This window comes from Ictalurus furcatus, chromosome 15, assembly GCF_023375685.1.
Source record: "Ictalurus furcatus strain D&B chromosome 15, Billie_1.0, whole genome shotgun sequence".
Taxonomy (NCBI): domain Eukaryota; kingdom Metazoa; phylum Chordata; class Actinopteri; order Siluriformes; family Ictaluridae; genus Ictalurus; species Ictalurus furcatus.
Window position 1 is genome coordinate 22,045,575 of NC_071269.1, and position 104,857 is coordinate 22,150,431.

At 40.5% G+C, this 104,857-nt stretch overlaps 3 protein-coding genes across 6 annotated transcripts; 1 reads left to right on the forward strand and 2 right to left on the reverse strand.

Moving 5' to 3' along the window:
• Nucleotides 1–7,040: 7,040 nt before the first annotated feature.
• On the forward strand, nucleotides 7,041–16,489 carry tbpl1 (TBP-like 1). Of its 2 annotated transcripts, none has more exons than XM_053644442.1 (7): nucleotides 7,041–7,799; nucleotides 10,740–10,924; nucleotides 12,217–12,299; nucleotides 12,410–12,473; nucleotides 12,565–12,668; nucleotides 14,109–14,203; nucleotides 15,986–16,489. In XM_053644442.1, the coding sequence occupies exons 2-7, from the start codon at nucleotides 10,796–10,798 to the stop codon at nucleotides 16,063–16,065; spliced, it is 555 nt and encodes a 184-aa protein (XP_053500417.1). In that variant the 5' UTR covers nucleotides 7,041–7,799; nucleotides 10,740–10,795; the 3' UTR covers nucleotides 16,066–16,489. The 2 variants fall into 2 exon arrangements, with proteins under 2 accessions (XP_053500417.1, XP_053500416.1); XM_053644441.1 differs by having other exon boundaries at nucleotides 7,554–7,799; nucleotides 10,740–10,930.
• Nucleotides 16,490–16,999: 510 nt separating this feature from the next.
• On the reverse strand, nucleotides 17,000–36,593 carry slc2a12 (solute carrier family 2 member 12). The gene is made up of 6 exons (XM_053644435.1): nucleotides 36,087–36,593; nucleotides 33,920–34,054; nucleotides 27,440–28,807; nucleotides 26,315–26,437; nucleotides 21,632–21,764; nucleotides 17,000–19,867 (listed from the first exon to the last, which is right to left on the reverse strand). Exons 2-6 carry the CDS (start codon nucleotides 34,029–34,031, stop codon nucleotides 19,774–19,776), a joined length of 1,830 nt encoding a protein of 609 aa, XP_053500410.1. The 5' UTR covers nucleotides 34,032–34,054; nucleotides 36,087–36,593; the 3' UTR covers nucleotides 17,000–19,773.
• A 7,744-nt stretch (nucleotides 36,594–44,337) lies between these two features.
• On the reverse strand, nucleotides 44,338–79,461 carry sgk1 (serum/glucocorticoid regulated kinase 1). Of its 3 annotated transcripts, XM_053644438.1 has the most exons (12): nucleotides 79,228–79,461; nucleotides 65,123–65,320; nucleotides 59,354–59,414; nucleotides 49,056–49,131; nucleotides 48,593–48,668; nucleotides 48,318–48,506; nucleotides 47,540–47,671; nucleotides 46,856–47,092; nucleotides 46,530–46,625; nucleotides 46,269–46,424; nucleotides 46,087–46,176; nucleotides 44,338–45,527 (listed from the first exon to the last, which is right to left on the reverse strand). In XM_053644438.1, exons 1-12 carry the CDS (start codon nucleotides 79,444–79,446, stop codon nucleotides 45,360–45,362), a joined length of 1,698 nt encoding a protein of 565 aa, XP_053500413.1. In that variant the 5' UTR covers nucleotides 79,447–79,461; the 3' UTR covers nucleotides 44,338–45,359. The 3 variants fall into 3 exon arrangements, with proteins under 3 accessions (XP_053500413.1, XP_053500412.1, XP_053500411.1); XM_053644437.1 differs by lacking the exons at nucleotides 59,354–59,414; nucleotides 65,123–65,320; nucleotides 79,228–79,461 and adding an exon at nucleotides 50,120–50,576; XM_053644436.1 differs by lacking the exons at nucleotides 59,354–59,414; nucleotides 65,123–65,320; nucleotides 79,228–79,461 and adding an exon at nucleotides 49,275–50,052.
• Between the last annotated feature and the right edge of the window lie 25,396 nt (nucleotides 79,462–104,857).

The window sequence follows — 104,857 nt, forward strand, 5'->3', positions numbered from 1 at the left end:
CTCCAGACACTCTGGACTTTGCCACCATAAATCTTCAGCCTCTAAATTAGACACAGAGGAAACCATTACACACATAGCAGGTGTGTATAAAACTGCTGTCAAATTCCTGTGTGTAAAAGTCTATTCAAATGCTAATTGCTTCGAAACTTTAGCATTTAAATGCTTTAATTATTAAATGGCTACACTGTGCATTCATATCACACAAACTGCTGAAGGTAAAAACTTTGCTGTTTTTTTAAGCAATTAAAAAAAATTCACTGGTGTCCCATCCAGGGCTGTAGGCCCGGAAGCGTGGAGTGCCATGATCGTATAGTGGTTAGTACTTTATGTTGTTGCCGCAGCAACCCTGGTTTGAATCTGAGTTTCGAACTGAAGCCAGTTCGAAAAACCCCCGTCTTTGGGTTTTCTTGAATTTCCGCTATGGGGGATCAATAAAGGTCTTAAAGGTCATCTTATCTTATTCACCCCTCACGCCCATTGTTCCCGGGCTCGCCCGTGGGGCAGGTTAGGCACAACCTCACCGCTGATATATCAGCCGTTCTACAAATAATAATCGTCATAAAGCCCACCTCTATATGTTTTCAATTCTGTTGAAATTACCCCCCAGTAGTAGGGAAGATTGCTCACTGGCCCACATAGCTCCATGCAGTTATTATTGCATCTAGTGGCCAAAAATGGGAAGTGCACCAAGCGCTAATAGAGGTCCACTGGGACAGGAATCATGCTGCCCCATGCTCGGAGGAGGAGCAGTGGACAGGGCAGGTAATAACATTGGTGCAATTAAAAAAAAAAAAAAGGCGAGATCTTCTTTTACAGAAAATAATCAGAATTAACAAAATGCAAAGTGTAAGTGAAGACAAGAAAAATGTCTCCCTTTTACCGGTCTGTCCAGGGTTTCACTGAGGCTTTTTTTGTGATTGTTGCAGCCAAAAATGCTTGATTTTGCTGCAGCTTTTTTAAAAAAAAAAAGTTTTTTTGTTCTTTTTTTGTGGAAAACTACTTGAATTGGCGAAATTGCAATTACACTCAATTGTTTTGCACGGTCTTTCACAGTGATGTGAAAGAGGGATTTGGCTGAATGCGCATTGTGATGAATTCACATGGCGCATTGTGATGATGTCACATGACACGTCTTGTCCCAAATCGTTTTAAAAAATTGCAAACTCCTTCAAATATTGCAGTTTCCTTGATTTTTCGTTAATTTCTCTGATCGCAAAATCACAAAATCCTGGAGGGACTGTTTTACATTGAAAAAAAAGGGGGGGGGGGGCATTTCAAGTCTTTTGTTTGGTTTTTGCATCAGATGCTCATGACCATAGATTTTGGTGGGGCAGGACAATATTAATAACAACATAGCCTCAAACAAAATGAGGTGAGTTTTTATACAGTATACAGTCATCCAACATATAGTCTTACACCTTGGTTTTACACGTACCTTTGTTCAAATGTTGTTCGAGGTAATATCATTAACCAGGGTTGACAGGTTTCAGCAAAATGTCCAGTCAAACTACAGCTCAAAAACCCCACAAAAGACCTGAATCCAGCCCAGAAAATTTGTGCATTGGAAACAGGAGACATATTTCAAGTAGTTCATACGATATTTGATGTGTGGACATTATCCACTCAATATCCACCCTTCCACTCTCTTCTATCTTTGCAATAATTCTTACAATAGAAATGCTCCTAAACCTCATAAAACCGTTTAATTTCCATTTAATTCTGTTTATTTGATACAAAACAAGAGCCCTACATCTGCATAATATCTTTCAATTATCCCAATCTGGCAACCTTGCCATTAACTGTCTGTCTGGCTCCTCCCTCAGTGAAACTCTTCATAGTGAGAGCATGTGGCAGTAAAACTCTTCATAGTGAAAGCATGAGGCAGTAAAACTCTTCATAGTGAGAGCATGAGGCAGTGTGATTCGTGCCCCTGTAAGCATTTGTTACAGTGCCCATTTTTGACCAATAGTAAGTCTATGAAAGTTAAATGGGGCAGTGGGCTAGCTAAACGTAAAGATGAGGATATCAACATAAAATCAGCTTATATCTATCAAATAGGGACACTTTTTAAAATTGCTGGTCACCCAAAAGAAGTCATTAGTATTTCAATGGAATTTAAAATGTATGGAGTTCCCTGCCCCTGTGGATGAGCCTCCACTGGGTTTTTGAGGTGTAACTGGAAATTTTGCTGAATCCTGTAAACCCTGGTTAATGATATTACCTCAAACACACTTAAACAGACTTCTAAACCCAAGCTGCTAGACTGACGCTTGATGATGCTTGATGACTCTTAACTGTGAGATCCGCTCGACTTAATGTTGTTGATATCATTGTTAATGTCATCTTCACCAGAATCTTTGGTCATGAGTTGCTGCTGCTGAATATACACACTCTGTAGTGTATAACATAATGGCAGGTATTACACTATCCATCCATTTTCCCTACCACTTATCCTACGCAGGGTCACAGGGGAGCCTGGAGTCTATCCCAGGGGCAAGGCAGGGGACACCCTGGAAGGGGTGCCCGCCCACCGCAGGGCACAATCACACACACTCACACACACATTCACACACTACGGACAATTTAGAGATGCCAATCAGCCTACAATGCATGTCTTTGGACTGGGGGAGGAAACCGGAGTACCCAGAGGAAATCCCCAACGTAATGGCACTTTTAGGAAAGTCTTTCTTCATTTTATTGTAATATTTAAATATAATCAGAAAAATAATGTGTAAATATTATGAAAAGTTGAACAGTAATCAAAAAGTGTTTATTGTAACAGCTCTTGTCTGTCTCTCTCAATCTATTCTCTCTCTCACAGACACACGTACGCGCACACACAATGTCTTACTCTCCATCCCACACTATCTTTCTCGGTCATATTCACTCCTCTTCTGTCGTTGGCTTGCTTGCTGACTCAAACTTTTCCTCCCTATCTTGCTCTCTTTCCTCTTTCCCAGATGTACTAAAGACAAGATGCAGAGCTCTGAAACTCCCCTGCACTCTATTTTTTTTTTTTCCACCGCTGCCTGAAATCCTGGGACAGTTGAGTCTTCATGTATTAAGACTTGTATAAAAAACACGCATAAACAACGAACAGCCCCCCCCCCCCCCCACTACTAATACTTTCCCAGAATGCACTATTGCTGTTTTCCCAGCATTTGAGCTGTGTGATGTCTGACCAAAGTAAACATGATGGCGATGTCATGCTCCGCCTTTCCCTGTTTACAGCTCATGCCATTACCTCAGAACACGTTTATCAGACCAAGGAACCTTTAATACGTCATGGCAGCTAAACGTCTCCACTCTCACGCCGGATATCAGGATGTCCAGATGCAATGGATTTTGCTTTTAAAAGGGTTCCAAAGCGTTTTGCTGAAACTCAGACTCTGAGAGCAGCCAAGCACTCGTTTCTGCTGTGCCTCTTCGCTAACTCTAAACACTCCCCTCCAAATGCAGGCCTGTAAGACCCTTGCTCCCAGCCCGAGATGACCCCATGCCCCTCTTTACAAGAGTTATATTGACAGAGAGCAGTTTCTACATGATGATTTATGTTGGTTTTCTTGCAAAGCGAGTAACAGCTCCAGGACTTCCTTAGTCTGACCCACAGAAGGACTCTGCTAACCGACACTGAAAATGAGAGGAGAGATGAAAAGAGGACAGAAGAGGAGAGGAAGAGAGAGGAGGGCATGAGATTAGACTTGAGGAGAAAAAAAGAAAAAGAGAAACCAGAAAGGAGAAGGAGATGAAATTACATGATAGGAATTAAATGAGATGAAAAAATGAGAAGACAAGACAAGAAAACAAAGGAGAAGAGAACAAAGGAGGAAAAAACAAGAAAAGGAAGGAGAAGAGAAGAGCAGAAAGGAGGACAGGAAGATGAAACTGGATGAATGAGATAAGATGAATGAGAAGAGAAGAAAATAAAGGCAAAGACAAGTTCAGAAATGAGAACAGAAGAAAATAAAGCAGAAGATAGGAGAAGAGGAGAGCAGAAAAGAGGGCAGGAAGATTAAATAAGATGAATAAGATAAGATGAAGTGAGAAGAGAAGAGAAGAGAAGAAAATGAGGAAAAGAGAAGAGAATAAAGGAGAAGACAAGAAAAGTAAGGTGAAGAGAGCAGCAGAAAGGAGGACAGGAAGATGAATGAAAATAGGTTGAATGAAAATGAGATCAAGTGAGAAGAGAAGAGAATAAAGGAGAAGACAAGTATAGAAATGGGAATACAAGAAAAGTAAAGAGAAGATAAGTCGTGCTCTGAGATGAGACAGATGTTGAGAGGAGACTAGAGGAAATGAGAGAAGTCAAGATGAGCGGAGTGAAGTAGAAATAAGAGTAAGAAGAAATGAGATGAGACTGGATGAGAGGAGAGGAAACAAGAGCAAGAAGGAGAAGAGATGACCGTAGAGCAGACAAACAGAGAAGGCAGGAAAGTAGAGGAGAAGAGTCAAGTACAGGAGAACAGAAGAACTGAGACAAGACAAGAGCTGAGACAGGAGGAGAGAAGGAGAGGCAATGCAAGAGCAGGGGAGATGAGAAGAGTGGACAAGAGAGGAAAGGACAAAAGGAGAGAGGAGTGGGAAAAGAGACGAGCGGAGAAGAACTCAGATGAGAGTTGGGAAGGGGACAAGGGTTATGACAAAAAGAGAAGATATAAGGCAATATTAGATAGACGGAGAGGACAAGAGACAAGCCAAGACACACAGATAAGATAAGAGAGGAGCTGAGACTGAGAAACAAAACGAGATGAGAAGAGAAAAGAAGAAGAAAAAAGAGAGGAGAAGAAATGAGAATAAAAGAAATGGGAAAAGAAGAATGAGAGAAATAAGAAGAGAACAGGAGAAAGGAGAAGTGAAGCAAAGAAAGACAAGAAGAAAAAAGGGAAGTGAAGAGAAGAAAGATGAAAAGAACAAAGGAGAAGATATTATGAGAAGAGAAGAGGAAAAAAAACAAGATGAAATAAGATTAAGATGAGATTAAATGAGACGAGAAGAAAGAAGAAAGGACGAGAAGAAACTAGAAGAGAAGAGGAGATGAGAAAAAAGAAGAGAGGAGAAGAACACAGGAAAAGACATGAAACTAGAAGAGAAGAAAGGTGAAGAAATGAGAAACAAGATTGAGATGAGATTAAGTGAGATGAGAAAGAAACAAGAAGAGAAGAGGAGGCAAGAGGAAGAAAAGGAGAAGACAAGAGAAGACATGAGAAGACAAGAAACTAGAAGTGAGGAGAAGAGAAACAAGATGAAATAAGATTGAGATGAGATTAAGTGAGACGAGAAGAAATAAGAGAAAGTAGCAGAGAAGAGGAGACCAGGGAAAAAATAAGACAAGAAGAAAATAGATGAAAGAAGAAGAGAAGAGACAAAAAGAGAAGAGGAGAGGAGAAGAGTGAAGAGAAGAGAAGAGAAGAGAAGCGAAGAAAAGCGAAGAGAAGAGAAGCGAAGAGAAGAGAAGCGAAGAAAAGCGAAGAGAAGAGAAGAGAAGAGAAGCAAAGAGAAGAGAAGAGAAGCAAAGTGAAGAGAAGAGAAGAGAAGAGAAGAGAAGCCATGTTCTCAGGCTGACCTCTCTCAGGACTAAAGGGAGTGATGGAGAATGTGTTTATTCTCTGTGCTGCCTGTTTATGTATCTTCTATCTCAATGAGCACTGCATTATTTCTCTCAGGAAGAGAATTTCAATGACATTAAGTTCTATTTTATAGTCTATAAACACACTTAAGACTCTGAAGGCTGCAGCGGTGGGGAGGAAAAGTAGGGAACGGGGGAGGAGGGGTACGGGCTGGGGACGTCGCTTGTGGTCCGACACTAGCCTAACCTGCTTTAAATCTCAGGCTTTATAGTAAACAGCTCGGGACATCTCTACAAGCGTTTTCCAAGCAGAATTTATTTTATTTACATCAGTATATTTCTGCCAGAGTGGCCCTCGAGATCTCACAAAGCCTATCTGGTAACCAAGGAAGAACAAACAACAGCACTGAATCATTCGAAAGCTATTGTGTTGTTGTGCTTGGGAAAGGTCCAGTTCAGAGGCAGATACAGAGAGAGAGAGAGAGAGAGAGAGAGAGAGAGAGAGAGAGAGAGAGAGAGAGGGCATAAGGAGTACAAAAGTCCAAATAAGTGAACTTCAGATGCCTCTGTAAACACATTCTTATAAAAAAAAAAAAGAGGCAGAGAGAAAGGCAGATAAAAGCAATCTTGCATATCTCCCGGGAACCTCACTGATAATATCCTCATAAAAGGACACATTCCCTTAGCATGTGTTTAAACGATAGTCCAAGACCAGAGACGCACGGGACGTACCATCCCAGACTTCAGTTCATTCACTAAAATGTTCCTGTTCTCCGTTCTCATTCATGGTCCACTAGAACAGCTGAGAACCCTCAACGCCCGGTTCTCGTCTCAGCAACGTCAAAATCGCCACTTCCAATTCGGCTGTCACCTTTCCAAAAACCGCAAACCACAAACAACGCACTCGGACCAGATGTGTCCACTTTGGACAAAAAAAAAAAAAGCTGCTGACCTTCAAAACTGGACGTGAGACAGGACAAAATAAACACAGCCGTGGAAAGCTGTGAATAAAGAGCGTCTTACAGCTACGGCCGATCACAGAAACGGTGTCAGACCAAACCTCTAAGTGGTGTTCTGGAACGGTGTTGGATTTAGGGGTGCGTGGTGGAAGCCCAACTTTTACTAAAGTGTATGTGAAAACGGTGCAGTTGTAGTTTGATTCAAGGCATTACACTTTGTAAACACGTCTAAGCAGAACATTAGGGCTGTGTAATCCATCAAGAAGACATTTTTTCATACGTGATCTCAAATAATACGGAAAAAGACACCAACAATTCTAAACACATAGTTCTCAAACAATTAAGTGATCCTTATCAGCTTTCTTTCTAAGTCATGATGATTCATTGATTCACTGATTCACTGATTCATTCACAGTGGATCCGGAGTGTATCCCAGGTACATCGGATGCAAGGCAGGGATCCCTTACATAAAAATCACATGAAATTCACATCGAAATAATCACATGATTCATATGTGAAAGGGACATGTCGTTTTTAAGCACTTAATGTTATGTTGCATGTGATTTGTACATTTATTTTTCTTTATACTGTAAGTGGAATTAAAAAAAAAGCTTTAAGGGCTCTGATAAATAAGCATAATGAAAGACATTTGCTTAATGTGCCTAATATTGAATAGTTGTATCTATCTCTTGTGTGGCTGTTATGCTACTCAGGTTATTTTTGCTTTTCTTTTCTTTTTTTTAACAAAATCATCATCAGTCCGCACGGTGGCTTAGTGGTTAGCACATTCGCCTCACACCTATTAAGTACAAAGTACATTAAGTACAGTATATACTGTATGTGTACAGTGTAGATGCTTTTTGACTCCAAGCAAGCCGACTCGATGAGATTTTTCGCTCCATAATTCTGCTTGTAACCGAGTATCATTTCGACGCCATTTTAATTTTCCTTAACATGCGTGAAATGAACCTGTACTGCAATATACACTGCATTATCCTCCGAATACACTGCGCGGCGCTAGAACATCGGCATAACAACTCTTCCAACCACGGCAACAGGAAGTGACGTCACCGATACCAATGGCCGCTTGTCTGTTGCTATGTATGAGCCAGTACGGAAAAGCCTTTGTTTAGTTTTGTGTATCATAATCGTCGTGTAGCTCTTTTATTAATCTCCCGACACCGACAGCAGTATTCTGAACAAAAAAACAGTATTTCCACTTCGTAGAATTATTTCCTCGAAAAAGAACCAAAAAAAACTTCTCAGTTTATCAAGTAAGTTGTTTATTTATTTATTTTTTAATTTCTTCGCCAGCGCTTGTCAGGTAACGTGATTAGTCATAACAAGCTAGTGGAGTTAGTAGCGCGGTTAGTAGCAGACATTCTGTGACTCCTAATAACATTATGGACTGTTTATAACGCGTTATTACAAACTGGAAGCGGAAAAAGGGGGCGGTGTTAATTTTGGTAGCTAGCAAGCTCTCTAGGGAAGACTGAATGAATAACAAGACAAGAAAAGAACGCAGAATGATGTGTTAAATACCTGATCGGTAAAACAGATACAGATATAAAATCAGTAAGTCTGGGTTCAGCACATTAACACTTTAAAAAGGATGCAAAAAGCTTATGAAGGTTATATCTTGCGAAAGAAAATATACTGCAGGTCTGGTTAGCTAGCAGAGCTAATGCTAATCTCATCTCATCAAATACCACTTTAAGCATTCTGCATATGAAAAATAAACAAATCCATCTCGAAGGAATACAGCATATGACCAAAAGTATGTGGACTCCTGACTGTCACACCTGTACATTCCAGATTTAGTCCTGCTTTCCTGTTGTTATGATAAGCATCAGTCTTCTGGGAAGGCTTTAGACTAGATTTTGGGGCGTGGCTGTGGGGATTAGTGATCATTCAGATTTAAGAGCATTAGGGAGATCAGGTACTGATGTTGAGGAGGTCTGGGGTGCAGTCGGTGTTCAGTGGGGTTGAGGTCAGGGATCTGTACAGGACACTCGAGTTCAGTTCTTCTACTATACCCTTCACACACCATGACTTCATGGAGCTCGCTTTGGCTGTGCACAGATGCATCGTCACGCTGGAACAGGTTCGAGCGTCTTAGTTCCATCCACCCATCTTCTATACCGCTTTATCCTTTTCAGGGTCACGGGGAAACCTGGAGCCTATCCCGCGTCTTAGTTCCAGGGAAGGGAAATTGTCAAGCTACAGCACACAAAGACATTTTATACAATTAATTGTAATTGTGCTTCCAACTTTGTGGGAACAGTTTGGGGAAGAACCACATACTGTACGGGTGTGATGATCAGGTGTCCACAATCTTTTGCTCATATAGTGTACATAAGCCAAAAATTAAACACGTCATGGTCTTTTGGCCTTTCAAATGTAGGAAATCAGCCATGTTTGGGGTCAGTTTGAAGTTTTCTTTTTTAAGACACTCAACACTGGAGCTATGAGGTTAATGTAAAATGTAAAAAAAAAAAAAAAAAGTTGTCTGTTTGCTTTTCTTACTATATTCAGTCCCTCCAGGATTTTGCGATCACAGAAATGAACACAAAGATCAAGCAAACTCCACAGTATTCCAAGGAGCTTGCAATTTATCCAAATTTCCGCAGATTTGTGTTGGCGCGCCATGTGACATCATCGCAAAACACGCATTCATCCAAAGCCCTCTTCGATTCATGAGCACAGCTAAAAAATCTCATTTACCAGCAAACATCACCGTGAAAGAGCGCGCAAAACAATTCCGTGCGATTGCGATTTCGCCAATTCGGGTACTTTTCCACGGAAGAGCAACAAAAACTCCACAAGTTGATTGGCACCCTGTGCAGGGTGTACCCCGCCTCGTGCCCGATGCTCCCTGGGATAGGCTCCAGGTTTCCCCGTGACCCTGAAAAGGATAAAGCGCTATAGAAGATGGATGGATGGATGGATGGACTCCACAAGTTGCATTGCAAATTTAGAAAAAAGCCACAGCCAAAAAAAAAAAAAACAATCAGTGAAATCCTGTTCGGACTGTATATTACCTCCCCAACAGAGTTTTTTTAGACTGGTAGTATTCTTACTCCGTGACCTAGTGAACCAGTATCAGGATATATTTATTGATCGAGAGGTCAAAGCACTTCTGTAAGTCGCCCTGGATAACGGTGTCTGCCAAATGCTGTAAATGTAAACGTAGCCAAGAAGAGAAGCTTCTAGCCTCCAATTTAACGTCATACAAACCGCATCACGCACATCAGACTCAGGCAGGATGTGTTCGGTAGCGTGAAGTCATCACTGCGCAATAGAAACGATTCGGATGTTATACCGTGGTGCTAAATTCCCGACTCTGATTGGTCAGAAGGTGCGGATGAATGTTTCTATAACGGCAGCTCTGACGGTAGTTCCGTCGGAAAGGTTTATATTATATTAAGGTTACCATTTCTATAGTAACAACAAGTAACACGGTGACTTGTGTAGTGGACTCGGGCTATAAACAGATGATTTGTCGATACGGTTGCGTTTTCGCCGGCTTTGCGGTTTCTCAGTAACGCCGACACGGTGCATTTTTTTGTGCCATTAACTTTGAACGAGAGGATGGTGAGGGAACGACTGTTTATATTCATTCCACAACATGGTGTAACCATGAACAGCTAACATGTCAAATCTAACACGTCGTTCTTTAATATATACAGAATTGTAATCGTTGTCGGATTGCCGGGGAATAAGAGGGATGAAACTCTTCGGGGCGTATTGTTAAGTGAAATAAATACATCAGGATTCATCACACCACTCTATCCTTTGATTATTTTCCTATAACAGCATGCCCTGTCGTGTTTAACTCCAAGGCAACATCATAGGGACACCGTTTTTATGAAATTTCTGTCACTAAAATGGAAATGAAATAGTCACCTGTTCTGCAATACTAGTAATACTAACACACAGCACACACGTTCACAGATGCTGAATCCTACATTTAGTGTCACAACTGATTTAAAATGAGCTGATAAGGAATTAGAGCTGCGAAGCGTTGGCATTTGGAAACCTACATTCACAGGACATCTTTAACTACAGCAGCTGATTCCCTATTAGACATCATGTGCACTAGATATCCCGAATAAGGATCTGCGAAGCATTTGGGATTCAGCGGACGTCATCAGGACTATATCGGCATCGGCGAACTGTTAGATATATAACGATATGCTTTTTGTTTTCTTCAGGCTCCTTCCGGAACGTGACATGTATTTGTAAAGCTCACTCCGTCCAAAGAGGCCTCATGGAACCGAGTAACGATGTGGCGCTGGACATTATCATCACAAACGTGGTTTCTGTCTTCAGGACCAGGTGTCATTTAAACCTGCGCACTATCGGCCTGGAGGGGAATAACGTCATCTACAGACCGGAAGTAGGGGTGCGTTACGAATCAAAGAGTCAAACTGTTGCACAAGGCAGCGTATGGGTGTGGAATTAGTGGTTTTACGGATCATTTTAGAAATGTGTTGTCTGCTGTAAGCTTTATACTACTACGCTGCTGAGTTCTCGAATGTGATTGGTTAGGTAGTACAGACCTGCCAACTTTTATACATCGTCACAATTTACAGTACTCGAGCTACGCTTCCATACAAAATCGCGAATTTAACTTCATATGCGTTGACTTGTCCGTTTCCATCCCACGTGGTCAAGAAAACTAAATCGTCACTTCTAGGGAAACTGGTGCGTCTCGCTGTCCGTCGTCGTTTACTTTTCCGCGCCAGTTATCCAACCACACGATTTGTTGAGGCAAACGCCACACGACTTTTCTGACGGGATTTATTCGGCGAACGAGCTTCCGTCATAGTTTATCCACGTATCTACTTATCGAATTAAAAAAAAACAATCCGCCTTAATCGAGCGCACAAGTTTTTCCGTTTTATTCGCTTCTGGTGTTTCCATCCAGCGCTTTTTCCATCTTAAAATCCGTGGACAGAAACATAGTTGTTGTTAGAAGTTATCAGTCAAATATATGTCAGAAGAGTAATCCCCGCCCGCCACCCCAAATAAACACAGCAGATGAAATCGACTGACATATGAATCTGGAACGATTGAGAGTTGAGCAGATGTTTTGAACGCCCCGATATTAACTGACACCACCTGGAAGCCCCGCCCCCTTCCTCTATTTCTTAATAGTTGGCAAGTGAGGAATCCCCCTGAGATGCTTTTTAAACAGTATTAAAGGAGTTCCCACCTACGCTGGACACTTATCGGCTGCTTTTCGGAATATTTCGAATATTTCAAAGTCATCCGTTTAAAAAAATATATATATATTTTTGTAAATAAAATGTTAGTTTTCTAATGAAAGAAATGAATACGTCGGCACGATTATATTTTTGTCTACGACACCGATTTCACACGTTTAAATCACACACCTTCAGATCAAAAGCTTTTTTAAGATCATGAGAAACATTTCAGTCGAGTGTCTCTGAACGTCTGACCGGTAGTATACACACACACACACACACACACACACACACACACACACACTCACACACTCTCCAGTTTCTACCTTTGACCAGTGATTTGTGAAAGGATTTCGGTAAAAAAAAATATATATATTGTACTGCGTTCTTATAACAACACGCCACATTGTTTTTTTTTATTCTGGACAATTCAGCCTCATAATCCTGATCGTAACGGTGCTTGTTTTTTGTGTCCTTCCAGAAAGTACTTATGAAGCTCCGCAAACCTCGCATCACTGCCTCCATATGGTCATCAGGGAAAATCATTTGCACTGGAGCAACAAGGTCAGAATGACAGAATGCGCTTTTGTTCTTTTTACCCATATCCGTCTAATCTAACGAGTCAGCACACTAATAAAAGCTCCACGACAATTCTTGATCTTTTCTCTCCGTAGTGAGGACGAGGCTAAAGTGGGTGCCAGGAGGTTAGCCCGCTGCCTCCAGAAGATAGGATTCAAGGTTGGCCTTTATCTTTGTAGCGCATTCCCTTGCCGGTGTAAATGCCTGTTGGTCACTGGGTTAAATCATGGATGTGTGTGCTCTCCTGCAGGTCAGGTTTTCAGATTTTAAGGTCGTAAACGTCCTGGCAGTGTGCTCCATGCCTTTTCAGATCCGCCTCATCGAGTTCACCAAGAACAACCGTCCCATAGCCAGGTACGATCTTTATTTTCTGTTTTTTGTCCCTGTGCCGTGTGTGGACGCTTTGTGATTTCAAGGCTTTGGGATAGGTCCATGAGTTCAAATCTCAGCACCAAGAAGGTGGATTAGTAGTTTGCACGTTTGCCTCGCACCTCTGGGGTTGAGGGTCAGAATCCTGTGTGCATGTTCTCCCTGTGCTTCAGGGGTTTCCTCTGGGTTCCTCTCCCAGTTCAAAGACATGCTGATTGGTATTTTCAGATTGTCCGTAGTGTGTGAATGTGTGCGCGATTGTGTTGGCACCCTGTCCAGAGTGCCCCGAGTACCCTGGGATAGGCTTCATGCTCCCTGTGTAGGATAAGCGGTATGGAAATGGATGGATGGATGGATGGATGGAGGATACTACAGCTAAATTGCAGGAAGAACCTAAATACTAAAGAGAGAGTATTTCGCGCCGGTCATTTGAATTTGGTGCTTCAAAGCCAACACGAATTTGCATAAAACTGAGGAAATTCAGTGCCACTGTACGTCACAGGTTTAAGATGGAACGTGACAAGCCTGTCGCATACTGACATGAACACAGGGTTGGAGTTGTCATACGTGCAGGAAATGCAAACACCTGCAGCGCGTGTTGTTCATAGGGGTGTGACGGAGAAACACTTTTACACCTGTTTATTCAGCGGACGCCGTCATCCAAAGCAGCTCATGAGTAAAGCGAAGCCGTTTAGCTATTACATTCATTCGTAGCGAGACAGAATAAAATACGAGCACAGACCTGAGCATTTGAGGAGTTAAAGGCTCAGGGGCCCAACAGTAGCTCTACGACAACCCTGAGATTTAAACTCCTAGAACCCTAACCCAACCTAACCTAACCCTGATTTATAGCATGTTTAAAATTACGGTACTGATCACCACAGAAGAAGAGTAACAGCACCCTCTGGTGGTGGTGGTGAGAAGGCTGCAGAGATCCTCGGACTCATCCAGCAGTTTGACAAAGATCACCGATTCCATTCGAATTCGTTTCCAGGTTTAGGGAGTGCGTTAGAGCTCAGAAATCACCGAAATGTTCTTCAGAACATCAGGATTATCGTTTGTGCTTTAGCTCCAAATACAGCTATGCTAAGCACCTGTTCGATTTGATCTTAGTGTGGATGGATATTCTCACACGGATATTGTAGATTTGTACCCAATTGCTGCTGCTGTAGTCAAAAGACTAAAGAACTCGATCTGAAGAAGAGTAATGATTTATAATCTCATTATCCGGTGTCACCCAGAAGAGGATGGGTTCTGTTTGGAGTCCGGTTCCTCTCGACGGTTCTTCCTAATGTCGTCTCAGGGAGTTGTCATGCCACTCTCACGCCTCTGGTTTGCTCATTATGGACCTAAATGTACAGATTTCTGTAAAGCTGCTAAATGACAATGTCTAATAAACACGTGGGTTTTTTTTTTTTCCTTCAGCTACGAGCCCGAGCTTCACCCAGCTGCTTCGTACAGAATTAAAACCCTTAGAGCAACAGTGCAGGTGTTCTCCACAGGCAGCGTCACAGTTACAGGTACACACTACACACTTCAGTTACAGGTACACGCTACACTCAAAAGGGACGAACGAGAACTACGCAGCGCCTCCCTTTGTGAACTCATATGATCTTTGATGACGTAAAATAACGTGAGGAAAACTTTGTGAGAGATTGAATTGAAATGTATGGAAAATATCTCAGGATTTGGCCTGTTGGAGAAATAAACAGCTTGGAGCATTAAGTACTTTACATAAAGACTTACCGAGTGATTTATTGAGTTGAAAGCAGCTTGCAGGGTGTCATCTTAGAGCAGTCAAATTTCACCCAGTGCCAAGGAAATGGTGGACAGGTGACAGATTAGAATGAGGAAAAGCGTTTTAGTAGGGCGTCGGTCCAACGTGAACCACCAGAACAGCTTCAGTACACCTCAGCATAGATGATTCCACACGTCTCTGGAGGTCTACTGGAAGGAAGAACACCGCTCTTCCACAGAAAGTGTTAACATCTGAGGTTTAGCTGTAGCTTGTACAGTTTTTGACCTCTTGCTACGGCGATACAGGAGACGCCTGAAAAGTAGGCTTTTCTGCTCTCTCAGCTAAAGCGGCACTCCAACCAAATGCAAATAATATTCGCCCAGCAGAAAAGGCGATTTACTGAAGAAGAAGAAGAAGAAAGGACACGGGATGTAAAAGAGGTGCATTTGCTTCTTGCGAATTTACAGTGGTGATCTTTGACCCGTGAATTCACAAACCTCGGGATTGTAAGCCAATATGAATAGAAAGCAAGAAAGCGGGGCTTTGGTCCCTATTTTGGTGTCTAAATAAATAAATAAATAAATAAAGGAGCTGCTTATTATTAAGTAGTGTTGTCACACCAAACCTTTGCCTACTGCTGCTTGACATAGCTGAAAAATTCAGTGAGCCCTCATGCACTGTAAATGAGGGTGGAGTCATATCGGAACAGGCCACACCCGTCAGGATAGAAATGTTTCATCGTAGCATAAAGATGATCAGGTAGAAGAACTTTGTATCCACTTAGTATTAAACTATGATCATTTTTTCAAAATAAGTAGAATGTTCGGTTCAGCGACGTGCTTCTTTAGTTTTGCACTGAAGTAAGGGCTGGGTGATTTTTTTTTTTTTCCACGTTATTAAGGATTCTCGATTATGATTAAAAAAACATTGTTCTCCCATAATGCAATTGTAAATAAATTGCGTCATTTTTCAACTGTTTTTAAAATTACCCCAGAATTATATTTGACATAAACCAGTTCCTATCTCTGAAGTGATATTTGCACCTTTCTTTGCTACGAGCTCAGTCCTCAGCGAAGTGTTGCCTGTTTAGGTGATTTTTATTTATTTACTTATATATATATATATATATATATATATATATACAAAAAATCTAAGCGTGCAGGCATTTAATAGGTTAAGAAGGCTGTGTTTTTCCTTCGGTTCAAACATTTAAAGAGCATTTATGGGTGCATTTATAGCATTTATGGGTTTTAATAAAAAAACAATTAGAAAACTGTAGATGTTACATATATTACAGTCGCGATTAGAACATTTTAGAAATCACGTTAAAACATTAATACAAATTAAGCACTACACTGAAGCTCAGAGGATAATGAAGCTAACAAATCTCTCACCCCAAATCACTGGGTATCCTAAATACTGTGTATTCTGAGCTGCACCACTTCACCACACCAGTGTATACACTTATTCTATCCATCTAAATTGACCGTTTTTAAATGTGTAAGGCCTGTAGAAAAAAAAAAAAATGTCCCTGATGCCTTTGAACCTCTTTCTCTCTTCCCAGGACCAAATGTTCAGAGTGTTGCCTCAGCTGTGGAACAGATATATCCTCTATTGTTCGAGTGTCAGAAAAAACTGGCGTAAAACGCACACACACATACACACACACACACACAGAGTCTGGAAAAACTGAAGAAGCACCTTATAAGTGAATGTGTTTTAAGACTTTAAACTGTTGGCCTCATCGTCGTGTAGTAACTGAACATTTTAATCAAGCATTATTTTAGTGCATGGACACCAAAGTCAGTGAAAAGGCTGTTTTTTTGTTTTTTTTTAAACGTTGGAGTTTTACAGAAAACTGAAGCTGGCTTTAGTAGCGCGACACAGAGGACGGACGTTAAACGAGAGCAGCCGCACTAAACAGGATGTGATGTAATATTTACCTGCAGCATTCTGTTGAACAAGAACACTCTGGTTTATGAGGCCGTGTGCAGGTTACGTGTTTATGTAATATGTTCCCATTTTGTATTTTATAATAAAGACTGAATAAAATAATCGTCCTGCTGCATCTCGTTTCTTCGTTCATGATCTTGTGCGTCCGTGAGAATAAATGCACCCAGGATAGAAACGCAAGGTTTCGCACTTTATTGAGACGAAAGCGTTATAGAGCCACATAAATAAATAATTCAGAAATTTTTTTTTATCCCAAAGCTGCTGCCATCGCCCGCTGATCGGCTTCTAACACCTAACGCTTGATCTAACACTTGCACCTGCCACACACTCCCTGAGATTACATTACCTAAATGAATGATGAAATAATTTGTATTGCCATTTCCTGGAAAATACAAGTGTAATCCAGACTGCCTGTAAAAATGAGAACAGCCGGCTGCATGAGGATTAAAAGAGCATCAACATCGCCTGTTATGAAACAAAAAGATGTGATGAATGAATAAAGTACCTGGAAAAAAAAAAACCCAGACATCTCTCCAAAAGTCTCAGAAAGCCCTGGAATTTAGGCATCTGCAGAGCAGCAAGAGCAGCTGGAGACTCTTAATAAGAGCACACGTACTGACATTGATCATATTTAACATATTTATCACACAATTCTCTATTACACTTTTACACATACAGTACACTACACACCATCACATCCTATTCCTTATGCTACATATTGGATTTGTGATCAAATTCATTTAAATTTCAGGACTCTGTTAGACTGCTTTATTTTCACAGTACAAATCATAACACAAGGTAGTGGAGTGTGAACTTGAATCAGAAGTCCAATGTAAATACAGTAGTGGCACAGCTGGCATAAATATCGAATTATCCGGTCTGTACTCTGTATAAAGTGAACCCAATGCAAAAATACAACCAAAAGGGAAAAAAACCACAAACATTTCTTAAATACTGTTGAGTCTATCAAATATCTCTCATTATAAGATTACAATAAAACAAATATAAGATAATCGAGTCTACTTCTAGACATTTTTACTCAGTTTTAGCTTACGTTCTTCTAGTGATAGGTAATAATGCTATGATATAGAAATACATGTTTTAAATGAGCTAAACTATTTCCCAATATAACAAGAAATTAGCAAAAAAAACATTTAAATACCATGGATATTATAGAAAGTCTACATACTCCTGTTAAAATTTAAACGGATAAATCATGTCGGATCTTTTTAGACCTTTCATGCGATACAGGATCCAACAAAATTCAAGTGGAAGAAAAAAACCCCAATAAAACCTGCATTTTAACAGGGGTGCGTAGACTTTTTATCTCCACTGTATGTGCAGTAATCTTATATTTGTCTTATCGTATCCCATAGGTAAGGAATAAAGCACCACGGTGTGTGCTGTTTTAGGAAAATAATCAGTGACGATGTTGTGTGATGCGGCCTGACACGAAACGGAGTCACTCTTGACCCTGTGGTTGATTATTTTCCTACAGCGGCGTGTCTCGGTGTGTTTTATTCTCCTTGTACCACAGCACTCTGCCGACATGAACAACTTATTTATTTATGTAATGTTGTGGAACGCCTGTGAAACAAGTTCATTCCTGTTATCACTTACATTATAACAGTTGTTCCCTCACCAGCCTCAACTGCTTTGGAAACATGCAGCTTGTCCTAACTGTTACTTAAGCGCTGACACTGGAGACTCCTTCCAAAAATGCTAAAGAAACAGCTCACCAAAAAAAACAAAAACATAAATAAATTTTTTTATATATAAAAATCGCTAGATTTCACAAAATTCAATATTTTATACCCGTTTATGAGGAGCGTCTGCTGCACAAGTCCCTATGAATGAGCTGTTACTATAGAAACCATAGCAAATTTGAATATACAGTGGGGGAAATAAGTATTGGACGCGGCAACGTTTTTTTTCAGTAAATATATTTCCAATGAGGTTATTCACATGAAATTTTCACCAGACATCAGTATTAACTCAAGAAATCCACAAATATAAAGAAATCCAAACATTAAAGTCCATAAATGAAGTTGTGTGTAATAAAAAGGAATGACACGGGGAAAAAAGTACTGAACACGTTAACTGAAATGTATTTAATACTTAGTGGAGAAGCCTTTGTTTGTAATGACGGCTTCAAGACGCTTCCTGTATGAAGAAATGAATGAGCCGCAGTATCCAGGTGTGATTTTGGTCGGTTCTTCTAAACATACTGTCTTTAAATCTTGTTCAATTGGATTCAAGCCAGGTGACTGACTGGACCATTCTAACACCTTGATTTTTCTCAGTTTCTTACATTTACATTACATTTACATTTACATTTATTCACTTAGCAGACGCTTTTATCCAAAGCGACTTACAGTTTCTTCCACTCTATTACACATAACTTTATTTATGGACTTTATTCAATGTTGTGAATTCTTCATATTTCCGGATTTCTTGAGTTAATACTGATGTCTTGTGAAAATTTCATGTGAATAACCTCATTGGAAATATATTCACTGAAAAAAATGTTGACGCGTCCAATACTTACTTCTCCTGCTGTATATAATACAGAATATATTTATCAACACCTTGTAACCAATCAGATTGGAGAATACAGTACTACTGTGGTATAATGAGAAACATGATCATTTTGGCTATACTGAAGATGTTTTCACTTTTCACATAACGTCTTTTTTCAGTACCGTAGCAAATTTCCAACGGAAGCCTATCATAATAGAATTTTTTTTTTTTTTATTTGTTAACGAACGTAACCGCAACGACGAATAAACAAATAGAAGATTGACACGATATTAAGCCGCTGCCTAAAGTTATCTGTAAGAACGTGTTTGTTCACGACAAATAAGTTAAGGTCCACTTTTCACGTTCCCTGCAATATTTACATATAAAAGATATTGCAGTTATTTACATATAAAAGATACAGTGACCGTGCTACATACTGCTTTGGGTTGAGGTTTAGCAGGAGTAGTATGCATGGTACGCCATTTTGAGCTCAGACAGTACAGTACTGACATTGTCGTTTCTATCTGTTTGTTTTTTTACACAGTATTTTACCTCTGACTGGCCACGACTATCCAAAACTATTCATGTTAAAAGTATTCTTCAAAATCATGTACTTAGAAAAGGATTAAGACAAAAAAAATGTATAAACGGCTGCATTTCAGGCTTCGACGTGGCGCGTGACAGTTTGTGAGTTCGGCTAACAGCTACTGTGATGTGAACGCCACATCAACAGCCATTTTACTGACCGTAATTTCTCTCTTGGGTATCAGGGTAGGCTCGGTCTTGTCACCAACCTCTCTCCTAATATCTATTAATCAGATTGTGTATCCTTCCATCACTAATTAACAAACTGTTCTTCTTTATCCTCGTCCCTCGGGATCAGACTGCTGCGAGGGATTTCTCTTCCTGTGACTGGTGAGTCTTGGGCTTCTTTCGCCATCGGTGGCACAGCAGTGTGCTGTCAAGATGGTTCCTGTGGAAATATAATAATAGTGTAGGTATGTGAGATTCACTTAAAAAGGTACCTTTATGATGTTTTAGTAATGGTTTAATAATGTTATTACTAAAGTAAGGAATAAGTTGTTATAGGAAAAGAAACCAACGGTGGTGTGGTGTGATGAAGCAGACTTACAGTTACCTCCCTGAAGCTGATTCATTTCCTATAACAGCTTGTCTCAAAGTGTTTTATTCCTCTTATTCCACAGCTGTTTTTGTTTATTAAAGAACATCACATCGGACTTTTTTTTTATCCATTTATAGTTACGTTAATGCTGCGAGACGTTTGACGTGAGTTAGTTCCTGTTGTCACATTAGACGTTGTAGCAGATATAAAAGTCATTCCTTCACCATAAGAGCTTGTTCTGTTACAGAGAAAGTGCAAACTCCTATGTCGTGAAGGCTTGTCGGAAAATTTAAGTTACGGCTTCACTTCTGACTCTTAAAAAAAAAAAAAAAAAAAAACAACAAAAAAAAAAAAAACACTTGACACTGGAGACTCCTTCCAAAAATGTTAAAAAGTTCTCCTCACCGAAAACTTCACCATATCAACAATCAAAAAAAAAAGAAGAAAAAAACAGTTTGTAAACTACAGCACTAATATAAAGCTTTGATTTGCCTTGCAAACAAATTACTGTCAGAGCTGCTTTTATAGAAAATTAATCTAATTAGTCAAATCTAATTAATCAAATTCTGACCAATCGTAATCAAGAACTCAACAGTGTTGTGTTATAAGGTTCTTTACTCCATCTTTTGTACATTGTTGCACTGAGTACTGTGTAACCAGCCTGATTTAAGTACTCCTCACTGCAGAATAAAAAGTCCATGGGGTGGACTGAGACCTGATCTAGCTCCTCCTGTGTGGGTGGAGTCGAGCCAAAAGTCCAAGGGATGGATGCAATGGAGTGTTTGGGCTGGATAGTAGATCGATAGTGGATTTTACTGATACCTATAGCCAAGTTGGACAGTACCTTCCGATAACTTTTTAAAGTGATAACTGAATGAAAACGTAACACTCAAAGTAAAATACTGCTGAAGTTTATTAGAAAAATAACCAGTACCGACTGTACCACGAAAATGTACTGTACTCGCTTAAAGGAAATAAATATATAAATATTTATATATATATATATATATATATATATATATATATATATATATATATATATATATATATATATATTAACTATTAATAAATATTAAAGTGAATAAAAGTGAATATACATCCAACCTGAACCAAAAGGTAACACTCCACATAACAAATAGAGACATCCAAAATGAATCAAAAAACACTTCAAATAACTTAACAAAATTTGTCAGTGAAAAAAAATGTGGTTTTATTTCACCTCTAGAGGCCGCTCTCGTACTGTATAATGACAGCAGACCCTTCTCAGCCGCTCCCGCAACCGGGAAAAACTATAGGTGTGGATTGTTCAGATATCACATCGCTGGAACTGTCTGTGATCTGCAAAAATCCACACTGATAGGTTTTTGCCGAAAGTTTATAATTTGGTGACGACTGATCTGCAAACCCGATCAATCGGTCGACCTTTACTGGTTAGCGTAGTCTGGGTTAGGATTAGGCTTTAGAGTTGTAGGAGGTGTTGGATCAGGTCCAGCTCCTTCCCCTGGACCTTAGATTTTGCAGCGAGGAGACTCTCACCTCATCTGACTACCAATAAGTGAATGGAGATAATGTAATCTGTGTAATTAATGTGTGTGCGTGTGTGTGTTTCCTCACTTCATGGCGAGCTCTTTGGAGATCTGCTCCAGTGAGCGGCCCTTCGTCTCCGGCACGAACACGATCACAAATATGAGCAGCACGAAGCTCATAGCAGCGTATGAGAAGATCACACTGGGGAGGCCGATCTTCTCTGCAGCGAGTCACAAACACAAAATGGCTTCATACAACACTACCACGCTTCTCACACAAACTTACTTACTAAAAAAAAAAAAAGATTGCAATTAACATTTCAGCCAACAACCTTGATAACGATCATGTGACATTTAGGAATACTATTGTTTCGAAACAATTACATTTATAATACAATTATGACATTTATAAATGTGTGATTGACTGACATCACGTTAAAAAATACGGAGTAAGTCATCCTCCTCTCTATGTTTATTTGCTGATGGACCTGCGTTCCTATCACGAGCGCTAGTCTGTTGTTCGGTTACATAATACTCGTATAGAAACGGTGCAGCTGGTAATCTCTGGTCTGTCTGTACTTCTCCAACCTCTACGAACCTCACACTCACCTATTTCAGGTCAAAGAAAAGATCACTTTAATTAGATCTGTTTACACTGCACTTTAAATATCATATCCAAATATTATATAACCGATTTCAAATATATAATAGTCAAAAGGTGTTCGACTTTTATTATATTTATACACACCACTGGCGACTTTTATCAAGAAAAATAGTCATTGATTATTACCATCATATCAACATTTTTAAATACAGTGTATTCAGCGAGTATATGCATGTTGAAAGACACTTTCACATATGCATGCATACATGCCTTTTGACTTGAACCCTGGAGTGTTTACCCCCTCTGTGCGGTTTGTTTGGGCAGGTGTGAACTCCGCGATCATGCTCAAGTGCACACTAAAGCAATGATTTAATAACCGCCTGTGAGAGCTCATGGTTTCTAAGAGACCCTAGTGCGATCAGAATACAGTCCAATCCCAACTTGTGGAAAAATGTGGGAGATAAAAAAAAACCAAAAAAAAAAACATGGAAAAGATCTCTAATGATCTGAAATACTAATAAATTATTATGTGGGTCTACTCTGCCGACACCTTCAGACCGAGTAAACCGACACTGATAGCAGCTTTGAAAACATCCAGAGCCCTCTTTCTTTCATTGAGCAAGTTCCTGGAGCCTCTGAGTTCCAGGAATTCTGCGTGACTTGAAAGTCCAGCCAGAAACACCAGGCATGAGGAGGGACTGTACAACCTGTCCCTGAACAACCTCCTCCAATTTCCCTCACTCAAATATTGCAAATGTTAAAAACACTTTAAAGCACTTGGCGAAGGTTGGTACGCTGGCATGGCTAGTCATGGTGTATGATCAGACAGTTTTCTCACCGCTGACTTTTTCAAAAAAAATTCCCATTGATTAGCGTCTACCTGTTGATATTTTTTATGAGATCAAGTGCCTTTCTCTACTTGTTCTCAGCCTTTTATGTCTGGCTCTGACTCCTCACCATGCTCTTTCTCCGGGCAATGAAAACCCTTTGGCTGTGTAATCTGCTACTGTTGTAATCGTGTTGTTTATCATACAAAAGGCACAGAAGAACATGACGTGGCTGAACAGAACGAAATGAAACAACAACACTATTTTGGGCTAAGCGGCACTGCACAACGTACATGCTAGTTAGATTTATTTATTTATTTATTTATTTATCGGCTCAGCTTTGATCACGTTACCTCACAGCCATTCTCTCTTTCAGCTTTTAACAACGATGGGATAAATACTGACAAGACATTCACAAAAATATCTTTTTAAGACAGAAGAACAATTACTTGCAAGTTTATCTTTTTGTTTCCTTGTTCTGTTGTATATACACACGATCAGCCATAACATGAAAACCACTGACAGGTGAAGTGAATAACAGTGATTATCTCGTTACAGTGGCACCTGTCGAGGGGTGGGATATATTTATTAGGCAGTGAGTGAACAGTCAGTTCTCGAAGTTGATGTGTTGGAAGGAAGAAAAATGGGCAAACGTTAGGATGTGAGCGACTTTGACAAGGGACAAATTGTGATGGTTAGACGTCTGGGTCAAAGCATCTCCAAAACAGCAGGATTTGTGGGGGTGTTCCCGGTATGCAGTGGTTAGTACCTACCAAAAGTGGTCCAAGAAAGGACAACTGGTGAACAGGCGCCAGGGTCATGGGCGCCCAAGGATCATTGATGCTTGTGCGGAGCGAAGGCTAGCCCGTCTGGTTAGACCATGGCGCAATGGAAGAAGGTGGCCTGGTCTGATGAATCGCATTTTCTTTTACATAATGTGGACGGCTGGGTGTGTGTGTATGTCACTTACCTGGGGAAGAGATAGCACCAGGATGCACTATGGGACGAAGGCAAGCCGGAGGAGGAAGAGTGACGCTCTGGGCAATGTTCTGTTGGGAAACCTTGGATCCTGGCATTCATGTGGATGTTACTTTGACACGTACCACCTACCTAAACATTGTTGCAGACCATGTACACCCCTTCTTGACAACGGTATTCCCTAATAGCAGTGTCATCTTTCAGCAGGATAACGTGTCCTGCCACACTGCAAAAATGTTCAGGAACGGTTTGAGGAACAAAAAGAGTTCAAGGTGTTGACTCGGCCTCCAAATTCCCCATATCTCGATCCGATCGAGCATCTGTGGGATGTTCTGGACAAACAAGTCCGATTCCGATCCATAGAGGCCCCACCTCGCAATTTACAGCACTTAAAGGATCTGCTGCTAACGTCTTGGTGCCAGATACCACAGCACACCTTCAGAGGTCTTGTAGAGTTCATGCCTCGACGGGTCAGAACTATTCTGGTGTCACAAGGGGGACCTACACAGTATTAGGCAGGTGGTTTTAATGTTATGGCTGACCGGTGTACACTTTCGTACAAAGACTTCATAATAAAGTTTTCCTTTCATTTTCACCAGAGGCTTCCTTGATTCTAAACAGATGATTAATACTGTGATACCGTTAAACCGAGATCTGTTTTAATCTAGGCTATCATACTGTGAAATTTTTCAAACCGTGATACCCTTACACCTAGTTTAACCTCTGTTTAGTGTCGGACAAGTATTGATAAAGGATGAACTCAGACAGATTTGACATAACTGAACATAATCTCCGTGATCACTTTAACATATCTGTCACGTAAATATTTCAAGTTTTTTGGGTAGTTTTGACCTGAACAGAATGTAAAGGTTAACATGACCTTAACCCTTAGACACATGAACACTCATCTGTTTTTATTTCTTTTTTTTTTATCATTAGCTGATAGCTTTTATCAGTAGCCTACCTCATGATCATTAGGCAGTTGTCATTAACTACAGCAGGACATACACATTATCGTAATGATTATTTAACAGAAGGCAAAGCTCATTTAATGAGGTTGCATAAGGGATTAGATAACGTTACACCTTGAACCCAGAATATTATCGCTAAAAAAAAAAAAATGTTCTCGTTATCGTCACTTGTTAATACTCGATCATTCTAAGTAATTACAATCCCTCTTACAATCCCTCTTACAATCCCTAGTTTCTAAGCAACAGAAGAAATGATTTACTGTTACTGAGGTAATTAATGGTCTAATTAACACGAACAAATTAACAAAGTCCGTGGCATTGGTGTAACTTTGAGTCGCTAGGGTCAAGAATAGAGAAAAAAATGAATGATGGTGCAGCGATTACAAACGAGGCACTGTATTTCCCATCAGTTTCAAGCACATCAGATGTAAGAGATGCACTTGTATTCTAACTAGCGTTTGAAATCACACCAGCACACATTCTACAGAATAATGGATGCTTTGGAAATGATTTCAAATTCAGCTGCTATGGTTTACATCATCGACATTGAGTCTTCGCTGAAAGCTGTTGAAAAAGGAAATAGAAAGGAATCCAAAGAGGCTGATTAAACTGGTGATGCTATAGCCCGTATAGAGCCTTATCATACGTTCACGATATCATAAGCGTAGTTTTCTATTAATAAATTCATGATACAATAGTCATATTGCCGTACGTGATACATATGTCTGGGTTTTCAGGAAAAGAAACCTTCAAGAACCCGCCAGGGGCAATTTGGAAATGCCAATCAGCCTATGATGCGTGTCTTTGGACTGGCGGAGGAAACTGGAGTCCCTGGAGGAAACCCCAGAAGCACATGGATCATGTTGCATGCTAGGCGTTGTAATAGCTTAGCAAAGCAAGCGAATTGTACTATTGAGCTATGTACACTCAGCAGATGCATCAACGTTCTATGCTACTTCCTTCCAAGCTTTATTTTTCTTCGTGATGTCTTTACATTTCATGACACGACACGATGAATCCAGCGGTATGAGATTTTTCATTTGACTAGATGGGAACTAATTGCAAGTAAGCACTAAAGTTGTGAGTGGAGAACTGAAGAAAAGTTGGGCCACGAGCGCCACAGGATCTGAAGAATCATTTGGTCTGAAGAATCATTTGAGCCAGTCGATTGGATTTGCTGCTTTTACCGCATCGTACAGAACATGCACGGCGTCGAGAAGACATCATTTAAAATGTTGCTCGTCACACTGTCACTTGATATACCCGTCTGCTTTAACTGCAAGAACATTACTCCTGCTGAATCAGTCTGCTATATTCATCAGTGCACATGAAATGTCAGAAGCTATATCCATACTGGACAGGAATTCATATCTGTAGATAAAAAGGCTTGCCTGTGAGTGTGAGGAAGGTCATTGATATGAGCAGGTTCATGGCCCAGTTGAAGGCAGAGACCGCAGACACGGCTTTTCCTCTGATCCCCGTGGGGAAAATCTCACTTAAAACCACATACACCACTGAAATAAACAGACACACAGTCATAATATGACAAATCCTATTTTTAAATTATCATCATCATGTTGTGTTCATCTCTAAATGTGTGTGTTTATGCCCGAGTAAAACACAAGTAAGCCCATGCACCTCTCATCACAACTCTTATTGCTGCGTTGTTGCATATTACATCATTAACGATGCTAAGAAAAATGAAAATATAGATATTTATTTAATATTCTGCTCGGCAATAACACCTGGGATTGTAAAGTAAAAATTTTACTCAAAATGAATATCCAATTCATAATGAATATCAAGTGAATAAGTAAAACTTGTCCACCCCAAATGAACAGTTTTCGCATGTTCGGTGTCTGATGCATGCTTGTTTAGTTTTGCTCTGAAGCTATGGGTCTGTCTCACTTTTCAGTAAAGGCCCAAATCTTTGTCGATGTGCTTTAAATGTTATGGTTTAGCTACAGAACTTCATTCACTCACTGATTCAAAGGGTCTAGTCTGTCTAAGACTGGTCCATCACATGCCTGTTATCCCCACCCTTCATCTTGCAGGTAGTGAACCTATTAGACGGCACCATGTCGCCATTTTGGGCTGAGCCAGACGCGTGTTTCGTAAGGTGGCCCAATCATCAGACACCGGGAACCTTAATTCGGGCAGCAAACACTATTTTTGTACCTTGGATCAGTTTCAACTCCAAATAAATACATTTATAAAACAGCAGTAATGGTCTGTGTTAAAAAATAATTTCAAAATGGAACTATATACATCTGTATAGCATCCAGCATTCTGGTACAGTTTTATCCCCTGGTACTCTAAATATCTACCATATGGTTACACCATGTCGAAGTCAGCTACACCGTGAGGATTTGATCGCATTTGTAGACCATACAGCAACAGTGAAAAGCTACAAGACACGCACCTCAGACCTTTGTCTGATGAGCTAGATTTGGTGCAAATGGAAAATGTACACTGTAGTAATGTGTTTTCATTGTATTGAGTGTTACTGTACTTACTTGGTCCCAGGCTGAAGGAGAAAGCTGCCACATAGATAAGCAGACTGACCAGAGAGATCCATTTCAGGGAAGGAGCCAGCTCACTCAATGACAGGAATGAAATCTCAGATCTCTCTTTCCAAGAATCATCTGCTGGCGTCTCTGAGTTCGTTACTGCTGCTCTGTGGTCCTCTGTGGAGTTTAAAATCCAGGGCACCTGAGTGTGTTTTAAAGGGTTTATTTGAATGCGAGTGTAATTCTGTTCTGACAAAAAATCAGTATGATTCGTGTTTGTCCTAATGCCAGCATCATGTCCCATAAACATTAGGGTTTGATTTAGCTGGCCTGGGCTCTGGCATAGGCTGGCCACTTGTGTTTGGGTTTGTAGTGTTACGCTGCCCAAAACTGCCGTCGACAGCGTCATGACAACAGCACCTACGCAAAGGAAAGCTTTGGGCCCGACCCGGTCAACCAATAAGATTGCTGGGACTGTACCGATCAGTTTAAGCACACCGAGGCCGGTGGAGGCAAGTGTAGCAGCCTCGTTACTGTAGAATCCCACTCCGCGCAGCACTGTGGAGGCATAGGCCAGAAGGTTGGGCTGACCTGTAGCCTGCTGGAGAAACACCAGCGCCATTCCCACAAACATCCTCCTCCGCATGTTGGCCCGAGAGCGAAATAGATCCAAAAAGCCCTGCTGATGCTCAGTGCCCAGAGCTGCCATGATGACCTTCAGCTCTTCCTCCACCATGTCTGGGATGGTCCCTCGTAAACGGGCGAGAGTTTTCCGTGCCTCCTTCTGTCTGCGCCTGGTCAGGAGAAAGCGCGGGCTTTGGGGCAACACAGGCATGATGATCAACTGCAGGCATGCAGGTACTAGAACTCCACTCAAAGTGAACCTCCAACCGTCCACCATTCCTGCAAACACCCAATTGAGCCCAAATCCCAGCAGGACACCCAGGACCACCATCAGCTCGTACACACATACGCACCTCCCACGCCAGGCGGCAGGTACCACCTCCGCTATGTACAGACATGATGCCGTGCCCGAGAGTGCCACAGCCATTCCCACCAACACACGGCCCACCACCAGCGTCCAGAAGGCGGGAGCGCAGACGCTCAGCAGTGTGCCACACGTGCACAGCACTGCCGTGAGGATGATGGAGAAACGGCGTCCGTAACGGTCCACAATGGTGCCACCTACCACTGAGAGCAGGAACGCTCCGAGCAACAAGGCACTCACGGCTTGTTCCTGCTGCGGGCACGAGAGCGCCAGTACTTCCCTGAGCTGAAGCAGGGCTCCAGAGATCAGACCCATCTCATAGCCCAGCATGAGTCCACTGAGGGAGGCCACGGACACCGCGCACACCACCAGCACTGCTCCACAACCTGGACAGAGCACAGTAACACACGATAAAACAGCAATGTTAAACTCCTCTATAGGGAAACATAAACCATTTGTAATTAGCAACTGTGTAATGTAATGTAATGTAATGTAACGTAATGTATCAACGTTTAGCAGTACGAACAACATCCATGACCCTAAATCCTTTTCCCATTCTTGGAGGATCCTCCTGATGGCAGGTGTGTGCGCAGGTAGCTGTGTGTTTTTCCTATATATATGCCCACATGGTTTGCTTGCACAACTCAGTTCATCAGAAATGCATTTAAAATTATAAAAAACGTACAATGGCCTAGTTGCATAAGTGTGCACACCCCAACACCGATACTGTATTGAAGCACATTCTGATTTTATTACACCACTTGGTCTTTTTGGGTAAGAGTCTATCAGCATGGCACATCTTGACTTGGAAATATTTTCCCACTCTTTCTTGTAAAAACATTCTAGATCCATCAAACTGTGAGGGCATCTCCTGTGCACAACCCGCATCAGCTCACCATACAGATTTTTAGTTGGATTCAAGTCTGGGCTCTTGCTAGGGCATTTAAAACATTGGTCTTCTTTTGTTGATTTGGATGTATGCTTTGAGTCACTGTCCTGTTGAAAGCTGAAATTCCTTTTCTTCTTCAGCTTACTAGCAGACACCTGAATCGACTGGTATATGTAGCTATAGGTATGGAATTATTATATCTTTTGGAATTGGTCCCATTAGACCATAACACATTTTGCCACATGATTTGGGGTGATTAAGTCAGGCTTGGATGTGTTTTGTGAGAAAGGGCTTCCGTCTAGCCACCTTACCTCATAGCCAAGAGATGTGAAGAATACGAGATTGTTGTCACATGCAGAGAGTAATCAGTAATTGTCAGATATTCCTGCAGCTACTTTAATGTTGCTGTTGGTTTCCTGCCAGCCTCCCTGGTAAGCTTTTGTCTTGTCCTTTTGTAAAATGTGGAGGGACGTCCTGTTCTTGGTGATGTCACCACGGTGCCCCATTTTCTTCACTTCTTGATGATAACCTTCACGGCCTTCTATGGTACGTCGAATGTTTTGGAAATTCTTTTATACCCCTATCCTGATCGATACCTTTTGGAGAAGTGAGATAACGTACATGCTTCGTAAGCTCTTTGTGGACCATGGCTTCAGAAGTCAGATGAAACCAAGAAGATCCTACAGAAACAGTTGGTCGTTATTTGGGGTTAATCAGAATAATTTCATTGATGACAGCTGAACGATAATTACTTTTGGACATGAGATTGAACGTGATTGGTTCGTTCTGAACACAGCCACGTCCCCCGTTATAAAAGGGTGTCCACACTTACGCAACCGGTTTATTGTAGCGTTTTTATTTTTCCAATTTTTCCCCTAAAAGGTTTCTGATTGTTTTTCACTTAATTTTTGTATGCTGTAATTTCACACTGATGGTAGAAAAAGTTCTGACATCGTTTATCTTAATAATAACATTATGCACCCCTTCTGACCAATCAGAGTCAAGAATTCAACTGTGGTATAAAACAGGTTATATAACCAGGATCTACGTTCGCATTCTCGCGTATTTTAGTGATAATCTCTCACCACTATTGACGGCATTATGGCCCGCTCTTTAAAGGGCTAAAGCACAGTCTCATCAGTGCACTCAGGAGAACACACTGATCACTCGCTTGTCTCTTGCAGCTAGGTCATTTAACAGCTGCTGTATTTCCAGGCAACAGTAGCATTTTGGCATTTCTGACCTAGAAGTCAGCAGGTGGTTCGTGTTTCTATACAATTATCACCCAACGAGCTGGTCCTCACTAACTGCACTCGTAATCAGGATAACGTAATCAGCAGGTTGTGTTTCGTTACTTGTTCACGCAGCTATAAAAGTCTACACCCCGATTAAGATCGGATAATGGATATAATAAATTACTTACATGCTTATGATCAACTATAAATTCTGATGCAACACTGGTGACTGAGTGAATTTCTTCTCTCTACACTGGGGTTATTCCAGTGTTTGACTGGATGGTTACTTCACTGATGACTTTTTTTTTTCCCCCTGTTTGATTCCTGAGATCGCATGTTCTCCCCGTGCTTCTGGGTTTTCCTCCGTGTACTCCAATTTGTCCTGCAGGGTGATTGGCATTTCCAAATAGTGTCTGAATGTGCCCTGCAATGGCTTGGCAACCCGTCCTGGGTGTCCCCCGACTTGTGCCCAAAGTTCCCTGGGATAGGCTCCAGGCTCCCTGTCACCCTGTGTAGGATAAACGGTATGGAGAATGGATGGAAGTTCATTACCTAGACCGGTCAACCTGTCTACTCGTTTGAATTATTTGTGTCTATGTGTGTGTGTGTGTGTGTGTGTGTGTGTGCATCACAATTTATCGTAGCCCGTTTGTTCATTCTTTACAGCTTCATTAAAACACATCCTGCGGAGGAAAGAAAACAGGACAAGAAGCAGAGAGACAAGACTCTCTAATGCGCACATGTCTACCTCATACAAAACCCTTTTTCATTAAAATATCCATACGCATATACCAATACCCTCTACTATCCTCTACTGTCGTTAACGTTGCATTGCTACCACAGTCGCAATCGTTCATTTTTGGGGGGTAAATACTGAAAGGGTAAGAGATTTTATGGGAAAGTTGCTCTTTCTAAAAACCGGGTACAACTTTCTAAATAAATAAATAAATAAATAATTTGTGTTTGCCTTCATTTTATGCTGAAAATCCATTTTAAAAAAATTTTCCCCGCCATCTTGTTTGTTTCTAAATGGTCGATTGCTACCGTGACGCCATGATACCATGATATTTTTAGACTAAGGTATCATACTGGAAACATTTCCAACACTAACACCCTTTCTCTACACTGATAGTTTCAGACAAGTCCAACCCGTTGGGATGATCTCTTATTGTATCGTGTCAGATCTGTGATTTTAACTACAATGCACTTGTAGTACTAACAGACTTACAGCATGTTTGTTTTGTTCTAGGTGTGTCTCAGGTAGAACAAGCTTCTGGTTCGAGTGTTTGTACTGTACAAGTTCAGGAGAGGCTGAAACACTTTATCTGGAGTTTTTGGCTACGGCATAATCAGTGTGTTTAGACTCTTTCTTTCAGATGTAGACTTGTTCTTATTTCTTACATTTCTTTTTTTTTGCATGAAGGTCCATCTATAATCTTCATTACGGTTTTACTTGGTGCTTAATTGTAACTATATTTATACCACAGCGCTGTCGAATTCTCGAATCTGATTGGTCAGATAGTGTGAATTTTCCATAACAGCAGCTCTATCAGTAGTTTTCGGCAAATCACAGGTTTATATTATTGCTGTTATGTTATTGTTTCTTTATACTGCAGCGCAGTTGAATGCTCGAATCTGATTGGTCAAAAGGTGAGCAATATTTCCATATGACAGCACAGGTAGTTCTAGCTGTTCTAATACGTTATTGCTTCTATAGTCACAGCTCATACACAGGGAACTGTGTGATGGATGCTCCACATAATCCGAGACTGCTAATAAACAGATTTAGAAAGTGTGTTGTTTACCGTGAAGTTTTTGTTAGGAGAGGTTTATTTAACGTTTTTGGAAGGAGTCTCCAGTATCGACGCTTTGAAAGACGTCAGTCGATCAGATGTCAAGTAATAATGATGTTTTATTTCATTTTTTTTTTTTACCCATATGTCCATGTAGAGAGTATGTTCCAACGTGTGCTTATGTCTGTTTTGGACAATTTTATATCTGTTTTATTCTAACAGGTCTCTCTTGAAAAAGACATCATCATCCTGATCTCGACGTGGAGCGTGTAGTAAAAGAGTACGCACGTGCTGGGACATACTAACACGTCATGTAACGGAAGAGAACCTTGTTGCCCTTCATTCATTATTCCTTATATAATTTATACTATATCATTTAATTTATATCATTCCCTTGATTTATTTTTCCACATTTCATTTATACATCTCTAAAATACGCCCTCGGATTCGGCATAGCAAACCGTCACAAAACTCCTCCTCCTCCTCCCTCGTGCAAGGAGTTGTGGCCGATATTAGCTGAAAAAGTGTTCACGGATCCACACTTCAAAAATCTACCGGAAATAGTACACCATCTGGGTATCTTTGGGATACTGATTTGGGATACTACGATTTTGGACACGCTAATTTTAATCTCGGATACTATTTAGTATGGATCGTATGCGAATTGGGACACAAGGTATAGCAACAGTGACAGCATGGTAGAGTTCAGGTGTGCTTGACCGTATGTGATGGGAGTTGGAGTCCTTGGTTGCCATGTTGGTAGGCCGTGTGGCATTATGGGTAGTCTACGTGGACGCCGATTGCGGCGTAGATATGACACTTATTCTTCGAGTTAATGCATTTGGTCTTGTGGAGTGCTCAGTTTAGTTCACAGCCTAGCATTTACAACCGGTATAAATTCAACTCTTCAATTTGCCTCAGTCTCAGCTGCTTTCCATATTAATCACTATGTTTTGCTCGTATTTAACAGATTTCTTAAAAAAAATTCAGCCGGTGTAATTTCCTTTTATAATTACTGACCCTGAGACATCGGACCTGTTTACCGTCGTGATTGAGAGGTGAGTCTGAACCAAAATGGTCTCTAGTAGTATTATTATTGTTGCTGTAATATAGCACTTCAGACAGCTAGGTTCTCTAGAGAATCTGGTATATTTAGTCAATAAACATAGCCAAGAACTGTAACCATAAACAAGCTATTTGATTGACAGCAAGTGCTTCACACAAAACTTGAATAAAGCCGTGTTAAAGACGGATTCTGTGAATCTTTTTTAATCCCGGGACTATCCTTGTGCCATTGATTCTATAGCCATTGAGTAAACATTATTTACTACAGTTCTAATCCTAATTGAAGGTTCATTTAATGGCGTCTAAACGGCTTTAGTCGAAAGCTAATAATGGTACACGTTTGCATACCGTGACATATTTGAACAGATGGATTGTATTAAAAAAAATAAACATGTGCTGCAATCACTGGAGGAGTGCCAGGCTGCAAATAAATGACAAAATCCCTGCAAAACCTGTTTTGGGTCATTCACTCTGAGGAGGTAAAGGACTGCCTGTGTACCGTGACACAACCCATACCTGTGTGCACAGGTGCAGCTTTCTCAGGGTGTGTGCGCACATCCTGGGCATGCAGATCCGCCTGGTTCAGGAGGTCAGAGGTCATTCGGTCAGTCTCAGCCGGAGGATCCATGCTCTCCCACCAGGGCAGTGCAGCTGCAGGGTATAGAGAAACGCTGTAAGAAAGTGCAGAGGCGTTTTCGAAGGAAGCGGCGGTCATGACAAATTAGATGGAGTGTGTGCCGTTGTACGAGTTCAAGGAATTCGTCAACATTCGAATTGGATTCGTTTGACATGGGGGCGGGGGTATAATTTTTACAGGAGCCCCTCTGGGATCTTAGCCCTTTCTGAACTGTCCACTTTAATAGGAACGCTTGTATACCTGCTCATATATGCAGTTATCCAGTGAGCCAATCATAGATGGCAGCAGAACAACGCACACAATCATGCAGATTATAGGTCAAGAGTTTCAATTAATGTTCACATCAAACAGAGGACAAAATGTGATCTCTGTGACTTGGACTTAACCGTGGCATGGATGTTGGTACGAGAAGGGCATATTTGAGTATTTCAGAAACTACTAATCTCCTGTGATTTTCACACAGCAGCCTCTAGATTTTACACAGAATGGTGCAAAACAACACAAAAACAAAAAAATTGCGTGAGCGACAGTTCTGTTCTTGTTGATACAGGTGTTCCTAAGAAAGTGGACATCTCGTCTGAATTGGGTTTTGTTCGTTTTCTCTCCAGTGTAATAACAATCCAGGAAGCAGTCTCTTGCCGAAACCAAAACGCAGCGAAGTATTGCCAGTTTCCAATGAAGAACACTTCAACATAACTTACTAACGATTTTGAAAAGTTTGTATTAAAATGAGGCGCGCATGGAATTTTTAAACCGACACGCGAGTATGGATCATGAAGTCCCATCTCTGTGGTTTATACTGAGATTGTGTATGCTGTGCTTATCCATCCATCCATCCACTTTCCATACCGCTTATCCTACACGGGCTCGCGGTGGAGCCTGGAGTCTGTCCCAGGGATCTCGCAGCACAAGAAGGGAAACCCTGGACGGGATGCCAACACATCGCAGCGCACAATTGCAAACACGCTACAGACCATTTAGACATGCCAATCAGCCTAAAGAACATATCTTTGGACTGAAGGAAACCGGAGTACACGGAGGAAACCCCCGGAACACGGTGCGAACATGCAAACTCTGTGCACACAGGCCGGAAGCAAGATTCGAACCCACAACCGCAGAGGTGCGTGGCAAAAGGTGCTTATGCAAATTGATCTTTTTTCTTTTTTTTTTTGGATTGGGGGTTTACAGACGTCCTCCACATTTCTTAATAGACAAACGTCCAGAAAACGAATCCCATCCAAATAGTACTGAAAACAACCCTCCCTCTATATCAGTTTGGCTTAAAGACTTAATGTTCTTTTTAAAACTTGAAAAAAATCAAGTACAACATCAGAGGCAGGGGTGACTCATTTTTGGGAAAATGGCAACAATTTATTACCTACTTTAATGATGTACGCACCCTGGAGGTAGATTGAGGAGAAGTAGACGGTAAACACTAATCATCTTACCTGTTTTGTTTGTTTGTTTGTTTGTTTTTTGTTGTGTTTTTCTTTGAATGTTTGTTTGTTATTGTCGTGTGTTTCCCCCTTTCTTTTGGTTTTGGCTGTGGTTGTTTTGTTGGGGTTGTCGGGTGTGGTGTTATAATATGTAAAATGTAAATTTCCAATAAAAAATTCTATGATCAAATAGTACTGAAAACTGAAGACCCATGGAGGGTTGTTGTTTTTGCCATTCAGGATTTTTTGTTTGGTTAAAACTCCAATCTTTCTCCACTGACTTACCTGGAAATACAGAACCAAATACAAGTCACAGGTTGCAGTTTAATGCAGTTTAACAGAAAGCAAAACAGACTTCTGATTAGAAGAACAACAACACAACACAACACACACTTGGGGGGGACCCCACCAAGGTCATTGAAACTTTAATAGACTTCCTGACAAGAACAGAAAGACAATTAAACAAAACAAAGTCTTAGAATTGTTTACTTTTAAGCCGCCTGTTGCAGAAATAAGTCACAGTATGAATCAGTCCTGTCACACTGTAAACCCAGCTCGTTAAAGGAAGCACACTAAATTCAACAGAAAACTCGACGCGTCCAAATCTTACCTTTACAGAGTTTCCCTCTGATTCACGATATCATCGCCGTGGTGTGAACCTTTCCTCTCTTTCCTCAGCTTTGAAGCCACTTCTGTTCCTCCAGCTTCACGTCGGCACACGGTCCTAACGGCCACGTCCAGAATCCGCATACTACCTTACTAAATAGTATGTCCAAAAAGTGCGCCACCAAGCGTCACCTCTACCGCCGGGTCTATTTCATAATACTGTTTAGTACACTAGTATGCGAGTTGGTCGGTAACCATGGCGACTCGTCACAGCGTTATAGTTATTTTTGGTCGTCTTTACATGTACTTCGTAGTAGGCTAGTACGGACTACTGCCTGTTTTGGACAGCGTTGTGGGCTTGAAGCCCCGCCCACTCCAGCACGCGCAGAAAAATAGCCGACTCCAAGTTAGGAGCTCGCGCACAGAGAGAGAGAGAGAGCAGGGTTGCCATGTTGAATCAAGTTAACGTTTCCAAACGGCAAATTTAAAAATATATATATAAATGAATAAATTCATGCTAGGCCTTAAACTAATTACGTAGTAAAACTCTTGTCAAATGAATCCATACTTACTTTTGTTATCAGAAGTGACAGGAGGGTATTGTGAATTAGGACGCTTTTGTGTAAAATCGCTTGTAGTTTTGTCATCAAGCATCGAGTCTGAAAGTTTAACGGGGGACATTCAAATGGGCTGGCCATTTGGAGCACCGGGACAATTCCCACTGCCCTACTGTTTTGTTGGTTTGTTTGTTTGTTTAATTCATTGAAATTTTATTTATTATTTTATATTATTGCGTGTCCTGTGTACTTCTTCGTTCGATAATAAATGACAAACCTGTTAGTTTTGACTAGCAACGCTACCATTCTCCTCAGCTCCGAGGATGGAGAGGAAGGAAAGGGCACACAAAAAAAGAAAACCCTCTAAAAAGAAGTAGCGAAAATACAACAAAATGGCTGACCAGTTCAGAGCTTCAAGTGCAGCTCAGTCTCATCTATAAATACTAAATAAATAGCTTTGTGTTCGCTAACTTGGCTAAACAAGTATTAACCACAGTTTCACTCCTAGCAAACGTTAGCACTATTACTATAATCACTTAAAATATGCTAACAGACAGCATTATTTATTGTATAGTTATAATGCTGAAGTAATTTAGTAGACAAATATCCAAATTTATTGTTTTAAATGTTGAAATTACACATACAGCTAGGGCAAACAACAACAACAACAAACACTTTTCCAAGCTATGAGTCATAAAAGGTAATATGTACAATATTAGGATTTTTCTAAATAGATATTGTCGTGATGTAGTTAGTATTGCGTTAAAATAAACAGATATTTATTTTGTAGAATTTAGAAAATTATGTCTGCACATATGTGAGGTTTTTTAATAATAATAATAAAAAACCTTTTTTTGTGCTATTTTTCACAATAAGGTGGAGAGAGTCCACCTGGCACTAGCTCTCTGCAGTGGTCACACAGGTAGAGGTCAAATAAGAGAAATTAAATATGATTTATGATATTTGTATGAGAGCGCACAGTGGCTTAGTGGTTCGCCTCACACCGCCAGGGTTGGGGGGTTCGATTTCCGCCGCCCCCCTGTGTGTGCGAAGTTTGCATGTTCTCCCCGTGCTGTGGGGGTTTCCTCCGGGTACGCCGGTTTTCTCGCCCAATTCAAAGACATGCACTGTAGGCTGGTTGGCATTTCCAAATTGTACGCAGTGTGTGAATGTGTGTGTGATTTTGCCCTGCTATGGGTGGCGTCCAGGATGCCCCGTGCCCCCTGGAATAGGCTCCAGGCTCCCCCGCGACCCTGTGTAGGATAAGCAGTTCGTAAAATGGATGGATGGAAAGATGAGAGCAAAAGCTTTGTTTCTTTTTGTGTTTCTTTATGTGTTTCTCTTTACCAGCGATGTTGAATGTCAAATTATTTAGAAATCCAATGTAGAAGTAGCAGAGACATTGGTGCAAATGCTGCCATAATTTAATTCATTTACATAGATAGCGCTTTTAACAACAGACATTGTCACAAAGCAGCTTTGCAGAAATCCAGATATATCCAGATGTATCCCTATACAATGCAGCTGCACTGTGATACAGCAGAGATTTGGTTTGTAGTTAGCATTAGCTGTCTACAAGATAATGGATGCAACGGCATTGATGGTGGTGTTAGCATGAAAGTTGAAGAATACGCTCTGTCTGAGCAGAGTGTACAGCGTAAGGAGGTGAGAGAGATGAGCCGACTAAAGCACTACTGCATCGCTCTCTTTAGGTAGAGAAGAAGCGAGGGATAAATCCCACTGCACCACTATCAGCAGGTATTGCAGACTGTCAAGCAGATATCCATCTCCTTCGTCCATCAAAGAACTGGAATATTTTCTTCAAGAAACGTTGCACTAAAAACCATTCAGGTGTCCCAAGAAGGATTCAAGCTGTTCTGGTACTGGTCTACATCTTATTAGGTCTTTGACGTTAATATAATGTTGCGGGTTTCCATTATTTTGAAATATAAGTACTTTGTGTAGATGTGTAGATCTTATTTAGTTCCGCGTCGTCTCATGTGGTTAGTGTGTTGTGTTATGTAGCTCCGTGGTCCTGGAGGAACGGTGTTTCGTTTCACTGTATACTGTACCAGCTGTATATGGTTGAAATGACAATAAAACCACTTGAACTTGAAATTAAATTACAGATCTGTGTCATCACTGCTCCTACTGCTGTCTGACATCTGTCTGAAATGCACAAGCATGTCACACATACCTGTATCAATTGAATTGTACCTTTTGGATATTTTAAAAAGCAGAAAATAAATAAATAAGGCTGACACTAATCACGTTTTAGTTACGTCACAAATCTGCTGTGAATTCTGGATAGTGTGAAAATGTTGAGCAGAAATGTAGGCCTATTGCAGGCCGTTTCACTGTTACTTTTTCAAAGTTCATGCGGGCCAAATGAAACAAGTCTGTGCAATCAGCAGATTTAGCTTAAAGTTAGTCATACAATAGATTAGATCTTCCGGATCAGCTGGTAAAACATGCCGAATAAACAGAATCCTTAATGCAAAACATCACCACACCTTGTTTTTCAGTAGTTATTTCAGGAGTTATAGTATCTTGCCCCTATTCTTTCATTCGAAAAAGGTCAAACCCATTAGAGCTGGTCTGTCTGGTATTCTGACCTCTTCCTAACCTCATGCTGATGTATTTTTAAGGTATACTATATTCATGTTTCCAGGTGGAAGAATTTACTAAAGTTACAAAAGAAATAATTCAAGGAATTAAATCACTCATGTGACCCCCCAAAAAAAGGAGTACAGTTTGTTACCTGAAAATGAACAGAAAATGCTGACATTCTGAAGCATAACAGCAGCAAACTATCATTAGTTTTTAGCTTTTTATCTCCATTTTCTGTGATGATATTCACAATGTAAAGCTCCATGTGAGTTTCTTTACCATGAAGTTAATGTTTCAGAAACTCTAAATATTTATATGTACTGTATGACCTATTTACATGGGATCCAAAAGCAGAAAGCAAAAAAGTCTTCGATTCTTCAATTCTTCACATATTTACTAATATTTAAAGGTGCAGTTTGTAATTTGTAAAAGCCATCCTAAACCTGTAATAATAAAATCATTTCAAAGATAACTTCCCAAACAAAGAAACAAACAAAAACAGTGAAGTGGCTCATCATTTAAAGCTGCTGTATAGATTTTTCTGGCCTGAAATTAGCTCCGCCCCCAACTGAAATAGAAATGCTCAAATTCAAAAGTCTATTAGTGAAAAAGGCAACTCATAAAGCGTGTGTAGTTTCATTTCAGGTGATCAGGTTTGGCTGGGGAGAAAGGGAAAGGCCTGACAGTGTTTTCACTTAAAAATTCTGTTTAAGGTCTAGATTCGGGTTACAGCCATATTCCGAATATGATGTTTAAATGCGTTCAGGCATCAGAATATTCATGTATATATGGTTCATGTAAGTATGCCTAGCATCTGTTAGCACCCACAATTCCTTGCAGACTGAGCATGCACATATATCTCCTTTCAGTGGGTTTTCTGAATAAGGTGTTTACATGCAACAAATTTCAAATCGAAACAGACATATTCCAGGGGTGGGAATCAGAATTTGGGAAATCGGAATATTGTCTTAATCTGAATCGGGCAATCGGATTGCGGCATTTACATGACTCAATACTAATCAGAATATTGCCAATTTCCGATTAATATCGGAATATTATAATACTGACGTAAACAGTCAGTGAATATACAAATGTGCCTTCAATAACTACAACCCCAATTCCAAAAAAGTTGGGACGCTGTGTAAAATACAATAAAATAAAAACCAGAATGCAGTGATTTGCAAATCTCATAAACACATGTTATGTTACTCACAAAAGAACACAGAAAACATATCAAATGTTTAAACTGAGAAAATGTACCATTTTAAGGAAAAAAATAAGGTTATTTTGAATTTGATGGCCGCAACACGTCTCCAAAAAGTTGGGATGGGGGTAACAAAAGGCTGGAAAAGTAAGTGGAGATATATGGTGATATATGTGCATGCTCAGTCTGCAAGGAACTGTGGGTGTTAACAGATGCTTAGCTGTAGGCTAGGTATTTAGGAATGGCAACTCAGGCATACTTACATCAACCATTTTTGGAACTGGGGTTGTATATATACTATAAGGATAACAATATAATCCTTCAACAACAAACACAAGTATCAGTAGCTATCATAGCCACAGTAACTCCAGCTTCTCCAGAGGCTGAGAATCATACCGAGGAATAATTCACACAGATTTTGCTTTTCAAGAGAAATTTGGGAATTAAGGAACAAATCATGACACCCATCCCTTCAAAAAGCCTAAACTAGATGTTACACTGACTTGTTAACTCTAGAGGACGCTGAGCAGCAAGAGTTCACTGAGATTACAGGGAACCTGTCTCAAAGCACACACCACTCTTTCATCCCTAACATTCTCCTTCCTGGTTACAGTTCATTTTACTCGTTAAAGATTAGACATAGAGTTAAATATTAGCAAAAAAGAAGTACTTCTTTTGGACTCCCATGGACTTTATATAGGGAATGCAGTTAACAGAACAACATGCAAAGTACAAGACAAAAGGAGACACACCATATTGAAGCTGAATCCGTTTCTTCTTCAGTATAAGTTTGAAAAATGCTTGATTTGATTGATTTGGATGATAATACCTGATAATATTCTGTATTCATTATATAATATTTATAAAAGAGCTCCCCAGTCGCTCTGACAGTAGTTCTAGCTACAAGGCAAATCACAGGTTGGAAGGAGTCTACAGTGTCAGCAATCGGAGGTAAAGCAAGTTGTAAGTTTAAGTCTTCATCAAGGCACAGAGCTTTGCATTTTCTCATTAACATGACAAACTGCGTTTTTTTTATTGTTTTTTTTTTTTTTTTTAAACTTATTGACTTCATGAGAGAGAAAAATAAAGAAACGCTGGTGAGGGAATGACTGGTTTTATCTAGAGTAATATACAGTAAGTAGTAACAGAAACGTATTTCATGTACGTTCCACAATATTAAATGCAGCTTTAAACTGACGAAAAGCGAGAAAATTGTAATGACTGAATTATTACTGTGGTATATGAGAAATAAAAACATTTAGGGCCGTGCTGTTATAGGATAATAATCCTTCGGGGTGGTGGCAGCAATTTCGCTTCACACAACACCCTGTTGATGCTTATTTTTCCAATAAAAGGATACTCTGACGTGTTTTATTCCTTATATAATGTATCTATATAATGAGATTTTTAGTCATGCAGAATGTGCAATGTAAAACTGGTAGGTTACTTGTTAGCACATCTGTTTAGCAGATGCAAGCTTTAGACACCACACATGTCCTGGCTGATCAGTATAAACACAGTCATTATCAGGAGCAGTGCTTCAGAAGAACACATTAGGTTTTAGTTCATCTTGGTACAATTGCTTAAAAGCCTCGTTACTGTAGCAAAGCTGGCCACCATGGATTTATGGTCACTGAAAGATTGGTTTTCAAAATGGAAGATGGTTTATTCAATGGGAGAGCAGCGTTGTGTGACACATTAGAGCACCAGTAGGCGGCAGTATAACACTGTGGCTGTGAGGTCAGTGCAGAGGAAATGGTGGCCATTTAGAAAGAGGCCTCACCTGACAGGCTGTTCTGTAATTAATCTATAACGTCAAGAAAAGCATATTTATTTCACATGTCTTTCTAGAAAGGAGCAAAATTATCTACCAATAGATAGAACAATGCACTTTCAAGCTTTTGTACAAATATACAAGGATTAGATAGGATTAGTGATCTGTTTGTTTTATCATAATCTCATAGTGAGGAATATTAGATAAATCTAGATATTTGTTTTGCAGTCCTATAAGCATTTGAGTCTGACTCACCACCAGCAAAGTGCTACACTATCAACAATATCCCGTCTCACTCTAAGCGTGCACATTTCTGTTGCATCATGAGAGGAATTTAGGCTCATATCATATCGTGATTTTAAAGGAAGTGCTGGTTTATATAACACATATCAGCTTTTATTGCAGTTCACTAGAGAGATGACTGAGAGGTCAAAGGGTCAGAGGTAAACATTTGTGTTTGTGCGTCAGAGGGATTGAGTTGTGTAAGATGAGTGACGCACAAGTATGCACTATAACGGCAAAGTAAAAAGGAAGAAAGTCCATCTGCTACCATCAGGTGAGCTGTTAAACAGCCAATGCCTGGGAAAATCTACAAATAAATATACAAATATATCTCTTCTCATACACTGTCCTGCATATACAGTAGCATAGGTAGTTTATTAGCATTATCATCCTATCTGTTGCAATGCATAAGCCCTGTCTACTCTAGGGTCCCCTATAGGACTACTACTGAGATATTATTTGAGTAGATCCTTCTCAACACAGCAGTCGCTCTGACATGACGCACTGATATGAATGTATTAGGTGCAGCAGTACCTATTAGTTACTTTACTTTGAATCAGGAATCACTTTATTTGCCGTATACACTAAACTAAACACTTAGCTTATTGGTCCATCTTGTAGACATACAAGTAGAGACCAAATCTTATCTTTTTCCATGCAGAGTGTCTGTAATCATCCTCTAGGCCAGGGCTGTCCAATCTGATCAGGAAAGGGCCGGTGTGAGTGCAGGTTTTCATTCCAAACAAGCAGAAGCCAAGATCAACTGATTAAACAGGTGGATTCAGGTGTGGCTCCTGCTTGGTTGGAATGAAAACCTGCACCCACACCGGCCCTTTCCAGATAAGATTGGACACCCCTGCTCTAGTCCATACATACAACCCTGGTTCTGGAGTACCACCTTTCCTATACATTTTAGTGTTTCCCGTGCTTTAACACACCAGCTTAAACTCAGGAATGGCTGATAATTAGCTGATTAGTTGAATCGGGTGTATTAGATGGTGGGAAAACACAAAAATGTACAAGACAGGGGGTACTTAGGACCAGAGTTGATGAATGAGGTAGAGAAGGTCTGATACACTGCACACAACGAATGCTTCAAGTGTTTTCCCCAAATTCAACTGAAAATGCAACTTATAATGATTTCTACAGTTTCAAAATTATTCAACCCCTTCATGGCGAGCATCTTTAGTGTTTAGTAGAGCACCCTTTTGCTGTTATGACCTGCTGCAAACGAGATGCATAGCCAGACACCAGTTTCCTGAGAAATCTTAGCCCCTTCCTCATGAGCAATGGCCTCCAGTTCAGTAATATTCTTGGGTTTGCGTGCTGCAACCACCTTCTATACAGATTGCAACTGTATATAACGGCACTGTATAGTAGCAATAATATCTAATTCTATGCATACAAAGTAAACCTATATCACAATAGAGAATTTTATTGCCATTATAGCCATATACGAGTACAGAGCAGAACAAAATAGCTTTCTCCAAGGGCTATATAAGCATTCCCCTCTGAAAGTATTTTATCGACAAGACTTATTCTTTTGCTTTTGCTATACGCTGAAGACATTTTGGTTTAAGATCAAAAGACAAACATGAGACGATAGGTCAGAATTTCAGCTTTCATTTCCTGATATATAGGAAGCTAAATAGGTTAATATAGAGATTGGCATCTCTGTGTGTGCCATCCATAGAAAAGCTCAGCGCGTTCATCGGTTCCCCTCGGATTTTTGTTCTGCAGTCGACGTTTTAACCCTATTAAGATTGATTCCAAACCCAGAGATCACAAGCCCCGAGATTCAGTATATGGAATGAAGAAAAACGGACAGTTTGGGGAAAATAACAATATTGTTTTATTGCAAACCGAACAGTCACATAAATCAAACATTTTACAATTTTACAGTACATGTTTAACAGTTATCATTACATGTAAGCATATCCTTAGTTGCTTTGTTCCATATATATTAAAACTAATACACAGACTCAAAATATACAAACAAACTTAAATAGCAGTACACAGTCAGTCATATCGAGAGGAATGTGATGAGCGGACACAGACGGAATGCTTTTGTTTTTCTGAGCGGCTTTGTTACATCACAAAAAGGAGGCTGGAAGACTAAAGGTGAGATGAAGGCGTCTGATTGGTCGGTCCAGGCGTCTATCTACACGCATACATAGCAGCAGATCTCCTCCAGCGTCGGCCCACTCAATCAAGGGGAATAAAAAAATGGCCGGGTGATGAAAATAAAAAAAATAAAAAAATTAAAAAAAGGAAAGTGTGATGCTTAAATCATAGGCTAATTGTGCAACCAAACCTGAGGTCATGCAATTGGTGACAGATTGTGGTCATATAACCCAGAGGACTCATGAGGGAGAGGGAAGATGAAGGCACATATACACACAGTCCTCTGGAAACAGAGCATTCACATTCTGACAACAGCAATACCCTCGAATTTGTGGGTGGGAAAAAAAAAAAAAAAACGAACAAACTTGAAAATAAAGTCCATTAGCACTCCTGCACATTTTCTTTCTCTCTCTCTGTCCATTCAGAACGGTCTGACCAGGGCGTATGTAAGCGGTGAAGTAACCATGCTCTGCATAGACAGACAAGACGACAATGATGATGAAAGAAAGTCAATTCTCTCATGTGTACGATTAAGGCCTTTAAACCAAGGCCTATGGAGCTGCCTAAGGCCATGTGCAAACAGGGGCCCCCAATCCAGGGGCGGGGCAATGGGGCTGGCTTCATTCTCATAGTGATGCACTACAGGTGGGACTCCATGGGACGGCATTTCCATGGTAATGAGCTACGGTTTCAGAGTCTATGGGATGGTGTCTCCATGGTGACGGGCTACAAGTACGAGTCCATAGTAGGAGCGTAGGAGAAGCCCAGAAAGGCCTCGGCCGCGTCGCTGATGCTGGCCGTCACCAGAGCGCTGTCTGGGGAGCAGCCGATGGAGCTCGGCACTGGCTCGTCTGTAAACTCTGGGTCGAAGTGCCGCAGGTCGTTGGGGCCAGTCTAAAAAACAACAACAACCCACAAAATTTAATTCACTTGAAGAACAGTCAAACATTGATTTGTGTTTAAAATGAAACGATTCTCATGTTTATCATCTCATATCATGGTAAATAAAGTGCCATCAATTCAATCAAGAGTCAATCCGATGTTACCGGCACCTTATGTTTGATTTTTGGGATTTTAGGAACAAGCCTATATTCACAGGATTCTGTGCCTCATTGAAATTATGTGGAGAAAAGTGGGTCAGGAGGTGTGGAGGCCTTGGTTATATGTTCAGTAATTCATTTGAAGTTGTTTTAATTAGTTAAATTCATTAATAAAATAGATAAATCCCATAATTTAATGTCTGCTTTAGGGTGTGACCTTTGGTAACCCTTTGGCCCATGATCTTAGGAACCCTCCCTAAGGATACTTAGGAACTTTATGAACTTCCCTTAATACATCATGTACAGCTAAGGAAACAGAGCCTTGGGGAATATACGGCCTTGGGAACATGGATACACTCCGCTATCATGACCCTTATCCTTTCTAAAAACTACAGCACAATAACGGAACATACCACGTTGGGGTTGAAGGGAGGGGTGAGCTTCTTAGCATTCAGATCGTCCCAGTTAATAGGGGAGAAGAACATGTGGTTCTTGATCTCATTCTGGAAGAAAAAAAAAAAAGAACAACATGAGCGATCAGATAACAACGTTCCTTTATGTTTCAGGCACTGATGAGGTTAACCAACACACTTACAAAGTCATCTGTGCAGCCTAGCCTCTTGGTACGGTCCTTCTGCAGAAGACCCTCCAGCAGATGGCGGGCAGCGTTGGAAATGTTGGGCTTCAGCTGCAGAGGCTTGTTCAGGATGTTGTCGTACATCTCCGCTGTGTTGCGGCTATAAAATGGAGGCTGTGGTCCAAGTAAATAAATAGAAAATGCAGGGTTAAAACACTGGTCTTGGTGGTGTGTGTAATTATATAGCGGATGTGGTTCCTTGTATGATGCAATACTCACCAAGCCATACAGCATTTCATAGAGCACGGCGCCCAAACACCACCAGTCCACTGTCCGGTCATACGGCTGCTTATGCAACACCTCCGGAGCCAAATACTGAGAGAAAACGAGAAAGAATGTAAATAAGAGCTCGAGTGGATTTCTCCTGTCACAGGCTGAGATAGAAAAAAGAAAAAAAAAGTGCCATCTAAGGAAAGGTATTTATTTAGCGCCTTTGTTCCATTACAAGAGTCAGTAAAACTGACAAGAACAAAACAGAGCTGTTTCGGCTCCGGTGGTCTCTATGGCAACTGTCAAGTAGCAGAGACGGATGGGATGGTACGTACCTCCGGCGTCCCACAGAACGTGGACGTGGTTCCGTTAGGCTCTATGTTCTCCTTGCACAAGCCGAAGTCTGTTAGGATGATGTGTCCTTGCGAGTCCAGGAGGATGTTTTCGGGCTTCAGGTCCCTGTAGACGATGTTCAGGGAGTGCAAGTAGCCCAGGGCGCTGGCGATTTCAGCAGCGTAGAAACGGGCACGGGGTTCCAGAAAGCACCGTTCCCTCTGAAGGTGATAGAACAGCTACAGAAAGAGAGAAAGCAACGAAGAAAGAAAGGAAAAAAAGAGAGAGAGAGAGAATGATTAAGTCCTTGGTCCTACATCCTGCGAGCCATATTTAATCAGCGCTTTCTTCACTCTTCACTCCTCCAACAATGGGAGGAAATGAGAGTGTACTCTACTGAAAGATACGACACACACACACACACACACACACACACACACACACACACATACACACACAGGACCAAAGCTCCATCACTTCTAAATTGAGCTGCTCACTTTGACACACACACACACACACACACACACACACCCAGCCATTTCCTGAATAGCTCCCTTTAAAGAGCACAGAAGGGATATCCGCTCTCTGTCTCCGTCTGTCTCCCCCTCACTGTCTCACTTTACCTCTCTCATGTCCTCCATTTTACACACAGAGAATGTTCCATAAACACTCTGGGATAGTCTTACCTCTCCACCATTGATGTAGTCCAGCACAAAGTACAGTTTGTCGGCAGTTTGGAAGGAGTAATGCAGGCCCACGAGGAACGGGTGCTTCACGTTTTTCAGTAACACGTTCCGCTCGGACATGATGTGTTTCTCCTGCAACGTACAAAGGAACAAAGTCAGGGTCAAAGTTTCACTGCAGAGGAATCAGACAAGACAGAAAAAACATCCCAATTCTAATCTATGAGATTCAGCACAGTTTTTATTTAAACTAAAACGAACCTAATGACTGTAAACTTATTTACATGCTTTACATAAGTAAAGGAAAAGTCCAACGTTTGGCAACCTAATCTTTATAACACATTTATAACGCATGCGTGTTCACCACAGACGAGTTTTAACAAGTTTCCCTGTATTTGCATTCGAAACTCATTCATAAGGGAAGTCAAGGTTGCCGGATTCAGTAAAAACGTTATGAATTCTTCACCACGGTTTTGGAAACCATTCTCGAAATATGTACAACGTAATCATTTTAGAGATGGGAAGGAAGTTTGGGATTTCGAGGAAATAAAGTTCTTAAAGATTTATTTATTGACCGGTTTGCTGTTCTGCAAAATTCTTGTCTGTGCTGAGCACACACACGCTACAGATGCAGTAGATTGAGAAATGGTGGCGTATCCCTTTAATGAGTGCTAGATATCCCGAGAGGTTTTTACTGAATCAGAGACTATGGGGAATACGCCAAGAAAGACACTAGACACTAAACCCAATTTGGCCTATTTAAAGAGATCACATGTCGCACCTCTTTCTTCTTCAGGATGGCTTTCTTCTGTAGCACTTTAACCGCGTAGAATTTGTCATCGCCGTGATGGCGAGCCAGAAGAACTTTTCCGAAGCTGCCTTTTCCGATAACCTTCAGGAAGTTGAAGTCGGACGGCTTAGCAGTCGGGTTGGACGAAGGCCCCAGGTTTATCTGCTGAGACGGACTGGGCTGCAGGACGAGACACGGTCACGGTCAGACGTATGCTGGTTTGTGGGTGTATCGTGTACTTACTTACTAAGCATGCAGGTACTTACAGGAGGAGAAGGGTTGCTCGTCATTAGCTCGGGATCTTGCGGTGGTGTCAAGGTCAGGATGGAGTCTACCTCTGGGCTGTAGCGTGAAAGAAAGACCAGAATGAATCCAAAAAGTGCAATCGGGAAGTTTGAACACACACAAAAAAATGGTGCATTTCCTAGTGTGATGATGCACGATGCATGATGCTGCATGCGTTTTCTTGGTATTTACGTTAGGCTTTTTTGTGTCTGAAATATCGCAATGCAAAAAAAAAATTAAATAAATAAATAAAATTAATTTCAAGTAAAATATTTGAAAATAAAAAAATGTAATAATTTTTTTTTGGAGGAAACGTAATGTTCTCATAGAGCGATAAAGAAAGATGAGGATTAGAAGAATTAATGAACCATATAAAGCTATTTTTGTTTGTTTTCCCCTACTAAATCTGTTTGTTTTTCCATTAGTGAACTGAATAATACTCACTGCTTGCAGGCGTAGGAGCTGGTCGCCAGTTTCTGAATAAAATCATTCAGTCCCATTTTCCTCTGTTTCATAAAAGCTGTGAGAGAGAAAGAGAAAAAAGAGAGAGAGAGAGAGAGAGAGAGAGAGAAAAGATAAAAGAGGTCACTTGATATTCTTCCACTGAAGCAGGTTGGCTTGAAGGAGCTCCATTCATTCATCGCAGCTATAATGAAAGCCTACCGCTGAGATTAGCCACCAGTCCCCTTGTTTTAGAGTAGGTCATCGCCGGAGCGCTCACGCTCGTCTCCGTTTGGATGGTCATGACTGTCGCGGTAGTTTTCCAGCGTGGGCACGAACCCAAAACAACACAAAAGCCTCACTGAACTCCTACACCGCCGCTTTCCTCAATTTATACCAGACAGTCAGGCGAACTGTGGGCGGGGACTGTCCGCACTTTCGAACTCGTCGTCGACCAATCAGACTCGACTGCGCTCTGAATAGTAATGATCACGAGTCACGCCCCTCCCACGCGCGCGCCGCTAACGTTCCATTGCAAAGAGACCAAAAAAAAACAAAAAACGTATTCTCACGCATAGATCGGGTTGCCAGATTGGCATGGTTTTAACCTAATTTCTTACCGAGTAGACCTGTTTTTTTTAACCAACTTAAATTAAATGTTAGTCAATTCTGTTTGTTGTAATTGTTCTGTCATGTTAAAATATGCCAGGTATAGTGATTTGAGCGGAATTAAACGAGTAAACAACCTGAGGGAAAAGCCAGCAGTCTGGCAACCCATGATCATAAAACCCGACCAAAAACCTAATTTTTATATATATATATATATACATAGGAATGAAAATGACACCGTAGTGTAACCTGTTTGTAAACAGCACACAATTTTCCATCTTGTACTTCAACATTTAGCCTGTAGATGGACAAATAAACACTACAAACCATCTATTTAACGTCGTGTGTGATTAAAAAAAAAACAACAAAAAAAAAAATAGATTTTTTTCATTCAAGAGTCCAGTCACTGTTTTTCCATCACAAAATGAGGAACAGTCGTTTTACATTCAGCGTCCTACCTGATCATAGAACGTTTATGGTCACAGAGAAGCACACCGACACCGCTGAAGTCAGTTTGGTTTGCCGGTGAATCCACAAGCCCATAAGAACTGAGAGAGTAAGCTCGCGCTCTCTCCTAACTGCACCGGATGGCTCGCGCGACGCCGACAAAACCGAGGAAGTCCGTGCCAAAAACTTTAGCCGGTGTTGCCAGATTTTTGCCCCAATCAACCTTTCCGGAACTCACTCATAGTTATATAAATATATATTTAAAAAAAACCCCCAAAAAAACAAAAAAAAAAACAATAATAACATGTGCATTTGTTTAAAAATCTAAGAAATAACTAAGAAGTTTCCTCTCTACAACAGAGACTAAACTTTAGCAGTGTTTGGATGTGTATGTGAAGTGATTTTATTCTAGATGCATGATTGCAATCCAGTGCAATGTATTAATGCTGGCTAATACATACATTTTTTCCCACCATCACAAGCTTATTTTCACACCGCAAAGACCCCAGTGTGGTGTCTGGGTGAATCCAGATGTTTATGTGGAACAGGGTTCTTGCCCTTTGCTCTTAAAAAGCACCAAGACTTCATAGACACATAGTCTTGATAACATTTGTACCAAGTGTACCATGATAAAGGAAATGTGACATGAATCCCTGGTGAAAAAACAAACTATAGAATCCATCACAGAAATCCCAATGGTTTCCACTACAAATACCATTACAAACCATCAGCTAACCAGTAAAAGCATCACATTACCATTATTTGTCCTTAATGGTATCCACTAGACATAACATTCCAAGAATAGAAGGTAACAAATTACCAAATAGAGACCCACAGGGACCATTACATTTTCCATTAAAACCAATACAATTCCCATTATTACCATTAAAACCGTTCTATGAGGGTTTCTATTCTTTTTTTCAGCAGGGGTGGCAAAATTTATATGTCATGTCTTGAGTCTGACAGAATTTTCATACTTGATTTATAAAAAATCTCTTTCTTTTTTTTTGTCTGAACTTAATGAGCTCCCTTCAGAAATCATGGAAATGGGCCAACACTGTAAGATAACCCAGCACTGAAAATGTTCCTGTTTAAATTCCAAGAAAGGACACCAATCTGGCAACCCTGACTTCAGCCTCAAAGAAGGAAAAAGCTACAAAGTTGAACGGTGAACCAAACATCTTCATTCATGCTACAACTGAGAACCTATGGATAAGGTCCCTCACAAATCCAGTTTGCACCAGTGCTATAGGGCTAAACTGTGGAAAATATTCATGCAATGCCAAAGCACTCTGGTGCACTCACCGATTAACTCACTGTGTTCCATCTATTTATATTAATTACCTAGGGAAAAAAATCAGTTCAGCTCAAGCATAACCCTAGGAAGGTGCTCAAAGAATGCAAACATCTCTGCGTGCACCTTTACTCCAGATGTGGCTTGGCAGATTATATATAAAGTGTATAAAACTACATACATGGGACAGTTCATATCCAGATGCTGTTTGATCCCTGATTTGTGTAAGCTGTAGCTTATTGTTTCAATCCAAAATCTAAAAAAAAAGCTCCCAAGACACAAACCTTTCGTCGCTCGCTGCTCCTCATCGCCTTATGAGCCTCCTGAGAAGTGAACTCAACCTGGAACAGTTTACTTTATCACATGCAATCCAAGACTCCTTATCAGATTTAGGCCAATCTGACAGATATTAAGTGTGTTAAAACCAGGTCAAGAGTTCTCACAGAGGTGACACTTCATATGATTTAGTGCAGCTCAGAAGAAAAGGCACTGAACTGTACATTTCCTTGTTGCTACTGTATACCGTTAATATTTTAACTTTCAACTGGAAAACTTTTTTTTTTTTGGAAAAGGTTTACGGTACAGAATTGGACCATACTTGCTAAAAAGCTTTAAAGGTACATGAAGATACATACAAAAGGTGGAAGATACATACAAAAGGTAGGCTTAACGGTACCACTCCAGATACAAGGAATGGTACAGTTTAGTACCTATTTTTCAGTTCAACAACTGCACTTTTTTTTTTTTTTACAAATTCTTTTTGATAAATTCTTCTACATTTCCATTTGTAGTCAGCCTACGCTTTTTTTTTAGAAGAAGAAGAAGCTTCTAAAAACCAAACAAAAAAAGCAAGAGCTCATTTTCTATCTCACCATTTTCTATTGATTTTCAATGCCATATTAATAAGAAATCCACTGTAGAATAGTGGGGACACTGGCGTACACGTTGGATCCAAAGATCCATAATGCAATGCGGCTATATGACGCAGTTGAGCAAAGTTACAGCCGAGCTTAGTTTCAGCTCGACTAGTTAGGGATCTATAGTATGAAATGACAAACACAATGGCATTGATGGTGGGATTAGCATGAAAGTTGAAGCTTTGGAAACTGATCTGTTTGAGCAGAGTGTACAGATGAGGCGGTGAGAGAGCTGGACAGGACTAAAGCACCACTGCATCACTCTAAAGCAAGGGTTAGATCCCACTGCACCACTATTAGCAAGTAGTTGAATGGTATTCTGGGTAATGTATGAAATCGTTAACCCCATTTGGAAGCAGATATATTTGGCAAACATTTCTTTAATTTTATTCCCCATAGCAAAATTTGGTATCATTCCAACCAATATAGGCCCCGCCTCCCAAAGTGTGAAGGTGGAATTGTACCAGGAAGCTGGAAACGATGCGGATTATAACATAGCTGTACTCGGAAACTCTGTTGTACTCAGGTGCAAAACCAAAGCAACTACCTACAGGGTTAGTGGAAAATTTTGTCATTCATTTGTGAAATTCGATTTTCTGCAAAAACATTCATTTAACTGCCCAACTTCTGAGACTTAACAACAGACAAAACAGTCATCAACAACACACTGACTAGACGGATGTCTGGACTGAAGTGATGAACTCAGAGAAAAGGTAAAGACAACATTAGACATCACCCAACCATGAGCAGACAGGAAAAACAAATCAGAACAAGAGTCATCAGTGATGACAATAAACAGGCCAACATTTACTTTATTATCATCTTTCAGGAGCATCTAGAAGAGCATGTCAGTCAAACAGGGATTTTGTTTGTTTGTTTGCTTGTTTGTTTGTTTAGCAGGAGCTAACCTGACAGGATTTCTGATAAGATGAATGTTCACCATATGTACCGCCACTAGTTAGACTGGACTAGCATAAGCTAACCTGACAGGATTTTTAAAGTCGTATCTGTTAATGTTTATAGTCTTTACTGCTAAAGCTAGATAGATGTCTGGATGAGTTAATCTGACCGGATATATGAGAGGATTTTAAAATCATATCTCTTAATGTTTGTAGTCTTTGTTTATAGCATATAGCTTAAGCTTATAGTTTACAGTTTATAGCTACTGTATCTATCTGCTGATTCTAGATATACAGCTAACATTGGCTAACCTGATCAAATTGATGATTAACTGCTGATTATAAACATTTATGATCTTTAAATCTAGGTAGACTGCTAGCATAAGCTAACCTGACACGATTATTGCTAATACTAGGTAGACATTCTGAGAGGATTTTAAAGTCTTTATAATCTTTGCTGCTAATGCTAGGCAAATGGCTGACATGAGCTGACCTGACAGGATGTCTGACAGAATTTTTGGATTACAGAAATGTTCACAGTCTTTACTGGTAATGACACGATTTCTGGGACGTCTTTCATAAATGTTAATGATGTGCTAACATTAGACAACTTGACATTAAGCATAAATGATTATTATCTTCACTGCTAGCTAACGCTGCACACATATCTGGGTAAGATGAGGCTATTTCAGAAAACGTCTTGACAAATGGAATCATAAAACTATGCCGTTGCTCTCGGAGTCCATATCAGAGCTCCAGTGAAATCACTGTTATTAATTTCATCTATAAATATGTATTTCTTGACATGTTCCAGAGGAGCACAAGAGGTAAATTCAATCTGTACGACTCCTGTATTGATATGCAAGAAGCTAAACAGAGTGTGCTACAGGACAATTTATATGGCAGTCAAAGTCCTCTGAGCCATGACTTATGGTGCTGGTTAAAATCCGCAATGCCCATATACAGTATATTACATAGAATATACAAATATAAAAATAGCTTGTGTGCTACACTTAGTTGAATAGGAGATCCCAAGTGGTGTTTCTCACAATTCAGTACATACTATAATGTATAAATGAGTATGAATTCATTAATTATGTTGGTAAAAAAAATAAAGCCTATAACATTTGAAAACATTTTTTTTTCCCCTCTCATGATATCTTTTTTCCATCCATCGTCCCACATACAACACCATTGTATGTATTGTGTCTTCATAGGACATTGAGCCAAGTACGCACATACACACTGTAAACACACACACACACACACACACACACCCACACACACACACATTTGAATCTCCCTAGCTAAGCGGTTAGATAACCTGCTGTTCCCTTCATACTGGCCTTACACTCATCCATCGTCAGAGATGAGTCACTGGGTTATTGTGTTTACTGTAACTGGACTAGACCCAGTTGTGGGGTATTTTGTTCATTCTATAAGGCTCAACAACCTAGGCTTTTTATTTCTCTCCCCTGCTGACATTTTGTTTTATTAAGGCGTATTATATTCTCTCTCTCTCTCTCTCTCTCTCTCTCTCTCTCTCTCTCTCTCTCTCTGTGGTGTGTGAAAGAGTCTAGGAGAGCACGATTCAGGATGAGTTGATGATAGTAGGGGATTTTGAGGATTTAGTCCAGCAGGGTTCAGCTTGAGTGCCCAAACACTGTTTGTATTAGCATGTGAAAATGGCGATTACGTAATATGCTTTAAAAACCTACGAGTGTCTTGAACTTAATCCAGCCATTACGCATGGTAATGTGGATTCGGAGCGTACAGTGTTTTGGGGGTACCATGACATTACATAACTACACACAAACTCACACGCACGTGTATGCACAAACATGGACACACATCTTGGAGATGAGCCAGACCTAGATCCATGCTGGCAGAAACCCACTACAAATGATATGCTGTTTAGCAAAGGTGGCTGATTCTTATGAGATAATGTGAATGGGTTTAGTACATGACTGAGCAAGCCTAATCATCACTTTGGATATTTTTCAGTGCTTCAGCAGCAACAACAAGGACTAATAATAACAGCAGTGCCTTACTATAACATCATGTTTCTGTTTGACTGTGCAACCCAGATAGCAAATAAGTGACAGCCCACACTTACCACTTCCATCTGGCCTACATACAACCATGAAATGTTCAGTGGTAGATTCTGGCTACTAGAACACATCCACAACTTGACCTTGATGAGACCAAATACCCGGCAGAATATGAACCAGCGCTTACAGTTGGACTATTTTCTGATTCAAAAACTGAAATTCCACATAACCATGAGACATCATTGGCAGCATTCGGATCACTGTTGGTCCAGATACTAAATGCTGTGAAAACCATAAATATGGTTGTTACATTTGGGCTATTTTAATCCCACTGTACGCGTACCTATACCATAACTGACCAACCATAATTATTGGAACCCTAAGAAATGCATTCACAGTAAAATCTGTATTATAGGGTCAAATAAGGTCTATAAGGTATCCCAGTGTATTATACATATATTACTTGGGTATTAGATAAGCGATATTACTTTTCTGCCTTCAAATGTCTATTCAATAATCAAATAGCAGTGTATACACTGCCAGTCAGTATAGTTGTGAAGTTGGACAATTACTGGGGAAAAAACAAAACTAGACAAAACTGGACAATTAAAGATTGGAAAAATGTCACCTGGTCTTTTTCCAGTCTTTAACTGTGTAGCCTCAGAGTCCTGTTCTTGGTTGACAGGATTGCTGTTGTAGCCCATAGCCTCGAGGTCCGATATATATTGTGCATTCTGAGATGCTTTTCTGCTCACCACAATAGTAAAGCGTGGTAATTTGAGCTATCGCAGCCTTCCTGTCAGCTCAAACAAGTCTGGCAATCTTCCTCTGACCTCTATCATCAACAAGACGTTTCCACCCACAGACCTGCTGCTCACTGGGTGTTTTTTGTTTTCTGCACCATTCTGTGTAATCTATACAGATTGCCGTGTGTGAAAATCCCAAGAGGTCAGCAGTTTCTGAAATACTCAAGCCAGCCCATCTGGCACCAACAACCATGCCACGGTCAGGTCAAAATCACTGAAATCAGTTTTCCCCCCATTCCGATGTTTGAACTAAATATTCAATTAAAATCTAGGCTTGTAGTATAGTATAGTATAATATAGTATAGTATAGTGTAGTGTACTATAGGCCAGTGTAATAGTATACAATGGTAATGAAATCTAAAATAATGTTTTAAATATGCAATAAGTTTTTCTAAACTGCGTTTAGCACTTAATTAAAAAAACCCAAGACCGGAGTATTTATATTTGAGTATTTTTAATTTTGTTATTTTTAATTTTATTTTAAATAACTTTGTTATTTAAAGCTTAAAAATATTCTAGTGTTTCTCTAACCAAATAATGTTACACCGACACTGTGGTGTTATAATTACTAATATGTTTGCAGTTTAATAAAGGATTTTTTTTAAAAAAGGGGGCGGGGTTATACATATATGAAAACTGTATTTTATATGCATATTTTTCAATGTTTTTCAATGTTTTTTTTTAAAGATGGTCTTGGTGTGTGAGCTATATCCTGAGATATAGTTGTATATGTAACACATTTTGGAATAAAACACAGTGTGTGCATGTTACATACAGTATGCTGAGAATGAGTTATGAGTTATCATGTCGTGACTTTTTCCCACTGTTCCACTTCGACTCACGGAAATGATTTGTTCAGTCTACCGCAGGGTTCACATAGTTCAGCTTAGTGTTGTAAAATCGAGTAGGCAAGTTGGAAAAAAAAAAAAAAACTGTAATTAGAGGTAAGTCCCTGTGGAAAGTTTGTGGCACCAAAATCCAGGACCCAGGTTTGTGTGACCAAAACCCTGCTGGAAACCCAGCAGTCATGCTGAATAAGTCCTGACTTTACTGCACTGTTTCTCTAATAATGTGCAGTGTGAAAGGTTATATTATACAGTCACTGTAGACAAATCTACACTGTACCAATCTCTCGCGTTCTTCCTGTGTCTTTCTACTGCACTGTAACTGTAATACAGAAGGCCGTATATAGGGAACATGGGCGTAACCACCCATTCTTTGGGGGGCCGTGTCCCCCCCAATGTTGAGGAAATACCAATCTGTCCCCCCCCCAGTATACAATACAAAATATTTTCAATATGTACCCCTTTAATGAACCCTGCCAACGGATCTGTCTTTTCATCCATTCTATTTATTTATGTCTATTCCTTTTTAATATATTTCCGTTTGTTAAGGAAAATAGGTGTGTGCCCCCCCCTCCAACTGTACGCTTGGTTGTTGCGCCCATACTCAACACAAGATCGTTGATATATTTTAGCCGCTCAGTCTGTAAGAAATGGAGACAGCAGCCAAGCGTAGAAAAGTGCAGCAGAACATACGAGCTTTTTTTTCAGACAGTCAGTAACTAGATACCTAAACAGTAGGTAACCTTAGCTTAGTATAGAAGGCATCATACCATGGCTTGGTTTGTTCTTAAGAACATCAATTAACTTTTGATATCTGCACACCCACGAAGTAGGCTAGGCTAACGTCAGTTCCAGTTTTTGACCGTTAACGTTACATTCACTTGCATATCCTCCCGCCGAGTTCGCTGGACCCCCCAATGTCCATACCATGGTTACGCCCTTGATAGGGAACTAAAAAAAAATAAAGAAGTGGGTTATAAATCTCCAGGATAATTACAATTAGGATTCTCAAATCTCTTTAAACGACCAATCAGACATCAATGTGGCTCATTTTGCACAGTGAAATTAAACAGCATCAATAAAAGCTATTCAACCACACCATTCTTATATAAATACACAGTGTGTATGAAATACAGCTCTGTTGTTTTTTATATATATATATATTGTGCAAAGATTTAGAACAAACGGGTGGAGGGAAATCATACGGTGCAAATATTATGTTGCGTAAGCTGTTATTCTTTCATAAGTGCTGGTATGTGTGCAATCTTTCTGATAGCAAACAATTATTAACAGGTGTTTCACGTGAACAGGTATTTAGTTATGCAATTGTTTTGTTATAATCTTGTGACTAATAATTTTCTTAGAATCCAGTGATACTCTGAATGCTTTGCGTTTTAATCAAATAAGCAAACTCTCTGGTTCATCAGAGATCGTGGAGTAGATGAGGCAGGTGTAGACATCCATTATTTGACCAGCTTGGCCTGATTTAAATTGGCCTGTAAAAGTTTATCTAGAATTATTATATCTTTTTGAAGATACAGTATCTTAGAGAGTGCAGTGAATTTCTCTAGTTCAGTGGTCACCAGTCCTCTTCCTTGAGCTCTACCTTCCTGGAGGTTTCGTCTCCATTTATGGACGGTAAGGTATGCCAGAATTTTTACCACAAATGGAATTTACCTCAGTGACAGCAGGAGGATCTAACAATTCCAGACTGCTCCTTTACGTCTGTCCTCATCTCCCTTTATTAGGCGCCTTATTATAGGTCCATTTATGGACCATTTTAAGTTGACGCCAATAGCTGTCACAATTGTCTACGGGCTCAAAAGTCACCTTAAAAAGCTTTTCATTTATTCATCTTCAGTAATGATGGGAAGACTGCGTGCTAAGCAGCGATACACCTGAAACCTGGAGCTGCGAGGTGGAAACGCTACCACACTGCACCATCGTGTCATTCCAGAGACATCTTTTTCACATCTTTAAAGTGCTCGCTTTGTGCTAATCTTTAGCATTTGGTTTCATGAGCATATCATTAGCATTCATGAAATGTAATTTGCCTTAATATTCTCGCAAACAGAATGCAGGCAGCGATAATGGCTAAAAGAATGGAAGCGAATATAATTGGCAAGTCATTTCTGCGAGTCAGTTGCGCTGTCTCTTTTGTTCATGACATTTTCAGGTTGTTTTCAGCTTCGTGACAATTATGAGACAAAAATGTGTGAAGAGCTGCAGTGAGTCATCAGGCTTTATGGACATTAATTAAAACCGGGACACTCTTGCTCTTCTAGACATTTTGAGCAGAGAGAATTATTAGGCAGTTACAAAAAGCAGGGTTTTTTTTTTTAAACTCTGGAGGAGGAAGAGGGGATATGATCATGCCATGTTACATAATCACTCCCCAGGATGAAATGAAGGTTATATAGGAAGAGCTCTTACTGGTGTCTGAGGTGCAGCCGTAGTCTGGATCAGCATCTCCGTGATAATACAAGTCCATCGCCTGAAAAAAAAAAAGCAACAAAGATGGTCAGCATGGTTGCATCTCGATGTGCTTTAGAAACAACATTTGTTAGCTTACATACAGTATTATTAAATATATGAGATAGTTTGTGTGTGCAAACTTCATAATAGAACTACATTATCATCTGCACAGCTACTAGCTTTCTACGACAATTCTACCAACAAACACTGAGGGGCAGGACCTAAGGAGCATTTTGTTCAAATATCTCTAGTGTAAACGTGACCAGGCCTGCTGTTATCTTGTGCGGAAAAGCTCATTTAATACTAATTTGCTGCTAATGCTAATTTGTGCGGAGGAAAAATGTGATCATCGGTCATCCAAGTTGGCAGGAAGGAATAAAGGAAGGAAGGAAGGAAGGAACAAAACACAACTGGCTGTCAGAAAGTATTTTATTCCTCTTATATCTGTATATTTACCTGTGGTTCCAATCTTTATCTACTGACTAAAGAACAAGGGTGCGTCTCAATCAGCTCACTAGTTCAGTAGTCAGGGCGCCGATCTGAGAGTCGGCCATTTTAAGGGCCGTCTCAATTGCAAAATCTTACCAGTGCACTGGAACATTCATTCCCTAAAATCGTTCGTTTCCCTACAAATCCCTATGTATGAGCTGTTACTATAGAAACAATAAAGTATTCTGTGTTTTGTCTGTCCGAGTTGCTACTAAAAAAAAAAAAAACCCCTAATCAACACCTTCTGACCAATTAGAATTGAAAATTATTTCGTTTAAAACACAGTAACAGCTAAAAGCTTATTTCTCTACTTATATGTATTCTTTATAGACATTCTTACTCATTAGTTGTGGTGGTTGTCCTGCTCCTGTCTCTGCATGCGGTTTGCACCATCAGCAGTCTGTTATTTCGTATAATTTACCCTGATGTCGCTCCTGTTCTGTGTAATTAGTGTTTACTTGCTAGTTACTCCTCCTGTCCCGTGTACAGTATTTACTATATTGAGCTGCACTCATTCTTTGTCCTACACTGTCTCTGTATAAGCACGTTGTGGAATCCTGTAAAACACTGTATTGTGTTGAAGCTCAATATGTTGTCCTTCTGTGTACACACAATCCAAACCTTCATTTCTGGATCATCCTAATAAGATCTTAAAGTAGTATAACAAGAGGCTATGAGTGGCAAATACGCCTCAACTAAGCAGACACAAACATGAATCATTTAAAGGAATAGTTTTGGGGAAAATTTTTATTTGCCAAAAATGTAGCCAATCAACCAATGCATGCTGTAAGTACGGGAAGCTAATAGCTACCAGTTTAGCATCTTGCAAACTACACGTCTGAGGCATTCACTAAATTACAGGGGTTTCAGTACCGTGATGTAAAATGGGCGTTTCTGGTGGTGTGGCAAAGACGCCCCCCTTTAAATTTACAGACTTGTTTATGTGGTTTCTGATGCTGTTAAAAATAAAAACAGGATTTCGCCGAGCTAAAAACATCCACATTTGGAAGCCGAAATTACTTACTTCCTCAAACAAATCGTTTAGTGATACGTTGCACAAATATCAGACAGATGGTTTGTCTCTCCTGATCAATCACAGCAACACTAGGCAATCATGGATTTCTGTGAGCTCATGTATGCGGAAGAGGGCAGATAGCACAGAGAGCAACAGTTTGAAAAGATGACGCTGATTGGCTTCGTGTGTCTTGGTGGAAGCACTTGTTATTCTTCACCATCTCCAGCGGGATAGCTTTCATATGATAGGGAGAAGCGGGTAGGAATTGGCCGAGACCAAATTGGGGAGAAAATGAGGGAAAAGTCATTTGAATATCAACGCTACGTGAACGATTACTATGTGAAGATTATGTTTCGTTTCCTGTTTTATTGGAGGCGACTCTTCCAGTACTTGTTAGCAAGATTCGCCTTGTAGCTCCACTGCAAAACGTGTCTTGTCTTGTCTGATCAACTACGTTTGCGGTAAGTGAAAAAGGTATACTCGACGTGCACTTAAGGTGGACGTTATTCACACGTGCACTCATGAGACTCACGTCGTAGTTAAGGTGAGCTCTTCGTTAGTTCGCGCTTAGTACAGTACATGCCGGTATTCATCATTAATTCATATTTCAGTAAGTATTAATTCAGGTATTAGAGCACGATTATTCCATAACTTTTATTCTAAAGTGTTACCCAGAGAACCTTCCAGAGAGCTCTGAAATGTACGTCATGAAGACATTAAGAGGAGACTTTTTCTCAGTTGTGAACGTCACGCAAGCCGATAAGCATCTTGTAGCTGATAAAAATCATGTTATGTGGCTCAACTTGTGATGCCTCGTGACATAACTATGCCAGCTATGAATGACCTGATATGTGAACTACATTCACTTCCTTCAGTGAGGATCCACTGTTTTGTTTGAATTCTCAGCTAGCCCATATTTTCTGAAGTAATAGTCTAAATATGGAAATATGGCTGTGCTAAAAATGACACGTCGCCCGTAACCACAAATATGACCTAATATTTTTGCAGACGGTCACGTGGACGCTGTAGCGCGGATACCAGGAAGTTTAGCCTCACAATATATAGTTTGTAGGCTGCTAAACTTTAGCCAGTCTAGTCTTTAGCCTTAACCTTTTGTTTCTGTTATTATTTTTTTTCTTTTCATATTGCTATTCTATATTGCTGTACCATGTCTGAGTTTTCCTGGAGAACAAATGATTGTAGCTCCCAGCAGGAAGGCTGGAGTGTGAACGTGAAAGATTTTTGACTGCTAACCTTAACCTACTTACTTGATATTTGATACACACACCTCCCTGTGTCTAGAAATGATGCCTCTATTCTCTCTCTCTCTCTCTCTCTCTCCATGTTTTTGTCTCTCTTTCTCCCTCTAAAGTTTGTTTCCCAGACTCTGAGAATGTATCCATAGCGATAGCAGATGTAGGCTTCATTAATAATGCATGACAAGTTTTTCTTTTCCTTTGCTAAGTACCACACGGCGAGAGTTCTGCACAAATCCCTTCTCTCTCTGCAGCACACACATATTAAATTAAATAAATCAGAGAGAGAGAATCTCAGCGAGAGCGAGAGAGAGAGAGAGAGAGAGAAAGACAGACAGCACACACATATTAAATTAAATAAATCAGAAAGAGAGAGAATCGCAAAGAGATAGACAGAGAGAATCACAGAGAGAGAGAGAAAGACAGAGAGAGAGAGAGAGAAAGAAAGGAATATGGCTGCCACCACGAAGATGCACACACACCGTTAAGAAATCTCCAAATCAAATTATGGTGCAAAAAAATGTGCTTATTTACAGGGTGTCCAAAAATTCAGAAATCAACGAGAGTCGAATATACTATATATACACCCTCCATTTTGTTTTTATTATACACAACGTATGCACTACATGTTCACCCTTACACACCCTTACACTCAGCTGCTGTATCATGTTTATGCAGATATTGCTCAACATATTCCCACTGGTTCCTGGCTTTTTCAGACACCATGTACTGTATATACAGTACAGTAGCTCTTTTAACGAAGGACACTATCGCAGAGCAGCTTTATAGATATCCAGAGATAGATTTACTCTTTACAATAAGATTACATGGATAATCAAGCACTAATACCTGAATTAATACTTACTTAAATAGGAACTAATGATGAGTTAAGGCACGTACTAATCACGAACTAATGAAGAGCTGACCTTAACTATGACGTGAGTCTTTCTGAATTCATGTGTGAATACACGTAGGGGTAAACGAAATCAAATTTCACCCTCGTAGGCAGAGGAGCAGTGCCCCGGGCCCTTCGCCATCCGGAGCAGGTACTAGTCCTACAGTGGGGTTCGAAGAGAAATGGATGGAAAGTGACGCAAAACGGGTTGAGAGTCTTTTTACATTCGATAAAGAGGATCGATGTCAATTATGAAAGTAATCCAGTGCCATCCAGTGATGTTTGTGCACGCAGCTGCATACGGCAAATTATATAAACAATCTGAAATGATGCACGTTTATTTCATATTCTGTATTTCTTATAAAGCATGTTTGATTTAGTTTACCTCTACGTGTTAATTCTATACATTAACTAGCAAACATTAAGGCGGTCGATATTCGCGCATGAATTCATAAGTCGTAGTTAAGGTTAGCTCTTTATTATTTCGTGATTAGTACATGCCTTAACTCATCATTAGTTCAGATTTAAGTAAGTATTAATTCAGGTATTAGTGCTTGATTCTTCATGTACTGTTATTGTAAATTGTTACCAGATTTGACACGAGGAACCAGAGGAACCAGACTCAAAAGGGAACCCGTCCTCTTCTTGGAGATAATAAGAATATAGTAAATCATGACTCATCAACTGTATACTAAAAAGTCAAGCAATGCTAAGTGTCTGATCTTCAGTATAAGCATCAGGGTCTTTTTTTTTTTTTTTTTAATTCAGTAGAGTTTTAGCTTTAAGACTGTAATATCCAGGTGACATTATCCACTGTGTAATGAAGGAGAGAATAACAATCTCCGCTGCACAGTTTGTTTATCCGTATCGCATCTCCACCGATATCTCAGAAGCCTGCTATATGAAATTCATTTCAAGGCAGATTTAAACCAAATAAAGCAAGACACAGCAAATACAATATTAATATACGATATAAAACACGTGCAATAAAAGGTTAGGTTATATATAATGTATTTCATTTAAATACGAGTAAAAAAATTTAAAAAAAAAAAAAAAAGGAGAAAAAATGGACATTATTAAAGATAATAATAATTCGTAAAGCTGCATTTGAATTCAAAGCTAGACTGTATTTTAGTAAAAAAAAAAAAAAAAAAATTATAATAGTTTTACTCTGAAATTTATAAAAGTCACAACATCCATCCTACACAGGGTCACAGGGAGCCTGGAGCTTATCCCAGGGAAATCGGGATAAGCACAGGGCAGGGGACTCCGTGGACAGGGTGCGAACCCATCGCAGGGCACAATCACACACATTCACGCACTACACACAATTTGGAAATTCCAATCAGCACCTGGGGGAGGAAACCCGGAGGAAACCCCCGAAGCACGGGGAGAACATGCAAACTCCACACACACAAGGTAGAGAGAGGCGGGAATCAAACCTTCAACCCTGGAGGCGCGAGGCAAACATACTAACCACTAAGCCATCTCAGATATTCCAGACTGTGGCATTCACGTTATCCCAAATAATTCATGTCAATCTTTCACCCATCGCCGCTTCATCAGTTTTAGCAATGTTACTTTTGTTTATATTGTGATATGAACCATGGCAACAATAAGAGTACCTGTCATAGCTTCAAAACCAGTTTCCATGAGATACCGAGCATCTTCTTTAACGACCCCCTCGGAGACCGAGACGGAAGCCGAGCGAGACGAGCCTACTCTGAGCTAACCAGACACGTGTGTTTCTGTGCTCTGAGTGTGTTTCCGTGCTCCCAACAAACTCAATCATCACGGTCATCACCATGTACTCTGCTCCAGCACAACCTCCAACACTGACATGACTGAAACGTAGTGTAATGATTCAGCTTGTAAAGTCATGTGTGTGTATCTGAGTCACATGTGTGGACAAGGTGGGAGTTTGTCTGAGAGTAAGGCATGACAGGTAATAAACATGACAATAAAGGGTCAATAACACATAACACACAAAGGACTGCAATTACTGAGACAATATCAAGTGTAATTTGTTAGTGTGTGTGTGTGTGTGTGTGTGTGTGTGTGTGTGTGATGACCTGTGTGCGTTGCCGTGGTTGCCAAGCCTCCTCACTGCTATAGGTGATGAAGGGTCCGTTGCAGATGGAGCACTCCATGAGTACAGGGTTACCCAGTAAGGGTGACATGGCCCAGGGGCAGAACATGTGACCTTCTGGCTCCGCCTCTTTCGCCTTCCCATCGCCGTGATGGCGACTCAGCATTTTCCACTTCCTCACCTGGACAAACAAACAAACAAACACGCATGTGTGTAGGTAAACAGGTTCTGTTTGTATGTTTCTCAGTTCTATAGCTTTAGATGTAACTTTGGAAGTGTGTTTCACAATCACACACACACACACACACACACACACACACACACACACACACACACAAAACCCTACAGTGTCCTAATTAGCTCAACATCCATTTCTCCTCTCCTTTCTTTATTCTCCTCACCTCTCTCTATTTCTAATCTCTCTATGTCCAATCTCTCTATTTCTCCTCTCTCTATGTCCAGTCTCTCTATTTCTCCTTTCTCTATGTCCAATCTCTCTATTTCTCCTCTCTCTATCTCCAATCTCTCTATTTCTCCTCCCTCTATGTCCAATCTCTATTTATCCTCTCTATATGTCCAATCTCTCTATTTATCCTCTCTCTATGTCCAATCTCTCTATTTATCCTCTCTCTATGGCCAATCTCTCTATTTATCCTCTCTCTATGTCCAATCTCTCTATTTATCCTCTCTCTATGTCCAATCTCTCTATTTCTCCTCTCTCTATGGCCAATCTCTCTATTTATCCTCTCTCTATGTCCAATCTCTCTATTTATCCTCTATGTCCAATCTCTCTATTTATCCTCTCTCTATCTCCAATCTCTCTATTTATCCTCTCTATATGTCCAGTCTCTCTATTTATCCTCTCTCTTTGTCCAATCTCTCTTTTACTCCTCTCTCTATGTCCAATCTCTCTATTTCTCCTCTCTATGTCCAATCTCTCTTTGTCCAATCTCTCTATTTCTCCTCTCTCTAGGTCCAATCTCTCTATTTCTCCTCTCTCTATCTCCAATCTCTCTATTTATCCTCTCTCTATCTCCAATCTCTCTATTTATCCTCTCCCTATGTTCAATCTCTCTATGTCCAATCTCTCTATTTATCCTCTCTCTTTGTCCAGTCTCTCTATTTATCCTCTCTCTATGTCCAATCTCTCTATTTATCCTCTCTCTTTGTCCAATCTCTCTATTTATCCTCTCTCTTTGTCCAATATCTCTATTTATCCTCTCTATATGTCCAGTCTCTCTATTTATCCTCTCTCTATGTCCAATCTCTCTATTTATCCTCTCTCTTTGTCCAATCTCTGTATTTATCCTCTCTATATGTCCAATCTCTCTATTTATCCTCTCTATATGTCCAATCTCTCTATTTCTCCTCTCTCTATGTCCAATCTCTCTTTGTCCAATCTCTCTATTTATCCTCTCTATATGTCCAATCTCTCTATTTATCCTCTCTCTTTGTCCAATCTCTCTTTTTCTCCTCTCTTTATGTCCAATCTATCTATTTCTCCTCTCTCTATGTCCAATCTCTCTATTTCTCCTCTCTATGTCCAATCTCTCTTTGTCCAATCTCTCTATTTCTCCTCTATGTCCAATCTCTCCATTTCTCCTCTCTCTATGTCCAATCTCTCTATTTATCCTCTCTCTATGTCCAATCTCTCTATTTATCCTCTCTCTATGTCCAATCTCTCTATTTATCCTCTCTCTATGTCCAATCTCTCTATTTATCCGCTCCTCTCTTTATTATCCGCTCTCTTTTTCTCCTTTCCTCTCTCTACTTGTCCTCTCTTCTAATTACATCTCCTCTCCCTAGCTCTCCTTTCCTCTCTATATTTTTTATCTCCTCTTTACATTCCTTTTCTCTGTCTATTCTCTTCTCTTAACATTTCTTCTCTCCTCACTATCTGCCTCCCCACTATATTTTTCATTTTCTTTCCTTCTTTACTTCTTCTTTCTCTTTTGTTATATTCTTCTCCTCATCTCCTCTCTTCATTTCTCCTCTTCTCTCCCCCTTTCATTTCCTCCTGTATCTCCTCTTTCTATTTCTCCTTTCCTCTATATTCTTTTCCTCTCGCTCTCTTCTCTTAATATTTCTACTCTCCTCATTACATGTCTCTCCCTCTCTTTCGTTTTCTTTCCTCGTATTCCTCTCATTTCTGCTATCTCTTCTGTTTACATTCCTCTTCTCGTCTCCTCTCTACATCTCTCCTCTCTCTATTTCTCGTCTACGTATTTCTCCTGTCCTTTCTCAATCTCTCCTCTCCATATTTCCCCTCTCTCCAGCTCTCCTTTGCTCTCTCGTTTCTCCTCGCCTCTTTATATTCCCTTTCTCTGCATCTCCTCCACTCTTCTCTCAATATTTATCCTTCTTCTTTCCTCTCATATATCACCTCTCTCGATTCCTTCCTTCCTTCCCTGTTTATATCCATCCTCTCATCTCCATCATCCATGCTTCTCCTTTTCTCACTGTATTTTTTCCTCTCATTTTTTTTTCCTTTACACTTTTATATCTCATCTTCTCTCCTCTATTTTTCACCCCTCCTCCCTGCATTTCTCCTCTCTGATATCATCTATTTTCTATATCTCTCCTTTCATGTAACCTTTTATTTTTATTTCTCCTCCCCTCTCTATTTCCCTTTTCTCTCTTCTCCACATTTTCTCCTCTACTCATTTATCTATATCTCTCATTCTTTATTCTACATTTTCCTTTCATATATTCTCTATTCTCTCACCCACTCATCTCTTGATACCTCTTCGCTTTTCTCTTGATTTCCTCTCTTCTCTCCTTCTCTCATCTACTTTCCTTTCCTGCTCTTGTTTGTGTGTTTCTCTCTAATGCCTGTTGATTTGCCAGGCAGTGGAAAGCTGCTGTTTTGGAAGCCTGTATTTGTGTGTGTGTGTGTGTGTGTGTGTGTGTGTGTGTGTGTATGCGTTGCATTATAGCTTTAAGGAAAGTTCAGGCCAGAGCTGCTCGCATTGGATAAACATTCTTGAGATTCCCAAGATCCCACAAGTCTTCCTTCTGCTGGCTGTACCCATGGAAACCAGCTGAGTTTTTCACCGTGTTTTAGGTTTGAACATGTGTGGGCACTGCTGGCTACGGGCCGCCTCAAGTGATGCAAAGTGCGAATGCATGTGTGTGTGAGCGTGTGTTTATGGTTCCACACTAAAGTTTCCAACAGCCTGGATTTGTTGTTTTTTAATTTAGCGTGCTATGCGAGTTCATGCTTTGCTGTTCACCTGTCTGTGAGAGTCATGACCTCTGCAGTGCATCTCTGCTCGAGGCAGAAATACACCTTCACGTTTTCTGTCTTTGTGTCCCGCTATCCCGCCGACATAATTAAAGCTCCTTCTTGAGCCGCATTCCTTCTCCTTTTACAAAAAAAAAAAACGTATCTTTTTTTTTGTGCAAACCGTGGTTAGGATTACTAATGCGATTTTCAACGCAATATGAGCAGCACTGCAAAAATGTTTCATAAGAGCACTATTATCTGATTCCTGCAATACTTTTCCCCTACATTACACAAGATTTTGAAATTCTTTCCGTACAACTATTCTTCTCTAGTTTAAAGAGCAAAGTACTGTCACATAGCAAGCGAGCAAGACCACAGTTACACATTCACCGTAGAATGGTTTATGTAGAACAAACAGTAACCAAGGTAACATGGTGGGAAAATGATACGGTGCCTTTTTCCGTATAAAATATTAACTCGGTATGAATACCCAACCCTAGTGTCGTTAGAGTAACATTACAGTTAATATGAGTACTGCATTATCACGTTAGACAAACATAATCACCATGTTTTAACCTGTGGCAGAATCATAGTTACATACATAATCAAATCTCTTATCCTATTACAGAGGAGCCTGGAGCCTATCCCAGGGGACTCGAGGCACGAGTGGACAGGGTCCCAACCCATCGCAGGGTACAATCGCACACACATTCACACACTACAGACGATTTGGAAACGCCAATCCGCCTACAACACATGTCTTTGGACTGGGGGAGGAAACCGGAGTACCCGGAGGAAAACCCCAAAGCACGGGAGAACATGCAATTTCCGCACACATAGGGCGGAGGCAGGATTCGAACCCATGTGCGAGGCAAATGCGCTAATCACTAAGCCAACATATATGTAATAATTATAGTTACCAAAAAGCACCAAAACGCCTGCTGGTATGGCGCATGGTGTGAGTCAATTTTTGTCATCCATTTAGTCTTATTTGCAGGATTATGTTTTGACTTCCATCGAACCAAGTATGACAACATCACCGACAATCAGAAGGAAAAAATACACAGAACAGTATGAAGAAGCGAGGCTGGGGCCGATTTCTTTCTAGCCCAGACTGTGGATTCATACAGCCTATAATTACCGGTCATGTCAAGTGATTATACTTGGTGAGGATGCGTCAACTGGGGCACATTTATAAAATTATTATCCATAATACATCATCAGCAGTTACTGTGAAGGTGCATAGGAATATATGAATAATAGTTGGGAATAAAATCTCGATCACTGTATTTTCCAAAAGTCTACAGGAAGCAGATTAAGCAGACATTGTCCAATCAAAGTACAAAACTCCACAAAGCAGCAAATGACAGACCTATACATTTTATGTGGCGTTTATGTGGCTTTTATGTTTGACATGCCTGTAATTTGGAAGAGACCTGGTGTGATTATAGAAAAAGCAATCGCAAAAACATTGTTGCCTATCAGTTAATTACTGAGTGTGTTCCCGTGCGAATGCGTTATACAAAGTGTCCCAAAAGTCTCCATACAGTAGGGGACTGTGTTCGCCGGCACCACGTCGGTTGTGGCTTCGTCAGTGGATGTTCGATGTTCCACAACACTTCCAGTCTTCTTGAATTTGTTAATAAGTTTGGTAACAGTGTCGCGTGTGTATGATGTGCTCGCCATGTTCCATGTTAAAGTCCATCGCAATTTCCCCTATGTATGGAGACTTTTGGGACACCCTGCAGTTTTCCATCCATCCGTCCATCTTCTAACGCTTACTAATTTTCAGGGTCACGGGGAAACCTGGAGCCTATCCCAGGCAGCATCGGGCACAAGGCGGGATACACCCTGGACAGGGTGCCAGTCCATCGCAGGGCACAATCACATACACACTCACACACCCATTCATACACTACGGACACTTTAGACACGACCCTGCAGTTTTACGCCTATATAATAAGACCCGTGCTGTAAGTCTCAACCGTAACGGTTTGATAATAATAACACTGAGCCACTGATAGGGAGTAGAATATTTCTAGCCGTCCCATTGAATATAGCGACGGGCCATCATTCAACTTTCTCTTTTAATTCATCATTAAACAGCATAGTCAACACTACAGTGGCTGTTCATACAGGTATATCTAACAGATTCTTTCATGGAATCATCACCGCTGTAGTGTGTTGTTCTTAGAGATTTTCCATAAACTTCAAAACGTCTTCGAGGCCGCGGCACTAAAAGCGGGTAAAGGACATGAACTTTCTTAAATAAAACATCTACCCGCTGACAATGCCAGACCATTCCTGGAAGAGAAGAAGCAAAGGGCAGAGTGCCAGGTAGGTAATTGTGCTCCAGATCATATCGAAGGTGAAAATGCGGTGCAACACACACTGCAGAACGCGTGAGAGAAGAAGAACAGGACTCCTGGAAAGAGGGCATGGACTGTACAGACTCTGCAGTCAGTACGGACTCGGATTTGGTTCATTTTGAAGTACTAAAGGCTCTATGCTGACAGAAAAAAAAGCATGTCTGGAGTAATTATGGGCATTGTGATGACATTTCACTAACTGCAGACATTCAAGGACGTCCATTATTAACTTAAAAGGCCTCCTTTATTGAATATGTCTCTAAATAGAACCGTATACAACAAGTTTCTTTAAGAAAACCTTTAAACAGCTTGCCAAATCTAGTCTGATGACTAGTGTTGTTTGAACACCTTGATGTGTACAAAGATTGCATTTAGCCCTAGTATTGCACAGTTCACTGTCCAAACATGTTCTTGTTTTTTTTTTCCCTGACTCATGCTGACCACATTATCCTCTAATATCATTAACTCTCAGCAGAGATACAAAGGGTCAAAGGGCACGAGGTCGAGCGATACAGAGAAAAGCCGACGCAAGCGAGCGAAGGAGGAGAGAAATGAGAGCGGTGCTAATTCTCCTGCAAAGTGACAGGTATGTGCGTCTCCGGTGGCTTCGCTTATGTAACGATACACTCACACACTCTTTCCTGGCCTCCGTGTCGCTCGGCTGTAGTTAGATTCAACACGGAGGTGGACAGCCATGCTGTGAACAGTTTAAAATGTGAAGACTCGGCTCAAGAGGGTGAGAGAGGTGGAAGATTACCTTACAGTAGCTGCTGGAGAAAAAGGGCTTCGCTTTGGGGAAAGTAATGTATGGCGATGTATAACCATGTACAACACTGTCAGACTATTCAAGCTGTTCAAATGTTCAAGCTATCGAACATTTTAGCGTTTATGTTTGAAGAATTCGTGTGAAATACACTTGAAAAAATTTGAACACCTAACCAAGGAATAAGTGTAATTGAATCAAGATCGTATGTAATTGGAAAAGGTCAAAATCTTTAGCACTCTCATTAGGCCCTTTAGGTGCACCATGTATTTATGTGTTACGGTTCACATTAGCGATATCTATGAATGTTTTATCCAGGCATAACCATCACCTGATTTTAATAAGGCCCTTGTTTACAGTCCATTAGAATCCCAGAGCAAAATATACACCAATAACATTTACTATAGCGAAATATATATATATATATATGTATATATATCTCCATCCATCCATCTTCTATACCACTTTTATCCTTTTCAGGGTCACGGGAAACCTGGAGCCTATCCCAGGGAGCATCAGGCACAAGGCGGGCTACACCCTGGACAGGGTGCCAATCCATCGCAGGGCACAATCACACACACACTACGGACACTTTGGACATGCCAATCAACCTACTGTGCAAGTCTTTGGACTGGGGAGGAAACCGGAGTACCCGGAGGAAACATGCAAACTCCGCACACACAGGGCCACGGTAGGAATCGAACCCCCGACCCTGGAGGTGTGAGTCGAACATTCTCTATATATATATATGTATCTATGATAAAACATAATGTATAATACAGTGATAAATATAACGTAAATAAAATTTGTCATGTAATATCAGAGAAGGAACTCTGGACTAGAGTTCCCAGCAGCCACTGCACCGCACTGCATCACAGTCACATGACCTGCACCTGAATCACCTTCATGTTAACGAGCACTTATGTGTATATTAGCCACAGTTTGCACTGCACTCCTTGTCTTGCGTTTTGTCTTTCTTTACCGTTGTCTCTGCTGCTGTGTTTATGGTCTTTGTTGCATGTTTATTCCTAGCCTTAATGTTTTTGCCACTAGGTTCTAAGTTCCTGTTTTGTGTTTGGTGTTTGCATTAAAGCTCGCTGCACTCGCATCCGTCTCCGCCTCTCCTGACGTGACAGAATTACAATAATCACGTCACTTCTTTTCATATAACATGCCATTAGGTGGACCGGCTACGCTAAATTGCCCCTCGGTGTGAAAGTGTGTGTGTGCATGGTGCTCTGTAATAGACTGGCACCCCATCCAGGATGTATTCCTGCGTCACGCACAGTGTTCCTGTGAAAGACTACTTCAGATCACTGCAGATGAAGGAACGAATAAACTATTAAGCATGGTCCGTACTCTATGTTGACCAGTGAATCAAATCTGTAATGGTGTGGTCCTTGTGTGGTTTCTGGTCACAAATGATAATTATTGGTAGTGTTTGTACTGTTTCCTTAAATCCCTATTTTACGTAGGAAAATATAACAATAGTATAAAAGATCATCTAATATTCACCATCTTAATATGTATACTCCAATGGATATGATTACGCATGATTTTGATTTAATTATCGTCTACATATGAATATACAGCTGTTCATGAGCTACTGAGAACAGAGCAATGTACTGTACTCCGTGCGCAAGCAATATATGGGAATATTTGATGTGTATGATATGGAAGTCACGCTGCAGACGCATGTCGAGGGCTCCCTGACCAAGTCTGAACCGCACTTTGACCTTGTTGTTCAAGGTCAGCTGTTCTTGGCACCGGTCTTAATCAACACTCATATCGTTTTCCTGACAACCGTAATCTCGGTCGCACACAATAACGCAATCACCGGCCATATCAGTTTCCACTGAGCCACAATCTCTCCTGCATATACAGTAATTATCGTGACGACAAAGCTCATGATGATGATGATGATGATGATGATGGCATTTCTAAGAGCAGGTCAAAGAACTCCAGCCCCTTGATCTACGATCACACTTGTGAACCTGACACTATAAATAATCCCTCTTTCATGTTGTGTGTGTGTGTGTGTGTGTGTGTGTGTGTGTGTGTGTGTCACAGCAGAGACCCCATCGATGAGTCATCAGCTCACTACAGCCAGGATGAATCTTTCTGCCACATTAATTTTTCTGCCTCATGATGTCCAAATACACACATACACCCACACACACACACACACACCCACACACACACACACACACACTGTGAAAGAGCATTTTCTATTCAAATAAAAGTCAAGGTCCTTCCAACAGCCAAATTTCTTAGAGGAGGTGAGTTCTAAGTATAACATGAACGAGCACCGTATGTGTCACACTCGTGAATGAAATCGTTCACAGCTGCTGATGGTTTTGACACCCGTGCACCGAAACCCGCTAAATCCCAACACCTCCCCTAGGACAGCTAGTGAGACAAAAATACCATGTGTCATCCCTCTTCATCTGTCTCTGTCTTTCTCCACTCGTACACATCTGGAACAAGAAACTCTGGTACACTCCAGAACTCTTGAAGAACCCATTTTACTAAGAGTATACCAAGTACCAAGACAGTTGAGCTAATACTGGTGGGTTCTAGATAATAATAAGAAAATGATTACCCTTTCTACCACACAGTTACCAAGTTATACATAGACTCGTAGAAAAAAAAAGCGTTCTTGAATTGTTCCTCTGGAAGAATCCTTAATGGTTTTATGTAGAACCCTAAGTGTTTTTCTATTACCAATAGAACCTAAGAACTGAAAGAACCAATAATCATCCAATGAACCCTAACGTAATCCTTAAGGAACTGTTTTTACTAAGAGTTTAGCAAGTACCAAGACAGTTTAGCTAACTTTGACAAGTTCTACGTTCTATTACAATGAAAATAATCACAAACGATCTGGAGTTTGTACCATATACCCAGTTAAAATATTCTTTAAAAAAAAGGGTTTTCAAAGGTTCGTTAGGTTATCCTCATGGGAAACCCTTAAAGGTTCTAAGTAGAAGAGTTTAGCAAGTACCAAGATACTTATCACATATGTAAAGGTTCTTCAATTGTCCTCTGAAATAATCTTTAAAGGTTTTCTGTACAACCCTAAGTATTTTCCTATCAGAATGATTTCCAAATACAACCTATTTTGCCAGCTAAGAACCAATAATTATCTAATGAACCTTAAAAGAGCCCTTGAAGAACCCTATTGACTATGCGTGTACCAAGTACCAAGACAGTTTAGCTACCTTTGACAAGTTGTACGTTCTATTACAAAGAAAATAATCACAAACGATCTGGAGTTTCTACCATATACTCAATTAAAACATTCTTAGAAGAAAGGGTTTTTCAAAAGGTTCTTTAGGTTATCCTTATGGGAAACCCTTAAAGGTTCTAGGTAGAAGTGGTTTCCTTTCAGAACTTGTTTGAACGTGGTTAAGTTTCAGAACTTAACCATCTGATTAATCCTTGATCGTATGTATTAACTGGATAATGCAAATTTGATTCAAAATATATATATATATTCTTCTAAATACAATACCTAGAACCTGTCAGGCTTAAAAAAAAAAAAAAAATGTAGCAAAGCACCTGCTAGAAATTCTCAGCTGTACCAAAGAAAGTTCATGAACCGAGCAGCAGCTAACAATCGCCTGAGGGAGAAAATGAGGGCGAGACACAGCAAACAGTGTCTACTGAACAACTTTCTATACAACATGCTTGCAAAAATGTGATGCTTACAGGATGTGTAGTGTCTAAAGTGAAAAATATTTCACAGGAGTGATTTTTAAAAGCGTTTGCGGGTCGTTTGCTAGATAGCTAGCAAAGCTGCAGCAGTCATGTTACAACATTAAACTCATGAATATAGCAGGTAACATAATACATCAAAAACGGTGTCATCAATCGCCCCTTTGTTGTTTAGACCAGATCACCGATGTGGCGTCTCTAGGACGCGTGTTGTTAATGCTAGTTGTCATCCACCAGAACACTAACATTATCAAATGCATTTCCTGCCTCTTCCCAGGTAGAACACCATTACATTGCACCAACGATAGTCCACCAGAACCAATATACTTTCAGCCACCTTTAAATCCACCTTGCTAGATTGACGGTGTTGTTATGGAAAGTGCTTCTTTGCAAACATTGGGCAGCACTGGGTCAACTTTGGCATAGTTGTTATGAAAAGTACTCCTTTGCCTATGGTAGACCAGTGTTTGCACAACTTTATATAGAGAGGGCCAACATAGCCACCCAAAATAGACCTTGGTCCGACGTCAGTTTGCTACCTTTTACTGCACTTCTAATCCTCATACTCTGTAGTTTATGTAGATACAGGTCCATTGTGTATCATCAGTCAGTATGTGTTTTGATGTATTTTTCCCTGCTTTTCACTTGCACAGCTGGAACCTGGACAGACTGAAGCTCTGCCAAATCCACTCAAATTAGGCAAATATGCCAACAATCAGGCCAACACTGTAGTAAAAACACTCATAGAGGCTTTAGTTCCAGATGTAGGGCTCATTGGGTTTATGACTCTAATTCTAGAGGAAGTAAACATTGTAATGACACATTAACTGTTCCTATGAAACGCCACTTTACCACCAGGAACACCGAAATGACTTTTTTAAAAGAATTCCAGAGTTCAAAACAATTTAACGCATAACAATGAACGAGAGCAAAGGAAGCCGATCCCTAATGTCGCCTCAGGCACTTCATTAGCATACGCTTCGGCTGAAATCATACATGTTAAGAGTAATCTGACTTAATCATTATACATTTCTAGAAACTAAGAATAGCAACGCTGAGCAGTTACTGGAACGCAAAAAAAGAGCACGGTTTTTATTTTTAGGGGATGAATGGATGTTAAATTAGCTGGAGAGAAAAGTTTCATAGCTGTGGAGTGACTGAAAATAAATTCTGCAAGTTTGTCCAGAATGTAATATTTTTCCCTCATTGCTTGTTCTTCGGTGGGGAAATACATATTTATTAATAATAACAGAAATGACAGAAAGAAAAGGTTGCCGGGAGCAACCTTTCCCAGGGAACTCGGGGCTCAAGGTGGGTGACACCCTGGATGGTGTGTAGTTTTTTTGTTTGTTTGTTTGTTTATTTGTTTGTTTTTTTGAGTTGCAGTTAGTGTGTTGTTTTATGTAGCACCAGGAGGAACTGGAGGAACGTTGTTTTGTTTCACTGTGTACTGTACCAGCTGTATATGGTTGAAATGACAATATAAGCCACTTGAATTGACCGATTACAGGGCACAATCGCATACGTCGTCAAACACTATGGACAATTTGGAAAAACAATTTGAAAATCAGCCTACGGCACATGTCTTTGGACTAGGGGAGGAAACTGGAGAACCCAGAGGAAACCCCCGGAGCACAGGGAGAACGTGCAAGCTCCACACACACACTTTTCAGAGGCGGGATTCGAACCCCCAACCCCAGAGGTGTGAAGCAAACGTTCCAACAACTAAGCCACCGTGGCCGTCTAATAATAGAAATATGGTAATATAAGTTATTCAACATATAATACGATAATATTGAGTATTATTTCATATTATTTAACAGGTTCTCAGATCTGACCTGGACATGAAAGGTTTGACGAAATAAACTTGTGAATTTATATTACACAAATCACGTTCCCCAAAATAAAAAACATGTTTCAAAACATTGATAGTAGCAAATTAACGTTTCATGCTAACTATGTCATGCTAGTAAATTTTTCATTTGCAAAATAAATATCTTAAAGAGTGTTTTTGTTTGTTTGTTTGTTTGTTTGTTTGTTTTCCGTTTAAAACATCATGGAGCTCAGTGTTGCTATCCACAAATCTGACATAGAATACGCCAGCAGGAAGTCACTGTAAACATACACACTAAGACCAAACACACACACACACACACACACACACACACACACACACACAAACTGTAGGTGAACATTAGCAAATATAAATACAGACACCCATGAGCCATCTGGAAAATATCCTTACACTAAAAATGGCTGAATTAAAAACAAACTAAACTGGGCTGTTTGTAAAAAACAAGACTGGACAACGATTGGACAGAACTCAAGCTGGGTTCATCTAACTCAGAAAAAATGGCCATGCTAGGTTGAGTATTCGGCCCAAATATTTAACAGGTTATTATTATTATTATAGTCATTATTATTATACTGCATGTGCATTGATTTGTTTACCGTAATGCTTGTAAAAAGTGATTTAATGCACATTAATGCAAAAGGATAACAGGTAACTCAAATTATATATCTCAATAAATATATGTTAACTATTTGAGAAGAGTATAACGAAAACTTCTTAAAACCTTTTCCTTCGATCAGAGGTCAAATCTAGATTGTTTAAAGCGGTCATAGCCGTCATTAGCACATACAGTATGTGTCCTCCTTCAGATTCCTTCACACGGGAAACATGCAGTTCAGCTGCTAAACGCTTTCTGCTAGTTTGATGCCTTTTCTTCTAAACGGAGCAACGTAGTAGTTAGTTCCTCGTTGGATTAAATATGACAGCGCCAGGCCCGAGGCTGCTGTAAAAGAGCACGGATGATGCAATGGATCATCTTTTCTTTCTCACTCTGTCTCTAACGCTGTCTGATTCTGTCTTTCAGGTTTGGGCATTGACAGCATCTCAACTGGAATTTAAAGCAGCCTCGCGCATGCTCACCACCCGCGCTAGGAGATTATCATCATAGCCCCAGAACACAAAAGAGAAGGAGAGAGAGGACAAAAAACGGACTGAGAGATTGGAAAAGGCGCCATCAGTGCAGATTTCCCAGACTCTGAGAGACAGTGCGAGGGTCTACAGCCTCATCAATCCGTATAAACACACACAGAGAGTGAGAAGATCACAGTGTGAAAAACAGACGGAGGCAGAGTGAAAGTCCTTAAATCCATCCAACACAGGAGATCTCAGGAGATCGTAAACCACCAGCTCAAGATAAAATAGGCAAAAACTGAAAACTGTTCAGTGTGGGTCAGAATTATTGGCTTGAAAATAATCTTCCAGAATAGTAATCTTCCATCTAGCACTCTGAAATGAGCCCCACCTCCAGCTGGAACATGTGCCGTGTTCAATTTCCAGCCTCAAACTGGGAAAAAACAAAGAAAATCCCACCTCAAGTCAGAAAGGCGTCCTCAACCCCAAGTTCAGCATATGATGCCAAAATGGCTGCTAAATAAAATATCACTTCACTACGTTAAAAGAGTTTATAGTTGTATTAACTTCAGAACAGTCGGATGAATCTGCGACACTGAATCTACAGGTCGCTCTTTTGATCATCATGAACGCATACTCAATAATGTTGCTAACAAGACACACTTTCATGGATAACTCCATGTTTTTTTTTTCCACTTAAAAATGACACAATGCATACTTCGCGCTTCTAAATTAAGCCAAACACTTCATTATAGCTGTAAAAGTCAACTCAAAACAGCCCAGACTCCACTTGCAGGCAATGGAGGGCTCTAAATGTTACAAACCAACACTTTAACCAATGTGAAATAAGTGTTAATATGACTAGCATTGGTAAATCTGAAGCAAAAGCATCATTTCTGATGACCTCCGTCTCTTATTTCCAGCATCACCAGTCATCAGGAGTCCCCACGAAGACGTCCTGTCTTTGTGCTCACTTTCCTTAACATCGCCGATAATTAATATAAAGGATAAACGTTGTACTATAAAATACACTAAACAATACACTGGAAGAAGGATGTTAAGTCAGAATGAAGATATAAAAGAGTCTGACCTTGCAGTTTTTGGTCTTGTCCCGTGGGCCTGGTATGCAGGGTTGGCACAATGGGCTGGGGGGGTGTGGGAGGTAATACCCTCCAGGGCTGTAGGGGCAGCAAGCGTACGAAGTGGGGAAGTGTGTGTACCACAGGTCCTGTCCATCCTGACACTTGGGACACGGTGAGAGGAAGGCTTTAGCCTGGGGCTTCTCCACACTCACCTTTGGGTTTCTCATCCACCTTCGCACCTGTTCATACACACACACACACACACACACACAGAGCATTCAAACACATTACAATGGCCTTAATGTGAGTTACAGCACCTCATAACATTGTTTTCAGTCTTCGCTTGGAGCAACACATAGGTATTTTGAAGCACATTATGGACTGGGGAACATCCATCCATCTATCCATCCATCCATCCATCCATCTGTACCGCTTATCCCACACAGGGTTGTGGCGCAGCCTGGAGTCTATCCCAGGGCACAAACCGGGGAACACCCTGGACGGTGTGCCAGGGCAGAATCGCACACCAATTCACACATTACGGATAATCTGGAAATGCCAATCAGCCCACAGAGCATGTCTTTGGACTAGTGGAGGAAACCCCCAAAGCACAGGGAGAATGCGAACTCATCGCACACAGGGTGGAGGCAGGTTCGAAACACCCAACCCCGGAGGTGTGTGGCAAATGTGCAGTTTGGAAGACTCTAGTTCTTTGTTTTAAGAGAGCATTGACAGCTAAGTAGCTTTTTAAGAACATTTAAAAAAAAAAAAATCTGCTATTGCTAAAGCTCTCCAAGGGTGGCACGGAAGGCAGGTTCCTGCCGCACAGCTAGAGGTTCACTGCTTCGATCCTCAGCTTGGGTTACTATGTATGTGGAGTTTTGTATGTTCTCCCCATGTTTGCATGGGTTTCCTTCCAAAAAAAAGGGGGCCTGGAGTCCCATCTGGGGTCTATTCCCACCAAGCACCCAGTGTTCCCATGAAATACTCTGGATCCACTACAACCCTGTCCAGGATAAATACATTACTGAAGATAAACTAAAGAATAAAACTCTAACTCTGTTGGGGGGAAAAAGGTATTAAAATGGTACTTGTCCACAGGTGGGTACCTTAAAGGGTACACCTTTTATACTAGTAAAAAACGGTTTGGGGGCTTCACCATGTTCCGAAAATCTGGATTTCATGGTGAGGCCTTTCTGTGCATTTTCCCTCTCGATTTAATTCTTATTATTTTGTGTAACCGCCACGTCAAGCGATTCGTTATTCAGTAACACATTTCAAAACAAGTGTTGGGTGACGACGGAGATAAATTAAAAGCACACGTACAGAGCAGCATGATTTGTTCCGTCTCACATATTTCTGTTCATGTGGGTCTTATCAGGAACTGCGAAAATATAAAGGAACTTTGTATATTTAGTCGCATACTTCAGCTGAAGATTAACTCTGCGTGTCTTGAGTCATATCGGTTACGGTAAAGAAGAGCAAAAATGGAATGGCATCCAAAGTGCACACACACACACACACACACACACACCCCTTCCCTGGTTCATAGCTGTTCCCCTATTTAAAGCAGCTCTTTAGATTTACCAGTCTCTTATCTCTAAAGGACTCGACAGTATCATTAGCACTGCACCAAAATAACAGGACGTTTACAGAGAAATAACGAGGAATCGAGAAATGAAAGCGGAATTTCTGTCCTCTTGCCTCATACTTTCTTTTTGATCTCTCTTGAAAACATCATCAACTTTCCTCTGTATGTTTGGATTCTCTCTCTGTCTCTCTCTCTCTCTGTTTCTCTCTCTCTCTCTCTGTCTGTCTCTCTTTGTCTCTCTCTCTCTCTGTCTCCCTCTCTCTCACTGTCTGTCTCTCTCTCTGTCTGTCTCTCTCTGTCTCTGTCTGTCTCGCTCTCTCTCTCTCTCTCTTTGTATCTCTCTGTCTCGCTCTCTCTGTCTCTCTCTCTGTCTCGCTCTCTCTGTCTCTCTCTCTGTCTCTCTCTCTGTCTCTCTCTCTCTGTCTCGCTCTCTCTGTCTCTCTCTCTCTCTGTCTCTCTCTCTGTCTCTCTCTCTCTGTCTCGCTCTCTCTGTCTCTCTCTCTCTCTCTGTCTCTCTCTGTCTCTCTCTCTCTGTCTCTCTCTGTCTCTCTCTCTCTCTCTCTCTCTGTCTGTCTCGCTCTCTCTGTCGGTCTGTCTGTCTCTCTCTCTGTATCACTCTCTCTGTCTCTCTCTCTCTCTATGTCTGTCTCACTCTCTCTCTTGCTCACTCTTGCATTCTCTTACTTTTCTGAACCTCTCTCTCTCTCTCTCTCTCACACACACACACACACACACACACACATACATGCCTTTGATCTGATTTTCAAAGTCGTGTCAGTGTCATCTCCTGCTGTCCGTGTGCCACTCTGCTGGCAGTGCTGAACTCTCTGGCTTTGAGACTGAAATGCTCTCATCTTTCCCTCTCTCCCTCTCTCTCTCTCTCTATCTCGTGCTCTCTCCCTTGCTCTTTGTCTCTCTTAATGTCTCTCCCTTTCCCTTGCTCTCTGTCTCTGTCTGTTTCATACTCCACACACTGAATTGATGAATACTCCACCAACTAAAGCACGTTCTTCCTGCACCTTTACACACACACACACACACACACACACACACACACACTTTGTGTGGAAAAGGTGAAAAAGCATGTGCCCCATCCTACATATCTCATACTAAATTGTTTCAGAAATAGAAACAAAATCGAAGATAAAACAAAGGCAGTCTGAGTAAACACACAATACAGTGTCTAAATGATAATGTTATTTATTGAAGCAAAATAGTTATCCAGTACCAACTGGGCCTGTGTGAAAATGTATTTGCCCCCATAGTTACTAATTCCCCAAATCAACAAAACTGCATTCATAATGGGGTTCAGCTGGACTAGACACAACCAAGCCTGATTACTGCAAACCCTGTTCCATCAAATCAACAATCTCCAAATGGAAAAACTCAGCAGAGTACTGAACCTTCCCAGAAGTGGCCAATCTTCCAAAATTCCTCCAAGAGCACAGCAACTACTCATCCAGGATTCACAAAAGACCAAAGGACAACATCAAAGGAACTACAGGCCTCTCTCGCATCAATAAAGGTCACTGTTCATGACTCCACTATCAGAAAGACACTGGGGAACAATGGCATCCATGGAAGAGTGGCGAGGTGAAAAGCAATGCTAACCCAGAAGAACTTGTCTGAATTTTGCCAAAACACACCTTGATGATCCTCAAACCTTTTAGGAGAATGTTCTGTGGACTGATGAGTGGAAAGTGGAACTGTTTGGAAGACACGGGTCCCTTTACATCTGGCGTAAACCAAACACAGAACTCCACAAAAATATCATCATAACTACGGTCAAGCATGGTGGTGGCGGTGTGATGGTGTGGGGATGCTTTGCTGCTTCAGGGCCTGGGCATGAATTCTGCTCTCTACCAGCAAATCCTAAAAGAGAATGTCCGGTCTTCAGTCCGTAAGTTGAAACTCAATTATGATTAACATCGATTATGCAGCAAGACAATGATCCAAAGCTTAGGAGTAAATCCCAGTCCTAGAAGTAAGTGAAAGACTGATCTCCAGTTATAGGAAGCATTTGGTTGCAGTTATTGCTGCTAAAGGTGGCACTACCAGACGTTTTAGGGGGCAATTGATTTTTCACATGGGTGATAGGTGTTGGATAACTTTTTTTTTCTTTTCAAACTGCATTGTATGTTGGGGGGCATGGCGGCTTAGTGGTTAGTGTATTTGCCTCCAGCGTCGAGGGTTCGATTCCCGCCGCTGCCCTGTGTGTGCGGCATTTGCATGTCCTGCCCATGATTCGGGGGTTTCCTCCGGGTACTCCGGTTTCTTCCACCAGTCCAAAGACATGTATTGTAGGCTGATTGGCGTGTCCAAAAGTGTCCGTAGAGTATGAATGTGTGTGTGAGTGTGCCCTGCGATGGATTGGCACCCTGTCCAGGGTGTCCCCCGCCTTGTGCCTAATACCCCCGGGATAGGCTCCAGGTTCCCTGCGACCCAGCAAGGATAAGCAGTAGAAAATGGATGGATGGATGGATGGATGGATGTATTGTGTGTTTACTCAGGTTGCCTTTGTTTTATGTTGTATTTCGTTTGCAGATCTAAAACTATTTAGTTAGAGATATACACAAAAACAGAAAACAGAAATACATTTTGTGAGAAATACTTTTTCATAGCACTGAATATATATAGGCACTGTACTGTATATACAGTAGAGAGAAAGAGAGACAGATAGAGGGAGAATTAAATTGCTCTAATGATGACTCAACTTTTCCAATACGTCTCTCTCTCTCTCTCTCTCTCTCTCTCTCTCTCTCTCTGCTGCTTTCTTTATGCAAGCTGATATCACACCAAGATGTGGAGGACAGCTGAAAATGTCAGCATGTAATGAATACAACACTTTCAGAAAACTGGGTTGAACTCTACAACAGAGGGTTTATTATGTAATTTTACCTTGTTTCCCTTTTACGAATGGTGCCAGATTTTGCATCCAAGGTGGAGCACCCTACCACCCTACTATTACAACCTGAGATACCACTACAATACCTTGCTGTACCATGCTACACCTTGCTACAGCCTTCTATAATTTGCCACACCTCACTACACCCTATCACACCTTGCCACACCTCTCTACACCCTACCATACCTCACTAGACCCTACCACACCTCACTACACCCTACCACACCTTGCCACACCTCACTACAGGCTGCCACATCTCACTACACCCTATCAAACCTTGCCACACCTCTCTACACCCTACCATACCTCACTACACCCTACCACACCTCACTACACCCTACCACACCTCACTAGATCCTACCACACATCACTAGACCTTACCACACATCACTACACCCTACCACACATCACTACACCCTACCACACCTCACTAGATCCTACCACACATCACTAGACCCTTCCACACCTCACTACACCCTACCACACCTCACTAGACTCTACCACACCTCACTAGACCCTACCACACATCACTACACTCTGCCACACCTCACTACGCTCTGCCATACCTCTCTACACCTTACTACACCACTCTATAACCTGCCACACACGGCTACTTCCTACTACATCCTGCTACACATCTCTAGACCTTACTACAATTCTCTACACCTCCCTACACCCTACACACCTCGCTACACTATGATATACTTTGCATACATGTTCACATACAGTACAAATACACATGATACAAGTACATATACTATATATATATATATATATATATATATATATATATATATATATATATATATATATATATAGCCTTCATGGTCTCTCTCTCTCTCTCTCTCTCTCTCTCTCTCTCTCTCTCTGCAAGCAGAATCACAGTTGGCATAACTACATAACAACCCAAAACCAATCTCACTGAGTCAGCTGCTAACACCCCATCCATCTGCTGAGCGTGTGCTTGTTTGTGTGTGTGTGTGTGTGTGTGTGTGTGTGTGCAATCTTGGACACAAGCCTGAGCCGAACAGGCACACAACAATCGCCCGTGGACAAAAACAAAAGCAATGTGGTGGAATTTTGAAACGAAACCCTGCAGGTTTTTACTAAGAAAATCCTTCAGGCATATTACAAACAATACTGTATATAGCAGTGTGACTGAACAACTGTGGAAAACTCTGTGTGTTTATGTGTGTGTGTGTGTGTGTGTGTGTGTGTGTGTGTGTGTCTGTGTGTCGGGGATTGTGTGTAGACTTGTTTCCTGTTTAATGGTCAATAACAAGCTGAGATTAGATCATTTTATAGAATATTAAATCTCATAAATCTTAGACTAGGTTGCACACACACACACACACACACACACACACACACACACATTTTTTAATTCTCTGAACATGTCTCAGTCTGAGTGAGTATGCTGTGTTGTACTGTTGCTAAATACAGCAGTGGTTACACTGAAACCATCTTTACCCTTGACCTAAAGAAATACCAGTTTGAATATTTACAGTATGGCTGCAGTGATGCAGAGTGGAACGTATCAGGGAGATTTGGAAATCATTGTGGGTGAATGGATCTGGGCATTTCTGTATGATGAAAGATGTGCTTATCAGTCCAGTGAAGGGGGCGTGGCTTTTCACTTCTCAAAGCTAACACTATTATCAACCTATTTTTTTTGGAGAATTTTTTTTTTTACTGCACCTGATTCTTAACAGGAGCTTAATAATTCTGGCTACAAGACAAATCACAGGTTTATATTAATGCACTTGTTCTAATATGTTATTGTTACCATAGTAACAACTTACACAGGGACTTGTATAGCAGACATTCCATAGAAATGGATTAAAATCCATGTCTAAATGCTGATATGGTTAAGGTTTCTGTAAGCAGATGTTTATTTAACGTTTATGGAAGGAGTCTCCAGTAACAGTCAGTATGTTTTCTGCCATAACAGATGACCCACAGGGACCATTAGAGCTTCCAATTAAGCCAATACAATTCCCATTATAACCAGTAAAACCATTACCATTATTGGTCCTTAATGGTATCCACTAGACATAACATGCAACCAATAGAAGGCAAGAAATTACCAGTAGAGACCTACAGGGACCATTACAGTTTCCAATTAAGCCAATACAATTCCCATTATAACCATTAAAACCATTACCATTATTGGTCCTTAATGGTATCCACTAGACATAACATGCCACCAATAGAAGGCAACAAATCACCAGTAGAGACCTACAGGGACCATTACAGTTTCCAATTAAGCCAATACAATTCCCATTATAACCATTAAAGCCATTACCATTATTGGTCCTTAATGTTATCCACTAGACATAACATGCCACCAACAGAAGGCAACAAATTACCAGTAGAGACCCACAGGAACCATTACAGTTTCCAATTAAGCCAATACAATTCCCATTATAACCATTAAAACCATTACCATTATTAGTCCTTAATGGTATCCACTAGACATAACATGCCATCAATAGAAGGCAACAAATTACCAGTAGAGACCCATCGGGACCATTACAGTTTCCAATTAAGCCAATACAATTCCCATTATAACCATTAACACTATTACAAATTCCATGAAGGCTTCTGTTGTTGTTTTTTTTCAGCAGGGAAATGTAGCACAAAAAAAAAATTACAAGGTTTAATTTCAGTAATTAAAGAAGTAGCTCTACCAGCAATAATATTTGCACAATTTTCCATTTACCCCAAGGTTGTCAATCAGCCAAGACACGTTTGGTGCCTGATGTTTGCTTATTCAGTTTTTCAATAGAGATACAATAAAAATGTTGCTAACAAGTAACGGAAATCTGTCTCATCCAAATTCATAATGCACCCTTATATCTACATACCGTATACTTGCTTCAAAAACCTACTTGACCTCTTTTGCCTCCGTTTTTCTTCTCTGCGTTATCTTTGTCTTTAAGGTTCCTTTTGTTTACTCTTGACTTAACATACCCGAGTGTCTTATTTGAAGCATGTGATGTAGCACTGCAGCACTCATGGCTTCATTTTGTCATACAATATGCATAAAGAGAATAAACCTGATTTGGACTTCTTTTGTAAAACAGCAACAAGAGCTACAAACTGAATAAACTAAAGCTATATCAGACACACAACATTACAACTTTCCCTACAATGTGACAGTCTGAATCACAGTTCCCAAGGTGACAAGCACCATATGCTCATGTTTCAGTTTTCTGTTCTAGACCTGTCACCTCCTCTGTCCTGTCATTTTTTTTTGTTTCCTGGCTGTGTTCACCTGTTCTCTGTTCCTCCTTGATTAGCCAGTCTGTGTATTCCTTGCTTTGTTTCTTTGGATGTTGCAGCATCAGAAAATCGTCTTTTTTGTTTAGTTACAGTAAGCTTGAGCCTTGGTTTGTGTTGAGTTCTGTGTCTCAGTGTACTTCCTGGTTTGACCCTATCCTTTTTTCCCTCATTTTTTGACTATAGATTCTTCTTGTTTGGTGTTGCCTTGCTGTCATTTGACCCTTGCTGTGAACAGTAATTATGATTTACCTAACAAAGTACATCATTTTACGCACTTGCATCTCGCCTCTACTCACATTATACCCGTTACAGTGATGTTTTGTTTATCTTCATGTTTATAGATTACATTAGATAACATTTTATCATAAACTGCACGAGCATATCGAAATCGCTTGCTATCTACATTAGTCTCATGGCTCCATAGCACGATAGGGTTGATTGATTTAACCATTTGTGAGGAGCTTACCAAACTTTTTAGCACAATTTTCCAACTAATCAGACACACTTAAACTATGTGCTTCAACGATGCACTTCCACACACATACAAAACACACACACACACACACACACACACACACACACACAGAAATAAACATACACACCTTCCTCTTGACGAACTGGAAGGCAGAGCACTTCTTAAAGGAGAAGGTGTGTTTCTCTGTGCCGTGGACCAGGCGCATGGCCTCTGGCGGCCCCGCACACTCCGCAGAACCCAGTGTGATGCCTGTGGGGCAGTTCAGGGGAAGGATGGGGCAAAGAAATGATGTTTATATGTTCTAAGCCAAATGACATTCATAGCCAAAGTTATAGCCGTTACTGATTGCATTATTAAATCTGACAGAAGCACCTGTTTATTTTGGTATACACAATATCGTGTGTGTGTATGTGTGTGACAGAGGACAAGCAACAATTGCTTGTGGTCTCACCGGTGTTGTTGCCTCCGATGGTCCAGGATGCGCTCGCTGTTATCGCTGACTCCGATGATGTCGCTGCAGCTGGGACGATGTTGATAGTCGATGATGCCGTTTCTATTACATCATGCCCACTGAGCTGCTTCGACTGTGGCTCTGTGCTGCAATGCTGCCTGCAGATCTGTGTGTGTTGTGTATGTGTATGTATGTGTGAGTGTATGTATGTGTGTGAGTCAAGGGAGACTAAACAAATCATGCACTTTGTCAATGAGAGACTAGAGCACAAGATGCAGCGTCCTTTCGTCTCCTCTGCTCTCCTCCCTCTATCTCTACAGCGCTCTCTCTGTCGTTCTCTCATCCTCCTGGTCCCCCCCCTCCCCCCTCTGCTGCAGTTGTTGCTCTCTCTCTCTTTCTCTCTCTCTCTCTCTCTCTCTCTCTCTCTGGATTGTGTGAATGAAGATTTTGCCTCATAAGAGGATGAATGAGGAATGATGGATTACAGGGGGGTGTTCAGCTTCATCATTTCTGTCAAATGAGATGATGCAATGCAGCAACCTTAACACACACACACACACACTTTCAACACATTTTTAACTTTGACTTTGACTTTCAACTTTGATTCTATTTGTAAAGCACAGTTGGTGATTTTCATGGTAAGTAGCACAAGCTAGCCGTTTTTGAAGCCACGCCCATCAAAATACAAGCATATGAGCTTGGATAGACTCGAACGCCTGAATGCTGGTGCAAGAGACAAAGCTTGTGAATTGACAGGTAAAAGATTGACAGCTGGGGTGGGAGGTGTTGCTGCCTCATATCTCCAGGGTCTCGGGTTCGATCATGACCTCCGTTTCCTCTCTGTTCAGAGGAAGAAACCTCCCCAGATCAATGTTTGCTCAGGAAAAAGGCTTTGTTTATATATTATGTGCTGTTACTTTGTTCCAGGATTAGAATACACAAGTTTTACCACAAATATTTTCGGATAGTATCCACATCAAACATTTCCGCAATCCCACTCATGTTTAATTTGGTCTGTTTCGATTGTGTTTATTAGCAGGATGACGTAGTGCCCATAGTAACAGACAGAATATCACAATATTACAGTGACCATAACAGCCGCTGTAGGAATATTGTTAACAAAACAGTTTTCTTTTGTAACAAGAACCCATTGGCATTGTTGTTTTCACCCCCACAAACATGGCTAGTTTTTCATAAAAATACAAACAGCTTTGTTTTTCAGTCACATGTGGGCCAAACACGCTCATCAGCTAGACATCACTGCAGTTCAGGTAACAGCTCAGACACGATAATGTGCGATAGTTAGTGCTAAGTAATTACAGCATGTGGGATCATAACAGAAATCTGCTCTTGGTATCAGTGAGAGATTCCACGAATGAGACGGTGTTTGGGTTTTTTTTCCACATTAGCCAGTGGGTGAATAAATCTGTCAATAATGAAGGCTCGGGGCTTTGATGCTGAAATAAGTTTGCCGAATGACTAGTTTAATGTGTAGCATTACCTAAGCACTTCCAGGAAAAAGAAGGCTATAAGATGTGTGTCTGCTCTATACAGAGAAGCAAGTCTTTCAGAGAAATAAGCCATTTAACCAAACACCCTGGCTGCGTTCTGCTACATTAACTACATTAAAGACATGACCTGGTGAGCGGAACCATGCTTGTAAACAGGTGTAGAAAAAAAAAAAAAATTAAGGATTTAGATATAAGAAGAAATAAAGAAAAGTAAATTAAATGATGGTTTCCCAACTCCAGCAGTCCAAGACGGTTTTGCGTATTTGATTCATTTTTATACCACAACACTGCGGAACACTCTAATCAGATTGGTCAAAATGATGTACACCGATCAGCCATAACATTAAAACCACTGACGGGTGAAGTGAATAACGTTCTTGAAGTTGATGTGTTGGAAGCAGGAAGAATGGGCAAACGCATGGGTGTGCAGTATGTAGTGGTGTGAACCTAATAAAAAATGGTCCAAGAAAGGACAACGGATGAACCGGAGACAGGGTCATGGGCGCACAAGGCTCACTGATGCACGTGTGGAGCGATGGCTAGCCCGTCTGGTCCGATCCCAGATGGGATGTTACTTTGATACGTACGACCTATCTAAACATTGTTGCGGACGCAACAGAAGTACACGCCTTCATGGCAATGGTATTCCCTAACAGCAGTGTCCTCTTTCAGCAGGATAATGCGTCCTGCTACACTGCAAAAATGTTCAGGAACGGTTTGAGGAATATAAAGAGTTCAAGGTGTTGACCCGGCCTACAAATTCCCCAGATCTCAATCCGATCGAGCATCTCTGGGACATTCTGGACAAACAAGTCCGATCCATGGACGCCCCACCTCGCAACTTACAGCACTTAAAGGATCTGCTGCTAACGTCTTGGTGCCAGATACCACAGCACACCTTCAGAGGTCTTGTGGAGTTCATGCCTCGACGGGTCAGAGCTGTTTTGGCGGCACAAGAAGGACCTCCACAATATGAGACAGGTGGTTTTAATGTTATGGCTGATTAGTGTATAACAGCAACTCTCACAACAGTTCCAGCTGCAACTCACATAGCAGGTTTATATTAACACGTATGTTCTAATAGTAACAGCTTATTCAAGGAATGGCAGACGCTCAACATCAACAAATATTTAAAAATGTAATTGCAAATGGTGAATGTTTCTGCCAGATTATGTTTATTGATTAAATATTTTTGGAAGGAGTCTTCAGTGTCGGCGCTGTGTAACAGACAGAGGTAAAGCTGAGGTAAACGTTTGGCTTTCGTCCCTGGGTTCTCAGTAACATGGCAAGCTGTGTTTTCTCTTATTAACTGGCTGGTGAGTGGTATAAGGAAATATCTTGTTTCGCAGACGTTCCACGACATTAAATGTTACTATAAATAAATAAAAGTGCTGTGTCCTTCTTCAATAATGAAAACGATGTTGATTTTTTGGCAATCTGCTGTGGTATGCGCTGTTATTGGAAACGTTGAACAATTACTCAGGCTTTTGATGTGTCAGGCTGCATCACAGCACCCTGTCGTTGATTATTTTCCTATAACCGCATGCACACGGTGTGTTTGATTCCTTCTTTTTTTTTAAAAAAAAAAAATTAGACTGTGAAAAAGATGTGTGCATTTGTTAAAACTGTAGATACAGCTCTGTTTAGGTTTCTCTCCTTCTCCATATGTAGTGAATAAGTGTGTGTGTGTGTGTGTGAGAGAGAGAGAACGATAGAGAGAGAGAGAGAGAGAGAGAGTGTGTTTAAACTAGCATGAGTGTGGAACAGATTATATCATCCTTGGATCTCTCTCAGTCCTCCTGGCCTGCTCTCTGAATAACCACAGGAACTATGACACAGTCACAGCAGAGTCCCGTCGTGAATCTCCACCAGCACATCCATCTCGGGTCTGAAGCCAAGAACTAACGTCATGGTGTGGACAGGAGATGCATCGAGGTAATTGCAATTCAAGATGGCAGATCTCCTGCATAATGCAGGCAGCTTTTTCCTGCTGTAAAGTAATAAGCACATACCATCGGCCGGTGCTTCTTATTTTTATCCTGACATCCACCATGATGTGCTGAGTCATTTGGAGATACAGTACTACTGCCTGTTTCCTCGCAGAGTAAGCCTGCTAGCTAGCGCATTGCCTTGCTAATTACACTGCATTGACAGATTGTAAAATATACAGCCATTCCTTATCTTTAATTTCAGTTAAAATTTAGTTCAATCTGAAGCCAAGAAATAAAGTCATGGTGTGAACTAGATTTCAAGATGGTGGATTTCTTGCATAAAGTAAGGCAGCTTTTTACTGCTGTAAAGTAATGAGCACATTATGGTATATTTATATTGCCTTCTACCATGAAACGCTTAGTCATTTCGAGATATAAAAACCAACATTTATTAGCTTACTGAGTTTTGTTTCTGAATTTTCAAGCCTGTTAGCTAGCTTGCTAATTGCACAAGGGTTAAAATTGCAACACGGTCTTGTTTTTCAATGTTTACAGCCTGTTTATACCACTCACGTCATGGAATTTGAAGCTCTACTATCACATCCATCGAACTACAGAACAAGGCCAAGATATAATCATGTTGTGCACAGGAAATTTTTATTTTTTATTTTTTATGGCATTTGGCAGACACCCTTATCTAGAGTGACTTACATTTATCTCATTTATACATCTGAGTGGTTGAGGGCCTTGCTCAAGGGCACAACAGTGGCAGCTCGGTGGTGCTGGGGTTTGAACTCATGGCCTTCCGATCAGTAGTATATATATATATATATATATATATATATATATATATATATATATATATATATATATATATATATATATATAAAACACAGGTTGTTTTTGCTAAGTCATAAATATGTTGTTGGTAGTCATTTTCATATAGGTTTATTTAGTGCTGCAACAAAAAGTTGAAAAATTCAAGGTTGAAAATGATGAAATAATTATAATTATTGACACTTTTACTATTAAACCTCTAACTCCTGGGCCCACTGCCTTTGAGAGCTCTATAAGTTGACTAGCATTGTCCGCTAGTAAAGCTACCAGTAACACGCGACGTACTGTAGATACTTTAATAAGGGTGTAAGTAACAAATATATATATATATATATATATATATATATATATATTGATAAGGTGTGAATTAAAAACTCATTAGTTGTTCATTAGAATGTCATTTGATAATCATGTATGATTTTATACTGTGATTTATTTATTATTCTCAGACAGGAAGTCGACAGTAACTCAAATAATCACTCTTTACAACCGTGGTGAGCAGAAAAGCATCTCCGCATGCACAAAACATCAAACCTTGAGGTGGATGGGCTCCAACAACAGGCTACAATCACATCATGGTCCACTCCTTTCAGCCAAGAACAAGAATCTGAGGCTGTCATGGGCACAGGCTCACCCAAACAGCACAGTTGAAGACTAATCTAACTTGCTAGCTATTTGCACAAGGTAAAGGGCTGCATTTAAGGAATTACAATATCGTACTTTATTCTACTTTGACAGTCCATTATTATATTTGATTGAATGAGATTCGAATCTCTGCTATCGTAGCCTTTTAACCTCGTCGCTGAAAAATAAAGTCACTATGTGGAAAGTTTCATACAGGCAGAGTTTAATAATAATAATAATAAAAAAAAACTGTACTAAACTTATAATGCTGAATATTTTTTTTTTAAAAAAACATTTTTTATAAATAATCAACAAAATGGAGTATTATTATTACAAGCTCATAATGTCTATTTCCTGAGTTTTGTTTATTAACCATAGGCTTGTTAGCATACTTGCTAATTGCGCAAGGTTCAGAGCTACATCTTAGGAGCCACAATAGTGTGATTACTCAGCGTGACGACTGTAACTCTAACACCCTATAATGGGATTTGAATCCTCGCTATTTCATCAATCTAATATTTAATCGAAATACAGGAACACACATCTTATTTCCTGAGATTTGATTATTCAGCCTAATCTTGTTAGCTAGCTTGCTAATTGCACAGGATGAAGCGCTGCATTCAGGAAATCACAAAAGCATGATTACTCCATAGTGTACTTTGACCGACTGTTCTTTCCTTTACTTTCACAAGACTTGATTTAGTATTCGTAATCAACACAGCATCAGAAAAGGTGTGTGAATGAAGATAATCCTCTCTGATAAAAACCAGTATCCAGAACCTTCCATAGCATTCTGTCTTTCCATTCCTAAAGCTATATTTTCCTTCTAAATTGTTGGTTTCTCTTGCAACATACATACTCTCTCTCTCTCTCTCTCTCTCTCTCTCTCACACACACACACACACACACACACACACACACACACACGGCATAATAAGGCAGAAAAAGAAAGAGTGCCTTATGAAATAAACATGGCTCCATGACTCCCTTTCCCTTTTCGTCAAATTTAATCCCCACTCCTATTATCTGAAACGATTCCCTCACGTGTAGTAGCATTCTTACAGCCTAATACATGGACCGGGACACGTGAAAAGAGCTGAACCTTTCCCTTTCATACAGGAGAAATGTGGCATCACACACTGAATGCGAGCAGAGAGAAAATAGATCAAACCACAGACAGCGAGAAAGGAGGTAGAAAGGGAAACAGAATAAAGAGAGAGGTATGTGTGTGTGTGTGTGTGTGTGTGTGTGCTCAGTACCTGGATGATCTAAGGTAAGGTTGAACAGGTAGAGCACAGATGACTGACAGCTTATCTAAATCTACGGTGTGTGTGTGTGTGTGTGTGTGTGTGTGTGTGTGTGTGTGTGTGTGTGTGTTTGATCCTGTATTGCATCAAGGGTAAAAAATGTCAGCAATGGATGACATTCAGGCATGTGGTTTGTGTGCTCATGTCAGGTGTACATACACACATACACACACACACACACACACACACACACACACACACACAAGACGCAGTTAAATATTTCATTAAATTATTGAATAAATGCGGCACGGCGGTGCAGCAGATAGAGTCGCTGCCTCACGGCTGCAGGAGCACTGATTAGATCCTGAGCTCTGAGCTCGGGTTACTATCTGTGTCGAGTTTTGCATGTTCTCCCTGTGTTCACATGGGTTTCCTCTGGGTTCTATGATAGGTGGTATGATGGGATGAGGTGGGATGATAAATTGCCCCTGTGTGTAAATGTGTGTGTGTGTGTGTGTGTGTGTGTGTGTGCGCATAGTGTGAAGCGATGGACTGGTGGTCGTCAGGCACTGATGTTGGGTGAGAAGGTCTGGGGTGCAGTCGGTCTTAAAAGTTTGGATGAAACAGCTTTGGAAAGATTCCCCCTCATGTCATTCTCAAGCCCTTCACTGTTAACTACAGAGTAAATAAACAGATTTTTCATTCATTTCTCAGGACAGTGCATCAAAATGTGCCAAAATTCTCATCTGTGGTAATCACACATACTACAGATGCACTGGAAGGAGGTGTATAAGATTGTTATTGTCATTATTTATGAGAATCGGCAATAAAATCATGTTGGAATGCAAAGCTGGTAGATATGGTCAGCGTAAACATGGAGTACTATTGCATTCGGCTGCACGGTGAGTCATCGACTCACAAACAGCTACACCTGGCTCGTCTTTCTTTTGGGTGCGAGCCATCCATTCTGTGTAGCATTCTGTGGACAAAAACGTGGGGACAGAAGTGGGTGTGGGTGTGAAGAATGTTTCAATGTGAGTATCTGTGATACCTCTGTGTGTGTGCTGTGTGTGTGCTATGTGTGTGTGTGTGTGTTTGCTCAGTACTGTAGCTGATTAACCCTGCCTTCACTCAGCAGCCAAACCAAAAGGCCAACAAACTCCTACTACAATACAAACACACACACACACACACACACACACAAAAAAAAAAAACACATGCACAATTTTATACAATCCTGAAATTGTATCGGTGACATGGCGGTTATTTTGTAACAACGTGTAGCCGAGAATAAATATATCGATGCAACGAGTTACCATTTCATCGCCATGGAATAAGTATAAATACTATAACTAGTCACAACTTGTATTTAAAATGCACAAAAACTGAAATGAACTGAAATGGACCATTGTGGACACCAAACATAGAGATGAGTGATTATATTACACTGGAATGATGCATAAAAACATACGGGTGTCAATAGAGCTGCGACATGGCTACCGTTAGCCTACGTCACAATACGCAAATAGATTTTTACACCTGTCCCCGGCAAATAATTAACCGGAGGCCATATATTATGTATGACATTCCACAACATGTTAATCTTTGGGCTTCATGGTCACAACCTAATAATCTGAGATACTTAGGTCGTGGCGTCGAAACGTTATCGCGTCTTGTCACGTCTTATTAAAAAACAACCGCCGCGTCAGGGGAAATCATGGGGTTCACCCCGCTGTCAGTTTATCCCGTATGACCCATTGAATCTTATTGGACGTCGTGAATTTTCTACACTTCAACAGGATTTTTTAAACGGGATGCATTTGGGTCGTCAGCACAGTATCTGTAAACTTTAAATAAAAGAAAACCAACTGTTTAAAACGTCGTGTTCCTATGAATTATTAACCGTTACGATTCTTAAGATTTACAAGAAATTCAACAAACAGACTTCATGTTAAAACCATCATGAACTTCCCTTAGCTTTTACGCTATCCGTCGTTACCCAGATGAGGACGGGTTCCCTTCTGAGTCTGCTTCCTCTCAAGGTTTCTTCCTCTTAACATCTTAGGGAGTTTTTTCCTCACCACCGTCACCACCGGCTCGCTCAATAGAGATAAATTCACACACTTAAAATCTCTATCCCGTGTTTATATGTTTCTGTAAAGATGCTTTGAGACAACATCCGTTGTTAAAAGCGCCATACAAATAAAATTGAACTGAATTGAATTTATATGAGGTATTTCCAATAAAATACAAGTAGAGTTCCAATAAGATTTTAAAAATCAAATAAGATACTACAGGATAAACATAAAGTCCAGTCAGATTTTTTGACAAGTTTAACAACAACAACAACAACAACAAAAAGTAGAATCATAATAATGATATGGTAATGTTTTTGTTTTTTTTGAAAGGAAACAATTATTTAACATTAAGTAAGACAGAGGACTTTGTACTTTCTGGTTTCTCAATAGCGTGACTAATGTACTGTTTGTTTTTTCCTTAATAAGAAGACTGGTGAGGCAACAAGTGTTCATAGCTACTGTGGCATAAGTAATATCAGGAACTGACTTGCTTTGTTTGAAGTTCCACAACATTAAAAGTAACTCTAAATAGATTTAAAAAAAAAGTTTGGCATGTCATTTTTTTTCATCGCTGTGGTGTAATATGACTGATATAACACTTCAGGATGTGCTCGTTTTTGGAAAATTATCCACTTCATAATGGTAACAATAACTCCACTTCATACTGGGCTACATCACACCATCCCAGCGTCGATTATTTCCCCAGAACAGTATGCACTGCTGTGTTTTATTAGGATAGAAAGCTCTCTGTCCTCTGTTTATGTGTCTCTCCACCACTCCTTTTGCTTCCTCGCCACGTATACAGGATGGAAGAAGGGCAAATCAATCAGCACCGAGCGAAGTCGGACACGGAGTGATGGATCATTACAGAGATAAAACACGGCACGACTCCATCTCTCCATCTCTCCATCGCTCCATCGCTCCAGCTTATATCACAGACTTTAACAGATTTCCACTCTAAATAATGTCTTTTTTCGTTTACATACGCATTGTTTCCAAACCTTATAGACAACCATAGATCAGTGCTGTTAACGGTGTGTGTTTCTGTGTGTGTCAGCTCTGCTGTAACACACAGTGCAATACGGGAACGGGAACCGCTGACAGATTTATTTTTAACACGGTTCCCTGTCCTATCATTGTGACTTCCTCTTAACATCTCTCTCACTCACTCTGTCATCATACACTCTCTCAGACACACATACACTAACACACACTATATCAAAGCTGCTATGTGAGTTTGAGAAGAAGGGAAAGAGAAACGATGCAGATACTCATAAGAGGAAAATGTTTTCATGCTGTAGGTATGTAATATTATTAAAAGGATTCGGGGCGGGGGACATGGACGCCTCCATGGACCTCTTTTGTTAGCATCAATCTAATAAAATAAATAAATCTAGCTAAACAGCAATCTGTATAGTCAGTGTTATAGATTTAACCATTGAATATGTCTATCGTATGTTGATTGATCTAAAGCAAGTACATCGTGCATATACAAACATACAGTATAACTCATTTAAAGGTGACTTTACTGTTGATGTTGTGGGCAGCCATGTTGATTTGATGCTGAGGAGACCTTCTGGACTTTCTGTGTAGGATTTCCGAGTTTTCTTTGGTTTGTTCCTAGTCAGAAATTGAAAATGATGAGCTGCAAGTTTGAGTAATTGTTGAAGAGGTGGATCATTCAGTCTGTGTTTGAAGACGGCGAGTGACTCGGCTATTCAGAGGGAACGTTTATTCTAACATCTAGGTGTTATATAAGCTAGAAGCTAGAAGCTTCCTCTTACTCATTAGCTACATTGGCCTCATAGTTCCAGTACAAAACTATAAAGCACCAAACATGTCTTGGCTCATCATAGCTTTTAGGCAAATTTTGTGTTTTAAATGAAGTTTTTTGAACTATTCTGAAGTATTTCTTTAACAGTTTTACTCCAAGGTTTAACTGTCTCTCTCTGGTTGGCTTTCAGTTCACAATCCTCTAGGCACTAGCACATAAACTCAAGAGCTGAGCTACAACTTTCCCTTAATATGCCATCACTCGCACCTCTGGGGTTGGGGGTTCGAATCCTCCTCCACCCTGTGTGCGTGGAGTTTGCATGTTTTCCCTGTGCTTTCCGGGTTTCCTCCAGGTGCTCCGGGATCCTCCCCCAGTCCGAAGACAAATAGTCCACATTGTATGAATGGGTGTGTGAGTGTGTGCCCTGCGATGGGTTGGCAGCTGGTCCAGGGTGTCCCCCATCTTGAGCCCCGAGTTCCCTGGGATAGGCTCCAGGCTCCCATGACCCTGTGTAGGATAAGCAGTTTGGAAAATGGATGGTCTCTCTGCAGTTACCTGTATTAATCCCTACCTTAAAATAATTGAAAAATATTACTGAACTGCTTGTCTTTTTTAATCAGATGACAAGATACACTGCTACTCTAGACTTGTCACAGGTGGAGAAAGCATTCACAGATGGTAGATTTAGTTAATGATGGCACACGTTCCTTTAATGAGCCGATTCCTAATTGGTACCACCGTGACGGATTAGCTGCGCCGTCAAGTTGATATTAATTAATCAAATCTGGCAAATAAATGCACTGAGCTGAGCCTAAGAGAAATACAGGATCATATCTGATCACATAGTAACTCTGGATGGCCTTTCTGTTTCATCATACGCAGCCATAAAACACCTTGCAGTGATTATTGACCCCAGTCTTTTATTTCACGCTCATGTTGATAATATTACCAGGATAGCCTTCTTTCATCTCAGAAATATTGCTAAGATAAGAAATATAACATCACTACATAATGCAGAAATATTAGATTATGTTTTCGTCACCTGTAGGCTGGATTATTGTAATGCCTTTCTGTCTGGATGTTCCAGTAGGAGTATAAACAAACTCCAGTTAGTCCAGAATGCAGCTGTAAGAGTCCTTACTAGAACCAGAAAGTATGACCACATCAACCCGATCTTATGAACACTGCATTGGCTCCCAGTAAAATTCTGCATTGGTTGTAAAAGACTACTATTGACCTATAAAGCACTAAACGGTCTCACACCACAGTACCTGAGCGAACTTTTGGTCTTTTATGGTCCGCCATGCCTACGTTGACCAAAAGATGCAGGCTATTTGTTGGTACCATGAATAGCGAAGGCTACAGCAGGGGGATGAGCTTTTTCTTACAAAGCCCTACAGTTATGGAACAGTCTTCCAATTAGTGTTCGGGACTCAAACTGGGATCATTGGATGCTTTCATTCCCTCACTTTCATGCGTTCACCCAGGTTTGTTGATGGTGGAGTGGCTGGCTGCTTTATGTCCCAGGGCGCCCTCATGTCTGTGTTGCCTTCTGGTGGAGAAAAAAACTGAAATCCAAACAACACACGTGGCGATATATAAACAAAAACGTGGCAGGAAGTAAATACAAAGCACAGAAGTAGCGCTATTTGCACTGAGCGACGTGACGTGCGCTGAGAGAGGGAATTCACGACACTACAACGATCAGTTAATAACTACGACTATATATGGTCGCGAAGGGATTTGTGGCTACTTAAAAATAAACCAAAATAAAAATGTCTAAAATGCAAATCAGGCTATTCAATTTCATTTTATTTGTATAGCACTTGTAACAGTACACACACACACATGGTGACAGTGGTAAGACAAAACTCCTTGAGACAACATGAGGGAGAAACCAGACTCAAAATGGAACAAAAAGGAGACACATTCGTCTTCTCTGGGTGACACCGGATGGTGGGATTATAAATCATTACAGCAAACAGATGTAGAAATGAAGGCAGTACTAAGGAAGTTCTGTATGAGCAGATTGCGAATCAGAGTCACAGGACAGTCTTTATGATTACAACAGCAATTCTTAGGTCCCTCCAGGGTTTTTCGATTTTGCGATCGCAGAAATGAACACAACATCAAGGAAACTCTGCAATATTTGCAGGAGCTTTAATTACCGCAAAAATCACCGCAGATTTGGGCCAAGACGCGTCATGTGACGTCATTACTACGCTCATTCAGCAAAAAAAAAAAAGCCCCTTTCGGTTCACGCCTCATTTAAAAAGGTCTTATTTAGCACTGGAGCAAGGGTGAGACTTGGGAATAAACTAATCTGGGAATACTTTAGAGTGTCCATGTAGGATCATCCAAAGTAACTATTTACATCTAGAACATTTGGCAGATGCACTTATACAGAGCAACTGCTCAGTTGTCTACTTGAAAAACAAATCCATATGCTTGTAAAAATTGGCCAAAGTCTACAGACACTAACAAGATAAGACACTGCCAATAACAGGAATCTGAGCAGATAAATAAGTAAATAAGCAATGCGTACATTGATATAGTGAAGCTTTCTGTAAGAAGATGCTTATTTGACATTTATGGAAGGAGTCTCCAGTGTCAGCGCTTAGTAACAGTAACACAACAAGCTGTTGTGGGTTTTTTTCATCTTATTCATTTTAAGAGACAGGAAAAAGAGAGGCTTGTGTGAGGATGATTAGATAGTATGGTGTTTACAGCGGGGGAAATAACATTTTTTTCAGTAAATATATTTCCCATGAGGCTATTCACAGGAAATTTTCACCAGACATCAGTATTAATTCAAGAAATCTGGAAATATAAAGAATTCACAACATTAAAGTCTATAAATAAAGTTATGTGTAATAAATTGGAATGACACGGGGAAAAGTGTTGAACACACTAAGAAAAAGCAGCTCTCCAAGGCAAGGCAAGGTAAGGCAAGGAACCAGCTGAAATCTGTAAGTAATTACACCCCCTATCAGTGCAAATTAATATCAGCTGAGTTAGTAAATTGATGGTCTATAAAAAGAGCTTTTCGCTATCAAGGTGTCACACAAGAAACATCTCATGATGGGTAAAAGCAAAGAGCTCTCCCAGGTGTAAATAAATAAAAATATATAGACCATTTACCAATATGAGGGACTAACTTGGTTTATGGACTTTATAACATCAGCAACATTAAACGTAAGTATAAATGGATAAAAAAAAAATGTAAAAAAATGTGTCGGCATATTGCTGTGGTGTCAAATACTTAAGGATGTGCTCGTAATGGTGTCTCATCATCTTCATGGTGGCAGAATTCTATTCCTTTCTTATCACACTAAACATTAAACAGTTATTTAAACATTAAACCATAATTGTCAATCTAGTAATTATTCAGAGTCAGTGTAAGGTGTAAGGTCGATTGTTTCAACAGTAATTTGACAGTAAAACATCCATCATAATCAAAGAAAGCCCTAAACTAGACCCATAAAAAAGAGAAAACGGATACATTCTCACAGTCTTTTGACGCGACTGATTCATCGTCTCAGTTTTCTTCTCTCCTTTCTGTTCTGCACTGTATCCGTGTCTCCGATGCTCTTTTATCAGTGCTCTAATAAATTATAAATGTGTTTAACTTAAGCAGGGAGTTTCACAACAAGCACTTTCTTTTCAGATCTTTATTTAGAGAAGTTTAACTTTAATGACACTCGGCAACACTGAATGACTTGAATGAGAATTTCGGCTCAGTACGCCGGCTGTAGTGGAGTAATGAAAGGAGAGAGCGAGTGAGAATATGTGAGGCTCGCTCTGCAGCCTTGTAAATAGACGCCGAGAAGCGAGAGCGGCCTACGCAAAGAGAATATTCAACAAAGAGAAAGGCAGAATTAAAAGAATCCATTAGAAAGTGAGCTGACGAGTTAAAGTGAATTGGATATCAGCGGTCCGAGCTCTGGGGACATGGCCTGGATTCTCAGGACTGAAATCCCACACCTCAGTGTGATGGCTCGGCCCTGATTGGTCAAATGGCGCTCTGATGTTGCACAGCCACACATATATATATATATATATATGCAAGCAGCCATGGTCGGTCATGGATATGATTGGAAATAACCAAGATTTACATAATTCAACTCTATGTATATCATTGTTGGCTTAATAATTACTGAAATCTTCCAACCTTCTGGAACATTGTGTTATCTGGTAAAGAATGTAAAGGAAATCTCTCTCAGACTCTCACAAAAAAAAAAAAAATCATATTTCCCGTGAGCAATGGGTTTTTTTTTTTTGTCTAGCTGGGTTGGCATGTATTGTCCTCTCGCAAGAATGCCACGGCAGAGACGTTACACACATCAGGAAAGCCTTCCTGCTTTTAGGAACACCACTGATAACATTCCAGCACCCTTTTCTGTATATGTGCAAGAAATAGGCCAAGGTCTTACTTTACTTGCCTTTGACTCAAAGAACAAAGACCATTCTACAAATCTCAGCTTGACAGCTCCGACTTGATAAACACCGGTGTGAATTATATAACCATGAGTATGCATGAAAAGAAAGTGTGGGTATGTGGAACTTATAGTTAATGTATGAGCAGAGATCACAGATCTATTGTTGGACAAATAAAAACAGACCCTACAGCAGCAGGATTCTTCTAAGAGGTGTATAAATACAGCGCTGTGTATGTACTGTACAGTCCCTCCAGGGTTTCACGATTTTGCAGTCGCAGACTCTACAGTATTTTGAAGAGCTTGGAATTTTTCAAAATTACTGTAGATTTTACATTTACATACTGCACCCCTGGAGCAGAGAGGGTTAAGGGCCTTGCTCAAGGGCCCAACAGTGGCAGCTTGAACCCCTGACCTTCCGATCAGTAACCCAGAGCCTTAACTGCTAAGCCACCACTGCCCCCTATATCAAGCGGACAACAATACAAGTAGTGCTACCTTACAAGATCCATTAATTGAGCTCCAGAAGAAGCAAAGTGCGCAGCGTAGAGGTGTAAGTGCCAGAGTAAGGTTGTTTTTTGTTTTTTATGGGTTAGTTAGGTGCTCACGGAAGAGGTGGGTCTTTAGCTGTTTTTTGAAGATGGTGAGAGATTCTGCGGTCCGGATTGAGGTTGGAAGTTCATTCCACCACTGAGGAACAGTTAGTTTGAAGGTTCTTGAAAGGGACCTTGAGCCACGCTGAGTAGGTACTAGTAAGCGTCGGTCGTTGATTGATCGCAGATTCAGGCCAGGACGCGTCATGTGATGTCATCACAACGCTCATTCGGTCAAAGCCCTCTCTGATTCACGTGCGTCGAGCATGAGTACAGCTAAAAGGGCTCGCTTACCAACAAACATCACCGTGAAAGACAATCTCATGCAATTGCAATTTCACCAATTCAAGGAGTTTTTCCACAAAAAAAAAGTTGCATTGCAAATTTTGAAAAAAGCTGCAGCAAAATCCAGCATATTCGTCCACGACAATCATTAAAACAACAACAACAAAAAAAAAAAACCTCTGCACATTGTTGCTATACAGAAATAAATTGTGTGGGGAAAACCCTTTACATGGGGAAAAAATTTTGACATTTTCTACTACATATAGTTATGCAGTATGGTTTTCTTTGGTCGGTATCTCAACCAGAAGTAAAGTTCAAGCATTTTAAAGCCTGGTTTCCTCGAAATGAAACTGAGAATGGAGAAAACGATATTTAAAGGTTTCATTCCGACTGAGGTGAAGGATCATTACAGACATTTTCACGGCTGGTATCTGATTACAAACTGATGAGGATTATGTCCATTTAGCTATTCAGTGACTACGTTTACATGGACAGCAGTAATCTAATTATTGACCTTACTCTGAGTAAGATAATAATGTGATTAAGGTTGGAAACATGAGTCGATTTTAGAATACTCCTGTCATGTTCCCGTTTTACATGTTATAGAACATAATTAGATTAACAGCCTGCGTCATTACGTCACCGCGCCACGTCGTCCGACGTCCCTCCAGAATTTCACGTATCAACATACAGTTGGTCTTCGTTATGGTACCGTATACAGTTTTGGGTGTTTTTATGTAATTTTTTTACGAACGCTTCAAGTGCGGTTAATTATTTGTCATGCTGTACGTGCTAATAGACGACTGCTTGAAGCCGTGGGCTGCGTCTCAAACCGTGTACTTAACGTCTATATAGTAGCCGAGATACATGTATTTTTCCCCACTACAGGCCTATAGTAGGCAAGTAGCGGTTTGGGACGCAGCCGAACTCTCTTGTTCGCCGTAAAGCGTAAAACTGTCGTGTGTGATCGTGTCCTGTCGCCAAATGCGGTGAAAACTCTCACACGATGTTCATAATGTGATTAAGGTGTGTACATGTCTGTAATACACGTCCATAATGCGACTAAAACAGCAGTACTCCACCTGTCTTAATTCGAGTATAACCTTAATTAGATTAAGGTAAGTAAAAATTGCTGTTTACATGCTAGTTTCTTAATCAGAGTATGGTCTTAATCGGGTTAAGAGTGGATTATTGTTGTCCATGTACACGCAGCTACTGTGAGGAAATCACACTCAGGCTACGTCAACATTAATCAGGATAGACCCGAAAATAGGTCGTTTTCATTTTAAAAACGCTCTCCGTCTACACTGGGCTTTTTGAACGCTTTCCAAAAAAAATTCCACACTGAAACACCTGAAAATGCTTACATCCCTATACTGCTCACGTGTAAAAACGTAAGACGCTTCGGCCTGCGTCATTTCCGTCGGGCGTTTATTTAAAAATTCAAATCAAAGTGGACAGCAGGTACAACAATTGCAGTGGAACATCGTCCACCATCTTGTTCGTTTTGACTTGAGTGGGTCACGTGACTAAAACGACGCCATTTTCAAATTGATCGTTTTCCAAAAGTTTATCCTGATTAATGTGGACGTCTCCATAGCCAGCGAGATTTAGA

Excerpts from the sequence above, each read along its gene's own strand:
- slc2a12 (XM_053644435.1), bottom strand. The coding sequence starts at position 34,031 with ATGGATCCTCCGGCTGAGACTGACCGAATGACCTCTGACCTCCTGAAC. Across the intron at positions 28,808-33,919 it reads AGCTGCACCTGTGCACACAG|GTTGTGGAGCAGTGCTGGTG; the intron begins GTATGGGTTGTG and ends TGCTCTGTCCAG. Across the intron at positions 19,868-21,631 it reads TCCAAAGAGCTCGCCATGAA|GAACCATCTTGACAGCACAC; the intron begins GTGAGGAAACAC and ends ATATTTCCACAG.
- tbpl1 (XM_053644441.1), top strand. The coding sequence starts at position 10,796 with ATGGAACCGAGTAACGATGTGGCGCTGGACATTATCATCACAAACGTG. Across the intron at positions 12,474-12,564 it reads TCCAGAAGATAGGATTCAAG|GTCAGGTTTTCAGATTTTAA; the intron begins GTTGGCCTTTAT and ends GCTCTCCTGCAG. Across the intron at positions 12,669-14,108 it reads AACAACCGTCCCATAGCCAG|CTACGAGCCCGAGCTTCACC; the intron begins GTACGATCTTTA and ends TTTTTCCTTCAG.
- sgk1 (XM_053644438.1), bottom strand. The coding sequence starts at position 79,446 with ATGAGAAACCCAAAGGTGAGTGTGGAGAAGCCCCAGGCTAAAGCCTTC. Across the intron at positions 46,425-46,529 it reads ATGAAATGCTGTATGGCTTG|CCTCCATTTTATAGCCGCAA; the intron begins GTGAGTATTGCA and ends CTTGGACCACAG. Across the intron at positions 46,177-46,268 it reads TAGGCTGCACAGATGACTTT|AATGAGATCAAGAACCACAT; the intron begins GTAAGTGTGTTG and ends TTTTTCTTCCAG.